Source organism: Mytilus galloprovincialis, chromosome 8 (genome assembly GCF_965363235.1).
Source record: "Mytilus galloprovincialis chromosome 8, xbMytGall1.hap1.1, whole genome shotgun sequence".
Classification (NCBI taxonomy): domain Eukaryota; kingdom Metazoa; phylum Mollusca; class Bivalvia; order Mytilida; family Mytilidae; genus Mytilus; species Mytilus galloprovincialis.
This window is the reverse complement of record NC_134845.1, coordinates 38,596,502-38,718,397: the sequence shown is the minus strand read 5'-3', so window position 1 is coordinate 38,718,397 and position 121,896 is coordinate 38,596,502. Positions and strand designations below refer to the sequence as shown.

The 121,896-nt window shown below is 31.6% G+C and overlaps 6 protein-coding genes across 6 annotated transcripts; 4 read left to right on the top strand and 2 right to left on the bottom strand.

Moving 5' to 3' along the window:
* Positions 1–1,095: 1,095 nt before the first annotated feature.
* Positions 1,096–14,378, bottom strand: LOC143041885 (methylmalonic aciduria type A protein, mitochondrial-like). The gene is made up of 7 exons (XM_076214021.1): positions 14,292–14,378; positions 8,524–8,973; positions 5,350–5,472; positions 4,780–4,950; positions 4,496–4,582; positions 3,750–3,898; positions 1,096–2,978 (listed from the first exon to the last, which is right to left on the bottom strand). Exons 2-7 carry the CDS (start codon positions 8,927–8,929, stop codon positions 2,691–2,693), a joined length of 1,224 nt encoding a protein of 407 aa, XP_076070136.1. The 5' UTR covers positions 8,930–8,973; positions 14,292–14,378; the 3' UTR covers positions 1,096–2,690.
* An 11,675-nt stretch (positions 14,379–26,053) lies between these two features.
* Positions 26,054–45,148, bottom strand: LOC143041884 (ras-related protein Rab-9B-like). Its single transcript, XM_076214020.1, has 3 exons — positions 45,049–45,148; positions 28,775–28,825; positions 26,054–27,055 (listed from the first exon to the last, which is right to left on the bottom strand). The coding sequence occupies exon 3, from the start codon at positions 27,044–27,046 to the stop codon at positions 26,432–26,434; it is 615 nt and encodes a 204-aa protein (XP_076070135.1). The 5' UTR covers positions 27,047–27,055; positions 28,775–28,825; positions 45,049–45,148; the 3' UTR covers positions 26,054–26,431.
* Positions 45,149–45,428: 280 nt separating this feature from the next.
* LOC143041883 (uncharacterized) lies at positions 45,429–54,235 on the top strand. The gene is made up of 6 exons (XM_076214019.1): positions 45,429–45,495; positions 49,172–49,310; positions 50,440–50,549; positions 51,755–51,875; positions 52,588–52,790; positions 53,262–54,235. Exons 2-6 carry the CDS (start codon positions 49,172–49,174, stop codon positions 53,478–53,480), a joined length of 792 nt encoding a protein of 263 aa, XP_076070134.1. The 5' UTR covers positions 45,429–45,495; the 3' UTR covers positions 53,481–54,235.
* Positions 54,236–59,183: 4,948 nt separating this feature from the next.
* On the top strand, positions 59,184–75,237 carry LOC143041882 (uncharacterized). The gene is made up of 11 exons (XM_076214018.1): positions 59,184–59,927; positions 60,847–60,978; positions 61,443–61,643; positions 62,921–63,052; positions 66,736–66,924; positions 67,318–67,443; positions 70,213–70,413; positions 71,576–71,801; positions 72,657–72,749; positions 74,206–74,301; positions 74,846–75,237. Exons 1-11 carry the CDS (start codon positions 59,191–59,193, stop codon positions 75,152–75,154), a joined length of 2,442 nt encoding a protein of 813 aa, XP_076070133.1. The 5' UTR covers positions 59,184–59,190; the 3' UTR covers positions 75,155–75,237.
* Positions 75,238–81,703: 6,466 nt separating this feature from the next.
* Positions 81,704–103,498, top strand: LOC143043025 (uncharacterized). The gene is made up of 7 exons (XM_076215522.1): positions 81,704–81,954; positions 82,613–82,804; positions 84,321–84,422; positions 91,544–91,627; positions 93,169–93,366; positions 96,049–96,165; positions 103,309–103,498. Exons 1-7 carry the CDS (start codon positions 81,704–81,706, stop codon positions 103,496–103,498), a joined length of 1,134 nt encoding a protein of 377 aa, XP_076071637.1.
* Positions 103,499–106,107: 2,609 nt separating this feature from the next.
* On the top strand, positions 106,108–115,635 carry LOC143043277 (uncharacterized). The gene is made up of 6 exons (XM_076215663.1): positions 106,108–106,248; positions 107,030–107,176; positions 107,957–108,182; positions 109,458–109,550; positions 111,464–111,559; positions 113,588–115,635. The coding sequence occupies exons 1-6, from the start codon at positions 106,121–106,123 to the stop codon at positions 113,906–113,908; spliced, it is 1,011 nt and encodes a 336-aa protein (XP_076071778.1). The 5' UTR covers positions 106,108–106,120; the 3' UTR covers positions 113,909–115,635.
* Positions 115,636–121,896: the final 6,261 nt, after the last annotated feature.

Sequence of the window (121,896 nt, the reverse complement as noted above, 5' to 3'; positions counted from 1 at the left end):
TTAATTTTGGACCCTTTGGACCTTCATGTAGACCAATTTGAAAACGGGACCAAAAATTTATAATCTACATACACAGTTAGATTCGGCATATCAAAGAACCCATATTATTCAATTTTTGATGAAATCAAACAAAGTTCAATTTTGGACCCTTTGGGCCCCTTATTCCTAAACTGTTGGGACCAAAACTCCCAAAATTGAACCAAACCTTCCTTTTATGGTCATAAACCTTGTGTTTAAATTTCATAAGTTTTCTATTTACTAAAGATATGGTGCGAAAACCAAGAATAATGCTTATTTGGGCCCCTTTTTGGCCCCTAATTCCTAAACTGTTGGGACATCAACTCCCAAAATCAATCCCAACCTTCCTTTTGTGGTAATAAACCTTGTGTTTAAATTTCATTGATTTCTATTTCCCTATTCTATAAAGTTACTGTGCGAAAACCAAGAATAATGCTTATTTGGGCCCTTTTTTGGGCCCTAATTCCTAAACTGTTGGAATTAAAACTCCCAAAATCAATCCCAACCTTCCTTTTGTGGTCATAAATCTTGTGTCAAAATTTCATAGATTTCTATTTACTTAAACTAAAGTTATAGTGCGAAAACCAAGAAAATGCTTATTTGGGCCCTTTTTGGCCCCTAATTCCTAAAATGTTGGGACCAAAACTCCCAAAATCAATCCCAACCTTCCTTTATTGGTCATAAACCTTGTGTTAAAATTTCATAGATTTCTATTTACTTTTACTAAAGTTAGAGTGCGAAAACTAAAAGTATTCGGAAGACAACGACAACGACGACGCCAACGTGATACCAATATATGACCAAAAAATTTTCAATTTTTGCGGTCGTATAAAAAAATGAGGAAATTAAAATTGAGCCAATTGAAATCATTCTATTACAGTCACAAGTTTGTGAGAAACCAAGGTTCCAACTTCTTCAATGAAAGTTGAATTCATAAGATTTTGGCTAGTTTGTTAAGGTCCCTTTTGAAAACCTAGTTCATGAAGTATTCATATACAATGGCTTTAAATTTTAAATTTGAGCATTCCTGATGAAGGTAAATCTAGAAAAGTATTCAAAATCAATAAACTCATTAGGTTTTTCTGATCTTTATTTTAAATATTCAACATTTATATATTATAATATAACATAAGAATATTCACAAAGTAATGATCAACTGCATGCCATTATATATCATCAATAAGGTGCTTACATTTTTAATGCAATGACACGTTCAGTCTCTTAAATTTATTACCATTTTAAAAATGTAACAACTCTCTTATATTTTGCACTGCACAAGTATTTATAAAAGTAAGTTATACAATGTTTAAAAGTACATTTATTTAGTGTTATTTTCAACTGTAAATATTGTTTTATTTTTAAGTGTGAAATTCATTTACTTTCCTTTGGTCTATTTTTACGTAAATCACAGTTATAAACAAATGTGTCAATAAAAAGGACACCCATGGTACACTTGCAATAACACCTTTTAATAGTCAGTGAACAGCTAAATGTAAATCTGGGTAAAAACCCCAAATTTATGCATATATATATTATTTTATCAGTTCACTCAATAATTGTATTAATGTAGATGTGTATTTTAAAAGTTTCATACTGGTAAAAAGTAAAATAACAAAATGATACTGAACTCCAAGGATAATTCAAATCAGAAAGTCTGTAATCAAATGGCAAAATCAAATTAAAGCTTAAACACATCAAACCAATGGATAACAATTGTCATATTTATGACTTGGTACAGGCGTTTGTTTATATGAACACAAAATACCTTTAACCAGAACTTTAACCTGATACAGGAATGACAGACTAACTGACAGATGGACAGACACAAAGACTGGAAAACAGTATGTCCCTAAAGAAAGCGGCCCATAAAAATTATAATTCTAACATGACATGCTTCTTTCGCTTTGTAAACAACACTGTGATAAAATTCTCAATATATCTATACTTAGTGCAGACTCAGAGATATACATAATAATGGCTGTTACAATATACTTCCCACGTTAATCTATATGTATTGGAACCTATTTGCAGACCCTTTGCCCATTTTATTGTTTTTAAAAATTCAATTAAAGAAAGACAAAATAACTGTTTTTCTTATTCGGATGCATAATAAAAAGAAGTAATGCACAAGAGCCCGGAGAAATCAACAAAATAAAGATAAAATAAAATTCCGCGAAAGTCTATTAAATTTTTTGGTGCATTTAAGTCATTTCAAAACATGATGTCATACAAAAGAAATAGCTAAAGTTGAAAGTTTTCTGTTGCCTGAACCATCGAAATTCGTATGATATTGTATTAAAACTGATTTTTGAGGTAGGTTTTGTTTTGTTTTCTATTCTATTGCACTATTTGCATGTTAACTTATTTCAGCAAGTAAACATGGCGGCTCCTTAGTTACGAAATGTCAACTTTGGATTTGACGGAAGCTTACGAGAAAATCATTAAAATTAAAAATAGCAAATGTTGGGTTTGAGAATTAGAAGAGTTAAACAGGTTTTTTTTCATGAAATAACACATGCAAGCTACGGATTTATTAAGATATTTGAGCTTTATCTAACAGGGAGTAAAAAAGATCAGCCATAAACACACCAAACCAACCCTTGCTTTAGTATTTTAATGACAGTATTTGTCCTATTAGAATTGAAATAATTCATATAAAAAAAAAATAGATATCAACTCTCTTTAATAAATTTTGTCAGAAGCAAGTCGGCACCAGTTCCAGGAGTTATCTCCCCTTTCATAACTTCCTCTTCAACATTTTTAATTAAGTTCTGCACAGCAGGATGAGTTTTAAACATGTCCATTATATTATTTTGAATGAAAGACCACATCCATATTTTCTTCTGTAACTGCCTCTTTCTTTGTAACTCATTTGATTCTATCATCACAGTTTGAAAGTTTTCCATTAACTCCCATAACTGGGGTATACCCTCTTTATTGACAGATGATATTCGTGTAACCTGTAAAATAAAAATCAGAGATAATCAAAAGTGGATGAAGATTTTACTTATCTAAGGGAGACAAATCTAATACCCATACAATATATGCACATTATTATAAAAGGCTTATAAACAGAAATATGTTTGTGAATTAGTCACGTAGATCTTATATTTTTGTACATATTCCAGAAAAAAATGTCTTGCTGGCTTGAATTTAGGAACCCCTAGTACTGTTAAAACTGATTCTCCTAATTGTCAGTAAGTTCTACAGCAGAACATTTGTTCAATAATGTGACTAATATTCTATTATTTCCATATAAAGTGGATTCATCATTATTTGTAGGGTAGCAATTTTTGCGGATATCATGGGTACAGGACAGCCATACAATTTAATGTACAACAAAGTATAAATTTCTATTGGTTAGAATATAAACTCTGGCAAAATATAAAATAAAATAACCAAGAAAAAATACAATTTTTACTCAATCCACGAAAATTAGTTCCCAAAAAAGTAAATAAATTTACAGTAGGTCATTTGCATAATGGTCACAAACTTGTAAGGCTTATTAAAAAAAAAATAGCCATGTTGATGTTCAAATAATATACCAGAATTTGTTGTAGCAAGATTTAGTCTTCAATGATAGGCTACTTCCTTTGCTCTCAGTTAATTAATTTATATAGCCTGCACAAATCCATCTGACACTGTATTCTTTTTATCTGTTTTAGGATCAAAACCTTAGCCATAGACAATTTAGAACTACATAATGATGTTCTGAAAAACATAATGTTTACCTCTGGTTTCCAGAACTTTGATCTCCGTCTTGAATATTTAAGAGCACTAATATATTCAGCCTGTATTCTTCTTGCTGCAGGTACCAGTTCACCATCACTTTTATTGATAATAACTAAGTCAGCTACTTCAACAATTCCTTTTTTTATACCTATAAAAAGTAACAATTATAACGTCTAATATTCACAAATCAGCATAAAGGAAATAGTTTCCTCTTGAAATTAGACAATCTAAGGTCGATTCCAATGTTTCCTTTTTAATAAATTCTTTTCAGTGATTAAAGGTTTTAGTACTATTGTTTTAGTATATTATTTAACATTGAACAGTATTATATTTTTTTAATTTCCATTATCTTACAGGAAAAGGTTGATTTGTATGGGTTTTTTTAGAAGTCTTTCAGAATTTATTTTTTTTAACTTTTTTTAATCGATAATAGACATATAATCGTGATGCCTAGGTCAACTAAATAGTGATAACATAACATAAGATTATTCAGATAACCTTTGTGAATACAATGGTATAGAGAAAACAATAACAACAAAGTTACCCTCTGTCACAACAATTGTGAAACATGAGGTAGTAGATCAGTAATAGAAACAGGAAATTCAAATAATTTTCCAAAAGACAGGGGCTGTATTAGCCTTAGTTTGTAACCAATCTAATTAAAATTTAATCTCTGCACTCACTCATTTTTTATGCTTGGTCGCTATAGAGATTTAATTTTAAGTAGATTGAGTTTGTAACTTACCTTGAAGTTCATCTCCTCCAGCTGGTGGCATCAGCAGACAAAACAGATCTACCATATCAGCTACAGCATACTCAGACTGACCAACACCTATAAGTAGTTACATTCCTTTTTATTTTCAAGTTTTTAAATTTTTGTTTTGAAAATACAACTTCAAGTAGTAGTTATTTAATATGTCTGTATTCATGAGTAGCATTCATACTATGAAAAATAAATTTATTTTCAGGTTTAGGATATTGCGAAGATCTATTTAAAACAATGAAAATAAATAGACTGAATTTTTTTACCAATTGTTTCAATCAAGATGATATTATATCCTGCTGCCTCACACAATAAAATAGCTTCATTGGTTGTCCTGGTAACACCACCTAATGTACCCCTAGAAGGTGAAGGACGTATAAAGGCATTCCAATCTCTAGACAATTCAAACATTCTAGTCTTGTCTCCCAGCAAGGAACCTGCAATAAATAAATATAATAATCATTTTTGTGAAAAAAATACATGAGACAAATTAAAGAAAAATTTCCTGATTATATGTTTTTTTTTTATATATATATATACAAATGATACACAGGCTGTTTTGCAAGAATTCAGTCAGCAACATTTCATAAATAAAAGAGATGAATATATCATTTTTTTCAGTTTAAAGTTCAACCAGCCAAAATTTGGTGCAAATACTGCAAAATGTTATCAAAATCTGTGACATAGCCCATTAACTTTATGTCAGGGGTCTCTTTTTTGTGTGTTTTTTTTTATCTTGGGCTTTTTGAAGAAGGAGTGGGGTTTGAAAAGGCTTTTGTCCTGTTCCCATCATATTTTCACATGCATTTTGTGTTTGGCTGTTTTACATACGTAACCTCCAGTAGTTGCTGATGATGGATCTACAGCTAACACAGCCACTTTGTTATCTCTAGCAGTCAGGAATTTACCAAATGTTTCTATAAATGTACTTTTACCAGCTCCTGGTGGTCCTGATAAACCTTTTAAAAATAAACAATACAAAACATGAGGCTTAATTTCACAATTAAAGACATAGGAAACAAGAACCATATAGTTATATTCATGTTTACTATTTCAGTTCACAGAAAAGAGATCAACACATGATATTTTGTAAGTTTGGTGCAAAGAGAGTAACTGACAATTAACATGCTGTGTACTGTAATCTAATTATGTTTTTGTTTATGTAAGCTTATATCTTTTGTGTTAAGTCCTTTATATCATACTTTATAAAAATAAGACATGGTATGATAGCCTAAGACACTTTTAATCTCCAGAGAACAAACAATGTTAAAAGCAACTATAGGTTACCTTTCAGCTTTCAAAAATAAGCAGATTTCCTTTTCAAATTTTTGAAATTTGTTGATCAATAAATTGTACAATGATGTACATTTATATATACAAATTTTAAAGTAAAGACACATTTTAGGCATATTCGCGACCAATTCAATTTTCATTATTTTCTACTTGAAGTGATGAATAATACTGCCATCTCTGTGGGCCCCGCTGTGAATAATGTGCATTAAAAAATTGTATCTTTACCATAGGACATGGGTTTGTCAACTGAAATCAAAGTTTTTTACCTTGACCTTTGACCTAGGAAGTTGTAAATAAATTATGACATACCCTTTGGTGTTGGTTTATAAACATGTCAAGTATAAACTTTGAAATGATAACGGTTCTCAAGATATAGAGCAGACACGATCTTTACCATAGGACATGGGGTTGTCAACTGAAACCAAAGTTTTTGACCTTGACCTTTGACCTAGGAAGTTGCACATAAATTATGACACACCCTTTGGTGTTGGTTTATAAACATGTCAAGTATAAACTTTGAAATGATAACGGTTCTCAAGATATAGAGCGGACACGATCTTTACCATAGGACATGGGGTTGTCAACTGAAACCAAAGTTTTTGACCTTGACCTTTGACCTAGGAAGTTGTACATAAATTATGACATACCCTCTGATATTGGTTTATATACATTTCAGGTATAAACTTCAAAATGATAACAATTCTCAAGATATAGAGCGGACACAATCTTTACCATAGGACATGGGGTTGTCAACTGAAACCAAAGTTTTTGACCTTGACCTTTGACCTAGGCAGTCGTTCATAAATTATGACACACCCTCTGGTGTTGGTTCATATACATGTCAAGTATAAACTTTGAAATCATAACGGTTCTCAAGATATAGAGCGGACACGATCTTCACCACAGGACACCAGGCATGGGGTAATTGTAATCAGTAATCGTAATCAGCTGTAATCGATTACATTTTGCAGTGTAATCCTATGTAATCAGTAATCATGCCATTTCTGATTACAAGTAATCGTAATGTAATCAATTACATTGCAAAAAACAGGTGTAATCATGATTACTTTTAGATTACTTTATGATTACATTCATATGATTACTTGCTGATTACAAATCTTGTATATATATATGAAAATAGTTTTTGATAGACAAGATGACAAATTGAATAAATTTTGTTTTCCATAAATTGGTGTATAATATGTGCTTTCTAGTTTTTTATTCTTTATTAACTTTGAGCCTTATGGCTCATCAGTATTAACAAGTACATGTACAGTATATATACATATGGCATAATATTACAAACAAAAGGTGACGTCAGAAGTTTCATGAATACAAAATACCTTTTATTACAATAAACTGTTTCTTTATTTAAAGAGAAATGTATATACTTCCTAAGTTACAACGCTATTTTGTGCTTTCACCTGACAATATTTCTAGTAATTATTAATTAGATCAAGTATTAAAAATTTTCAAACAAATAATGACAATCAACCACTCTTAACTTTATTGATATTGTTATTAAGACAATAAAATTTTAATACCCAAGCTCACCTATTGTTTGTTAAAAAAAATGGAAGGGATTAACACCTGCAAAAACATTAATGGATGTGTCAATTATGTCCCAACAAACAATAAAACTATACTTAATTAATTTTTCCTTATTTCTTCAGGTTTTTTTGTTAATTAGGCTGTTGGCTAAAATTTGTAGAATAAAATCAAGTTATATCTTTTACATGGAGAAAGGACATTTGTCTATAGCTATTTTATCAAATAATACATCTTACACTGTACTTGTCTATAAATTCTTTTAAATAAGATGAATAAATTGAGGCTTTTCAAAAAATCACCAAAAGTAGCTTTTTTGTAAGGAAAAAAAGTTATAAAAAAACTTTTATATTGCAATATACAATGTAATCATAAGTAATCTAAAGTAATCATAATTACTTTTGAGAAAAGTAATCTAATGTAATCGATTACATATGAAATAGGGTGTAATTGTAATGTAATCGATTACATTTTTTAGCAAAGTAATTGTAATTTAATCGATTACATTTTAAAGTAATCGACCCCATCCCTGCAGGACACAGGGTTGTCAACTGAAACCAAAGTTTTTTTACCTTGACCTTTGACCTAGGAAGTTGCACATACATCATGACATGCTCTCTGGTGGTGGTTAATAAACATGTAAAGTATAAAGTATGAAATCATAATGGTTCTCTAGATATGGAGCGGACACAAAAGTGTTACGGACGAACGGACGGACGAACAGACGGATGGACGGACGGACAGACTGATCACTATAGGGTACCCGCCTAAAGGCGGGACCCTAATTAGTTGGTTCACAGTATGTTGGTGCTTCTCCCCTTTTATTTCTTTATTCACAAAATAGTGTTCAAACAAAATATTTGACATGGTTCAATTTTGGTTATTTCTATAGATATATACCAGACACATTAGAGTTTTGGCATTTGGTACTCCTTGAAGGAATTCAAAATGTAAAGAATGGGTAGAGGGAGATTGGTTGCCATGTGGTGTTAACAACAAGCTCACATGGTACCAAAACATACCGGTCTTTTCTTACTCAGAAAATTTAGTAATTTTTTAATCATTCACTTTATAAACTGTCCGTAAAAGCTAAAATAGAAATGATATATATATATAATTAATACAAGCATGTTGTTTCTATTAAAGTAGTGATATAAATTTAGTTCTACCTATTCTGAAAGACAATTTTTTAGGTTGTCCAGATCTCTGTTTTTCTGTACTGTACTGTAGAATACTGTTCAATAATATCTTAGCTTGTTGCTTCTTCTTTGGATGAGAAGACTCTATCAGAGTTATTCCCCTTGCCAAGCTTCCTCTTTCACAATTAATTATTCCATCAAAAAGTTGTTTCAGGGTGTTATCATTTTCTAACATATCATTAGTGGCACTACTGAAAAATCTTTGAATCTTCCCACTATCTATACTGTGCCTCCCTGGTTTTTTATGCTTATTGCTATGAATTTCTTGTAGTTTTGAAGGAGACAGCAAGCCCAATTGTCTGTGAATTGTTTTTGAGAGACTTATCTTTTGAATAGTATTCCAAGGAAACTTTTGAAACCAAACAAGTTTGGCCATTTCAGTTCTTGTTTGTACTGCTTGTTGCTATAACTTCATGGTCACTAGAATTGAAATAACATAAAACAGAAATTTAATCATATAAATAAGAATATTGAATCCTGCCGAAGATTAGAAACTAATATCATAGTTTTTTTAAGAGATCATCAAAAATGAGAACAACATACTATTCATCTATTAGATCATGAAAAATATTCTAGATTCTCATTGGGGGTCCAATCCCAGATCCCACTCATAGTTTTATTAGAAATCTGTATCCTGCTTATCCATGTTATCACTGTTATAATAGCGCTTGTAATTTCATGTGTCGGCTGCCAGTTTTCACTGCCTGTTTTCAAATAAAAACAATTTGCCAATTCTACATCACACCAAGACCCCAAATGAGACACACCTGATATAATTTTACATTCTAATGCAACAACGTTTGTAACGTTCATTTTGATTGGATAACGTCACTTTCTTACATGTCATCAATTGAAAATTGATGCTATGGGATGTACGCGCCAGCGCAGACAGCATATGACCGATTTTAAATACATGTTTTAACATTGTTTTCTGTCAATTCCATTAGAATGGCAATATTGTATTTTAAGCTCTGACAGCATCAATTTGGGATTTGATGGTCGCAAATACCTGTTTACTGTCTCCGCTAACGCGTCGCCAGTAAACTTAATTTGCGACCATCAAATCCCCAATTGATGCCGTCAGAGCTTAAAATACAATACAGTTATCTCCTAAATCTAAATTTTTTTAGTCAGACACATATACATGTACATTGTAGCATGTATAATTTGCATTTGATGCTTACTTCTGTTGGGTGCAAAGATAATTTTTAACAGAAAAAATGAACAGTATGCATTGTAAAATAGGTTGTTTATTTATGTGTAACATCATATGGCCTATTAACATGATTAAAGGTTACAGATAAGGATCTATTATATGTGAGTTGGCTGGTTGCCAATAGAGATTTGAATTTTTTTTAGCTTATAAAAGTTGGTCCTCATAATTTCAATATTTTCTATATCAGAAGTATATACTCTTTCAATTCCTATCAAAGGTGTTATGAATTACAGTAAAATAAAGCATTTCTTTGGATTGAATTGCATCAGTAATGAATACATGTAAACGACCTCAATGGTGGATCCAGGAGAGGAGGGGGGTTCTGAGGTAGGAACCACTACCCTTAATTGTATGATCAAAGCTTATATGAATTAGGACATATGAATGGAACCCCTTTGTTCTGGGTTGGGGCCCCCTGTTAAAAATGGATGGATCAGCCCTGCACATTCATACATGTGATTCTTCCTGGAGGAGTCAAAATATTCCTAAACAAATGATCAAGCCCTTTAAGCCACTCCCTTTAAAAAAATGAATTTTCTGCATTTTTATCATTTCACAATGTTTCAACCTCCATACTAAGTTGTCAGTCTTTATTACCTCTGGTATCAATTTGGCCTCATTAGTGAAGGTAATATATATGTATATTTTTCCAGCAAATTTAGAAAATATTAACAATTAAGTGGCTTCAATTTACAGCCTTGGATCTCAAACATACAGATGATTAACATCTTTAACCTCACTTAAGCATGAGGTTAAAAACAATGTGCATACATGTATACATTTAAAAATGTTGGACGAGTTACTCCTTTTGATTTACCTTGTTTTGAATCTTCTCAATATACATGTATAAATTTTTGTACATTGTACATGTATATATTGACAAATGTTTTTTGGTAAATTTAAGTTTTTTCACTACACATTTATAAATGACATCAACTTTCTGACACTGTCTTAGGACACAAATGTAGGACAAACAAAAAAACATATTTGAAAAATCTACAGTACGTCTTACATGTCAAATGCATGTCTTTGAATTCTAAAATTGTAATTTATACATTGTTATAAGACATTAAATTAAGACTTATGAATAATAAGAATAAGAATTTTATTAGTATAAAATCCAAACAATAGAATTGTTAATAAAATACAAAACAAAAACAAAAACAAAAACTGACAGACAGACAGACAGACAGACAGACAGACAGACAGACAGACAGACAGACAGACAGACAGACAGACAGACAGACAGACAGACAGACAGACAGACAGACAGACAGACAGACAGACAGACAGACAGACAGACAGACAGACAGATTAATTACAAAACGATAGACATTAAAACACTACAAACATGTAGCATTGAAAAAAAAAATATAGATTATTAATTTTACTTATAATACTATTTTTGACAGCATGCCTCCTCTTTAAAATTATTAATTAAAATATTATGCTTATATAATATGCCCCAGACTAGTAAAATTTCATTCGGACTAGTAAGTTTTTGTTTGGCCCAATAAGAAAAATGTCAGAATATTGGTCTTCGGACTAGTAGTTGAAAAAGTTTTTGGTGCAGACTGTAATAATTATAGTATATAAGTTGCGACATCAATTACACAGTTCATATAATGACATTATAATTGTTTCTCTCATTATACATTTCACTTATATAGTTAACAATAATAAGTATAATAATTCCACCTTATGTAATAATGCTGTATTTTGATAGGAGAACCATGGTATTTTTCACCAATTTCTATATATTGAGATTTTCTTTTCTCTGCCTGGGTATTAATTTGCCATTAGGGAATTCCATATGCCGGGGTATTTGCTAGCAAATACCATGGCAGATGGGAAATACCCTAGCAAATACCATGGCAGATGGGGAATACCATGTCTAAAAATAACTCAATGAATTATTTCTATTCTAATATGACAAATTCATGGTCATTCTAAATATATGGTTCCAGATGAAATATTTAGGATAAAAAGCATCATTATTGAATTTAGACCGAATGACGTAAAAATTCCGGGAATGACGTCTTAAATAAAACTCAACGGAAACGAATTGTCAACCGGTCACATAAAACTGGAATCCACTTGTATTACGCTTCACTGAAACTGATGAATGAATTGTAGTAGTCAGCCGAGAACAAGCTTATTACCCTAAAAAGCGAGATATATATACAGCCAGTGACTGTACATAAAAAAAATGATAAGAAATGATTATACGGTCAATGCAATTTGACTGCGCAAATAGCACAGCTGCAGTGTATACAAAAATTATACATTCAAGTCGAAATTTAATATGATACCTGATTATAATAAACTTTCTGAGGTAGAACATTCGGTGGAATTAAACAATTATATCATGCTTACAAGGGGTATTTGCCAAAAATACCAGTTTCGAGGTAATCTAATTTCCCTCGCCTATCGGCTCTGGAAATTTCTACCTCTCAACCGGTACTTTTGGCAAATACCCATTGTAAGCATGATATATTTGTATAAAATATCACATTCTTCACAGGCATGACACGAAAATATAAAATCAAATTTGTTTCCTTCACTCATTGAATTAAAACTGGGGACAATACTAGAAATTTCATTAAACATTTTGATCCTAGTTTTATTAATTTCTGAACATGTAATGATTAAATGAAATTCATCTTCCACCTCTTTCATGTCTTTATGGCATAAAGGACATATTCAATTTTCTAAAGCTGTTTTGTTGTATGTATCTACCGCGTTCAACAGCCAGCATACTATTACTTATTCTTATTTTAATAGCATAATTTTTTTTATTTTTTTTATCTAAATTCAATAAAAGGTACTTTTCTAGTTCATACTTTACTTTAAATTTTCTGTAGGTTCTTAGTTTATTTCCATTTATTGAATGTGATTCTCTGACCAGCCATACCAGACTCTCAGTGATTGTTTAACATCACTTGAACCAATACACCTCATTGTTATTTGTCTGCCATTACTGGACATCACAGAGGTTCCCATCAAATTTTGATGTCATAATACAAGATATCTGACGCCACAATGGGAAAAGTGATTGTTGTATGATGTCAATACATGTAGTTCAAGCGGGACAGATTCTTGGGTCAGCTAATTATGGCGGTATTTATTCCCCACCTTTGCAAATTATTGTCATTTATTCAGTTTGGGTTTATTACATAGTTGTTCATAACATTCAGTTGTATTATGTTTTTATGGTTTCTGAATAAATGACCTTAATTATTGCGCGATGTCAGAGGTGTATCCTACCGTAGTCTAAAATCGTTCATCTTGTCAGTTCGTTAGGTATTTGTGTTTGAACTTAACACACGGGGAAACTCCGCACTGACGTCACTACGCTACTTCCGGCGTAGAAAAACAGAGGAGAATACATTTTTTCTGCACTTTTGAATAAAAAAACATTTCTGAAGGTAAGTTTTCATTGTTGTTCTCAATTATTGCTAAAAAATGCCAATTTTCTAATGCCCGTTTCAATCCCGACTTCCGAATGTCTAAAAACATTCTAGAACTTCACAAAATCCCACTTCCGGCCTCCATTGCTTTGTGTACATTCCATTCAGCGTCATCAATCTTGTGGCAGGCAATACAGGTCAAGCAAATCGTATTTTTAGGAATATTAAAATGACATGCTCCTTACGTCTTTTGCGATTTTCCCGCGAAAAAAGCCCAACCAAAATGAAAGGAAAACTAATTGAAAAAACGATGCCCATGCCATAATTTTGTACAGGAATATAGACTAGGTTAAAAAAAACAATTTACATTTATTTTTCATACAATTTTCTTTTTTAATATTCATTATAAAAAAATTGATATTCTGATCATCATGACTGTAGGTAAATATTCATACAGAATTCCATTGATGTTAAAAGGGATGGCAAAAAAATAGTTTTCCTGTTGTATAAAACCCAAAATTATTGCAAACTATTTTGAAGCAATATCCCACAAAGAAATAACGTAATTGCCGTAGACTAAAAAATCCCCTAATTGACAGTAGAGCAATTTGATTGGGTAGAACGAATTGTCATCACATGATTTTGATGCCATTGAAATTTAAATGTAAACAAACAAGGTCAGAAGGTTCAGTATGGGACAGCATCGTACATTTAGTTACTGACAAATAATTATGAGTTACCAAGCTTGACAATGCATGGTAATAAAAAATGAAAGCTAAATCTACAGAAAAAATAAGAAAAAAATAGCCTTAGGATAACGACTTATCAACACACCTGGATATTGCCTGCGAGATATTGCTGATAAACGCACAGCCACTTTTCCATCAATTGGAAGCCAAGGTTGAATATCCATATAAAAAGAAACTTCTATCTATAAGGATAATCGATCTTCCCATGGATAAAAGTGTTCAGTTACCAGTAACCTGTGGCTGTGGATAAACGCACGAGAGAAGGAAACGCAGAAGAAAAGAAACCCAACTTTGTGCTAAAAAAAAAAACCCACAAGCTCATATTTTTCTGATATTCAGCTATGATTTTTAAATTGTACCTACAAATTATGTAAACAACAATGTGATGAAAGTTGACAGTTAGTATCTCTCAAAAAAGATGGGCTTTCAAAAGTTGACGGGGAAAGAAACGACAATCTGTTTGTTAGAGATTTCATACGGGTTCGACGACTTACGAAAAAGAGCAAGCAACGATTTACAGAGAAGGATAGAAAAGGACCAAAATGGACACAAATAAGCCAGAAATGGACAGAAAGACGATTTTTTATAATCGACGAAACTTATTTTGGCTGCTGTTTGACCTGGAGAAATAACAGCCTAGTTTGCTTGAACTTCGCAGTATGTGCATACTACTGAGGCCCCTCTTTGGAGGGGGAAAAGGGGGGGGGGATTTTATTTCATAATCAAACAATCAAATAAGTCCTGGTAATCCAATAATCACTATAAAAACGGCAAATTAAGTAATAACCTTAATTAAACCAAAAGCCCAATGAGGAGGCTCACTACTTTGCAGTTCACATGTTACATCTTGAAAGACAGTTAACTTACTTTGGGACAGGATGATATTTTTTTAACCCTCCCCATAGCCGGCCAGCCGACTGATACTGAGATCTATATATATATATAAAAATACTCTCTCTCTAGAATCTATATATATAAGGGGCGGATTCAGAATTTGGGAAAAGGGGGGAGGGGAGAATGTAAAGTTCGCCGAGCAGAGCGATGCGAAACAAAATTTTGATCTCAGTTTTTTGGCTAAAAAATATAAAATAAGTGTTAAATGCACTTTTTAACGGTTCCTGACGTGGGGCATGTATATTTCATTGTTAAAGTGTAAGGGTTGGGTATTTTTGATGCCGTATTCTCCCTATTAGTTGTCTATTATAAAATGATTGGCTGGAAATTTTTGTTTCTAATAACAAAAAAGATTATTGTTTTTAATCCAGATATACGGCCATAATTTGTTTAAGGCAAAAATCAGGGTCAGAATTTTCTCCCTCAAATATTTCAGACTGGCCCCTCAAATCAAATGGTATGTATCTTAGACTTGAAATCTATCTAAATCTTACTGGCTGGGGATCATTAATTTATTCAGCTATGTTATTAATAGGCTTGGGTGTGTTGGGTTAAACATGTTTTCGTAGGTAAATAATATTGCTGTGGAACTTTTTTTCATGAGAATGTAATAGAGTATCACTTTCTGTTTGGTGGAAGTCAGTCAGTACATTCTTGCTCTAGCCTTTGTCGGTTTGAAGGTGCCATGCTTGTCATCCTCAGCCTAAGCAAGCAATATATTACTGTAATTTGAATTTTTAAATGACTGAGTGGCGCTTTTATGACGCACTTGTCAACTCCACCGTAGCGGAATCACATGACTTTGACATAATCAATATTACAGAAACTACGAGCGAAAAATATCTTTATATAAGTAAAGAATTGTCGCATGAAAATTAATACACGGGAAATGGCAAAGTACACGAAGTTTATTCTGTTTAAATCATTTTACAAATAAAAAAAAGAGCAAGCAAAAAAAGGGGGGGCGCACGCCCTCTACGCATGGCCCCCTCCCCTGGACCCACCACTGAATATATCAGTGAACGCTGTGGACACTTAACATGCTTAACTTGGAATTGATAGTAAATCGCATTTTCAAGTTATTTCTAGTATATTTATGATCATATACAGTAAACACGAAAATAATTAAAATTAACGAAAAACCAAAAATAACCAATTTTGTTAAAAAGGAGGAGGGATAAAAATTAAAAAAAAATGTCCTTTCCCCAAGTACCTATGAAAAATTTGGGTACAGCAGTCAACATTGTGTTATAATCTAAATAATTTTAAAAAAGATAAAAACAAACAACTATTTCAAGGGAATTTGAGATTTGTTAAGGGAATTTTCGCTTTGGATTTGTCTTGGAATTCGTTATTTTATTGTTTAAAATACGACGGCGGTATGTTGAATGCCAAGAAAGTATTAACCAGAGACATATGTCTCTGCAATTACTAAACCGTTTAACATTATGTTTCATGTTAGATAGTGTTTAATAAGAAATTTTAGACAACGTTTCACTGATTGTTCATGTACATATTTAAAAGTAACACAAAAAATGTTTAGAACTTCAGCATGTTCAGTGCCAAAAATTTTAACAGAATCTAAAAACGCGTTGTTAAGTCTTGCTTATTTTGCAATGCTCGCAATTATCGTTTTAAATGCCGGTGAACACACGTTATATATAGTGTAGTATTTATAATACGCATATTTGATATACTTTTCTATTTATTTGTCGGATGGTTTATCTTACTATCAGAAAGATCATATAACTTAACGTTTGTTAGAGCAAAATGAACTTATTAAATTCAGATTAGATATAACGCCAGCTAAATTCCAATGTCATAATATTAAGATGGCGAATGTCTGCAATGAAGGAGATCGCTTTGAAGACTTATTAACTTGTACAATTTGTTTGGAAATTTTTTAAGTTCCTAAGTATTTACCGTGCCTACATACGTTTTGTGAATCGTGTATCAATACGTATATTTTATCGGCTCAGATTCTCATGTCCTATATGTAGGCAAAACGTGTTACCGAAAGAAAATGAGGATAAACCAGAAGAATGGGCCAGAAAGTTACCTGGAAATCATTTTGTTATGTCTATGCTGGACAAAAGAGCCATTCAGAAATCTGAAAAATATTGCAATTCTTGTCAAGTAAACGCTGAAATAAGAAGAGCGCTGTCCTGGTGTACTGCATGCGAAGAGGCGTTTTGTGACGCTTGTCAAAAATATCACAAGTCATTTAAAATGACGTCAAAACATAAAATCATACTGCTGAAAGACATTCAGTCAGAAGAGTCAAACACACAACTTTCCGAAGTGATGTTTTGTTATGATCATCCGGATAAAGCAATAGAAGTTTACTGTGAAGACCATTCAACTCCGTGTTGCACTCTTTACGCTACACTGTCTCATCGAAAGTGTGAAAATGTCACTTCCATTCAGAAGGTTGCCTCCGGAATAAAGGATAAAAGTCAAATCGGAGACCTTTCAAAACAGTTGGAAGATTATGCTAAAGAAATTACTGAGGCCATCGAAAATCGTAAGGGAAATACTTTTAAAATCGAAAAAGATATAGAATCCATAAATTTCAATATAGAAAAAATAAGAACTGACGCCATGAGCTGCATAAATGAAGTTTACTTTAAACTGAAGTATGACGTGTTATCCTCAAAGAAAAGACTGTGTCTAAGATTGAACGAAGAAAGTGATAATTTGTCAAGTTTCAGAAGTACCATTGATAACTGGAAAACTGTACTTGATATTTCTAACAAACATGGGTCTGACCAACAGTGTTTAGTAGAGCTAAATAAAATCTTAGCGCAAAAAACAACAACAGAAGAAAAAATTAAAGAAGCCATGGAATCTATGAGAAATATTGAGGTGACATTCAAACTAGGTTCAGACATAAATGAGTTCAAAAACGATGCTACGAAATGCTTTGGGTCACTTCAAATCAACGAGTCACTCGTAATGCGTACCATGAGCAAGGAGAGGAGGATGCATATTGACCTTCATACTGCAAATATCGTAGTACTGAAAACACTGGAATTTTGTAAGGGCAGTACAGTAAGTGGGCTATTCATTGGCGATCACAGTCTTCTTTTAACGAGTAGCTCAACTCAAGCATTGCTTAAGTATGACCAAAGTGGAAACTTTATTTCGAAGTTACAATTAACAATCGCACCGAGAGATATAACAGCAATGGGAAATAGTATCAAAGTTGCAGTTTCATCACCATATACTACAATTTATATAATTGATAGTATGGATATGATAATATTACAAACCATACAATTAGACCAAATGTGCGTGTACGGAATATCGTATGTGAATGATAGTCAGTTCATCGTCGCGTATTCCGGTAAACTAGCATGGGTCGACGCAAAAACCGGTACCATTGTTAAAGATAAAAGAACAAAAGGAAATACATGCTTTGTGCATGCGATAAATGACAATGAATACATTTATGCCGAAGGATCTGATATGGTTTCTTTGACAGTAAATGATTTTAACAAGTTTACATACACTACCCAAAACAAAATATTTGCACGCGGTATTCATGGTATTGATATTGATTTTAAAGGCAATATTTATATTGCTGGAAGCGGCAGAGAAGACGGTAAGATTCATCAAATAACTAATGGTGGAGAACTAGTAAGGAAAATTCCTGTATATCTGTTTGGACTAACGCGACCATGGATAATTCGTTTTAAAAAAGACAGTAATATGTTACTTATAACATGTAGTATTTCTGGAAAAGCCATAGTTTGTGAAATTGCTTGAATCAGACAATTGCAAGATTAACGTTTGTCATGTTTGTTGCTCATTATAAGTTGTTACTACATTTTGAAGTATGTTTGCTCCGACGAAGGGTATGCTAAATCATTTTTTTGAGTAAAAAAAAAAAGGCAGGATGAGACACTTGCAAAAAAAAAAAAGTCAGGACGACAATTTAGGTAAAAAAAAGTCAGGATAAACTAAAAAAAAAAAAAGGCAGGACCGAACAGAGTGAAAAATAAAAAGGCAGGACAGAGATTACAGCTAAAAAAAATGCAGGACAAAAAATTTTCATCCTAGCCCCCCCCCCCCCCCCCCATAAAAATCAAATGGTAACTCCCTAACCATTGTAACCCGGCTGTCCCATGTATGTAACCATTGTAACCTGATTCTCCGTGTATGTAACCATTGTAACCTGATTTTCCCATGTATGTAACCATTGTAACCTGATTCTCCATGCATGTAACCATTGTAACCTGATTTTTCCATGTATGTAACCATTGTAACCTGATTCTCCGTGTATGTAACCATTGTAACCTGATTTTCCCATGTATGTAACCATTGTAACCTGATTCTCCATGCATGTAACCATTGTAACCTGATTTTTCCATGTATGTAACCATTGTAACCTGATTCTCCATGCATGTAACCATTGTAACCTGATTTTCCCATACATGTAACTTGCCATTGTAACCTATTTCTCCATGCACGTAACCATTGTAACCTATTTCTCCATGCATGTAACCAGTGTACCCTGACTTTCCCATACATGTAACCATTGTAACCTGACTTTCCCATGCATGTAACCATTGTAACCTGATTTTCCCATGTATGTAACCATTGTAACCTGATTCTCCATGCATGTAACCATTGTAACCTGATTTTCCTATACATATAACCATTGTAACCTATTTCTCCATGCACGTAACCATTGTAACCTGATTCTCCATGCATGTAACCATTGTAACCTGACTTTCCCATGTATGTAACCATTGTAACCTATTTCTCCATGCATGTAACATTGTAACCCAATTCTACATGTATGTAACCATTTTTACCTGATTTCCCATGCATGTAGCCATTCACGGTAACCCGAATTTCCCAGACTTGTTACAAATTTTTACTGGATTCCCCATGCACAGCCACACATGTACTAGATGTACAGTTTGCAACATATAAAGCCACTATTGCATATCATTTACTTAAGGTCCATGTGTGTAACCAATGTAACCAATGTAACCATTGTTTCGATGGGGGTAACAAAACAAGATACCTATATTCAGGTGCACATTTTGTGCCATATCTATTAGACCTTCGGCCCTTCAGGATAAAAGACTTCCATGTATGCATTATGTGTAGCTACATTTTTTCGCATGTAAGACAAAACGATAGACTTCTACGTTTAGCTTTTGAGAGCTTTGATCATATGTTCTTTAATGGTGATTCGTATATTTTTAGTGATACAAAGCATTTCTGTGGACTTATGCATTATGTAAAACCTGTTTCGAAGGAATATTACCCCGCAGAGGAATCAGCACTTCGGTGTATCAATTATATGGTCATTTTAATAAATTTCCTGTTGACAAAACTTTAATTTTTGTTTCGAAAAACTAATGAATTTCCTATCTCAGGAATAGATTACCTTAGCTTTATTTGGCACGACTTTTTGGAATTTCGTGTCCCCAATGCTCTACAACTTTGTACTTAAGCTTGTTTGGCTTTACAACTATTTTGATCTGAGCGTCACTGGTGAGTCTTATGTAGACGAAACGCGCGTCTGGCGTATTAAATTATAATCCTGGTACCTTTGATAAAATAACATGATCTCAAATAATGTTACTGTTATCTTATCTGACTAAGAGTTATGATTGTATTTTTATTTGTTTGTGTAGATGATGTACATTTTCAAGGTACTTTTCAAAAGTAAATATCAAAATTAACTCTTAATGAATAATGATGAATGAACCACAAAAATGAGATCAAAATCAGTCGAACACTGTCCTGTCAGTGTCGGACAAAATGAACACTAAAATCATTCCATATACTAATTATAGTTGACCCTCTACTTAAAACTGCCACATCAACAAAAGTTTAACTTTGACCAGTGAACCGTGAAAATGAAGTCTAAGTCAGATGAAACATGCCAGGCAGACATATGTACCTTCCAATCATTACATACACCAAATACGGTAGGCCCATTGTTTTCAGTATCCGATTAACTGATAAAATCATGAATAATGAGGATTTTGTAGATTTTGTTTTAAACACATAGTGTTTGAGAAATAGATGAATCAACAAAAACTTAAAAATTGTCCAACGAAGTTTGCAAATGTGTAGTCATGGTCAGATAAAACCTGCCAGACAGACATGAATCAGTATCATATAGCTGATCTATTGCATGTAGTATCTGAGAAAATGATCAAATAAAAACACGGAGTGCACTCGCTGAAATGTCTCACCTGTTATCATTGAATTCATGTTAAACGCCTGTTTAAGATTTTATTACAAGTATCGTATAAACTTAACATTACCAATGTTCTATGAAAATGAGGTCCTGCATGGTCAGATGAACAATGCCAGACAGACACGTTCACCTTACAATCATTCCAAACACAAACTATATTTGTCCTATCGCTAATAGTATACCTGAATAACATATCAAACCATACAATCTTAACATTGACCAATGAACAATGAAAGCGATATATCAATGGCATATTAATCCTACAAGACAGACATGTGTACCTTCCAATCATTCCATACGACAAATATAGTTGACCTTTTGCTTAAAGTATCTGATAAAGTGACAAAATTTATCATTGACCAATTAACCATCATAATGAGGTCGAGTTCGAAGGAAACATGCCAGATGGACATATACACCTTACAATTATTCCATATACTAAATATAGTGGCACTATTGCTTATAATATATCTGAGAAAAAGACCACACAAACCTAGCATGAGTCTAATGTCCCATAAAAAAGAGTTCATGGTTAGATAAAACCTGCCAGTCTGGTATTTACACTGTACAGTCATTCCATACACAAAATTAGGTTGACCTATTGCTTATAGTATCTGAGATACAGACTACACTATATATAATTTTAACTTGATCACTGGAATGAGGTCGAGGTCATGTGAATAAACTCATAATAGATTTCAGGACTAAATTTTATATATACGCCAGACGCGCGTTTCGTCTACAAAAGACTCATCAGTGACGCTCGAATCCAAAAAAGTTGAAAAAGCCAAATAAAGTACGAAGTTGAAGAGCATTGAGATCCAAAATTCCTAAAAGTGTTGCCAAATACAGCTAAGGTAATCTATGCCTGAGGTAGAAAAGCCTTAGTATTTCTAAAAATTCAATATTTAGTAAACAGTTAATTATTAAATATAACAATATCAATGATAATTCATGTCAGCACAAAAAGTGCCGACTACTGGGCTTGTGATACCCTCGGGGAAATAAATCTCCACCAGCATGTGAACCCTACTTGACAGACATGAAGATGTTGCAAGAAACCTGCATACATGAACCAAATCAGAAATATGAAAATAATCTGTCACTGCAATGGAAATACATGTATAACTCCCCTCAGGGATTCATAAACATTTTCATCATTTCAACCATGTTGACTTATTTGAACATTGAAGATTTTGTTTTGCAAAAATCATTATCATTTAAAGGCAATTCCACTGTAAAATGTCATTGGACAATTACTGCTAAGTTGACGTCTTTACATCAACTCCATTAGATGTTAAATGTGAACTGATTGATATCAATAAGATACATAATTAGGTCTTTCCACTTTTCTGTGGAAAGACCTATTGTTTTTCTTCTGATTATTTTTTTTTTCTTCCGCCAAATTTTGTTCTTGCGATAAACATTTGTTTCTCAATATGTCGCTTAGATATTTGGTATATGATATCGAACAGTTTATGCGCTTTTGAAATTTACCCTGCGTAACCGAATACTTTTCTTTGTAGGAGCTATATCCCCAAACACTGTTTTTCTTGTGTCCACGACTCCTTCGCAACTGTAAAAGATTACGACAAATTTATTTTATAAAATTGCTCGTTATATCCTTCGCATGATTGTCCAATTTCGACCAAAGCAATATGAATGCTCCATATGAGAGTTATTTCCCCTTTTGTGTTTGAAATTTTGAAATGTATTTTAAACTGGAGCACCATAAGTGATAGAGACCTAGGATCTTTTGATTTGAGGTCCTTGGTCCAAAAAAATAAAAATTAGGTCAAGGACAAAGGTCAAGGTCATATTATAATTTTTGAATTAGGCTTATTTCCACTCAATTCCAGAAACCGTATAAGATATCGACAATTTATTTTGACTAAATTGTTAGTTGCGACATGTCGTAACTTAATAATTTTAGTTGAAAGGGTGCGTAGACAATGCATGGGAGTTTTTGCCCCTATCATATCTAAAATTATGTGTAAAGTGATATAACTTATTAACCATACATATTAGAGACCTAGGGTCTTTTGATTTGAGATCCTCAGTTTGTGACATTGAAATTGAGGTCAAGGTCATAGGTTAATTTGACGTTCTAGATTTTGACCTTTGCTTTAAATTCATATCTATACATCATAAAGCCATATGAACTGACATTTTAGACTGATTTTTGATATTTTAATATCAAAATAGATATTAACTGGTGGAAAGACCTTTAATTGTTCTCTGAACAATTGGTTTTTAATTTAATATTAATTGTTAAACTTTGAACTAGCTCTCAGTAACTGAGTACCAAAACACAATACTGTGTGTGTGTGTTACCACAGATCCACAAGCCATGGATACCAATATGTCTATACATGTAGTGACTATAGAGTTTTTATTAAAGGGGCTGGCCTAAAATAAAATTAGAGGAGAAGATACATACTAAAGAAAAGGATAATATCACATATGTTTTATTACAATATATTTTAACAATGTTTTGTCAAATACACGTACAGCAAGGTTTTTGGTAAAATAATGCAATAATAAGAAAAGTGGATTTGATCTCATAAAAACACAAATGCAAGGAAAAATGTTCATGGAAAAGAGTGATTTAGTACAACCATTTGCTCATCTGCAAACAAATAACTGTATGCAGATGAATAAGATATATATTATTTTAAATATAAAACAATCAGATATTCTTAAAAAAACCTGCACCACTTTCTTTAACCTGTTAATGTAACATTAAAACATAGTACATTTTCTAGCTCATAACTAAAGCTAAGCCGATTTGTTCTTTCCTTGCTTATTTTTTATTTCAATTCAGGGGCGGATCCAAACAGTTTTAAAAGGGGGGTTTCCAACTATATGTTTACTTTCAAATGCATTGATCGTCCTCAAAAAAGGGGGGTTCCATCCCCCGGAACATTCTCTCCCCTGGATCCGCCACTGCCATTTGCAATCAAATTTCAACACCCCTTTAAAAAAATACATACACAATTATACATGAAGTGTTAGCTTATACATATACATGATGATGTAAACTTAATCAAGTCAATGTTTTTTAAAACATTTTACAATTATTTTTTCACCTGATAATAAATAAATCCTCTCTAATGCAGAAAATATGTTGTATTACTGGCCTGGACAAGGCATGATTTCATATTTATAATCATTTTTAAAATATTAAATTTGTAAGACTTGTACAAATTTCATTAAAAAAGTAAGATAAAAAGTCTTATAAATTCACTACTTGTGATTAAAAAAAACCCCAAAATATCTTTGTCTTACATTGTCTGGTGAAGTAGTCTCCCTTAAAAGCTTAGTTCTTTTCTCATATCATCAGAATCTTACCTGACATATGTTTTTGGAGATTAAATGACAAAGATACATGTTTTGAAAACGCTGAACTGTATTTTTTATGTGTTCAGAATAATTGTCTTACTGTATTACATAATGTGCTTAATTTAAAAATACAAATGTTTTGATATAAATGTCAAAGCATGATAAAAAGTAACAATTTGATTTGATATCACATGTTTAAATATAAATTAAGGTTAAAGTTTATTATAATACAGTTAATTTGTTAGACCTTGAAGAACATTACATAGTTAGCACCATTACATAATGCCTTTTTATACATATATATGTTATCAATTTATACATTCAGGATTGTTTATCACAGGCACTTGTCTCTGAATTTTGTTTTACCTAAATACTTCATATATTTTCAAAATAGATGGGTAAAGTTTTTCTCAGTGACAACAGCCTGTGTTGTTTATGGAGCCCATAAAGATTTACATGTACCAATCAAAAATAATGTGAATGAACAATTTAACCAAACAGTACCTTACTGACAAAATAATTTCATGCCAGATTTCAATAAAAAATGTCCAAAAAAAATTCTGATGTTTTTCATAGTTTTTATATATTGAAAACATTTTTAACACTTTTATTTCCATGATACATAATACATTGCACTTGCAACCAAGCAGGGAATTTGTTTTTATTTGGCAAGACAAGAAATCAAAACTATTTTTCAGGGGTCTGTCTAAAGTTAAGTCCAGGCATGTGTTAAGATCCCCTACCATGTAAATTAATGCAGACAATATTTAGTGTGTTGTCTAAATACAGTTTTTTACTAAATATATAGTGTGCATAAATTATGCATTTCAATGTAGAAGCAAACAATTAAGTTTGATTAGACATGAATAAAATCAACAATTATATCAACTCATAAGTTTATAAAATCATCTGCTTTAAAGAAAAAGTATGCAATGACATAATTTATAATAGTATAACATTTACACTTTGACATACGCTGAATTTCGTTGTTGTTCGTTTACCACAATGGTCGATACTGTAATTGTACTATTTTCAAGTGTTTCTTTTTTATATTATATAAATCAAATACAAATGGAAGCCTTTACTAACTTATATTTGGTATTTCAACTCATGAATCATAATTAAACATAACATGAAAAAAAGAATTCATTTGACCCGATTATGAATTTGTGAAAAATTTGTAATTGACATATATATGCATTAATGTGGCAATTATATTAATTGTTACAGTTTAAAAAAAAATCAAACAATCCCACCACCCCGTTTGGATAAATCTTTAACTTTTCTGTGTTATAAACAATTTGCAGTTAAACAAGCACATTTAAAAAATAAACTACATGTAATCAAGGAGGAAGACCTGTTAATTACATTAAGAGGACTATCATTGACGATGATTGTCTCCAATCAAAGAAGGAATAGGAAAAACAAAATTACATCTTAGACATAATTAATGGAATACATGTCCCAGTATTTTATCAATGATTCCAAAATTAGTCATGTTTAAATAATTGTTAGTTACTGTATTGTTTTACCATGATTACATGTATACATGGTACAAATGTATATGATTGTATATATGAACAAAAGAAAGATGTATCCCTGCATCAGCTTTAGACATAGTAGTACATGTACATGTTATATTCATGATGAATATTAGAACCCGATATTTCCAATACTTTATTATCTATATAATGTACAAATTTTAGGTGGGCATAACAATAAATGAAATTATAAAACGTAATCACGATTATTAATCTTACCATGAGATGCTTAAACACAGGGTTGATAAAGACATATAAAATGGAAAAACCTGTTGAATTAAAAACATGAGAAGGATTTGCATTAACATGATTGCATCTAAATTTTTAAATGAATTCTGGAATGCACATACATTGATTGCATTCCTGGTCTGATTAAAATGAACTACATTGCAGATTGCTTCTCATCAAAAGAAGTATCTTAAAAATAAAAGCTTCCTAGTGATAGCAAAATTATGAAAAACTTATTAATGATTTCAAATATCAAAATCAGATAAAAAAATTTAATTACAGCATCCTGACTGTTGAGCTTTTGATTTTTTACGCAAGTCTACAGAATTACCATGCGATGGTTTCATTTCTACAAATTCCTCAAGTTGTCTTATCCTTCGTATTGCAGCTTTAAATGCTTCCTCTACATTTGTTGAATCTTTGGCACTTGTTTCAAAATATGGAGTTTGTCCATTGTTCGCACACCATTCCTTCCCGTCACTTTCTGGAATGCAACGATTGTCAACATCAACTTTATTTGCCAGAATTACGAAAGGAAAATTATTCCCGTCTTCAATGTCAGCATAGTATAAAAACTCTTTCTTCCACATAGATAAATTTCTAAAACTCTGCATGTCGTCTACAGCAAATGTCAACAAACAACAATCAGCTCCTCTATAAAATGGCGTTCGTAAACTTTTAAATCGTTCCTGGCCTGCTGTGTCCCAAATCTGCATTGTGTAGTGCTCTCCATCAGCTTCCACATCTTTATTAAGGAATTCAACACCTATCGTGTGGAAAGACTGAGCATCAAACTTGTTGCTGACAAATCTATTCATTAAGGAACTTTTACCCACACCTCCATCTCCTAGTAGGACAACCTTTAACAGCTTGGATTTACCAGACATTTTATAAACCTACAACAGAAAGGTAATTTGACTGATTAAATTATTACTATATATAGGTGAAATAGCATGCCAACAAAACAAGATTCTACTACAGTATTAGGGGCTCATTCACAAAATATTCTGTAGAATCAATAATCATAGGGTAAATAAGGGGCCGGGATATAATCATAGGGTAAATAAAGGGCAGAAATATAATCATATTTACCACTACCACAAAGGTTCGTGTATGCAAACTCCATTCTCAATTTTAATCATACCTTAAACTTGAATTACTGTGAAAGTACTTTAATTCGTGGGTATCAATTTTCGTGGTTTGAGCAATATTTACATGTTCGTGGGTTTTTAAATTCGTGGATTTTAGTTTTCTAAAAAAAAATAAAATTGAAAAATTGAAGCCTTTAGAAACGAGGGTTACAAATAGTCTAGATTAAAGGAAATTGCAAAGTAAACATTAACCCGTGTAAATCGTAGTGATAACACTAATTAACCTATGATAAAGTGATCAACAGATTAAAGACCATCAAAGGTGTTAATTAGGCCATTAACATGTCACCTAAATTAAAAGAAAACAGTAACATAAACAAATGCTAGGAATTGCCAAATAATTCTTAGCAAAATCAAGACCAGCATAATTTTTTTTATTTCTTATATGTACGAGAACTATGAGGATATAAAATGAACACTTTATCATACTAGCATATCAATACCGGAAATCTGACTTTCATTGATCAAAAACAAAAGTTGTACATTTTAGGTTATTAAAGATTAAATGGGTATAATCCTGCATGCGGTTGTAGTTCTGTGACTGCTATTAAACTTTAATGGGATCTTTCCAGGTCTTGATTTAGACAATGGTTATTTTATTTCGTTGGACACTTAAATTCGTGGATAAAGTCATCCACAAAAACCACGAAAATTGGTACCCCACGAATAAAAGTACTTTCACAGTATTCTATTGTTTCAATTGCCTTTATTGTCCGATTTACAAGCGGTAATTAGATGAAAGTTAAAAATTAAGGACATGGTTTTGCGATATAGACACAAGAAAAATACCATCCTCAAAATAATTATAGCGTTGCAGAAATTATTATAGCATTTCGGTACTGCAACGCTAGAACGGCCTGGCGAGAACACTGGAGCCTTGGCTGTGAAACTTATTAATGAAAATACATGTATATATATTAGGCATGCTTCCAAATCATTATCTTTCCTTCAAAGTGTTTGGTGTTAGAAGAGTTATTAATCTGTCACTTCTGTGCCTTTGTTAGGCATAACATCTTGGTCAGAACGTTGTGCAAGGGGGAGAATTTTCTGATATGGAAAATATCCTTATGACCATGAAGGCTGCTTAGATAAATGTATCAAATGATAAAATGAATATATTTCTATAGGCAGGGTTGGATTATGAACATATCAGTATTAAAAAAAGACATTGCGTAAAATGTCAAACAGGCACTATGACTTTTCAAATAATTGGTTGTCAAACCCTTTTCATAAAGGGAAAATGAAAGGGGAATACATAAAATTTACTCAATACATTGTAAGTGGTTACCCTATTTAGAAAACGCATTCCCTACATACATGTACTATGCATATTTTATTGGAACCACCCTTATTACTTCATCAGTGAGAATTTAGAAAATAAAGATAATACAACATGTATAATCACATGTCCATGATTCTATAAGTGTCTTCTAACAACACATTTCCATGATTAAACAAACTCACCTTTAAATTACTAACTATATTCAATGCTTAATATTGGTGTTCTTATATAACCTGAAAAATAAGAAAACATTAATAAATATATGAACTAAATGTACATGTACATTTATATGCTACAACTTACATAGTTCTTTAGTACATGTAGAACAGTGAAATTTATCAAATTATATAAAACTATAGAAATAAATATTAAAATGGAAGCTAGAGGACAATGTCATCATGGTCATGGCTCGTACAATTATTAAAGTTACATAGAAATTTGAATACATGCAGTGTCTCCCCAGTATCTTCAAATGGAATACTAAACAGGCTATTATTTGAACTTGGAATTATTTTTAATTATGGAATTTGCATAATTTCTTGTGTTTAAATTTTTTGATAAATGCCATGTTTATTTAGTATTATGATCTTTAGAGCGGTTAATAACACTTTCCATACAATATATTTTGGTTAGATAGTGTTGTGTGCGGCACAGTACATTCTACTAAAAATTTACTATTTTCTTTGTAATAGAAATTGTTGTGCGCAGCACAGAACATTTCAGTACAGAATAAACATGGAATTTATTAAAAATTTCAATAACAAGAAATCAAGCAAATTCCATAATTAAAAATAATTCCAAGTTCAAATAATGGCCTGTTACTATTACTGTTTCTCTAAAATTGACTCATGCACTTGTCAAAGTGAGAACCATGAATCTATTATAAAATCTATTTAGTGCTTTAATGATGCTGAGACTACAATGTACATATAAGTTTGGAAGTAACTATACCTGATGCATTATGATGCCTCTGATTTTTAAAAAAAACAGAATCCTTTTTGAAAATTTAAACAGTAAACTAGACAAACAAAAATTATCCCTCAACATGGAATGATAAATAAATACAGGATAAATAGTACTTATATGAACTTATCATTACATAATTTATGAGTGATGTAACATTTCTTTCATTTACTTTAAACCCTAGAGAATAAATACTCATGTTTTAGTTATTTCTTGCATGTCTAAGAAATGACACTTATGGAATGTATGGAAACAATAAACATTAACACCTATTATTAGGTCAATCAATATATACATGTACATGTAATTATTATAGAAAATTACAAATGAATTATAAAAGAACAAATAACAGGCTATTATTTGAACTTGGAATTATTTTTAATAATGGAATTCGCATAATTTCTTGTGTTTAATTTTTTTTATATATTCCATGTTTATTTTGTATTATGATCTTTTGAGCGGTTAATAACACTTTCCATACAATGTATTTTGGTTAGATAGTGTTGTGCGCGGCACAGTACATTCTATTGAAAATATACTATTTTCTTTGTAACAGGAAGTGTTGTGCGCAGCACAGAACATTTCAGTACATAATAAACATGGAATTTATTAAAAATTCAATAACAAGAAATCAAGCAAATTCCATAGTTAAAAATAATTCCAAGTTCAAATAATAGACTGTTAAATGTCATTACATGTATATCATGTATATAATCATGATAGTACATGTACATTGTAATACATGTATGTATAAAACTAAATATAAATGTTCTTATATTGTTTTAGTGCTAATTATAAAGCTGAGCCTAATGGTTTTAATTAATTCAGAACTGTAAATATTCAGAATGTATAGCAATGAATGTTTTTCATAAATTAATGCCTAAATGCTACATGCATCACAGAACCAGCTTTGCAATAATGTAAAATATTTTTAGTAGTGAATTTCTAATTGACAAATTTTTTGCAATCACAGTAATTTTATCTCCAGTTTTTCCAAGTTATCTGTGATTCGTAAATATAATAATAAACATGATAAATGCATGTATTAAATTCTAAATTTATAGTACACTTTACTCTTGTAACATGTGTTAATATGTCAGTCAGGGGTACTACTTAAGGGCTGTAACTACCTAAATTTTCATGGATATTAACCCCAAACTAAATCAAAGCCTTCCCTTCGTTATATGGAACCTTGTGGTACAATGTCAGAGAGATCCATACATAAGTTGTTGTCCCAAAACTACATCAATGCTTGTTTTTGACCCCTTTTTGACCCTTAATTCCTAGACTGTTTGCCCCATAACCCTTAAAATATATCCCAACCTTCTAATTTATGGTATGAACATTGTGGTACAATATCAGAGCAATTGAAATACTTATTCACAATTTATTGTCCTGAAACAAGATAAATGCTTGTTTTTGGACCCTAATTTCTAAACCGTTTGGACCATAACCCCCAAAATCAGTCCCAATCTTTCTTTTGTGGTTAAAAACATTCTGTTACTTGTATAAGTAGTACCCCTGACTGACACAGTTGACTTAGAATTTCACATAAACATAAAATTGAGAATGGAAATGGGGAATGTGTCAATGAGTCAACACCCTGACCATATACATGTACTACATGTAGTAGACAACAGCCGAAGGCCACCAATGGGTCTTCAATGAGAAACTCCCGCAGCTGAAGTGTCCTTCAGCTAACATACATTTGTACATTGTACATGTAATATACATGAACTGTAAATTTAGAAATTAGGTCAACAGGCACTAAAGTCTTATTTCTAATGAAATAAACCCACATGTATATCATGTATATATAATACAAACATTATATTCTACAAGCGTAATTTTTCAGAGAAAAGTGACCACAGTTCTGACTATTCAATTATTAGAGGGTCAGACTATCGGACTGTCAAATAAAAGATTGTCCGACTGTTGGACTATACATTGTGTAGATGCAGAACTGTTGAATTATAAGACTGTCAGATTTAACCTTGATTGAATAATTAGTCTTTGATTAGTCTTGTAAAATGTGCATGATTGTATAAATATGATAAACATGATAAACATGATAAAGGAGCTTCTTTTATCATGTTTATCATATTTATACAATCATGCGCAAGACTAAGGAGGTCTTTTAATGAATCACTAAATTCAGTTATTAACACTTCTGTACAGTACAATTGTACACTTGTATATCATGTGCCAAATCTAGAAGTCTGACATGTATGATGAGAAAGCAAAAGTTAGCCAACCGACCCTGATTCTTTTCTAACAGACCTGGGAACAGAACATGTATATCTAATGGGAAATGAATCTCATTGGAGTCTTAGTATAAAATTAATAAAATCTCAAACTTCACAAGACTTTTAGAGATTTATTCAATTTGGAAATGTCTGACTGAAAAATGTGCAAACTGCGTGAGATGAAATAAATTGACTAACTAATCATTTACTAATGTTCTGTGTATGTATACATTTCAGGTATAGTCATCCTTATTAATTAAAGATATTAATCTAGGAAGATGTTGACTCTCATTTATGACTAACAGCTGAAAAACAGTGAATTGATCACATAATTCTTAAGTTCAACAAATACATGTACAAGTTTTATATATTTTGTCATATATAAAATAAACTATGATTAGATGTGAAGTGTTTCATAATAGTTTGTGAAATCGGGAATGACATCAGTGCCTTTTTTTCCCTCGTTTGCATTCTGTACCCTTCTGATCGATGAAGTGTTCTGTGATCATGGTGATGAAATGAATGTGATTATGACAACTTTGAAGTGACATATTACAAGTTAGATGCACAGTGACTGGCATCACGTATTAATTCGTACTTCCGGTTCCGGTTGGGGAACATGCTTTTTTTTTATCATAAGCAAACTATGATTTAAAAACAATTACTAAACATAAAAGGACAAAGGTCAGGGAATAGTTCCAAGTGCACATTTTGTGCCATATTTATATTATATCCATCACAACAGAGAATTATAGCCGTTGTATCTGTTATCTTCATTTTTTTAAACAGAAACCTGTCACGTCGCTGTAAAACTAACAATAACATGGCGTCTATTTTTGACGATCTACCTAAAATTGCCGTTGAAAGCGTTACTAAATCCAACCTTTGGATGCCCGACACTGAATTTATTAAGTATAAGTTGTCTGATCAACCAAAACCACCAACAGGCATTGCTATCAAGGCACCTTTTGAGAAACTAGATCATGACTTGTACAGGCCAGCTGCGCGTATGGTAGCATTCCGAGTTGAATCAAAAGATCGGTTTCTGCTTTGGATAAAAACTTTTGCGTTTAGATACCACTCCCAATTTGGGGCTTTGGACAATTATACCTGCAAATGGACTGACAAAGAAAATACAAAAGAGGGCATAATTGGAGAAATATTTATACAACTTTTTAAGGGCACTGAAGATGAAATAAATATTGACTCAAACAAATTGCTTACATTTCATTTATATCCAACAACCTTTCTCATAACAGTTCAAGGGACACATTATTTATCATGGGCAAAAACAGAGTTCCAATATCTTCAATCAATACTAGACAATCATTTTAAATTAGACAATACAGTTACAAATTGTGAACACAATAGTCTTCTTGATTCATCAAATACAGAGTATAATGACTTCATAAATCATTTGGACAAAAGTGAGACAAAACCAATGAAAATATCAACCCCTAGAATTGTTACACCAAAAGCACATGCTTCTGTGATAAATAAACAATCTGCAGAAAATATCCTTGCATCATTGCAACTATTAGAAAGCAAAGTATGTGAGGGTGTCAAACACCTGTGCAGGCTTAAAAGATGACAACCCGATAGATAACAATAGCTACGATAACAAAATATCAGAACTTAATCAAAATCTGAATGACCTAAAAGAAAATCAACAAAAATTAGAAAAAGAGCTTCATGGTCTTGTTTTATCGTCTAGTCAAACAAAGAAACAATATGTAAGTACAGCAGTCCTTGAAAAGAAATTTGTAGACTTTCAAAAGTCAATCTTGACAAAAATAAATTTGCAAACAAATGAAGCTACATTTAAGGAAAATTCTGAATTAAAGAAAGCGTTGACAGATTTGGAGTTGTCCAACTCAAAATTGAAAACACAAAATGAGGCTCTTGAGGACAAAAACCAGTTCTTAACAGTCAGGGGACTTACTGAAATAAGTGAAGTTTTGTCACAAATTGTGATTTTGTAGTTTTACCAAAATTTTAAACACATAGGTTTTAATAATATCTTTTCATTTATAAAATAGGAAAAAATGAACTTTTTTCTTCTTTTATGTAGCAAGGTTTATGCCTTTGATGCTATCATTTATCTGCAAATTCTATTTTAGTTGAAAAAATGCTATAATAATGGCTTTACATAATAAACTCATACTTTCTTAACAGATTTTTCCCAGCAGTGGGAGTATTTTTCCTGTAAAGTTCAAGGTTTCATCTTTCAGATTATGTAATAAAATTCTACTGTTCGCGATAAAAATTTCACTGTTTGGGGGTGTTGAAATTAGTGGGGGTTATTAAAATAATGATACTTAAATAAGTGATTTTGGGGAAGGAAATTGAGGAATGATACTTAAACAAGTGATTTTTATGTCATTATCCTAGATTCAGTACAAGGTCATCACCTGAAATGACCTGGTCATCCTAGACAACACAGATGTTGGTTCTGATAAGTTTAGAAACATAATTAGTCCCTGGATCATTAGTATTCTATATTTAAAGCCATAATAAAATTCAATCACTTCTTCTAGTGATTAATTTGTACTACTTAAATAGGTGATTATTAAAGAAAGACAACTCTTACTTCCAATCTGAATGGAAATAATGTTACTTAAATCAGTGATTTAGAAAATCACTCATTTAAGTAAGTCCCCTGACTGTTAAAGAAGAAAATATCTGATCTTGAAAAGCAACAACATGAGATACATGCACATGCAGCTGAAATGCAATATGAGGCAAACGTTAGTACACAGAACAGATTTACCGAGCTAACTTCACTAAATGATGATATGACAGTTACACCTATAAGTGAAAAAAACAGAGAACAACAATATATTAAGAAAAATGATGAAAACAGCATTTCTAAAGAAAAACCACATTTTCTAGATTTAGAAATAATTATAGACTCTCATGGAAATGGTCTATTGGCTTCAAAACTTTACAGAAATGTTCAATCCAAAATCAAGGTTCTTGGACCAGGAAAGAAGAATATAAAAGGTGCAGGGGAGGCTATTCTTCAAACAACAAATAAAGACACCAGACATATAGTGTTAGGTGTAGGAAGCAATGACTTGAGTATTAAAACAACTACTTTATGTGTTAATGAGATGAAAACCCTTATAGATGACACAAAAAACAGCCATACTCACTCCAAGATACATGTTTTACCAACGTTTGATCATGTGAAACAGTCCCATTTCAACAGAAAAGCTAAAGAATTCAATGAGGAAATACAGAAATATTGTGAAAATCAATCAGATGTTGAATTCATTTTAAACAATGACATAATTGGTACTAATACATCTATTTTTCAAGACGATGGAATTCACTTTAACCAATTAGGCAAAAAATACCTTGTCAGGATATTGAAAACGCATTTAAACCCAGTATTTGGACTCAAACCTTATAATGAATATAAGACTTCTAATTCAACAAACAAAACACCAAACAGAAACTACAGACACATGAGACAGAACCACTCCTACGGTCGACAAAACAACGACAATCAGTCTTACCGGCAAAACTACATGTATAATGAGAACCAAAATCCCTATGACTATTATAGTCAACAATATCATAACGCTAACAATGGGAGATCCAACCAAAGTGAGATGAACCAGCTTCTCAGTAGACTTATTGAACTTGCACGATAATTCAATAATAAATCTTTAGAGAGAAAAAAGCCATAGAGTACAGTACATTTAGTTATACTTAAATTATGGCCAATTGGAATTATAAGCATTTATTCTAGTTGTTATTATTTTATTTTTGTACAAAAATCACAATAGTATGTTTTGTTTTATTTAAGTTGCTTGAAAATGTCATTAATAACATATACATGTATATTGTATTATACACTTTTAAAAGTATATGGTTACAACTTACTATATATAGTATAGGCAGTATTACACGCATATTGCTAACAATGTTTACTTAGTATTATACATGAAACTAGCAAATATTTCAAGAAACAAAAAATTCTACCCTTGTTCCATGTTTGAGTCTCATTTTGGTGTTTCAAGTAAAAGTAAAAGAAACTTATGAATTTATATATAATTTTGATAACTGAAAGAAAAGAAAAATATACATTACACACATCAATGATTTTACAAAAAGATATGTCCCTGCATATATATATATATATATGTTTTATTAACCAAAAAATCTTTAAAGTAATAATAATTGAGTTATTTCCCTTTCCCCATGTCCTTTGTAAATAGATAGATTTTTGACTTGCTATATGAATATTGCCTATTGGAATATTCATGGTTTAAATGAAGATAAATTTCAGGATGATTTGTTTATTGAAAATGTTTGTAAATATGACATAGTATGTTTTGCAGAAACAATGTCGAGAGAGTCTCCAGGAAATCTTCCAGGTTTTACATCTCCCTATATAGTTAAGCCTATTAAGGCAAAAAAAAAGGGGGAGACCATCAGGTGGCATGCTTATATTTATAAAAGCCAAATTTAAAAATGTTATTTCTGAAATAAAACAGAACAACTTCTCAATATGGTTGAAAATAGATGGAACTTTTCTCAATTTGGAGAAAAACATTTTTCTTTGTTTTACCTACATGAAACCATATATTAATAAGGATATTTCTGAACTGACATTCACAAAATTGGAAAATGATATTTCTTTTTTCCTATCAAAAGGTGAGGTGATTTTAAGTGGTGATTTTAACGCACGCACAGGAGGGTTAAATGATTTTATTCAAAATGATGGTGTTAATGACAGTTTTACAGACTGTCCAGTACCGGAAGATTATACACCTGATTTACCCTTAGAAAGAAATCAATTAGATCAAAAACAATTTACATGGGAATTTACTTGTGAATATCTGTAAGTCCTCTCAAATGAGAATTGTGAATGGAAGATTCCTTGGTGACTCACTTGGCTACTTCACATTTTATAATAGTAATGGTAAGAGCACAGTAGATTATATGTTGACATCACAGAATTTATTTTATACCATCAATAACTTTATGGTAAAACCACCTACTGATCTATCAGATCATTGTTTAATAGCATTGAATATTTTTAATTTTAAAAATTCTAAAGAAATAGATAAGGAAGAACTATGGTCCCTTCCTGGTAAATTTAAATGGGCGGATCAAAGTAAGGACATTTATATTGATGCTTTATTAGAAGAAAAGAGTATAGAAGACATTCTATCTTTAAACAAACTAATTGATGATAATAATTTTAATGATATTGACTTCTTAGTGAACAAAACTAATGAAATCTATTTAGAAGCTGCAAAAAAATCAGTTTCTTTTAAAGCAAATTTAAAAAAATCCATAATGCAAAGACACACAAAAAAAGCAAAACCTAAAAAAGTATGGATGTCAAATGATTGCTTACTCCTTAGAAGAGAAGTGCGTTCCCTTGGAAATAGATTAGCTAAAGCCCCTAATAATAATGCATTAAGATTAACTTATTGCAACTGTAAAAGAGAGTACAATAAATTGAAAAATAAATTAAAAAAGGATTTTTTTCATTCCTTGATAAAACAAATAAATGAGATAAACCCAAAGAACACCAAAGAATTTTGGGGAAGCATTAATAAATAAAAAAAAAAGAATAATAACTGTGAGCCTGCTATTTCTGCCAAAGAATGGGAGATTCATTATAAAAATTTACTTGCTTCAAGTAATAATGATAAGACTGATACAAATCAAAATATAGAGAACAAAAATCAAAACTTTTCTAATACATCCCTTAATGTCCCTATTACATGTAAAGAAATCAAAGACTGCATTAAGAAGCTAAAAAAGGGAAAATCTGGAGGTCCTGATTTAATAATTAATGAATTTCTAAAGGTGGGGTCAAACACACTAGTTTTACTTTTAACAAAACTTTTTAATAAGATACTTAACTCAGAAAAATTCCCAAAAATTTGGAACATTTCTCTATTGACATCAATTTATAAATCTGGTGACCCATCTGATTGTGGGAACTATAGAGGTATAAGCATTACAAGCTGTCTTGGTAAAGTCTTTACATCCATTTTACAAAAACGACTTAGTGATTTTCTTGAAACACATAATTTATTATCTTCAAATCAAGGTGGTTTTAGAAAAAATTACAGAACTGTAGATCATGTCTTTATCTTAAAAACAATAATAAACAAATATTTGTTTAAATGTAAAAAGAAACTATATGTGTGTTTTGTAGATTTTAAAAAGGCTTTCGACAGTGTCTGGAGATCAGCTCTGTTCTTAAAATTACAAAATAAAGGAATACAAGGCAAATTTTATAATATACTGCATGACATGTACTCTAATACCTTATATTCATGTAAATATCAAAATATGTTTACCAAGCCTTTTCTTGCTAATCAGGGTGTCAAACAAGGTGACAGTTTAAGTCCAACTTTATTTAATATATTTGTTGATGACATAGGAAAATACTTAGAAACAAACTTAACTAGTGCAGTTAATTTAAATGGTCAAAAAGTGAATCATTTATTGTATGCAGATGATTTATTGTTGATATCAGAATCTGCAGATGGTCTCCAGAACCCTCTTGATTCTTTACAAAAATATAGTACTGAATGGAAACTGGACGTGAACCTTAAGAAAACAAAAATTATAATTTTCTCTAAAATTAAAGTAAATAAAGAAAACTTTTACTTTTATTACAGCTCTAATGCAATTGAAATTGTTGATTGTTATAAATACTTAGGAGTTGATTTTCATAGCTCTGGAAAATTTATACAGGCAGTGTCAAGCCTCTCAGATAAAGCTAAAAAAGCATATTTTGCATTGAAGTCAAAACTACCATATAGTGAAAATTTGTCTGTTAAGACTTGGCTCCAGCTTTTTAATTCAATGATAACTCCTATTTTAACTTATGGATCAGAAGTATGGATATCAGAATTCAAACCAAATTTTGAAGCATTAGACAAAAGTAAATTAGAAAAAACACAAAACTCCATATTTAAAAACATACTTGGGGTTCATGGAAAGTCTTCCAATCTAGCAGTGCGGTGTGAATTGGGCACTTTACCCATTAGCATTAAATGTTATCAACTTATGTTTAAATATTATGAGCGTCTCAGTAATATTGGTGAACGGTCTGGTGGTCCGCATGAAATTCTCAAAGCTGCTTTTGAAGTGGACAAAACTCTCACAAATAAAGAAAATTCATGGTCTTATAAACTATCTGAATTAATGAAATATATTGGAATATCCTTCAACAAGCATTGTAATATTAATTTCAAACAGAAACTAGAAGATTTTTACAAAAATAAAATTATTTTTGAACTTTCTAAGATAAAAGATGGAAACTGTGGTAAACTTTTATTTTTTAGTAAAATTTATACTAAATTTAAACAACAAGAATATTTAAATTTTAATATTCCTAAATACCTTAGAAAAAAACTCACTAAATTAAGAATAAGTGCACACTCATTAGCAATAGAAACTGGGAGGTATGCAAGACCAAAAATACCATCTAATGAGAGATTTTGTAAATTTTGCACAGAAAAAATTGAAAATGAGATTCATTTCTTGATTGAATGTCCGCAATATAAAAACATTAGATCTAAATATAAAATAAATGATATTAATTCAAATAATTTGGATGAAAATTTTACCAAAATGTTAAATCCTATGTCTGAAAAGGAATTAAAATCTATTTGTATGTATATTGAAGAAGCTCTTGATTTGAGAGACCACCATACCGTTTCATCAGATAATAATCTTTTACAGTAGTTTGTGCATATACATATATATATATAAATATCTTGTATTGTGTGTTTTAAGTAAATATACGAAAATCTATAATAATACTGAAATATAAGTCTATGGTATCAATATCAGTCTATAATGTATTTGTATACATAGAATTGGCTCATGACTTGTTACATGAATCTTTATTTCATTTATATGTTGTTTTAATATTATAATTGTCTGTATTTGGATCACGCCTCTATTGTGCTCTTTCCAATAAAATATTGAATTGAATTGAATTGAATAAGTTTGAATGACATTTTCTTGCTATCATCTGTCATGTCTGTAATTATTAAGTTATTAGCGAGAACGTATTTGATGACATGTCCACTTACGTATCATGCATATTATTTATTAACATTTAACTATGACCCATCGATAAAAATCTGCTATTATTGTATTATTATTGGGTAGTGGTCAAGTCCTGTCAATACACCTAATCTCTATTCCCAGGCTAACCGGAGAATCTGTCCCGCTTGAACTATCGACGTCATACAATAACTTTTACATTGCGGAGTCAGATATTTTATATGATGATGTCAATATTTTACTGGAACCTGTGTGATGTCCAGCAATGGCGGAGGAATAGCGATAATGTGTATATATATATATATATCATGTATATACATGTTGATATGCAGACTGATGACAAGTCCATTGAAATGGCATTAAAAAGTCGGTTCAGTGCATGTGTTTAGTGTGACAGGATTGCTTTCCTTAGAACATGGGATAGATACTAAGTCAGCCATAAGCGGTTGAGCTTAGAAAGTACTTATTAATCTCAGTCGGTTTATGCGCTGTATACACCTTATCGCTATTCCCGGCTGACCCGTCCGCTTGAACTTTTGACGTCAACAACAATCACTTTTCCATTGTGGCGTCAGACATTTTGTTTTATGACGTCAAAATTTTACGGGAACCTGTGTGATTTCCAGCAATGGCGGACAAATAGCGATAAGGTGTATTGTAACACAGACAGCCAGGGTTCTAGTCCATGTAGTCCCGGCAGAGACACACTATTTTGCAAGAAGAATCATTCTCTCAGGTTACACTATCATCATATTGTGAAGTATTGTACAATTATTGCATAAACATGTTACCTAGCTGAAAATACATGTTATGTTTCCTACTGGACAATGAGATGTATACTCAAAGAGTGCTCAAAACAACTTGCACCAGGACTCTCAATAATATACCAAAAGTCAATAAATACTGGAGAACTGCCAAGAGACTGGTTAAATGCTAACATCTCGAGCGTCTTTAAAAAAGGAGACAAACATGCACCAGAAAATTATAGACCGGTATCACTAACATCTGTGCCGTGTAAAATACTTGAACATATCATCTGTAAGCACATACTTAACCATTTAGACAAACACAGGGTACTAACATCACTCAACCATGGATTCAGATCCGGATACTCGTGTGAAACACAGCTACTAGTCACATTGCACGACTTCATGAAATCACACGATGCTGGTAACCAAATTGATGTTGCTATCCTGGATTTTTCAAAAGCATTTGACACAGTGCCACACAACAAACTCCTGCACAAACTAGATGAATATGGTGTGAGAGGACCACTAAATAAATGGTTAGAAATGTTTCTAACTCAGAGAAGGATGAAGGTTGTCATTGATGGAGAGGAATCTGAAGAAGCTACAGTGGACTCAGGAGTGCCACAAGGAACCGTACTCGGCCCCCTTCTCTTCCTCTGTCATATCAATGATCTCCCAGACTCAGTAAAATCAACTGTTAGACTTTTTGCTGATGATTGTCTGCTGTACAGAAATATAAAAACACAACGGGACCACACACTGTTACAACAAGATCTGGTTAGCCTAGAAAAATGGGCCAAAGACTGGGGTATGCGCTTCAATGCAAAGAAATGTTACATCCTGAGCATTAAGAACAAAAGCCAGAAGTTCTATACCCTTGATGGACACATACTCCAACAGGTCAAACACAATCCATACCTAGGACTACAGATATCGGACGATCTGAAATGGACCACCCACATTTCAAATGTAACTAAGAAAGCAAATTCTACACTAGGCTTTCTTAGACGAAATCTAAGATTCTGCCCAAAAGACTGCAAGAAAACAGCATACATTTCATTGGTGAGATCTACGATGGAATACGGGGCAATTGTATGGGACCCTTATACATCAAACAACATCAACCAATTAGAAAGAATACAAAAAAGAGCAGCTCGATTCATCACAGGGGACTATAAATCAAGAGAAGAAGGATCGGTCACCAAAATGCTAACAGTACTGGAACTTGAAAACCTACAATCCAGAAGAACAAGCCAAAGACTGGTATTTCTGTACAAAGTGGTTGAGGGTTTGGTCCCAGCTATCAAACCTGACGAATTTTTGGTAAAAAGCAAAACCAAAAGAACAATCAAACCGACACGCTTTGTAGACTTTGAGAGCACAAACATAGTGAACAACTCAGTTAAAAATCAAAGTGCTGGATAGCACCTCTGGAAAGTTTGCAACTGTATATGTGTATTATTTCAAATAGGTTATTGACGTGTATTATTTTAAATATGTATTTAAATCACTGTTTTGATTTTTTAAACTAAACCATTGTCTCGCCAGCAATTTCCAAAAACAAAAATCACTTTTTATGCCCCATTTATGGGCATTATGTTTTCTGGTCCGTGCGTCCCTTCGTCCATCCGTCCTTCCGTCCGTTCGTCTGTCCCATTCAGGTTAAAGTTTTTGGTCAAGGTAGCTTTTGATGAAGTTGAAGTCAAATCAATTTGAAACTTAGTACACACTAGAACACACCCGTGATATCGCGGGTCTGTGACTGAATTAAAGTATATAACTATGCCTACGCCTTATTTTAGTATTGGGATTGCCATCTGATAAAGTCATGCCGATTATAAGATGCACAGTGTTCTCTGCTTTCAAAATCTGTCTGTTTGAACCCGTCGACCAGGAACTTATCAATTATTGGTAATATTAATTGAAAACAAAAGGTCCTGGAATGGAGTATTTTTTAATCAACAGCATTGTCCTATATCTATTAATTTAGTTATAAATAAAGTTGAATTCTTTGATTCGCTGTTTTATGTCATGCCCGCTAACAAATTGAAAACTGTACCTATACGCCTTATTTTAAGTCCAGATTTTTAGTACTCGTATTGTCATCTTAGAAAGTCTTACTGCATAAAATACTACAATAGGGAACAATTTGACAATGATTGAATTAAGTAGTGTCAACCCTGTGACTATGACCCGTGTACATGGCAAAATCCGAAATACACTGTTTGGTGGTGCGCCTGTCAGATGAGAAACGTACCGATAAGGTAATAGGTAACAGGTGAATATTAATTATGTGGAAGAGTGCTGTTAATTTTTAATTAATACCATTGTCCTATATTGGATATATATAAAATTGAATTCTTTGATTTGTCGTTTTTACCCCATGACGGCTGATAAATTGGACCTCGTCATTTTAGTATTATAGTTGTTCCCTATGATATAATCTTTCTAATTTTAATGCCAAATTAGAGTTTTTACTCCATTTTCACTGTCCACTGAACATAGAAAATGATAGTGCAGATGGGGCATGCGTGTACTGGGGACACATTCTTATATATCTATACTTCTAAATCTAAAGACCGTTTTTATGTTTATGTTTTATATATAAAGGTATATATACTCGATAGGGTATACTGAAAATTTCACCCCTTTACATCTAGAATGGTAAAAGTGACGCCGACAAAATTCAAACTTGACTTGTGTTTTGTGGTTGCGTATAAGTTTCATAAAATTTGGTTCAGGCAAACTAAAGTAAGAGAACAGAAATCAATTTTGGGATGTATGGACGTACGCATAAGTAAGGGACGTACATACTTACAGAAAAAAACAAGGATAAAACTCAATATGGTGGGGGCATAACAATAGTAGTATTACCTCAGGAATAAAAAAGTTTATATACACTAGATTCATACACTGTTGATCTGAGGTGCTTATACATGTCCTGTAACACATTTTAGTTGCTGCTGCGTAATTGCCATTGAGGCAATGACATTTGAGATTTTTGTTTTAAGCCATTTATTTAATCATTGCCTCTGTGGGGACACATTATTAATTATAGGTCAATCTTAAAAAATCATACTGCCCCAGGAATAAAGTGAGGATAAAAAGTTCTGGATCCGCCACTGCATTGTTAAGCACTAAGAAAGTCATTTTGCTAGTACATGGACAAATGTTATTAAATCATTTTAATAATTTCTACAGCACTAGTCTTTAGCTTGATCTCGGTCTTGATACACTGAACTATAATATTCTTAGAAGTAGTTGATGACTCAGTTGCTTTTAAATTATACGGATGCTATGATACTAATTGTCATTAAGACAATGTTTTTTCTGTTGTCAGTTTGATCCACTTGAACATGCTGAACGAGTGAAGGTCCTTATATCCACATTGGAATGTGAAACAGCTAGTACTTAACGAATTAAAAGTTTTCAAATGATTTTTGGCATCAAAACTTTCAGATCGATGTCGGTTTGACAAAAACAATGCACTTTTCTATTTATTTCTATAAGCCGGTATTTACCTTTAATCGTCCTTGGCGTGAGACATAAGCCATATAATTATCGATTATTTTATATTCTATCACCTGTGTATTGTTAAAATAAATCAAACCATTATCACTTGTCAATTATCCGACAATTTTGTCAAATATCAACTTGTTCTCACATACCGGACTCTTTCGATGCACTCGGGCTTTTACTTATTCAATAATAAACAGTTGTAAATATCGTACATAGTAAAAAATAGTGCGGGAAAATGTTCATTCATGAAATATTCATGAATGAAACGCTGTCTCGCGTAGATTTCTTTGATTTTCTCTTCAGCCAATGGCCGATCCGCAAAGTAGTGTTTGTGATACTTATTTTCAATATGAAGCTAAATTCATTCCTTTTTTATTCAAGCTGTAATCTTTTCAAAAGAGTAGCAACTCAAAGTATCCAAGAATCAGAAGTCGAACACTAGTACTACATTATCTTGGAGCAGAACATTGGGATAGTCTGTCTCACCGGAAGTTGAGGCCGACGCCTAAGGAAAGTAGCAATAGCAAGCTATAGCAAACTTTCCAACAACTCAAAGGCAATTGAAACTACAAACTGTAAAACTGAGCAATTTAAAAACTCATTCTTTGTCAAGACTGTGATCCACTGGAACCAACTGGAAGAAGAAATAGTGTGCGCCAAATCAGTTGAGAGCTTCAAAACAGCTCTACAACGCCGACAATAGGCGCTCTCTCTCCCGTCGAGTAAAAGCCAGTATTGGTACCTTCGACGTAACGATACAGATACAGATACTTTAGGCTTTATACATATGGTAGTTTGTAATTTCTTACTGTCTCCCCCTTTTTCTAAATAAAGACATGTTTCATTGTTGGTCATTGTCATGGGATGTGCTGATGCATGAGAGCATATTTTACTTTGTATTTTACACATGTTTAATGTCTTTACCTAATGTAGATAATTCAATTGCTGGCTTCTCTTAATACTATACTCTACATCTTCTCTTTCTTTGACATGGCTGTCAAAATATGACGTCAGCTGTAATTCATCATGTGATCATCATGCGGATATTACTTCCGGTTGTTGCGAAGGACGCGTAAACAAAGGCACGTGGTAGACCTTTCTTAACGTGTATAAGATAAAGTGATTGAACACTAATCTAGAAAAGCGCGAAATCATTTCAATTAGTCATTTATGAACTGTCAACATTGCTTTTTATTATAATTTAAAAAACCGTAACCATAACAGTGTCGATCCGTCTACCAACGGGTTTTAGTCGTTGTAATCTTGGTTACTAAGACGCTATTTTCCATTTCTTCGCCTTCTTCAAATCCTGTTACTTTTGTAAAAATTTTCTTAATCAAACAAGGAATACAACAAAGAAACAAATCCAAAGTAATTACGTCAATCTAATTAGATAGCCTGTTCACAGTTAGCTAAGAAACTTAGAAAGGTAACATATTTCTAGCCATAAAGTTGCAGGTTCTTGTCAATCTTGAAAACTTTTTGAAGTTTTCAAAGTTATAATATTCATTCACTCTTATGGGATAGAGGTGTCATAATCACAATAGGCCTCATCGCTATTTGGTTATCTCAACATTAAACACATGAATCTTCTACATTTGGACTTGTAACACCATATAACACTCACTTTTCTTTTGTGCAATGTTGTGGCAGAATCCGGGTCCGTCCGCCCTGATTACGGTTCGCCCTTATACCGGTTCGCCCTGAGTCCGTTGGCTCTGATTTTATTTTTTAATATAGTGTTGCATTGTGTGTATATAATTGAATATGTTGAAGTCAGTCTACAATTTCGCCGAATATTGTATTATGTTGTCTATAGCTAGCTCCTACTGGGTTCTAAATTTCTACAAGATATTGTGACTTTATTAAGGTATTGAGGACTAAGTTTGTATCTGTATGTTATTACCTTACTAGGAAATAAGTTTCTCAGAATTTCAGCACTACATTGTATTTTTAAATGTAAAACAACTGAAAACTAAATTATTTGTATGTAATTGAATATATGATTCATATATGTTGAAGTTTGTCAAAACACACTTGATATCAAAGAAGCCAAGCTGCGAAAATAGTTACCCTTTCATGCCTAACAATTTATACATCAGTGTTTTTACCCATCCAAGCTGATTATTTAAGAATTGAATGATTCTTTTTGTAAATTTATTTGGGTGTAAAAGCGTTGATCGAAGTACATTTTGTATGAAACGCGGAAGCTTTTTTTAGCTATGATCATGAATACACGAATTATATAATTTTTTTTATTTAATTCACCTGTGCACTTTATTGTTGGACCACGTGTTATCATGAATGAAAAGTTGTTTTGAGCAATGCAACTGCTTATAACGGAATAACACCTTATGTGCAGTTATCTAATCAGAATAAAGTATTTTAATGAAACATACATCTAATGTAATTATTTGAGAAACATGTTATTTCATTATTAATCCATCAACATATAACAATCAGTGATATCAACATGATCAAAGATTTAAATTATACCTTATCAGCTATCTTAATTCAATCAACAGTAATTAAAAGTAATTATAAATTAAAATGTAATGTTTAAATTAATATAAATTTGGCAAATATTTTGTATTTAATTTTAATGGATACATAAATTGTAATATATATATATATATATATATATCTCGTTCATTAATGTATCATATACATATCATACGTGAAAATAGGGTGAACGAACCCAGGGCGAACGGACTATCAGGGCGAAGAAACTCAGTGCGAACGAACCTAGGGCGAAAGTGTAATCAGAGCGAACGATCCCGATACCGTTGTGGCACAGGGACAGGGCATCAGTCATGTAAGCACGTGGTAAGTAGTGTTTACTCAATAAAAGTACAATTTTACTTCAAGAAATAGATTAGCATGTTTTGTCTGCAAATTCCATGTTGAAAGAAGAATGTGTCCAAAGTACACGGATGCCCCACTTGCACTATCATTTTCCATGTTCCATGGACCTTGAAATTGGGTAAAAATCTAATATAGCATTAAAATTAGAAAGATTAGTATAGGCATGCAGTGCTCTAGCTAGAAATCAAAAGGGGCAGGGTGCCAGTGGAGGGCAGGGCACTTTTTATGATAAGAAAAGGCACTGCTCATTTTTTTGTCTACGTTTGTGTGTGTATCAGGAGTTAACGAATCTCTTTTTTTTTTCTTTTTTTTTACTGTATATGGTTTTTTTTTTTTAAATAAAGGTGCTTTTCAACTATAGTCTTTATTTCATTGTTTGTGTAGTTATGAATGATATAGTACATCTTCATCAACATATTATGTTTTTACAGTTTAACTTCACTCTTCCCATCATCAAAAAAATATGTGTGTTTTTTTTTGTTTTTTTTTTATCTATATAGGAATTATAGCTTTTAATACATCATATAACCTGCAACTGAGAGCATTACTAATTTATCAATGTTTAGAACATGGATTGCTAAAAGTATAATTATCAAGTAGAAATTGCAATATATATTTTTTAATATGTTCAAAGACAGTTAATATCTTTAAGGTAACATTATTATGTTATTATATATTCAATTGGTCATTTATTCCTTTTTTTGATACTAGATAATATTTTTAGAGCACAAATTTGTAATAAGCTAAAACAGGGGAAGTAACTCCAAAATCAATTTCCACCACGTTTGGGTCACAGGCGCTTGGGTCTATGATACAGATTTTTTTTTTATTTTTTTTTTTTATTAAAATATTCAATTTTTTATATTTATAATACATATCTATCACTTCTGTGCATGTCTCACCTAGTTTCGAGCGATTTAAACGACCCAGAGAAAATACCAAATTTTACTATCCATACTAAGAAACAAATATGGATAGTAAAATTTGGTATTTTCTCTGGGTCGTTTAAATCGCTCGAAACTGATGAGACATGCACAGAAGTGATAGATATGTATTATAAATATAGAAAATTGAATATTTTAATAAAAAAAAAAAATTAAAAAAAAATCTGTATCATAGACCCAAGCGCCTGTGGTTTGGGTTAATTAAAAACTGTGCTTGTCGCCAGAAGTTGAGATGGAAGGCATTTCTGTAAAGGCATAGTTTTATTTTGATGACTTAAATTTAATTCTAAAGTCATGAAAGTCTTCATTTATATACGCTCTTCCATTGTGACTTGGAGATCGAAAATGCCGACCCAAGCTAAACACACTCGCTGACACATTCATCAAAAGTATGACAAAAAGATACATTGTCCTAATTAAATTACCTAGTTATTAACACCTTTGAAGTCTATCATTGTAATTGATTGTAATGACATGATTAACCTGGGGGCAATCACACAGGTGTCATATATGTAATTAACTTGGAGATCAGAAATCGATGAAACAAAATTTTACCAAAACGGCACAAGATAATTTTGGAAAAAGACGTCAGGGCAGAAGGGCGCAGATGAAGGCACCCAGGGCGCGGCTGAGGGCACCCAGGGCGCTGCGCCCTTCTATTTTGGGCTAGCGAGACCACTGGCATGATAGGGAACATATATGTACTATATGTACGTTTCAAGTTGATTGGACTTCAATTTCATCAAAAACTACCTTGACCAAAAACTTTAACCTGAAACTCCCACTTTCATTTTCTATGTTAAGTGGACCGTAAAATGGGGGTCAAAAGTCTAATTTGGCTTTGAAATAAGAAAAATCCTATCATAAGCAACAAGTGAACTAAGTTTCAAGTTGATAGGACTTCAGCTTCATCAAAAACTACCTTGACCAAAAACTTTAACCTGAAGCAGGAGAAACAGACGAACGAACGGAGCCACAGACCAGAAAACATAATGCCTCTTTACTATCATAGTTGGGGCATAAAAAATACATGTATACTAGTCAAAGCAGTAAAACACCATATTTTCTGGAAAATCAATTGGTCCTTGGGATATTAATTACATGTAGTTCATGTAGTTATGCTTATCTCGAGAAATTGTGGTAACCAGATTCTTGGGTCAACCGGGACAGATTTTCAAGGTGTATTGTCTTGACTCCCATGTAAAGGTACCAGCCTACAATGTATATATATTTTTCAGATGGCAAGTGGAGAACAACATTTACATCTTTCTGTTAGAGAAAATGACAAAGAAAAACTTGGAGAGCTTTTGGGAGCTGGAGTTGATATCAATTGTTTATTTTACGGATGGACACCATTACAAGTAGCAATTCAGGAAGGTATTCATATTAAAAAAAGTAAAACTTACAGTAAATTATATAAAAGTATAAACCTATAAATCATGTAAATAGTCTTTATTTTAAAAGTTAGCTTGTATCAGACAGTTTTGATTAGAATAGGATGATGTTGGATGGCCGATTTAAAACTTTTGATAGCAAATTAAATGATATTGAAGACAAGAGCATGTTTATGTAATAGGAATACAAAACCTTTCTTGTACACAAACACGGAGTCAGAGATTTTTATGTGCTAGTTCACAAGTAAACATTTCACAAAAAACATATCGCCATACCCAGAGACATTATTTTGAGTCCGAGTTGACCATGCATGTCTTTGCTCTTTTTCCTTAATACTGTACATGTGTGCTTAGCGGAGAAGCATAAATGTCTTTGATTTGACCCTGTTATCAATTGAAATCAAGTGCTCCCACACTTTAGCTCTAAACACTGTACACTGATGCCAGAGAGGCTGTTCTGTTGAAATATGAAAAATTTGTAATTTAAAAGAATTCAATTTACATAAGTGATAAATTATGACAGACACACATAAAAAATTAGAAATGTAATAATACCCAATACAGCAAAAAAAATACATGAAACAACAAAGACAAAAAAAACCAACACATAAGCAATACCGTAGTCCAGATAATCTGATAATATTATTGTACACAGAAAACTTAGCATTGAGCAAACAGGAATCTCAACAGAACATTTCCTGTTGAATTTTTAACACATTAAAATCATCACAAACATTTCTAAATATACAGTAAGCAAAAAACAATACAAAACATTGTGTTCAATGAATTTGTTTGGCATACTTTTTATACACATTCAATCATATTACAGAATGAACTCAGAATTTGGCAGTTGTTGACATCTTGATCGTATTAAGTAGAAAACAAACATTCTTTCATCATTTTGAATCGGTTAAGTTGATACAAAGTTAACATTGTTTTTACTACAAACCTGATTGCTTACAATATTATGAATATTATTACAATTTTTTTATGCAAATAAGCTTTTTTGCAGAAAATCATGAACAAAGTTAGAATTTCCCTACAACTTATTTTTTTTCGGAGTACATGTATCCGTAAAATTTGATATATTTATTTATATGTTTGTTTCAAAGGTAATGAAGATATTGGAGTGTTTTTAATAGAGAAAGGATGTGATTATAATTTCCATGACAGACACAGTGTTACACCATTTGAAGATGCTGTCAACAGAAATTTATCAAAGGTAAAGTACATGTACATTGTATTTTGAAAATAATAACATACAGCATGGAAAGTCTGAACATAGGAGGGCACTATACAGTAATAAGGATATGATTCATCAATAGAGCAATTACTATAATATCTCAGTAACTTTAATTGGATTTAAAGGAAATGTTTTGATAAGGCCAAAATATGTCCCCTGTGTGCAGTGAATTTTTTTTTTCCATTATCACAATGAATCATAGTTTAAAAATGAAATGACTAGATAGAAAATAGGTTGTTGTTTTAAAAAGTAAGGTATCAGCTTTCTTTTTATGATGTTTATATACTAGCATAAATTTTCATTAAAATTCAAAGAGTTCAAGCTATGTCCAAACTATTATTTTTTTTAATCAGCAACACAAAGTGCATGCATTTAACAAACAGAAGCTTTTTTATCATGGAAACAAATGAATTAATATAAAAGTCAAAATAGAATCCCATGCCACATCCTCTCAATTGTAGACTATTATTTGCTATGGTTATTTTTCTTTTAAAGGTTTAAGAATATATGGTATGAGTGTCAATGAGACAACTCTCCATCCAAGTCACAATTTTTAAAAGTAAACCATTAAATGTCAAAGTACAGTTTTAACACGGAGCCTTGACTCACACTGAACAGCAAGCTATAAAGGGCCCCAAAATAACTAGTTTTAACCCATTTAAACAAGAAAACCAACGGTCTAATCTATTTTAAAAAAATAGAGAAACAAGAAACAATTATGAACCACATTAACGAACGACAACTTCTGAACATCAGATTACTATTTTATATTTAGGACAGGTCCAGTGCAGTGGCTTTAAACATTTTAATAGGACCAACCTTTTCCCTTATCTGGAACAATAGTATAACATCACAACATAGAAAAACACACTATAAAATACCAATCGAAATGGCTTAACTCAATCAAAAGACATATTATATTTAACACAAGTGAACAAACGCTGAACAATTAAATTTGAAGTATAAAATACAGTAAATATTAAAAAGGTGTATGGTATTATAGGTTCCAAATTTAACAGTTCCTCACTATGTACTTTCAAATGTAGGACATGGCACATTGTATAGACACCTATCCATATTTGAAGAATGTATATTGACTTTTATTTTCTTCTTTTTGTGTTGTTGGGTTGCTGTCTTCCTAATATTTGTCCCACATTAATCATTTATCCATTAATTCTGTTTAGATTGTAGGAGCATTGATATCAAAGGGAGTTAAGCCAGATGAGCCCTTATCAACTGGTAATTTGGCAATTTGTGTAGCAGCTGAGAAGTCATACAAAGAACTTCTGCAAACTCTCATAAATGGTAAGGAACAAATATCTTTTCATCAATAGAATGTGTTTGTTGGGGCTTTGTTTTTACTAAAAAAAAATCATTAAGGTGACGAGAAATATTGACTTTTCAATCTAGAGCTTAATGTTTTAACCAGTCCACTACATGTACAATGATAATTAATGATTTGCTAAATTTATTCTAATTTGGACGGTTTTAAAAAGGCTTTGCATTTTGTGTTGACACCTCTCTACTGTTAAAGATTAAATGAGATGTCCTTCTCATGCACATTTGCTCCACATCTCCAATTGTCTTATTTTAACTGTGCTTTCCTAAGTCAGGAATCTGATGTACAGTAGTTGTCGTTTGTTTATGTAATATATACGTGTTTCTCGTTTCTCGTTTTGTTTATATAGATTAGACCGTTGGTTTTCCCGTTTGAATGGTTTTACACTAGTAATTTTGGGGCCCTTTATAGCTTGTTGTTCGGTGTGAGCTAAGGCTCCGTGTTGAAGGCCGTACTTTAACCTATAATGGTTTACTTTTTAAATTGTTATTTGTATGGAGAGTTGTCTCATTGGCACTCACACCACATCTTCCTATATCTATTTGGTAATTTTCCTTCATATTTTTACTTTACAATTTACCTGAATTAAAAGTTGTTACATTCATGACTGATTGGTAAAAGGCTATTTAATGTATTATATTAATCACAATTGTATTATAACATGTATTCTATGTTTAGGAGGTGCTGCTGTAAATTCAGTGAACAATGAAGGAGCAACACCACTGTACATAGCCTCTAAAGAAGGACACAATGGATTAATACAAACATTATTGAATGCTCGAGCTAATGTCAACATGCCATGTGAGAAAGGGGAACAGCATACACCATTAATAGCTGCTACTGCTGCAGAACAGTTTGATGTTGTTAAATTACTGTTAAAGGTATTAAGACTTTTTTAAAATATCTTTTTTTATATACAATCACAGATATACTTACAAGTAACATAAGTCACACGATCCTAAATGATGTAGATGTGAACAACAGTATGTCACAGTACAGCCTTCAACAATGAGCAATGTCCATACTGTAAAGTAAGCTAAGGCCCAAACATTATGACAAAAGAGAAAAATAAAGGTCTCATGTATGATAAAATAATGAATAATAAGCAAATAAAACAGACAGATAAAAAAAACCCACTGAATTGCAAACATTTAAACAACTTCCTTTACAATGTTTCATGGAAAAGTTGAATACACAATTTGGTACATTGTATTAACATCATATATACAATCATTGTGGTTATGTTACCATTCATTGGTTCACTGTGCAGAGAGAAATATGTGTACTTTATTTATGTTTGGTTATACCTATTATGTATGATTAACTAATTGTATACCTTGTATTTCCTTCAGAACAACTGTGACATTAATGCTCCAGATAAGGATGGTTGGACGCCATTATGGCATGCCTATGGGAACAATGATGAAGATAGTATGAAATTGTTACTGAAATCAGGGGCAGATAAGAACATAAGAAATGCTGATGGAGTAACAATAATGGACGAAGCTAGAGATGCAGACGATGACAGCATGATTGAATTATTACAAAGTTTTTCACAGGCATGGACATGAAGTGATAGTGAAAATTCAATGTGAAAGAACCACGCAAATTTATAAACAGTAGCTAGCTAAGCAGGCAGATGCTGCTGAGCAAACGCTATTGTGTGCATCACAGATTCCAGCAACCAAATTATAAATGATGTCACAAAGTGATAAACATTTTACCAATAATAAAGATGTTATAACATTAAAAATGAATCTTATGAAGAAATTGTCAAAGTTGTGAGATCAAGTTAATCTATAAATAATCTTGATTGGTCTAAAAGACCATGGCTTTTTATTCCAATTTTGATGAGAAAATACAATTATAATGACAATTATTTCTACTCATAATATCTTTTATACATGTAGTTATGATGGGTAAAAGAGATATTTTAACATGTTCAATAGAATAAATCTATTTTAAGCTTAATGTCTTGTTTAACATTGAGATTACTAGCTAAGATATTTTGACTCAAATAGTTAAATATCTGTTCATTCTTACTAAGATTTCCTACTTAGTATGATTATTGAGTTTTCATCTATCCAAATACTCATGTAGGATATTTAACATGAATATTACAGCAATTAATACTAGTACTTTTTAAAAATGAAATAAACAACTGTTATATATTATTTTGTATGAAATCCCAATATGTAAAAAATGTCTGCCTTACAAATAAGACATGTTAGATGAAGCTAAGGCAGCTAGGTTAGCAGTGTCCGAAAAAATTGCAATGCACAAGTTTGTTGTATTTTGTTATTAGAATAAATTATCAAAGCTATTATATATATGTTATGTTGATAAACTGCCATGATCCTGTTCAAACTGAAAAAATGGAGGAGTTGTTCAATCATGTTATAACTACTGAAGAATATAATATCAAATCAAGGTACATATTAGTGGACATCTAGTGTGAAGATGAAACTTTTATGCCTTACTTTGCATTTCCTGGCCTCCAAATGTGATATCATGTATTTTTTACAACAATCCCTCTTTTTATCTATAACTTACCGTTTTAATGTTATCACCGTGTATCATCGTACAGCGGATAAAGGTACTAACCAAGCGGGCGTGAGCGATTTTCATCTTACACGGTAACGAAAATCTTTGTTGTGTTTACATAATATCAATGTGTACTTCAATCTAAACATAATTGCTGTTTTAAGAAATAATTTGGTCGTAGGTTGATGATTTATATACAGATGTCTCATTATTTTCCCAAAACAAGAGGGATTACTAAAACATTGAAAAAGCATGTGCAAATACTTGTCAAAAAAGTTGGCCCTCGTCTCATCCGATATAATTCTATATTCATTGCAACTCTTTTTCTGATAGAAGGTCAATGTGTGTTATAGATAATGCATATTTTAAGGTTTTTCTTGTCGTAGAACACACCGAGGGGTGTCAGGAGTGATCAAATGAAAGACCGACCGACCGACCGTTATCGGATGGTAACAATACATTTGTTTCTTACTTTATGCAGTTACAGTAATATTTTTTTATTGTGTATGGATAATAATTTTTAAAAGGTTTATATCTAAATTATTTCGTGAGTTTTATTTCACATTCTACATGAGCCTAAGGGCGTATTAAAACCTGAACACATTAGAAAGTATTATCCCACTTTAGTGTTGTCGGTAAAATAGGATACTAAATTTTACAAATCTTTATAAACGGTATATTTTTGACTGTATATAAGTGTTAAATAAGTATAGCTGTTTCAATAATTGGCATTGAAATCTTTCATACATATGTTATTTTTCGATATTTGATCCCTAAAGAATCGTTGTGTACGGTGTTTAGCTGACCACATAAATCCTTATGTACGGTGCATAGTTAAGTTGTTGTTCACCGTACACAAAAATTTTATTTTCATTCTCGTTTATTACCCAAAAAGTTTCAAGGAATGAGTAATCACAGGTAGGTTTATGATTGGTAACTATTACTCTTGCCCTGTATTAGGTTTCTTTCAGATAAAACATGTAAATGTCTCAAGAACTGTATCGAAATTGAAAGTTGGTGTTGACATTCACAACTATATGCGCATGTACAAGTTAATTTTTCTTATTAGAATATCAAAGTTGTTTAATGAATAGGAAAAAATTGATGCAAAAATTATTTGGGAGCAGGAATTTCAAATGTTGAGAAGTATACATTGAATATTGATAAAGCAAAACAAAGATTTTCATTACCGTGGAAGGTCAAAATCGATCATGCTTGCTTGCTTAGTACCTATATCCGGTGTACTGATGATACACAGTGGTTATAGTAACTTTTCATTAAAAAGTAATGAAATTTAAACAAACAGACAATCTATTTCTGATCAAACATATATGACTGATCATTTATTGTTTCAACGGAACAATGATTTCTGCAAATCAGCATGATCAGGAAATTTGTTTCAGTTCAGTTTTAACCTGTTTACCAGCACAATCAGATACATTTTGTCATGCTGCCATTTCTGTTATTATTTTCTCTGAAAACACTGTTCAAGGAAGTATATAGGAATCATCCTGTTTCAATTTTTCTAGAATTTTGTGTCCTGAAATTAGAAAATGTCTTACCATTCTGTAATCAACCTTGTATATGAGAATTAATATCTACATTAGTATGCTGGTTATAACTTAAAAAATATATATTTTGGGACAAGCAAATAGTGGAAGAGAGGGAATCTGTCCTACTCTGCAGGCAGTTCTGGTTGTATTTGGTAGTTTTGTTGCACTTAATATAAGCAAATATGTAAGATGAGCTGTTAATGACATAATTTTAGTCTAGAACTATAAGTACTTTGAAAGGCACACTATAAAGATCAACTTGTACGAAACTAAAGAAACCCCCCTGGAATTTTACATAAAATTGATACAATGCAGCAAGAATATAAAGGATCTAATACAATTGGTAAATTAAGTGCATTAACTTTAGCATTTTAATACCTTTTTTTTTTTTTTAGATATTTTAATACTGGAAAGAACAAACCATATAGTACTCATGTCATTTCTTTCTTTCATTGAAACAATTTCTGCACAATGTTTTGAAAAATGCCCATTGAACATAAAGGGATGCATAGACAGTATATATTTTCTGGATCCATTTGGACCATACTTCTAAGGTCAAGACCTATGCATATACTCATTATTATTTTTAAATGTTAATAACTGAAATCCTTTCTTTGACATATTGTGTGACCGTCTGATTCCTGGTGTTTTTAGCTTACCGTTCCAAAGGAACAGTGAGCTTTAGCCATCACTTGTCGTTGTCGTTGTCCGTCTGGTGTAAACTATTTCAAACATCTTCTTCTCTAAAACTGCTGAACCAATTGCAACCAAAATTAGACTGAATGATCCTTAAGGTATCTAGAATAAAGTCTGTTTTATTTTCTGTTTCTTCAAAAAACATGGCCCCCATGGCTAAAAATAGAACATAGGGGTAAGATGTAGTTTTTGGCTTATATCTCAAAAACCAAAGCAGTTAGAGCAAATCTGACAAGGGGCTAAAGTGTAATAACCAATTGTTGGGTTGCTGCCACTAAATTGGTAATTTTAAGGAAATTTTGCAGTTTTTGGTTATTATCTTGAATAATATTAATGATAACGATAAACTGTAAAGAGCAAATATGTTCAGCAAAGTAAGATCTTCAAATAAGTTTAATGACCAAAATTGTCAATTGACCCCTCAAAGAGTTATTGCCCTTTAAGGACAATTTTACACAATTTTTTTATCATGTTTTTTAACTTTAAAAAATCTTCTCCTCTGAAACCACTGAACCAATTCCATCCAAACTTGAGCTAAATGATTCTTAGAGTGACTAGAATTAAGTTTGTGTTTTATTTTCTGTTTCTTCAAAAAAAAACATGGCCGCCATGGGTAAAAATAGAACATAGGGGGAAAATGTAGTTTTTGGCTTAATTTCAAAAACCAAAGCAGTTAGAGCAAATCTGACATGGGGTAAATGTGTTCAAAAGGTAAAGCTCTTACAGCCCTGAATCTCAAAACTTATGGGTTGCTGCCACTAAATTGGTAATTTTAAGGAGATTTTGGTTATTGTTTTGAATAGTATTAATGATAAAGATAAGCTGTCATCAGCAAATATGTTCAGCAGAGTAATATCTACAAATAAATTCATATGACCAAAATTGTCAATTGACCCCTTAAAGAGTTATTGCCCTTGAAGGACAATTTTACACAATTTGTTTATTATGTTTTCTAACTTAAAAAATCTTCTCCTCTGAAACTGATGAATTAATTCCAACCAAATTTAAGCTGAATGATCCATAGTGTATCTAGAATAAAGTTTGTGTTTTATTTTATGTTTCTTCAAAAAACATGGCCGCCCTGGCTAAAAAAAGAACATAGGGGTAAAATGCAGTTTTTGGCTTATATCTCAAAAACCAAAGCATTTAGAGCAAATCTGGCATGACAGTGTTCATAAGTTAAAGTTCTATTAGCCCTGAAATTTACAGATGAATCTTACATCCCATTGTTGGGTTGCTGCCACTAACTTTGTAATTTTAAGTAAAAAAACAATCTACGATGAAATTGGACACTTAAACTCTTTAAAGAAAGATTAATCCCAAAAAATCAAGGTGAGCGATTCAGGCTCTTGAGAGCCTCTTGTTTGTTATCTTACCATTGCTAGAACCAATTAACACACATTCATCCTGTCAATTTTTTCTTTCTTAAGTGAAACCATAGGCACTTATTTTCTTTTGTCAATGATGACGTATTGACATTAGTTTATCTTTTTATGTCTCAGTTTTAATCTCTTCCTAATTAAACTAATATAAACTACTGAAATATTAAATTAATTAGAAATATTAAATACATTCTATAATTTACTAACATCAAAATTAAGAGAAAATAAAAAAAGAAGAGGAATCAGTGCCTGAATTATCTGTGGGTAAAAAAGTGAACTCTGGTAAATCGTTTCACAGTCATAATATACTAGATATTTCGTAAATTCCAAAATTTACATTACATTTGTATATTGTAATTCGTAAGGAAAAACCTCGGGAAAAACGATAATGGCCATGTAAAAATGATGATTTCAACTTGTGAGGTCAAGTTCCTTTATTTTATTAATCATGTAATAATGATAATCTTATCCGACAATGCTTTCATTTAGTTTTAAAATGACCCAAACCAAATGAGTATACATATTCGTATATATTCATAACCATGTATTGTTCAAACATTTTTTTCAAATAGTAGAACATCTAGATATAGGAAGATGCGGTGTGAGTGCCAATGAGACAACTCCAAATAACAATTTAAAAAAAAAAGTTAAACCATTATAGGTCAATGTACGGCCTTCAACACGGAGCCTTGGCTCACACCGAACAACAAGCTATAAAGGGCCCCAAAATTACTAGTGTAAAACCATTCAAACGGGAAAACCAACGGTTTAATCTATATAAAAAAAAAACGAGAAACACGTATAAATTACATAAACAAACGACAACTACTGTACATCAGATTCCTGACTTAGAACAGGTGCAAACATTTGCAGCGGGATTAAACGTTTTAATGGATCCAAACCTTCTCCCTTTTTCTGAAACAATAGCATATAACATCACAACATCTACATTTATTAAAACAAATCAATTAAATTTTACTTGATAAATTCAAAAACCTTTTTATTGTAAGCTTTTAATGTCATCTTTTGATTTGATTCAATATAATAGTTATATGCACATTGCGATCAACTTTCGTTTTAAACAAGGAAGTAATATACACCCAACAATGGATACTTGTGATATTTGTCCTGAAACTTGTTCGATTATACCTTGTCAGGATTGTAAAAAACAATTTTGTAATTCGTGTATGCCCGTGCACAAGGAACAGAAGGTATGTCCAACTACTGAATCTTATACCAGCCACACAGATATCGACCACACTGTGCTTGGTTATATTCCACAGTGTAGTACGCATAACAATACTATATCTAAATACTGTTTTGATTGCTATAAGGGTATTTGCGGCAATTGTTCAATTAATACAAATCACACTACTATTGGAGTGGGCGAAACTGCAAAGAATATTAAAGGAGGCTTGCATAATATGGAAACAGACCTATGCAGTAAAAACACCGAACTTGCTCGATATAAGGAACTATGTAGCGAAGAAGAAGTCAAACTGAAGTCTGTAGAAAAAGAAATTGAAAACGAGGAACTTGAATGGACTCGTCAAATTCTCTCAACAAAAAAATCTTTAATATCTAAAGTCGAAGACAATATTAAAGAGTATCAAATCAGTTACCATGAAAAGAATTTATTGCTAAAAAAAGCTAAGTCAATTTTAGATGCAATTCCTGCTGCAAACACGTCTTTAAAAACTATTTCATTATGGGAACAATTTAGACGTGCAATAGATGAATTCGATAAAATATCCGAGAAGAGAATGTTGTCCCAAACATTAGTGTTTTATCCCGGCGTAAAAAATCCAATGAACTGGAGCAAAGAGTTTGGTTCCTTGGAAACGTAAGTAAAGGTCAAATACTCAGTAACATTCGATTGATTCTTTCTATAAGTACCATATGCACTGTCTTTGTAAGACTATATGTTTTCTTGAATTGTACGTGCCAGTCACTAAATTGGACACTTACCCAATATATCTCTCTTATTCATTAGAATTAAAAGTTTGGAAAGAGGGGAACTGGAATTGTTTAAGTAGTTATCAAAGGTACCAGTATTATAATTAAGGGCATATGATACAGTTTTGATCCCGTATTTACAGTTTGATGAAAACTTCCATTTTGGCTATTTTTTGCCTGAGTAAATCAAATATGTAATAAAAAATATACCTTCAATTGCTATTTTTTGAGTTAAATGAGGTCGAAATTTTGTATATTTGCTCAAAATTCGGATTTGTGGCCGTATTTTTGCTTTCGAAAGAAAGCCATAACTTTTTTGTTTTAAAAGATAAACACAAATTGTGTTTTGTTAAATAATTTGTAATTTCTGTATTTTATAAGTATCATAAAAATTTATGCATTTTTTATTCAGAAATAACTCATATTTATCAAATGGTCATGAATTGAGAAAAGCGCGGAAGCGCTTCATTAAAAAAAATGTGCGCACGATCAACGATTTTACAACCCTATGAAGTTACAAAAAGAAGCATTCAATACTCTTAATTACATTTTTTTTAGCTAGAATCATGAAAACACGATTTACATCAAGTTTTTCTTTAATTTACCTGTGCACTTTATTGTGAGACCTCGTGTCATCACGAATGATAAGTTTTATTGTGTAATGCAATTGCTTAAGGAATAACACGTGATGTGCAGTTAGCCAATCTGAATTTACGTATTATAATGAAACATACATCTAATGTAATTATAAACAAATACAAAAGTCATCTAATATATTCAAATTTGTTAAAATACAATTTATTTAGAAACCAAATAAAGAACGAAGAATCATCAAATGAACAAACGAATGACATTGATAACATTTCATCAAGATTACAGGCAGTGACGTTAGATAAGGAGTCCCAGGATTCAAGAGATGAAATAACGAATGCACCAAGGTAAATTATTTCATCGAAGAAGTCCAACATTTTCTAATTTAATTTTGTAACATTCTTTTTGGTAAAATGGGTATAACTATAACTTAAGTTACTTGACATAGCATTTGTTTTTCGGAATGATTTGTAATGTTCAACAATTACAAACACCAACAGATGAGTTAGAGATAGATATTGCTGCTGTAGAACCTTTTTGTTCACTTAAGTACCAAACAACTTTAATTTTAATGTTTTGTTTGCAAACCCCGTTAAGTAAAGTAAACACAAGTAAACTTTATCGGAAAAATCTAATGTTATGGCCTACATTTTTTAAGGACAAAACATATCAGAAACAAAACATTTTTCACAGTCATCATACATTACTTACACCTTTTATAAGATGTGTCGATAAAGAGGTATTACATTGGGTTTGAAACTAAATTTTGTGATATGACTTGTCTTGCCTAATAATTTACAATTTCTTTCAGGATGGTTCATACCAACAAAATTAAAGATTGTACGGCAGATTTGATTGCTATACTTTATAAGTTTGCCGTCGAAACAGATAGAACAGAATTTCACGAAAATGAAAAAAATATGCTGATAAAGAAGTCTGACAGAGAAATGAAACAGGTTTCTCAACAAGCTGGATACGTCCTAGAACATGTCTTGAAATTAAGAAAGACCTGGTAAGTGTAGATAAGTTTGAACTGTATTCAAGCGAAGCATCTGCACCAGTTGTTTTGTAAATAATTATAGTTTTTTTTCTGTTCCCTTGTGTTTTGATCATAAACGAACGTTCCATTTGTTAGACTTATCAGTTTCAGATGACAACCATAGCTTGTCGAAGAAGTTCATTATAAATCACCAATGATCGAGTAATTAACATAAGTCTAAGAAGGCAGAAACTAAGATTAGGGTCCATTTCCCTAGTTGACCTTACCTGAATTCGTCTTTTTGTTTTATAGCTCGTCCGAGTAGACAGTTATCGTCGTCCACAAATATAGTCCCTAATGTGGACAGTGTGTTATGAAAGTCAAGTAGTGATCTGGTTCAGCTAAAAAGGGTGATTTCGGAACACAGGCACTCGTCTCAGAATTTGTTTTTCCTATATACCTTTATATATCACAAGGTACTTAACTTGCATTTTAGAAAAATGTCAGGCGGTGACGAAATTTCGTAATATGCCAATTTCTAGTCTGTCAATCCATTCAAACTTGTGAAATCGTAAATCTTAATTGATTTATCTTTACAATGGTGTATAACATGCCTACATTTGTTGTCGGAATCATCCGAAGCAATCCTACCAAAGTATATATACCAAAGTGTTATATAAAGGTATATAGGAAAAAAAAATTCTGAGACGAGTGCCTGTGTTTCGGAAGCTGTAAAAAGATTTCAAGACCCCCTTAACATTAAATTGTCCATAATTTCATTGTTTTGAGTTAGAGCCGATGTTTTCTATAAATTTGATATAATTTGTCCCAAGAGTAGTACAACACACTGTAAAAGTATTATCGAGAAAGCGCAGGTGGGATTTTTAAAATTTTCATCTATTGTCTAAAAGAAATGCACTACAAAATAACTGTGGTCTGGGACCTCTTTATGTCTTATACATCTTTTGCTTTTAAACTATTTGGTTAGAGCTGTTTAAGGTAAATCCAGAAAACTGATTTGGCCGCATGAAATCAAAAAATGTTAATTTCACATGTCTCATTTCATAACAGCATTGGCATTATAAACAGACAAACACTAAATAGCATTAAAAACACTACATAGTCAACAAAATATAAGAAATTTAGTTATTTGTAAAACATGGTATCCTGTTCCCGCCACACACAATTTTTATACTACAAAACCGGCGTTTGTCATTTTGGTTTTCTGTCTATCTGGTGGTCGGGTGAACTTATATGTTGGTTTTATCATGTCTTAGGTTAACTTGTTTTTTTTCTCTCCATCTGAACAGTATTGAAAAGGAAGAAGAAGTAAGAAAATTAATCATCCAAATTGCAGATTGGACAAATGAGCAAAACGACAGTGACATAAATACAAAAGCTGAATATGAGTCTCTCATAAAAGCGGCGAAGGAGGACAAAATGTAAGAAATGTGTTTTAATTTAGATATATTTTCAGGCTTTTGTCTCTCAATAGAAAACATGTTGAATTTCATTTAAATAAATGTCATAAATGTAAATCAAGCAAAAGATATTTTACAATAGGCACAAAGCGGCTTTTGTAAGTTGTTAAAAACCCCAAACATTATCATCATAAGACCCTTTTCTTAAGTTGTAGGAGGGTTCAATAAAAAACACGATGATTCTTTTCCCGTGCAAACAACACGTGTGTTAAAAAAATGTCTTGCAACTGACTTTTTCATTTCAGACGATTTTATCATTAGCCAAGTTGCTCCCAATAAGGCCATTGACAGGGGGATACCTGTCTGTGTGACTGATGATTCCCACTTCCCCCCAATTTCTCCAAACTCCCTTCTAACTCTTAAAAAGCTTAAATTCGGTCACAGCTATTCTCGTTTTTTACTTTCCCTCTTCTCCCTGATCCCTCCTCTTTATTAAATAACTTACTCCAAATTCCCACCCCGAAATATCGCTTGCCGCCCCTCATTCTTGTTATTCCATATCCTTACAACCCCTCTTTAATTATATAATGAATGTCGTCCACCATTATTTTGATATAACGGTTTCTGCACACAATCTTTTGAGCTATAAAGAATCGCTAAGCCTTTACCAAACTAGGCACGATACTGTATGTATAAGAACACCTATTGATTTTAAGGTCAATAGGTCATAACGTAGTTCAATGAATGAATGAATGAATATTTTATTTGCAAGGCATATGGGTCATTATAAAAAAAAGTGCAAATTTCGACGAGGTAATATTTTGAAAAATGATGTCATTGTTTAAAACATTTAAATGTGTCCCGCTATTCTATAGTATGGTAGCAACGATATTCAGAAATATGCAATGAGAAAAATGAAGAGTTTCTTCAATTTTAACAATTTTAGGTCATCCTTTGATAGAATCGTGTCAATGGTGTTACCAATTTAAAGCATACATTTAGGTACTAAATCTTATTGGTTAACATCAAATAACTGTTCCAATTTGTTGTTTAGGTTTAAATTACGACTTATTGACATTATTCATATAGCTGTGCATTCAATTTAAACATAAATTTCAGAATACATTGTCGTAAAAAAGTTGGCTGCCCTAATAATAGCCGTTGTAAATACTAAAAAATACACTTAAACTGAATATATGTGAATTGTATAAGATTAAATGATAATAATATACCTTATCCTTCGTACACGACATAAAAACACGTTCATTTATGAATAAAGATAAACAAATATCGCATTTTGATATAGTAACACCACTGACCCTTCAGTAACTCCAATGACACAAAAGTATCACCATTGACATCACATTGCAAATTTTACCTTTATCAAGTACTGAACACAAAGCCAAGATCACCGGGCAAAAGAAAAAGATGAAAAAATAATTCTTAGGCTAAAAAATCTCAAATTATATAACATAACATCCATTACTAAAAATGTCAATAGTGTTACTAAATAGTGTCATTGGTGTTACCAGCATACATCAGTTTGTGAAAACTGTGTATATGTAATACATGATATTGTCAAAACATTGTTAAATAAATATTGTTTTTCATTAATAATATGATGTTTCGCTTGTTAAACATGAAAGAAACACAAAACAATGCAGTTTGTCATGATATATTCAGTGGTGTTACTAAACTGGTTAATGGTGTTATTTTATCAAAATGGTCTCACCATTGACAGTAACACCAATGATTTAAGGTGTATTTTAAGATTCAGTTACGAAATAAGTGCTCCATTCCCCTATTCTATATGTTGTTACTGTTGCATGTTTCTATAATCAATATATTTCATTATTCAAAGTTAAGGAAATGTTTTCTGGTAACATTGCTAAGGGAGAAACTGTTGTAAATACCCAAATCTTGCGAAAGATAACTCTTATCCTACTAATGTGTCCTTTGGTTACACCATTGACTTAAGAATTGTTACATTTCCTTTTGGTGATTTTTTTTATTATAAAACCAACATTCACCTCCTAAATCATTAAAAAATGTTTGTATGTATCAAAATGCAATAAAAAGTGATAAATCATAATAACAAATGATATGAATAGTAGTCGTGTTTCAAGTCTGAAAGGATTTATAGTAAAAACATAACAGTTAATTCTGGCTATCTTCAAGGGTTTCAGAAAACATTAAGGATGTTTTTATAACATTTCATATGGTAAACTGTATATTGTGTATCACAAAACATTCATATCTAATATATGCAAGTGTTATTTTGATATATTTTCATGTCTGTGACTTAAAAAGACCCAATAACATAGTTTTGCATGGTTTTTTTTTATAATGACCCATATACATGATATGACAAACTAAAATATATATACAATATATGACAATTTATCATATGTTTAGTAGTAAATACAGTAGTTTTGAATATGTGATAAATAGCCTGCTGTTAAATCTATATCGCGCAACTTTGATGCGCACCCTTTATCGCATACCCTATATCACACCCCTTACCCTTTATCGCATACCCTTTATCACACCCCTACTTTTTTTTTTTTTTTTTTTACATAATCAGTTTTTATTTATGTAAGCTTAAGAAATATTTTCCCTCAAAATAGGTACGGTCATTCGGGCGTGACGCAATTTATTGAATGACGTCATTGTTTGGTATGTACATGTGACGTTTTCAAATTTTTTGGCACACTAATTGCAACTGTAAAAAATACAAAACACACAAAAAAATACAACAATAAACAAAATATTTTTAAAACAACAGCACGCAAATTGTAAGGTAACACAGGTGCTTTGGATAAGTCATTGAGCAGTTCTTTTAAGGCGTTTAAAACAAGACAAAAGTAGAGCTGAAGGTAACCCAGTGAACAGTTCATATAATATAACTCTCCTGTTGAAATATATGATAAAGCGTATAAAACATGGCAAAATCCGTATCACATGCCGTATCACCCTCGACCAATATCATCCCTCGGGCCTAAATTTTGGCCCTTGGGCTGATATTGGTGTCTCGGGATGATACGACATATGAAACGGATTTTGCCATGTATTATTCTCTATGTAACATGAGCTTTTGATAGACTGGACATTTTGGAAAGTTTTGGTTGCCGGATTTTATCATTTGACCAATATATCCAACTTTTTAAAACCAGGTCTTGTAATGCCTACATGGGATAATTTATATCCCTATTCATTTTCAGGTAATAGGTCAAAAGTCAAGGTCACAACAATTATTGATAAATTGTAAATTTTGGAACATTTTAGTTTTCACTGGCTGTCGTTTGAATCCCATGTTCAACTTTTTCCAAAATTAGCTGTAGAATGACAATTGAATAGGAGGTTATCCTAATAATTTCCCAGTCATTAGACGGTTAAGAGTTACTTGAGCAATATATAAGATGTATCCATATCTTTGGTGAATTAAGAACGCTAGGGTAAAATTTCCCTTTTTGAAATTAGATTTAAGGGCAATTATATAGCATTAACTAATAGACTGAAATGTTTGGAAATTTCAGCTCATCATTTGACAAAAGGTCCGGAAATATATCTAAGCCAAGGTAACGAAAAGAAACCCATACTTAAAAAAGTTTTGAAAATAATGACACAGATTTAATCCCCTAAGTAACACCATCTGTGAAATATTAATGTAATGAAATATTCATAAAGATATTTTTATATTTCAGTGCTACATACTCAAATGAAATAACTGCACTGGAAAAGAAAACAAAAAGTCTCCAAACAGAAAATAAGGATTTGACTACAAAAATGGAAACCTTGGAATTGAATTCGTACGAAGCCTTGAAGAAAGCAGGCCAGCGGTATAATGTTCAGTTAGAGGCCTCCAAAATTGAAATAACGAAACTTCAAAAAAAGTAAGTTGTTGCACCTTTAATAACTTTATTGAAGTGTGCGATGTATAAGTAACTTTCTACTTATAGGTTAAAATATACTAAGAATATGAGCGAGGATATCCGTTTAATAAGCATTATTTATTCCTGATTTCAAGAGAACCTTTCAATGTATATTGTTAACCGCAAAATATGTTTTAATTATCGCAAAATGCATTAGGTATTTAACTGTTCCATGAATATCATCGTGAATAACAGCATTTTCACACATCATTTATCTTTTTATAGATTATAGTTTGAAATTTTCTTCCCAAAATTCATTATTTTCATCTGTATTTATATATGATATTCCATAGACTAAGAGTAGTTATTTAAACGTTATGCCATACTGAACAACTTTTTTTTTGAAAATTTCAGGATAGTGGAAGAGAAAGATAAAAATGCAAAGCTTGAAAGACAAGTATCTAATTTAAGTCATGAAATTTCCTCAAATAATAAACAAGTAGAGAACTTGATAAAAGAAAAAGAAAATATACAGACTAGGTATATATCAAGAATGTTTTCATTTATTATATTTCTTAATTGTAAAACATTTTCTATCTTACATGCGATCGCAGTAAGCGAGACATATAGGGATACTGGTCCGACAGCGTAAAAAACACCAGACCATAGTCTTAAAATGCACCGACACGAAAAATAATGTGAATAAAACATATTTAAAGAATATGAATACATTTGAATAGCAAGAAGTATAATTGTAACACTTTCATTTTGATTCAAACGAAACCTTAGTTATATACAGGAAACAACAAAGTTCCAATGTGCCTTCTTAATTTTACACTTGACTGTTTGTTCTATTTTGTTTTATCCATCATACACACGTTTGAGTCAGCAGCAATCCTCTTAGGCTGTGTTATATTGTATAATGGTTCATAATAAATGAACAACCAACATAACAGTCAATACATAAAGTATTCTTAGGTACAATCAAAAACCATTCAAATTAAGTACCAAAGCAAATATAACAGACATGCATAAATAAACCAAATTCTGCTGGTGATAAAAACAACATGTATATATTCATTCAAACACTTGTTCTAATAATTCCGATCCGAAGAAGGAAGTATACTGTTTTCCACTCGTCAGCATCCTGTTTAACATGTTTATTAAACTTTTCCACTATTTCAATATAGAAACCAGGAATGAAATTTTCGTTTCATATTTCTAGGAAAACGGAAAATTTAGCTTCCTAAAACTTGTTTTCAAGCTTCATGTCAAGATGTTATACCATTAGCGGTTTCAGATTCATCGCTTATCAACTATCTGTTTACCGAATCTTTATATTTTATTTTATCATAAGTGGCAACATATATAATGCTTTCATCGTATTGTTTATTGTAAGAGCTTTATGAAATGCTATAAGAATGCATATAAACATGTTGTACTTTGAAGTGCATTTTCAGATTCATTTTCTAAATTAAGTTCCTGTAAAACAAATACTTCCAGCGTAATTTAACTTATAAATGCATCAAAAGTTAATAATTGTTGTAAACAATATTTTTCATAATGTAAAGGGAATTATAGGGGAATGAAAAATACATGACATTCTCTTTCTTGAGCCTCAAATTATAGTTGCTGTTATAAAAGAAAATTTATTCATATTTCATTATTGACCTGTTTAAAAACTGCATTTGGCAATACGATTTTAGTCACATTTATTCAAATCTATGTACTGAATATGGTCACATACGTTTTATAGAAAATCTAGTCTCTGAACAATAAACTAATTATTAATAACAATATCCATCATAATTATTTAGAATATACAGTTTCATTATAAAAAAAATGTAAAGATAGTTTTAATGAACAACTGTTATGCATTGTTCAAAAGAAAAGCGAAAATACTAAAGGGACAATGAAACTCATAAGACGAAAATGAGCTCACCAAACCATGGCAAAAAGAAGAAAAACAACCAAAATACAAATAACAGTATACTACAATATATTGAAAACTAAAGCCTGCATGACCAACACCAACCCCATCAATAACCAAAGGTGATCTCACGTGCTCCGGTAGGGTCGACCATTAGACCTTGCTCTACGTTTGACACTCGTCGAGGTACCCTCAATATTTGTTAAATGTATGGTATGTCTTACATAATGACAAGTTTCAAACATTCAATTATAACTCTAAAACAGTTAGATTTAGTTTGTGGTATATGTTTGATATGAATAAGAGTCAAACATAGGATACTTATTTCAAAATGTACCAAGACAAAAAATTTTGAGGACATCGTTTTTTCTGCAAACAGAGCAAGACCGAGCGCGTTTTCTAAAAATGCATATTCTCCCCTGCGAGTTCAGTCTGGGCCAAAATGTCAGGCAAGTCGACTTTTCTGATGTTTTAAAGGGTTAAGATCCCTAAAACATGTTTCCCATGGATTAAAGCAGAGACGATATTTTGAAATGTTTTAATACTATTTCATTTTTTTTTCACTTTTCGCCTTTTTAAAAATGTTTTATTTCTGCGCAAGTCCTATCATCACGCGATAAACTATATAAAAAACCCGCCACGGATGCAATTTCATGTATTGTAAAAAAAAACGCATCTTTTCAAATACTCTTATTATCATACAGTGATAAAATCTGTTATTTGCTAGTTGTTATGAACGTTTAATTATATTTCCATAGTTTTGTTTAGCCGAAAATATTGTTCCCGGCAAAATTGACAGTTTCCTATTTTGCGTTATGAAATTCCGCCAACATGTGGCATTCGGGAAACATCATTTGTTTTTCAGTTTTTATTAATCCTACATTTCATTAGTAACTGCATTTTACCTGCTTTATATTCCTAAATCGGTGTAAAGTCGGATGAAATTGTCCATTCCTTCAATATAATTTTATGTTTACATTCTCGATAACTTTAATAAAAACATTTAACCTTGACCGGCTACGGACTATATTCTTACACGCAAGGATAAGGCGTGCTAAGTCTTATAAAAACCGGATTTTTCTTATAACGAAACGAATTTGAACCGAGCTTAAAAGAATACAAGAGGTAATAACGCATACACGAAAAACACATTCAAACGTTTTAACATATTGTATTTCATTAACCTGTATTTATTATTATTGATAATAATAATCTCTGATACTTTTAAAAGTTGTTTAGTCATTATTTAATATCCAGAAACCAAAGATATTGTTTTTAAATTAAAGATTGGCAACAATCTTTACACTAGTGATAGTGATAATTTGTACACAAAGACTTCCTCTTTCTTACACGAAACACATGTTTTCTCTCTCGAAAAGGTTCAGGGCCTACGTTTATCCATTCGAGCATAAGCTGCTAGTAAAAGAAGAAAACGAAAAACTTCTGAAATGTTTATTGAACGACAAAGAAGATGTGATAGCTGGATTAAAAGAAAAAGTCGGTAAAATAGCCGTTTTACAGAAAGAAAATAATGAAAGAATTGCTGCATTACATAGAGAAAAAGATGACCTTCAAACTAGGTAAATATCACAATATCAAAATTGATAATGCTTGACGAATACACAGCATGTATTACCAATTTAAAGGATACATTGTTGTGTGTTATTTTGTCTAGCATTCGCGTATAGAATTTAAATTAGTTGGTATATATAATGATGGTGTAAGATAAACGTTGATGATATACATCCGAAAGGAGCGAGACCGAGGTCGCCGACAAGCTTAAGGCATGCGTCTTCTATAATGTATGCACCACCGGCCATACGAATTCACACCCAGTCAAAATGTTACAATCGCAATACCAATTGTCTCCTGAAATATTATTCTCCAAACTCAACAGATTGTGATTGAAAACGAACTTAGTTATTTCCGGAAAAGTTACAGAAGACGATTATATTTTTGTGTAACAACTTTACTGTAATTATCTACACAGATCCTAGAAACTTCACGCCATTATTGCTCACAACTTGTAGTTGTGCCTCCGCTATTATCGAACCGCCTGAACAATATTGTCACATTTTCCCAGAGCGAAAAGAGACAGACGATAACAAAAAGACAAATTATTGTCATGAGTCGATGTTAAACTAATAAGCCCATGGCGTATAAGTTATTTCGTCATGAAAATTTAAAAAGATGGCAAATGTCACCGAAATGAACAACTATGGATCACTGTACAGCCTTCAAAAATGACTTAAACCTATACCCCGAAATGACAAACGAAAAAAAAAAAACTCACGGCCGGATTTATGTACAAAATAATGACTGAAAAACAAATATGATATACAGCATCAAAAGTCAACCACTGATTTACAGGCTCCTGCCTTGGGACATGCACATACAGAATGGAACGGTATTAAACTAGTTGAAGGCTCGACAACCCATCTATTACCTGGGACAGTGGAGTACAAGTTCTACATAAGAATAAACTATACAATCAGTTGTTAAGAAACAATCCACATAACCGTGTCTTATATTTTATTCATTTTTGTAATGACAATTAAGCGTCAAACCAATAAATTTTTTAGATGTAGCTTGTTTAAAAAATTATGATATGAAATGAGATAAACTGTTACTGATAAGATGCACATATGGACCATTATGTTATTTTCTATTTTTCGTATCAATATAAATAATCTAATATCATCTAAAGATTAGTTTGTCATAGGTGGAAAATATTTTTTACAGACTAAGTAGTATCGCAGGAGACAAATTGACAAAAGGGAATCCAGCCATTACAGATCTTGGTGATCCAAATCGTCCAATGAAGATTGGTGAAATGTATGGAGAGCTGTATGATAATGAGTGGACAGACGCTATGGATTGTGTGGATAAAGTAAAGGAATATTACCATGATATGGAAACAAAAGAAGTAGAGGAAATTGTGATTCGGCATCTCTTTAGATTACTTATGGTATTTGAAGTATTATATACAATTTCAACATCTAACTTGTATTATGCTGAAAAACTCATTTATCTGAGATTACATAAAAACATTTCATATCATATAAAACCTGTTTTTGTTATTATTTTCTTAATTTTTGTATAGTCTTATACTTGCAAGCCTGTTTACTTTCTTGGGAAAAATATATGTTTTGCAAACTTGTTACCTTTTAATGAAACCGTCACATATTTCCAAATATAAAAAAAATCACACTACCATATGGTATTATCAATTTTGAAGTGCGGTCCAAAGTATGTAATTTTAGGGATAAGACATGTACAGTAACTATTTTATATCACCATCTTAATATATCATTAATCAGAACTATAAGAAAAAAACCCAACAACATTGTTCAAAGCACTAAATAAAAAATATCTTAAGATTAAGGAAAACATACCTCTCCAAATTTTTAAACATTTTTCATTTATGCATTAATAAAACATGTCGCAGAAATACACAGATATAGAATATAATATGATTTTTTTTTATAGAAATAACAGCTACCAGGATTGAAATTTAATATGCCATATGCGCGTTTCGTCTAAAGACTATTCAGTGACGCTCAGATCAAAATAGTTATAAAGCCAAACAAGTACAAAGTTGAAGAGCATTGAGGACTAAAAAAATTCAAAATGATAATTAAGGTAATCTCATATTGTAAATTTGACAATTTTGCATTGTCATAACAAGCTGAGGTCTCCTCATTAAAATATGAGCATTATTCAACTCTATTTGTATTATGTATTGTTTAAAGAACACTTTTCTACGTATCAAAATCTTGTGGCATGGTATAGTTGACTATTGAATATTTTAATTTGATTTCAGTGCAGCTATCATCAGTGTGTACAACTTTCTAAGGAGCAGCTTCACGATATAGGAACATACATTTTGACGACACTATGCCTTGATACACACAAAGTAATTATTTTCAATATTTCCAAACAAAATATTTCAAATGAGATCGCGATTTTTTATGAAACCTATAAAATGGCAAAATCTCAAGTCTTAAACGATCAATAAAATAAGATCCAATTTAACACGAATGGTTAGTACTTAAATTATGGGACGTAAAATGATATTGTTGCTTCAACAACTGATTTTCATCTAAATATACAGTGGTGAATTACTTAGCACACTTATAACCATAAGACGTCAGTAATGTCTTTTTTCAATTTACACTGTACGAATGTAAATGTACAAGTTTACAAAAAGTTAAATACAAGTACCGAACTCAAAGGTAAATTTAAAAAATGTAAAAATCTTCCATTAAAACTGTCACAATTAAACGTTAGATTTTATTAATCAACGGAACAAATGGAAAACAGTTGTCATGTTGTTTGTGACTATTTTTAAAACATTTTTTTTTTCGTTTAGTCCAAAAGAAATTTTTCGTATGCGACAATTAGTAATTTTTCGTTTGCTTCAATTTAATTGTAACATGTATAATATCTGGTACATTTTTAAAAACTGTAAAAGATCAACCAACGGCACTGAATCGTTTCAGTCGCACTACAATGGGCAGTTTGGGCAAGTACACATTTAACACTGACCCTGAATGGTTTTACTTTCACTACAATGAACCATATATTTTTACATTGCTATGGATGTCGTAAAATTTTTTATCCAGGAATCACTTGATGTAAAAATCAGATCTTTCGCACGTCTACAGTCGTAAGAAAACGTGAACTGTGAAAAGTATCTGATATATTGTAGAGAAAATACCATGTATCATAAGGTCGCAGTTAATCAGAGATATTGCATACGACTATACTTAGCCTTTTGCATATGACAATGTGCTTTAACGTTAAACTGTTACTTTTTTTTTTTATTAAAACTTTTTAAAATAACTTATAAAAATGCATTTTTAACTGTAAGTGCTTTAGTAACTTAAACAATAAACTTATAATTTCACTCTCACTCCCGTGGTGAAAAGGACCAGACGGAAAGGGTAATGACTTTTGTGTCTCATGATTTGTGTTTACCTGGTAAGTTTAGCAGATGAAAATTAAATTGGTGCAAATGAAGTGCAGCTTGGCACAAATGCAAAACGCCAGAATCGCCATATTTATTTTCATTACGTTCCTCTAAATATTGGGACAAGAGTTGACGACCAAATATATACCTGTTTATATGACAATAAGTAACTAAAACCTCTATCATCAACTTCTATACATAGCTACTTGTAAAAAATATTTTTGATCCTGCGGATTATTTATGATACTTTGTTTTGATAAATACAATGAATAGCTTCCGATTTTTATGTTTTAAATAATATCTGAGTTACGTTAGGCATTTGCAGTCCTACATCGTTAAGCTACGCATAATGAAAAGAATTTGACTTTTTGGCAAAACCTAAATAAACCATGTCTTTTAGGATGGCGACGTTTCTTCTTTTCCTGGTCGTAAAGAAATCATAATGGCTAGAAGACAGAACACAGATAAAACTGTGAAATTTTTCCTTGAACACCAGGTAAATACATTATCAATAAGTTGTGCATTTTTGTAAAGAAAAAAAATAATGAAATTTTTTAATTACAGAGAAAGTTTAAGAAATCTTATGTGCATTAAAAACGAGTGAACATTTTACAAATAATGATGAACATAATGAACCAACATAGTTTTATTGTTCCTTTGTAACGTTTGAAAAGGCAGGGAACCAAAGTAAAAATACTATTTGTTTGTTGTTTATAATAATAGAATTATGCGACAAAAGGAAGGATTCTTATAGTTCAGTTTAAATCATAGACCAGCCAGTAATAATACATGTATTCCTTACTGTCGTATTTAGAAAATAAAATATTATACATTACGAGGCCCATTACTATACTTCGAATTCATATTTTATGCAATTCTGTCTACTGACAGTAATTGAAGCCATCATATGTGGTATGTGCCATAATAAAATATCATTTCTGATGAAGGAAAAGAAAGGAAGATGCCTTCCATGGCAAAAATAAAATGTATACATTTTTTGATTATTTTATTTTAAATCTTTTCAACGATATTTAATATAGATTATTGGTGAGAAAATGGTTCTGCAAGGTTGGGAATATGAACATAAAAATGAGAACTTGATTTTGGATCTATTAAAGACTCCGTTCTTTGAAAGATGCACTAAGCTTTGTTGGTTCATAGCGCTTCAGGATCCGATGATGCATTTGGAAGTAGATATGTCTCCAGGAGCCGCATTTGATAAGAATGTATTCAAGGAATTTGTGCAGAGTGGAAATTGTGTCGAATACGTTGTGTGGCCGGCATTATTTTTGCATAAAAATGGTCCTTTGCTATATAAAGGTGTTGTGCAAGCTTATTGTCAAACATGATAGCAAAAAGTTTTTGTATATATGTGTTTAGTAATTAACAGCTAGTGGGGGAATTCATTATTGCGAAGTTAAGAATATATTCTATTATGTAAGGGATGTAGTTTGGAAATTTTGACAATGTTAAATAAAAGTTATGGATCATCAATACTTAAAATGGCGTTTAAATGACGGCCGAATTGGGGAAATTTAACTTTACATCATTTTAATCTTGGTATCTATGATGAGTTTATTATCATGAAATATATAATAGTAATATACCAGTAATATATACACTTATGACCAGTCACCTGGAAATAAATTGACCATACTTATGCCCAGATTCATGTGTATGGTTTGATAATATAGACACTTTGAATGAAAAAATGTAACTACTGCGTTTATTAAATTTCAAAACATAAACCATATGTCTTCTTTCATTTATATAATACATAATATTCATATGTTAGAAATAACAGTATCTAATATCTGAAGTTGTAGTATTAAAATCTTTGAAATATATGCATTCAAAAGCCGTATTACCTTCTAAAACCCAAATAATAAAATTTTGATCGATTTATTATAAATAGTGTGTTAAAAGAGACACACCAGATATAAGATAACGTGGTAGTTGTCAACTATATGTCACTGTACGGCCTTCAACAATGAGCGACGTTTTCATGCATATTGTTTTTTCAGTAAACACTTCATCTGTTGATAAATATTGTGAACCTGTTGTGTATATTTCAATATGTTTACCTATGTTGAAAGACGTGCATAGTATCAAATCATAAAACTACAAATTGTTTGTTCTCTAGGAAGTCTTGTAAGATTTCCGCTGCAATTTTTCTAAAATTGCGTACTCGGTGCAATTTGGGTACCACGACGTTAGTTCTTTTAGGCATATTCTGTGTAGAATCTAAGGAAATATAGACAAAGCATTAGCAAATATGAAAGACATACAAAAATTATCATAGAACAATAACACAAAGGCAGGATGTACGAGTACAGAACCACGCCATATGTATTAATGGAACACAAAAAGTCACACGGACAAAGCACATTACCAAAAATGAAAGATAATACAAAAATTATAGAACAATAACACAATGACGGAATGCATAAGTAGAGAGCCACGTCAAATGGATATCACTGAAAACAGACCTAACAGTAAAAGTAATATTGATAAAGACTAATAGAAGAACACTATATTAGTGTATAAAAGTAAACTTAAGCTGTAATATTGCTGATAATTGCTTTTTCTTGATGTTCTAGTCTCGTGTATTCATCAATATTTGACATTATTACATTATACAATATCCATAAATTGAGGGAATCAAAAGGAGTGATACCAAATTCATTTATAGGCACGAGTCCGACGCGCAAATATATACCCAGTGAAAATTTTCTAATAGGGAACAGAGCAATTAACTCCAATAAACATCGTTGACGATTTCTGAAAAAAGTATGGGGAACATCGTTGACGATTTCTGAAAAAAGTATGGGGAATTTGTCTTCCTGATAATTTTTTGATGTTTTTTTTTTATCTATTACTTTTGCACATCTTGTCTAGCTTTTCAGTTTTGCTGTAAAAAGATTCTTCCTGTTACACTTACATTTCTGTATACTAGGATACTAGAATATACCTATAACAGTTTTTAAAATGAGTCGATTAACAACCAAATTAAGTTGAAGAGAACTGAAACAGTTAAAGAAATTTACGACCAAAAGGACCTAAACAAAACACAGCCAAATACATCTGTGGCTAACTTTACCTGAAGGAGTTGAAACCATTGTTGTTATCTTAGAAAGGTTTGTTTGAAATCATGTCAGTACCTTTTGGACTTATAGTCTAAAAGCAGAGGTCTCAACCAAGTGCTGTAAAAAAATAAAAACAACAGTTAATAAATGTCATGTGTGCGCAGACGAATCTGATAATATATAGACTTTTTTTAGAAGATATAAGAGGTATATATAAATGGACCCAAATAAAGGCAACAGTAGTATACCGCTGTTCGAAATTCATAAATCGATTGAGGAGAAAAAACAAATCCGGGTTACAAACTAAAACTGATGGAAGTGCATCATATATAACAGGAGAACTACGACACAACAGAAACACAGCATTAAAATATAACACACACAGAAACGAACTGTTATATAACAATGGCCATTTTCCTGACTTAGTACAGGACATTTTAAGAAAAATATGGTGGGTTGAAACTGGTTTTGTGGCATGCCAAACCTCCCGCTTTTATGGCAATGTTAAATATAAACATTTAAAAGACAACATTACATAACAGGACTACAATGCAAATAAATGGGAGAGCATATAGGACAGATAAACACACGAATAATAGCTGACAAAAGGTGCCAGGTTTAAAATTCAACACGCAAGACGCGCGTTTCGTCCACACAAGACTACTCAGTGACGTTCAGATGAAAAAAGTTCGAAAGCCAAAACAAGTACAAAGTTGAAGAGCACTGAGGACCAAAAGTTCCAAAAAAGTTGTGTCCAATACGTTTAGAGTTTTCTGCCTGGGATAAGAACATCCTTATTATTTAGAATATTTCATACTTTTGGAAACAGTAAATTTTATAAAATGACTTTATAATATATATACATGATAACACTTAAGTGGTGACTAACTACATAATAAAAACGGATACATTACACAAAACAACCTCAAACCAGCACATTGAAATACACAGCCGAGTTAGCTAAAGCCATCAACGCACAAAGTTACGTCACATTTTAATTTCTAAAATGTTTTCCCAAAAGTAAGATAGAATCAGGATATAATTCAACATTAGATTTGTAAGACTGATATAACATTTATGTATAACAATGAAAATAACAATACTAGTTACATTGTAATATTAAATTGTGTTACTAATTAGAAAATTAATTGTATTATCTAGCTATGTCGGTGTTTCTTCTGAATCAAACTATAAACCAAATATATTGTATAAATTTCTTTGATCCAAAGGGATCTTATAATTTAAACAAAATGTACGTTGATTTAGTGGTGTTAGTTATCTCAGAATCTTCTTTTGACAGTGATAGTTCGTTAAATTTTTTTATCACTTAAGTAGGGACTTTCCTTTTTGAATTTTCCCCAGAGTTAAGTATTTTTGCGATTCTATCTTTTTTTGTATCAATATTCAACTGATTGTATGCAGATAAGATAAACATTTGAATATTTATTAGAGAATGTATTGCTTTACATTAAAATTATTGTATGATGCAGCGTGATTTGAATTTTTTGACAAAATTTTGGACAAATCGCTGTATATTTAAGCCTCGGTCACAGCTTACCGGATAGCTCGAACGGACGACTAACGGATAACTTTTTTTCAATCCGGGCATGTCCGTTAGAAGTTCGTTCTTATCCTTTAGACGTCCGTCCATATCCGTTGCATGTCCGTTAAGCGCACGTTTTATCCGTCGACGTCCGTTCTGTCCGGTGGAAAATTTTGAGCATGTTCAAAACTTTGAACGGACGTCCAACGGATAAAATGTCCGTTGAACGTCCGTTAGGCGTCCGTTTTGTACGGTACTCGTCCGTTTCGTTTCCGTTTTGTATCCGTTACGTGTCTGTTATACATCCGTTGGATGTCTGAAAGATAAAGTCACCAACAGACTTCTACCGAACGTTTAACGGATAAAACGGATGTTGAACGGATGAGAAACGGACTTCTACCGGACGTATAACGGATAAAACGGATGATCAACGGATCTGAAACGAATAAATGCCAATTAAAAATTTTGTGTCAGAAATGCCAAGTATTGGTATGTCAGATTTCTTAAGGTTCGTGAATTCTTATTATTCATAACCAATCTTAGAGTATAGGCACGTCTTCACAATCAAACAGTTCTTATTCAGGCCAGACACTGCCCTTTGTCGGAAATTTGAAGAACAAACCAAAACCAGTTACACAGAAACATTTTGAATATTTATGCAATTTACATGTATTATTTTTGTCGGCTTTGATTTTTCCGTATATCTTGTTCATCCGTTTTATCCGGTACGCTTCCGTTAGGTGTCCGTTTTATGCGGTACTCGTCCGTTGGATGTACGTTCGACATCCGTTCTGTCCGGTACGTTGCATATCCGTTGTGCGTCCATTATGCATCCGTCACACGTCCGTTTTATTCGGTCAGTACATCAACGGACTCTAAACGGATAACAATTTTGACAACGGACAACTTTTATTTTCATCCGTTAGGCGTCCGTTCGTGCTAGGGTTTTCATTTTAATTTATACTTAAACTATCTGTTAAATTGATTATAATAAAACATTCCCCATTTCCATTCTCAATTTTATTAACATCTAGTGATCAAAGTGAGTGAAATATATCGACTGGGTTATTTGGGTTATGAAGCACCATTAATCAAATCAAATCAAATCAAATCAAATCAAATATTTTATTGTCGTATAAACTTTACAGTTTGTGACGAACATATATTAACACAGTGAACACAATAAATATATATACATACATATCAAACATACACAATAAAAACAGCATCAAAATTTACAAACAAGCTGTTAAAAGAGTCCCCTGCCCTCAGTTCTAATGACTTTTTTCAAGAAGGATCCTAACTTATTTGTTTGTAGAGGCGTTGATGGATTTAGTAAATAATGATTTTTTTCTTCTTCAGTTAAATTATTAAAGTTATTATTTTCAGTACATATGTGTTGAAAAAAAGTTATTTCTTAGAGTTTTATTATAATCACAATAGAGTAAAAATTGTTTCTCATCCTCTAGTATTTTACATTTATGGCAAAGTCATTCCTCTCTTGGGATTTTAAAATATCTACCCTTTTCAATCAAGAGGGAGTGATCACTTATTCTAAATTTAGTGAATAATCTCCTTATCTGAAAATTAAATGTATTTAGATAAGATTCTAGTTTGTAATCTTTTTAAAGTTTTTTTTATAAAGATAAAATTTACTTTTATCATCAATATTTTCAAATTTAGTTTGAAGTAAATCTTCATATCTATTTTTCATTTTTAACTTTATATCGTTTTTTATTTTATTTACATCTTTTATGTCCTTAGAAGTAGAAAGAATATTAAGATCAACATTAGTCTCTTCAACAATATTTTTGGCATATGCATACCATGAATAAGTTCCTGTCAAATCTAGAGACTGTGCTAGAGGAAAAGCTTCCTTTATCAATGGATTAATATTATTATTATAAAGTCTAGCTAAATGCATTTTATATGGCATGGCAGTTTCCTACATTACCAAAGTCATGTGATGTCTTACTTAATTGTATATGTCATGTATGTCGTATATATGCAAGGTGGCAAAACTATATTTCCATTTGACTGTTGTAATGTTCTTACAATTTTGTTTCGTGACTTTAAGTTACTCATTTCCATGTTCAAAACATATTGCCCCCCCACTTTGAATTAATATATATTTTTTTTAACATTTTCCACTTCCCTACTTCCAGCCCCCCCCTTTTTCCCAGATTTTTTTTCATAAGTACCTAATTTAAAAAACAAAGTGTGATCATTATCTGCGACCGCGTTGCTCCTTAACACGATCGAACGTAATAAAAAGCCGGGCCCAAAACAATTATCTATGCAATTGAATGTAACCGGAAGATGAAAAATGTGAAATATATTGTCATATATATACATATATATTTTTGATAAACAAAATATATGAAATGGTACGTACTTGATCATGTTGACGTCTCCGTTGCTTAACCCTTCCAAAGAAGATTGAAGTGCCCCCTCCTATCTCCGAGATATTATCTCCTTTTTATAAATCTACTATTATGATTGAAGTTTGTTTAAATCCGAAACTAGATTGACTCTAGAGGTAGATACACTTTATTGATTATAAATCTCATTATAAATACACTGTTTTAAAGATCTATACAGTAACACGTGGCACTTTTTGAGAAACTAAGTGATTTCTTTACGATATACTTTTATTTTTAAAGTCAAGGTAATTTTGACAAGTAATTAATTTGGCTGTTGAATTATGGAACACAAAAGTACGAAAAACAATTTGTGTTGTTTATAAAATTACTTTCGATTTGAAGAGGAAGTAAAATAGTTTCAGTCTGAAAATGCCGACGAAAACCTGTACAGTTTGTTATAGGAAATCATCAAATCAAGAGTTTCATAACTGTGAAAAATGCAAGCTATATTGTTGTAGAACATGTTTCAGTTCGCATATTGGTTCGTGTAAATTCTTAAACGATACCAAATGCAACATATGTAATGTTCACCAAAAGCAAGTAGAAAAATATTGTTTTAATTGTTGTGAGCTGACATGTTGTGACTGTGTTACTGGAAATCACGAGTCGCATACTAAACTTCACTTATGGGAAGCAGTTGTCAATATTAGAGGACAATTGCCAAATGTGTTGGCAGAGCTAACAGAAAAAGAAGTTTTTTATCTACAAAATCTTCACAAATGTCGTGAAATACAAAACGAATACAAATTAATAATTCGTAATATCCAGGGAGACGAAACGAAAGGTACAGCATTAGTATCCGATATAAGACGAGATTTTATTCAGCCTTTCAATGCAAAGATTGAAATGGTAGAAATAAACTGTATAAAGGAAATCGAAAATACTTGTGAACTGATAAAGAAGACAAAAAATGAATTCGTAAACTTGGGAGATGCATCCTTCCCAATGAAATATTTGTTCAAATGGTCCGTCGCCGTTCAATTGAAAGATGCATGTGAAAAAAAATTCACGGGCATTGGGAGTATTGACAAGATAACAGAAAGATTTGAACAAGAAAAGAAAAAAGACATGGAAATGGTGTTAAAAAATCTTGAATTGTAAGTTTTGTTTTTACACATTTAATACGTCTCCTTACACCTTTAAGATTTATTTATGTACAAAGAATGTTGCGAAGCATGCAGTACTCACACTTACCTGTATTACAATCCATATACTATGCTTTGAGTTAAAAATTTTGCCTGCAGACTGTTCTCATTGAAAGAAAAGAGACCGAAAATCTTTAAGATACTACCTAAAGAAATCCACAAACAAGGGTCTTGGCCTGAGACGGACACACTCACTTTTTACGGGTTTGAGAACTAGTTTACTGAGATATTAAAACTCCCTCGTTCAATCTGGATTAGTAGAATAGACAAATATATACACAAAAGAACGCAAATACAATGGTATTGTGCATCGGTGATGGTGTGATTTTAACAATACACATGTACTAAATTTTCATATGATAACAACTGTATTAAAAGCAACTAAAGCTACAGTTCCATCTTAAAAAAATAAGTTATTTATACGATTTTGACGGTCCATTAAACCAATTAAGACTCTTTTGGTTTTATTGTTCAATGACATTTTACATAATTGACTTAAAAATTTGTTGCAAGTGTTATTTGATTGTAAGGGTTCTTAATTTTGCAAACTTTGCTTTTTCGTAATACAAAAATAAAAATATATAAAAACAATAATTTTTTTCCCCCGTAGAAATTGCGCACCAATGAAGGATTCAACAAGTGGGCCAATGGACAACCTTACAGTTCAATTTTCTGAAAAGGTTAGTCTGAAGGAAACGCCAACAGAAACAATGTCGGACCAAAGATCAAAAGTCCAAGGAGATTTTGACATACCTGGAAATGCAAGAAACCGAAAGCAACAAAGTTGTAACGAAATAAAAAAGTAAGATTGTCAAACAAATAACTCGGCATATCAGGTGTGTTTTTGTTTTTAACCTCTTATTTATTTTAACGTCTGTTTGTATTTTTAATATGCCTTTTTTGAATATAAAAATAAGAAGATATGGTATAAGTGAGAATGAGACAACTCTCCACAATAGACCAAATGACAGAAAGTAATAACTATAGGGCACAGTTCAGCCTTCGACATTGAGCAAAGCCCATACCGAATAGTCAGCTATAAAAGGACCCGAAATGACAAATGTAAAACACTTCGAACGAGAAAGCTACCGGCCGTGGAAGGGCTGTATAGCCAGTGAAGGTCGTTAAAAACTTCCATCATCATAAAAGCCTAAATTTTTGTCTGATTTTGGTTTTAACGTCTGTTTAAAAAAAAAGTATTGAATATGCCAGACAGGCTGTCCACAGATATAAGTGCACCAGCAACGGTATCTACATGTGCTCTAATAGATAAACAACACTTCATAGATTTCAAAACAGATTTTCTTGATTTTCCTCTTTCATGAATGCTTTCAAATACCTGGCTTCGAGCGTTACTGTCGAACGCCTGACATTGGTCTGTATAGATAGTGTTGTATGCTAGTTTTAATAGCCCCTAGAAGACTATTTATATTAATACACCTATCTGCATGGTTAAGGAGCCATTAGTTACGAAGTACATTTATTTTTTTCAATCATTCACGAAACTGAAATAGTTGAGTGATAATTCTCTTTAAACAGCCAGGTTGTTTCAACCTCGTTAACAAAATAAGATAGGAAGTATCCTTGATGAATAATTCACTTGCAATTGAATAATTTTACCTCATTGAATATGTATATACAAGTGAACTTCAATTTAACCCATTAGCTAGATATGGGAAAGGCATAAACGAGGCGTGTTAAAACTATTTTAAGGAAACAAAAAGTCAACATTGAAAGCGAAACAAGATTAAACCATTTGAATGACTTATTCGATCAACAAAAACGAATTCTTATACAGGTGATAACGAATTATTTTTAACCTATTTTATGAAATCAAAAAGACAAAGAAAACTCAAATTGCATGTATATCTAAATGAATATTTATATCTGAGTATATGACCGTTGGCAATTTTCGGAGGTCACCTCGTAAGTTAATAATATGACGTCTAGACTAATATACATACGAAAAATCTGATACACATTATCGAGTCTATGCATAGTTAATTGTTATTTTATAATTTTCATAATTTGAATATATGTTTTAGTATGTTATGAATTAAATAAAAAAAACGAATCAAATCAACGAATGCGTATCTGATAGATATTGTCCCTTAAAGGTAGATTTATAATCTTAAATATATTGTACTGTTATTGTACCAAGTACTGAGGTCTCCTTAACTCCTAAACAGTGTTCGGATAACACCTACAAGTTCATACAAAACTCATTGTTATAGCTCTTGTCAAAAATGTTCTCACTTTTGTGCAAATACATTGATCTTATGATTTTGTCAAATTTTGATCTTATCTTATTTACACAGACCAACACAAAAGTCTTTGGACTTCAAGCCCAAGATAAACATCCTTGAGAAAGAAGTAGAAAACTTTATTGCTGGACATCAAGAGTCGGAACGAAAAATCAGGCAAGTCTGAAATTTTATACCTCACCTAAATACATGTCGAGATAGTTATAAGCATTTAAACAAGAAAAGATGCAGAATTTCTTGTTGACATTTGACAGCAGTTATTTAAAACTAGGGATAGCAACGAGTGCTCGAGTACTCGGGTACTCGCTCGGAAGGCCGAGTACTCGAGTACAGTTTTAGTACTCGGATACTCGTTTGCTTTTTATACATCTTGAGATAGTTCTCTTCACATTTCCACTCAATTTTAGTTCTGTTGAAATTTCCCCTTCGTAATACTCAATAAAATCAATTAACAACATAAATATGTTTATCCTGAGGATACTATCTGTTATAGTGGTACCAGCAACGTCCTTTCCTTTCGAGGGAATATTTTCATGTTCACTCCTTGTAACAAAAAAATAGAGAGTTAAACAGTCTTTCGTCTGAAATTGCTGACCAGATCATATTTTTAAACAAACACAAAATCAAAGAAACCTGCGGTGAACCCTACACAACTGATTAGAGACATTTTTAACGGTGTTTGTACACGGATCAACACTTTCGTGGATTTATAATTAACTCATCACAAGCCGTAAAAACTTACCTTTGTTTGTTAATCAAGACTTCTGATTGGTATGAAATGTATATTTAAATTAATTTAATTACTCTTTTTTTTAAAGCTTAACTATAATTGTTTAATTTACAATTTAGAGATATGCGAAAGTATGAGAGCAACATTCAACCACAAAAGTTGAAAATAAACTAACAACGTCATGGCTAAAGAAAAAAAGAGAATCAGACAAACGATAGTGAAAAAAAAACCACAGAAAAAGTAATACTGAGCAACACGAAAAAGCACAAATAATGTGAAGTCCAATATATATATCATAATTGTTGTTAACAAATTAATGGACAAGTCGTGTTATAAAAAATACCAACTCCTCAGGAACAGATGCTACATATATAGTCTACTTTGTCGGACTTAAAATGCAAATATTTTTGATTTTTGCTTATAAAATATTTTGATTTTATTGAAATTTGGTTTATAAACACGTACACAAACAATAATTGCTATTATGATAGGTTATTTGTAAAAACGGCAGTCGTTAATTTATTGTTTCATCGACACAAAAAACAGAAGAGCAAGCTATGTTTGTAGTACGTTTGTCTTTCGTCAATATGTTTATGAAAGGTAATAACAAAAGCACTGCATCCCGCCTAAAATCTAACTTAAACTTTTCAATAGACGTTTAAGATTCATCCGAGTACTTGCGAGTACTCGAGTATTATGACCGAGTATCCGAGTATTAAATTTCAGATCTTTTGACATCCCTATTTAAAACTGAATTAGAGACGTGTACATGTTTGATATTTAACAGTAATTAAACATAAAGTTTCAAACCAGCATTCTATAGAAAATGGTCTCTAGTTCGTTGTACATGAATGGCTAACGTCAAAATTGAGGAAATGATCATCATTGCAAAAATGTTTGACAGACTTTATGAATCTATTTTGATCGCTGTTTGCCACGTTTTTTCCCCGTTTAGTTTTTGTCGATCCTGCGACTTCTGTCGCAGAAGCTCGACATAGGGGTAGTGATGCGGCGGCGGCGTTAACTAACTTCTTAAAAGCTTTATATTTTAGAAGGTGAAAGACCTGGACTCTTCTTACTTTTTATACATACTAGTAGATGCCTTATGTTGTGACGTTCTGCGTCTGTCATATGTCCATTGTCCTTAAACTCATTTTCATGGTTCAGTGACTACTTGAAAATAAAAAAAAACTCAACCTTATTTCATTGATCAGATACTACAAGTAACGGGTATACTATATTAGAATATGGAATGATTGTAATGTGTACATGTCAAAAAGAGAGGTGTCATCAAATTTTCATGGTTCAGTGGTAAAAAAAAGTATTTTTTTCTTATACTATATGCAATAGGCCAACTATAATTGGTGTATTGATATATTTGATGATGTACCGTTCCGTCTCACAGGTGTATTTACAGTTATATTAGAACTTTATCCCATTTTCATGGTTCATTATCAGTATCATTTTGTTTGTGTTTTGGTCTGTTTTTCTTAAACAATAAGCAATCGATCAACCTTATTTGTTGTATGGAAGGTTATTAGGTGTATATATGTATGCCTGGCAAGTATCATCTGACCTTGACTTCATTTTCATGGTTCATTGGTCAATGTTAGGTTTTATGGTTTAGTTTGTTTTTTAGATACTGTAAGCAATATGTCAACTATATTGGATGCATTTATTGATTGTGAGGTGTACATATATGTATTGCATGGTTCATCTGACTTAGAACTCATTTTTATAATTCATTAGTCAATGTTTAGTTTTCCTGGTTAAGTCTGGTTCTTGAAAAACTATTTAAACAAAAGGTTCATTATATTTAGTGTATTGAATGATTGTAAGGTGTACATATATTTCTCGTTTGGTTTATCTGAACATGACCCCATTTTCTTGGATCATGTTAAATTTGCGTAGTTAAGAATCACATTTAGGACTTTCAACATAGAATCAATGGTCAGTATAGAAGGCGATACACTTCAGCTTGTGCACTCCTGTTAATATAATTCGTGAATGTTCTTTTTATTCTTTTGAATTGTTTTATATTTTGGTTCCCCGGGATATTTTATGATTTATTTACGGTATGGAATTACTCATCGTCGAAGCCCATACGATGTCGTAAAGTCCACTGATCTCTAGCTTATAGTTCATTACACACATACCACATCTCCATATTCTTTTATTGACACAAATTCAAATTTTCAGAGTTAAAAAGGGAACACAGCTGAGTCAGATAACAAATAATCAACGTTTCAAATGGTCAAAATGTTTTATCCGATTTGGTCATTTGGCACCGTTCATTGATCTTCATTGAACAAACCATTTTTGCAGTCAACAAATGTTGTGCACCTCCAATTGTTCAATATAATGATAGAGGTCTAGGTTAAAGTTAAATTTTACGTTCAAACATCCCTGTCTTTCTAACATTTATTAAACAACTCTAAATTGAATATCATCAAATGGCAGGATATTTTTTTATGGAAGCAAAATATGTTTGTTCATTTTTAGTATTTTTAGTATTCCTTTGTTCGTTTTAAGTAGAGGCACATTTATTACAAAGAGGATACTACAGATGATTTATGACATTTAATACGGTTTAGTAGAGCTATATGTAGTTGACTATACCTCTACAATGTTTTTATAGTGAATTTCAATATTATGATTACAACTCCTTGAAACGCTCTCATTATTTATCATCATGTATAGTTTACCATATTGTACCGTCATTTTGATCGAACAAATCAGACACTTTTGATGGAAGTTATTGGATTTTGACTTTTTTGAATATTGTAACAAAAAACTATGTTAAAGCAGCTCCTTTGAGACAGGTTAACTTAAAGCTCTCATACTGGGTTTGATTGTTAGTTATCATTTAAAAGTTGTCTTGACTATATTATACTGTCATTTTGATTTAATTTTTTTTATGGGAGTTTATTGGACTAATTTTGACAATAAAAACTTGTGAACGCAACTCCTCTGAAACCATTGAACACAAGCACTTATATATAATTATTTATGGTAGAATAAGTGTGTGTCATGTGTATATTAACATAATTACTCACCGCCCATTGACCGTGAAATGACAACTTTTTAACGGGAAAAATGAGACTATGACTCTTTCGTGGAGTGTTGAGACAATGACACCTTATGAATGCAATTATTATGTGAACCTTAACAGTAACCTCTTATGCTTGTTTGTCATAGAATGTAGCTGACCATATTTCACCGACATTTTGGTTTGATAATTTTTTACGGAAGTTAAAAGACTGTGACCGTTTGGTAGAGATTTTTTTCACCGATTTATTTTCACACACTGTTGTCATTATAATTGAATTTTATGCAACCGTCATACAAGTGAGAGGTTGAGGTAGATATAAAACCAGGTTTATAAATTATTTTCTGCAGAAGTTAATGACTGTACTAAGTCAAGAATAAGATAGTTGTTCGTCTTTCGTTTGATGTTTGAGCTTTTTGATTTGGCCATTTGTAAAAGAACTTTCCGGTTTGAATTTTCCTTGGAGATTGGTATTTTTGTTATTTTACATACAACGCAACTCCTCTGTTACCGTTGTACAGAAATACATCTTATACTGAATTATGGTTGGTCATCATTTATTGTTAGCGATAATATGCTGTAATTTATTTCTAATTTTTTTTCGGAAGTTATGTAACTGTTTTGTTTTTGTCTCGCTTGACGGAGTCAAAAAGAGAGATATAGGTATGCTGTTTCCGGCGTCGGCGGCGGCCGGCGATGGCGTCAACAATGTATTAGTTTGTGAGTATTTCTAGTTTATGGTGAACCACTAGTGTTAGGTTAAAGATATTTGTTATGCAGTTGTATTAGTATTTGCACATCTCAATACCATGGAGATTATTTGTCCCCGCCCCTCAGTTATGGTCCATTGACTTTGAAATTTTGCTGTTTTTTCATGTATTAGTTTGTGATTAGGTCAATTTATAAGAAATCCCTAGGAGTAAGTTTATGATAATTGGTATGCAGTTGTATAAGCATTGGCATATCTCATTTCCATGTAAATAATTTGACACCGCCCCTCAGTCATGGTCTATTGACTTCGAAACTTTTGCTTACTTTTCATGTATTAGTTCGTGATCAGGTCAGATTATGGTAAACCACTAGTGGTAGGTCAATGATATTTGGTATGCAGATGTATTAGCATTGGCACATCTCAATTACATGGAGATTATTTGATCCTGCCAATCAGTTATGGTTTATTGACTTTGAAATTTTGCTTAGTTTACATATATTAGTTTGTGTTTAGGTTTGTTTAAAGGGAACCACTTATGATAAGTCAATGGTATTTAGTATGCGTTGGCACATCTCATTTCCATGAAGATTGTTTAGCCATATACCTTCAGTTATTGTTTCATCGACTTTGAATATTTGCAAAACTTACATGTTAAAAAGTGTTACTATTTAAATTTCAACATTTGCATTATCCAAATTACAAAAAAGCGAGACATATCTCGGTGATAACAGTTTATTTTATTTGCAAAGCACCAGCTTGTGAATGCAAAGCTCTACTCTCAAACCATTTCACAAAAAGCTTTCCTATCTTGTACAATTATTTGCCATAATGTTTAGTCTTAGATTTGAAAAAAAACAATATACCTAGAACATTTTAGAAAAAAATGAATTGTCCCATAATATACACAAATATAGAAAATAAGAAAATGCAGTATGGTTGTCAATAAGATAAGTTTCCGACGAAGTTGTGTTAAGTAATGCTTTCAACAGGAGCAAACGTCAAACCGAATAGTAAGTTTATAAGGGCCCGGGTAAACAAACTGAAAAATAAGAAAAACTATGAAGCTAACGGCCTGATTTAAGTAAGTAACATTAAACGAAAATAATTATGGTTGTTCCTTTGATGTGATTGAGCTTTTCATTTTTCCATTTGACTAGTGACTTTCTGTTTTGAATTTTCTTTGAGTTAGGTGGTTTTGTGAATTCATGAGTATAAATATGGAATGAGTGAGGGCGAATTATTCTTTTTCAAGTCTGAATTTTGGGGATAAGTTTCTTAGATTTGTAAGAAAATGTGTAAAAACGACACAATACTGTAATACTCTTATTTGCTGAAAATCTGTGAAAAAAATGTTAGTCAACAAAAATCTTTGGAACAAAAATAATTGTCCCCGCAACAATCTGATGGAGGGAATTAGTAAATCAATGTGTATGTCTATCTCGGTTTCTCTGTAGAAGCTACTTCACTGAGACAGACAAGTTGATGTTTCTAACATATTGTAGGATAGTTATACACAACTAGAATACACCCGTGATATTGCGGGTCCGTGACTGAATTAAAGTATATAACTATGCGCAAGCCTTATTTTAGTATTAATACTGTCATCTGATAAAGTCATGCTGATTATAAGATACACAATTTTCTCTGCTTTCAATTCTTTCTGTTTGAACCCGTCGAACTGGAAGAACTTATCAATTATTGGTAATATTAATTATTTGGAAAACAAAAGGTCCTGGAATGGAGTATTTTTTAATCAACAGCATTGTCCTATATTAGTTATAAATAAAGTTGAATTCTTTGATTCGCTGTTTTACGTCATGCCCGCTAATAAATTGAAACTTATTTTTAGTCCAGATATTTAGTATTCGTATTGTTATCTTAGAAAGTCTTACGGATTAAAATACTACAATAGGTAACAATTTGACAATTTAGTAGTGTCAACCCTGTGATTATGACCCGTGTATATAGCATATTAATCCTGAATACACCGTTTGGTGGTGCGCCTGTCAGATGCGGAACGTACAGATAAGGTAATAGGTAACAGGTGATTATACTATTGGTATCGGTATCGGACTCGACCCGGAACTTCCTAATTGTTGGCAATATTAATTACGTGGAAAACAAAAGGGCCTGGAGTGGTGTAATTTTTAATCTACACCTTTGTACTATATTAGTTGTATATAAAGTTGAATTCTTTGATTCGTCGTTTTTACGTGATGACGGCTGACAATTTGGACCTCGTAATTTTAGTATTATAGATATGAATTTGATCATTTCACACAGATGTTTTGATTCTACACATTCAAATAAGTCATTGGATTTAGAAGATTATTTTGCATTTGAGATAACATATAGAAACACTTTTTGAATGCAGCCCTCGTAGACCGGCTGTTGGATCTTGTTGAAACTTTGTCGGATGGCTAGACATAATATTCATTTTGTCATTACACACTGCCGTTTTGAGTCAACACACTTTATTGCTTATGAGTTTGATTAAACAAATAAAAAAGTATCATTTTACAAATTTTGAAATGTAGAATTTCATCTACCAAAAAAGAAGATGTTACATTTCACATAACAAGAAATGTAGTAATTCATGTAAAGGATGGAAAAAAATATATGTTACCAATTAATTAATTACTTTTAACAAATTAGGTAATTGCATTTTATAAATTAAGAAATGTATAAGTATGGCGGATACTCCATGTCATAGAAAAATATTTCAAACAGCTATCAATATAAGTGAAAGTAAAAGTAATAGATACAAATTTTGTTAATAAATGCAGGAGTGAGATAGAAGAAGTCGCAAGTCTTAAAATTTTAAATGAAAGGTTGAGAGAACAGAACCAAGAAATGTCACACGGAATGGCGTAAGTTTTATAATCAATAAGGCTTGCTCAAAATCCTGTTTACTGCAATTGAACTGAGATGATTTGCATTTTACTACGAATTTATACATATAATCTAATAACTGTACACAACGATTTTTTGTAAAATCTTCATCGATGGTAAGTTAGGCCAAAAATACGTCCATGACCAAAACCAAAGGACATCCAACGCTGCCAAGTTTGTAAGTGTAATGACATAATGGAATGAAAAAAACTGTTTAAATACTTAATCTAAATTAGGACAGATGGTTGTTGTCAGTCAATATGTGGAGCAATACAAATTTAAACTACTGATAAACTTGCGCATGGTACGTGTGTATAAATAATTATAATTCATACTTACAATACACGCAAGATCCGATGTGTGTATGACGATATTGATATTTACCCTAGAGTTTCTAGAATGTGTTCCAATGACACCGGATGGTTGTCCGGATTGATCGAAATTATCCTGAAGACCGTCATAAAGTTTCAGTGTTATGTCCAAACATTTGGGCAATTCGTAAAATATATAGTTTTATTACAATTTCAAAAAATGCCAAAATGACAGGAGAGCATGACCGACTTCTTATGTTATTTAGTGTTGACATCCGAACTGGGGAGATACTTACGGGGTAACAATTGAAGACCTAAACGAATCTAGCACACATACACAACATGGTAATTTAAGTTCTATTTGTGTGCATCGTTGAGTCTTAAACAAAAAGATTATGAGGAACTATTTGGGGAAGGAAAAAGGGTAGCAAACTCTAAAGTTTGATGATACATGTACATACAAAAAAGGTATTACTATGAAGAAGTGGCTACTTGACTGCTAACGCTAAATAATATAAGTAGTATGTCATGCTTACCTGTCACTATGGCATAGTATAACATCCTTTTGAACAGTTGAAAGCTTACGAAATTCTGGCTTTTGGCCTTTCAAAAGTTTCATTTCGAGCGCCACTAATGAGTCTTATATTAACGAAACGCCCACTGCACTAAGAAAATTAATCAAAGATTTCAGGCTTCAAGTAATGTGAAATAAAATTAAAATATTCAACTCCGGCCTTCAGTATTGAGAAAAACTCATATCGCATTAAAAGTCATAAAAGGCAACATCATGACAAAATGATAAATAAGCATAAACAGCTCCTTCTTATAGGGTTATGGCCATAAAGCATGTGAGAGATTAACCTGTTTATGAGCGCTCAATCCGCACCTTACCTTGGAGAGTGTCATAACAGCTCAATTAAAAAAATATCATTATGAAAATCAATTTTAGTAGGCTTTGCGCACTCATCAGATCAGCACTAAGCACACGACACGCTCAGCGAAAACACTATTATTTAGTCCTGATTGTATATTATTAAACATCGGAATTATTTGCATAATAGCAACATGAGCAATGTCTGCTGCCTTTCTTTGTTTTTTCTTCCATTGTGTACACGAAAAACAAAAAAAAATATGCAGTTATATCTATTTAGTCGCTTTTATAATTTAGAGATACTGATGGTTAATTAGTTAACATTTTAATGTTTTAGCGTATACCAAGAAGAACAAACATTAGTGCTAGATATGCTGAATTCCTTACCAATTATATTGACACAAATAGATCGGGTGACTAACAAAGACTATCTAAAAGAGTTTAAGCTTCCATATAAACAGAATGAGTTTATGAACAAATGCACAAAAGCAATTGAGGCAGTTATAGATGGTTACATAAAAATGAAAGCTAGTCTGTAAGTTCAGAACTATTAATCTTTGTTATATAAAGTATAAATTTGCACTCAAACGATAAATATGCTATGACAGTATGACAATATACAAAACAACCAAAAGGTGAAAATTATATGTACTGAAAAGAGAAAATGAAAAAAAATACATGTAGTTAAATGTAAAAATGTAAAACAATTTCTATGATGAATAACTAGAAATAAAATACTGATCCTTTAGAATGCTATAGTATTAACATTGTTTTTCAATATGTTATACATTAGAACATCTACTTTAGAAAAGTAAGAAAATACATTGAAGTGAAAGAAATTAGATGCAAAATCCACGCCCTTCTCATGTACATTTACCATATATCTTTATTCTGCAACAATCAATGCATAATTGGTACAGAGATATAATAACATTGGAAATGGAGAGAAACACACACAATTAACAATATACAACTTTTTCACGATATACATTTACAACTTAAAATTATCCGTACGAAACACAAACAAAACATAAAGAATATAAGAATTACAAGCGTGGAGGAAAAACAAGTATTTCCATATTTGAAAAATCTGTAAAGTTTCTTTAATGCTTACTTGTAATACCTCGACATTAGTTCCTGAAATGTATTTGCATTTTGTGTTTTTTTAAGTACTTATACAATGTCAACGTTTCTCGTTAAAACTCGCATTGAAAATAAATTATAAAAAAATACTAAACTCCGAGGAAATTCAAAACGGAAATTCCCTAATCAAATGGCAAAATAAAAGCTCATACACATCAAACGAATGGATAACAACTGTCAAATTCTGATTTATGACAGGCATTTTCTAAAGTCGAAAATGGTGGATTAAACCTGGTTTTAAAGCTAGCTAAACCTCTCACTTGTATCACATTCGCATAAACTCCCATTATATTGACAACGACGTGTGAACAAAACTAACAGACTCACTAGGTAAAAATGTCCTAAACAGGGTACAACAGTAAAACATTGTGTTATTATCTTAATCCATACAAAAACAAAAAAGTATGTCACAAAGGAGCACAAGAAGGCATATAACCATAGCACATCTACAAAAATGAAAGACGATAACATTTTTTTTCATAGCACAATAACACAATGAGGGGATGTATAAGTACGTACAGAGCCTCGCCAAGTAACAAAGTGACACAAAAGGCATATATACAAATTACATCAGCAAAAATGGAAAACACGAATACAAACATTTTAACATAGGATTATTACACAATGACGGGACGTATAAGTACAGAGCCACGTCCAATTGCTATCACCAAAATAGACTTAACTAATATTTATAAAGACAAATAAAAGAAAACAACAGCAAATTATTAAGATGATAAACAACGTCAGTGCCTACAATCTATACTTCAAGACAATCGTGTATTATTTGTGAAGTTGATTCTGAATATTTATTAACATGGTCTTGGTATATTCCGATGAATTTTGTTTTTAGAAAAAGGACAACCATTCTTTGACATACCTTTGCTTTCATCTATTTTCTGCTCAGACACTGGTCACGTTTTCCAAAGTCTTAGTAGGAGCTGCAAGCTCTTGAACCCCGAATAAGTTGAGAAATGTATTCCATATGCAGATGAAGTTGGTATCTTGATTAAAATCGTCTCGTCTGTCAAATACAATTGTTGCACTTGAGTGTTTCGTTGTTCAGACCTGGGGTCAACTGCATGCCAAAGTAATTAATTTCATTCCAATTACATAATTTTTAAATGTAATTAATTACATCACAATTACATTAATTTTCAAATGTAATTAACTACATTTCAATTACTTTTATCCAAAGACATGTGAGAGTAATATAATTTAGGAAAAAAACATGAAAAAGAAACAGGCTAGAATAGAATGAACTTACAGAAAAGACAGATTTTAAATTTCTTATATCATTGTTTTATTGAATCACTACTAGATTTCTTATTTTTATTGGATAACAATTTATAAATGTTTATATATAATATTTAAAAGATCCAGATTAAAATATTTTGTACTATTATGAGTTTTTGTTAAAGTTTCTACTAAAAATGTTATTTTAAATTTTGTATTTTAAAGGTTTTTTGATGTATCTCATGTGAAATTTTAAGAAACTTTAAATTCAAAGTATTACGTTAAAGTATTGACAGAATTTTCCAGACTTGTTTTATTTTAAGTCAAAATTGTCAAGAACATGTATATTGGACTCCATAGTGTATTTTTGACTCTTGTTCTTAAAAATTTGCAGAAAGTGTTAATGTAATATCCATCTTACAGAATTTCACACACAAATATGATGGTATTAAAAGGCATTGCCTTTAGCATTTTAATCAATGGACAAATTTGTACTTAACAATTAGTTATTTGAGCGGAATAACATGAGGCGAAGATTTTTTTTATTGTTAGAACATTAAGATTTAATTGAAAATATGCTCAATTACACTTCACATTAAAATTACTTTCAAAATCATAGTTCAGTATTTTTGTGATTTTACTTTTTTCGTAATAGATTAAAGCTAATTACAATTACATTTTTAATTGCCCCATTTCTGCTGTTGTTTCGTTGTTTTCCTTTTATACATGTTTTAGTTGATGTGTTTCCCTCGGTTTTGATTTTAACTCGGATTTTGTTTCTCTCAATCGATTTATGACTTTTGAACAGCGGTATACTACTGTTGCCTTTTAATAATTAAAGGTTAAAAAGTCAGCAGGAACTTTTTGATAAAATTAAAGATATGGCAGAATGGACAACAACGATAACATCCGACACTGCAGAGCAAATGAAAGTATTTCATGAACAGCAACAGAAAACGTGAGTTATACTGTTTAAAATATGTAAAACATTTCACCAAATTTAATAACAACCACGTTGCGTACACTTACTGAAAATAACCTAAAACAACTTCTAATTAGGCCGAAATAACGTATATTAAGTTTAAAAAAACCACTGTTTTAATTTTTTTTTTACCAAGACATTTTATTTATGAATGACAACCTCAAAGTGTTGAGGCGAATTCTAACATGACGTCCTTCAAACGCGTTGAGTTCACACCCGTAGTAAAATATGAAAATATTGTTTAGGCTGTTCGGATCGTACTCCCGCGTCATATTTTTTTTTTATGAATGAGCTTCCCGACGTCATTAAACGATGACATGAGAATATAAGCATTTTCCGGGAAAATACACACTTGTGGAAAAGAAAATAATAATAATAATAATAATAATAATGATGCTGAAAATAATAATAAATTCTTTATTTGAAGAGGGTAACTTAATTAGAACTAGTCGACCAATTCACTCTCAAACACATAAATGTTCGAAGGACTTTTATGATATGTTTGTTAATGACTTGGTTCAGTTTATACACCAATAAATTCCTTTAAAAAGGCGTTTAATCCTTATAATTCTTTAAAATTGGAATATATTTTACCACACTTATTACCTCTATCACACGTAAATTGTATGTCATTGGATAGACCTTGCGCATGAATATATTTTTTGGTTAACGCAAAAATATGTACCCAACGAAATTTGTTATTTGATTAAATATAGACTGCAAAAACTTATTATCATTCAAACGAATGTTTTTAAATATTTTTATTATTTAATTTAACGATTAATGTTGGGTGAAAATCAATTTTGTTAACGTCGATGTTATTAACGCCGCCATCTTGTTTACATTGGTTCCGAAAAGAAGTTCGGTCAACGTCGTCTATCGAAATTAACCAACGTCAAGAGCAACTACCGGAAGTCATTTCCACCAATCGTATTAACATATTTCATAATATGCAAATCATTTAAGAAATATATTACAATATACATTTCTATAGTATAAACACAATTCAATCATTCAAAGAAAAAAAAAACCGAATTACTCGACTTGCTTTGAATTTTCAAGAAAATGATTATAACAAAATTTCTTGAATAACTCCGCATTACGACATTTTTTTTTTATTTTGAGTGGTAAATAGCTCCATATCATGGTTGAAGAATAATGGAAAGATTTTTTCCAAAAGATTTGTATTTGGTCTTTAAACAGACAGATCATAAGTTGTGGTGTTGCACATCATTAAAAATTAGCATTGATAAGTACTTAGGTATTAGTTTATTTACAATTTTATATATTAGAATTGATTGTTGATTAAATTTAACCACAAGGAAACGTTAACAAACGATGCTAAAATGTGTGATCAGCCATATTTGTTTTATACATAAAAGACATATATGTAATTTTTATCCAAAACTATCTAAATACTTTATTATAAATAGTTTAAGTGTAACACAACACATGGTTATTTGGAATAGTAGTTTATTCAAGCCCGTCTGGACCAGTGTCCATAACGGACGGTCTCCTATATACAGTAAAATACACAAGTATATATACAGAATAATATATATCTTATATATATTTTAAGCCATCATATTGTCACATAAGCATGTCACTAATTCAGTTTGCTCCGTTCTTTTACGCCAAATCAATAGTGCGTTTATGGGAACGGCAAATATTTGCCTCCACCTAGAGCACCTAAAATATTTGGCATAAAGGGCCAACCCGTGATAAAATCACAATATATTTAAACCCCCATGAATTATTTCTTAAATAATTAAGCACAATAATGACGGTGACATCTTGATTTGTTTGGATACCTCAGACTCTAATGACTATGGTAATGGCATCGCTTTAAATAGTCGAGACGCGCGATGGAACAAGACAGTTAATCTGAAAGTGTTATTATGCATTAAAACAATATACAGAACAAATCTTTTAGTACTAAATTATCAAGCCTTTCTAAGATAGATTTTCCGTAACGAATATGATATTTGGCAATAAGAATTTGTTATTAATGGTTAAATAGTCATACTCGTTATCAAATTCATCGTAGAAGCTGGTAATGCCAATTACACAAAACAAACAAGAAGTAGACAACATTGTGAACAAAAACCACCGTACTTTAATCGTTATTTTCATTTTTAGCTCACCTGGCCCGAAGGGCCAAGTGAGCTTTTCTCATCACTTTGCGTCCGTCGTCCGTCGTCGTCGTCGTCGTCTGTTAACTTTTACAAAAATCTTCTCCTCTGAAACTAATGTAGATTTTGGATTATATCTCTGAAACCAAAGCATTTAGAGCAAATCTGACATGGAGTAAATTTGTTAATCAGGTCAAGATCTATCTGCCCTAATTTTATAGGAATCGGACAACCCGTTGTTTGGTTTGCTGCCCCTGAATTGGTAATTTTAAGGACATTTTGTCCGTTTTCTGTTATTATCTTGAAAATTATTATAGATAGAGATAAACTGTAAACAGCAATAATGTTCAGCAAAGTAAGATCTACAAATAAGTCAAATGATCAAAATGGTCAGTTGACCCCTTAGGGAGTTATTGCCCTTAATAGTCATTTTTTACCAATATTTCGTAAATTTTGTAATCTTTCACGAAAATCTTCTTATCTGAAATTTTGACCAAAATTTAATCAATCTTAGCTACAATCATTATTTGGGTATCTAGTTAAAAATGTGTGCGGTGACCCAGCCAACCAACCAAGATGGCAGCCATGGCTAAAATAGAACATGGGGGTAAAATGTAGATTTTGGCTTATAACTCTGAAACCAAAGCATTTAAAGCAAATCTTACAAGGGGTTAACAAGTTAATATAGTAAATATCTATCTGCCCTAAAAATTTCAGATAAATTGGACAGCTGGTTGTTGGGTTGCTGCCCCCGCCCCCAATTGATAATTTTGATAGAAATTTAGCCGTTAATGGTTATTATCTTGAATAGTATTATAGATAGAGATAAACTGTAAACAGCGATAATGTTCAGCAAATTAAAAAGATCTACAAATAAGTCAACATGACCAAAATGGTCAGTTGACCCCTAAAGGAGTTATTGCCCTTTATAGTCAATTTTTAACAATTTTCATTTTTACAAAATGTTTACCTCTGTAACTAAATGGCCAAGTTCATTACAGATAGATAAAATTGTAAGTAGCAAAACTGATCAGTAATGTATGATCTACAAACACATTACCATCACCAAAACACAATTTTGTCATGAATCCATCTGTTTCCTTTGATTAATATGCACATAGACCTCTTAAGAGCCTCTAGTTGATAAGCTAATAACACTCGATTTTTTGTTAAGACAATTATTAAGCGTGGTCTTATCAATGTTTTAATGAATCTTTGCCAATGTCTTTATATACACATATTGTGAAGAGGAATACTTTAATAGCAGTGTCGATCAGATTTTTTGAAAAGAAATAACAACATTTTCATCAGAATGTCTATAGAAACAATAACTTTAAATTATGGAAGCATTTCCATTTACTAATTACGGTGATACATCTATAAAATCGTAATAATATGTGCAAAGTTTTAGCTCTACGTCGTGAAAAAAATCTTTTGGCTAAAAACTACATGTTTAAGAAAGATGAAATTTCCTGCGAAAAGATGCATAGGGATAATCTTAGAACAAGTCGAATAAAATCGAAGAGTAATTATATCCACTGAGTGGGAAGATATTTCTGTTCTATTGGAAGCATTCGCCGTACTAATCGTTGAAGGTAAAACAGGTGCTAAATCGCAGTCGACTATGTCAAAATGGACGGGAAAGGGTTGTTGTTGTGTAGTCGTAACAGGAAGTCGAACATATACATGATTATCTGTGACCCAAGTATTTTAAAAATGTCTACAAATATTGATAGTGTCTGTAAAATGATACGGGGATGTTTTAATTTACTTTTTTGAACCCATGTTGCTATCACTTCCTTATTTATGAAAAGTAACCCAAATAACATATATATGATTGAGATTATGTTTTCAGTCCAGGGCTGATATGTCAAAAAGTTTAGAAATGTTTGAACGGACTGAATAACTAGTACGAGATGATCAGAATTTAAGTGATTTTATGCATATCAGCACAATTCAAAAACAAATTACAATGAACAGAGTTGTTTTTGTTATTGCTACGAATTAACCGCAATACAGAGACACTTACTTGTTGTTAACGTAACGTATTAAAATGTCACATGTTTATTACGTCCTTGTATATATAACGTCTTTAGTCAGAATAGTAAACAGTCAAGCTTTATACACGTTTTTAATCATTTACACAACAAGCGAAGTACTAACCACAAGAAAAATCGAAAGTTATATCAATGCTATCAGGTACGCAACATTAACATATGCCAGTTATACATATATATATTCTTTACTTTCGCAAGTCTTTCTGAACTTATAGAAAACAAATTGCAAGCTGCTATTTTCCTGAATTGGTACGGGATATTTTAAGAAAAAAATGGTAGGTGAACCTGGTTTTGTGGCAAACCTCGTGCTTAATGGCAATGTTAAAACTACAGCTAAAATGACAAAAAGGAAAATAACAAAATCACAACATTACATAACAGGAATTCAGTACACATAAATACAAGAACAGTCGGGACAGGGAAGTACTTAAATAAACAATATTATAGTACATTTTAAAATGTTAACCACAGAATAACACCGAATCCCTAAAATTGATTTAAATATATTCACATGTTTTTTTATTTATTACATGTATATAATTATTATTCAGCCATTGGTCTCAGATCTGATCTGTTTTCCAGGTCATCTTAATTCTGTCCATAGTAAAAAATATGCCTAAAAAGTGTTCTTTATACCAGAGACGTATTAAGAACAACTTGTTGGGGAAGTTGGGTCTATTTCCTTCATCACAAAACTTTCATTGGCAGGTCAGAAATACTTCTGATCAGTTGTTTTACATTCATAAGATGTATTGGAGCTTTTGAGTTTGTTATGTTTAAAATACTTCCCGTTTTGAAATTCCTTTGCAGTTTGCTGTTTTTGATATCTTGCTTTGCTAAATTGACCAGTAAAGGACAAAGAAACAATTACCAATAAAAGTGAATGTTTTATTTTTCTCTCAAAGAATAAAACTATGTTAGCCATATGCTCGGAACATCAACTTTACAAGCTTATCAACTACAAAAATGTGAGTTGAATGATGGTCTCAGTTAACATATAAATAAACAAAGAGGCCGATAAACTAAGATGAACACTTACTTCGAATGAATCCAAACTGTTAGTCGTGCATTCAGAATCACATTTATAATCTACTACGTACAATGAGTACATGGGTGCCGAACCCTTTCTAGAAAATGCAGCTTATGGATGTTATTCTAATCATTCAACATTTAATGTCCCTTAAAAAGAACTCGGAATTCATAGCTAAACTTGGAATCCCATATACACCCCTACATGAAAAATATGTCATTCTCGTCGTTTGTATTTCCACAAAAAATTTATGAAAATTTCCCGTCGTTACGTTACACTGACTATACTGAATGCCCTTATTTCACAAAATTCCCTATCAAGAGGCATATTTATATAGACGGGTCGTGAAGATGTTGGACAATCAGAATCGTTACAGTTTTGATTGAATACGAGAATGTATTTTCTATGCTGTAAACTGCTATTCCCATGCTCAGTTTGATTAACGATCACGACGATTCTACCGAATCTAGATCTTTATCATTGTTTATGTTCTGGACTTCTTCACGATTTTGACACAGAAGAACGACTTAAAGTTATGACAATGACAAACTTAGTGACACTATTAGTTGTTGATTATAGGCGTTTGCACTCTTGTACATTATATTAATACGAGGGAATTAGAGACTCTTTAAAGCTACTCACCAAATTCTCATAGATCGATTGTTATGTTTCTCCAAGCCAAATTTAAGATACAAGTCCTCAAATAAGGAAATTTCAATGTATATAAAAAAGAAAAATGAAAAGGAAGTTAATCTCATCTTTTATAAAATACAATTGATTTGGCTGAAAGAATATTTTCGATTAACAAACAAACAAAGTAAAACACCAACAAAGTTCTCAAGAATAAATACACAACGACTGTAAAATATAACATGTATAAAATTGAAATCATTTTACCGAGCGTACGACGGTGACTATCTCGTTATACGTATTTCAAAAGGATACCAACTATGTATATTACTAAACAAAACAGGGGGGTCAAATTTGTTGGTCGGTATATAATATTTTAACACGAATCAAAGACGTCACATTTGTATCAAATATATGAAAATGGTGTTGTCTGAAAATAAACAATTGGCCGTTTTAGCATCTTATTGATTAATATAAACAATAATTATCAGGTTGTGGATATAATATATGTATCACATGTAGTTTTTCGGTTTTGTAAATTTCTCCTCCAACAGAATAACCTTGCATTATTGTATAGCATCTATGTTACACTATAGAACACTTTTTAACAAATCAGCTTACTTCCACCTCAATACCGATACTAATTTTGATTAATTTTCTAAAAAACAAATTTAGTTTATAGTAATTTTATTGTAGTAAAAACCAGGACGCATTCACACTCGAATGTTTAAAATCAGAGAAAAATGTACACTTGACATTCGCCATGACTTTATCAGATGACAATACGAATACTAGAATTCTAGCCTATTGTATTTAGGAACCTCTTGTTTAAGAAAGCTACAATGGACGTGATCGAAAAGACAATGTCATAAAATTTGGGATTAAGGATACAAAAATCAAAAGTAGGCTACAAAACGTTCTAAACTACGATATGCCGCATCTTCTTTTTATATCTCTTTGGAGAATGTACTTTTTAAAGAGATTTAACAACAGTTGTAATTCAGGCACATCCTTTGTTCCACATCTCCAATTTGAGAATTGCACTCAACCTAAGGTTAGAGTCCATTTGGTAATTTTGATTTTAGACGGAGTGTGTGATTCTGATTCAATCCTGCAGGACATAATGCTCTCTTTATATTTTGGCTTTCATTGTTTGTCCCGAACTTAATAGAAGCTTATTGTATAAAAACTGCCATTTGCACTGCAAGTAATGGACTATTTCATTTTTTTGTTATGCATTATTCTATTTCAGTTAATATTTATCTTTTAGGGCTATTTATAAAACTGATATCCAGCGTAAAATTTCGGAGATAGAAAAACTTTCATTTAAAAATGAGGAATTGATAGAAGGACATCGAACTTTGGAACAACAATTTTATGATATAAAAATATTGAACAAAAAAGTAGTTGAAGAAAAAGAAACACTCAAGAAAGAATTCAACGATTTACAGAAAAGGTAAAATGAAACAATAATATATTAAAGATAATCTCCCTTAACACATTTCAAAACAATGAGGAATGCCATACGTCATACAACTGTTTCGTTGATTCCAATTGATATATAATGGTCACTGCAGTTGTAAATTACCATAAGTGATGACCACAAAGCGTTAATCACAGTAAAATGATCCCGAAGAAAATTTGTTCCAACAAACTATCGGCATTCCCATGGGGCTGAATTTATACAGTAACTTCTTAGGAATAAACAAAATAAGTTAGCAATGTCCTTTAACTTTCCTTTCCGCTATACAGATAATACAACATCCGGTGAGTTTGTTGATCGCATCTAACCCATCAAACTAAATATACTGGATACAACAGATAGAGTTAAGTCTGCCTCATAACTTGACTGACATAAAGAAATTGGAATGCTGGTCGGTTGAAAACAAAACTTTACGACAAAAGAGATGATTTCAGCTTCCACATTGTGAACTTTCAATTTCTGTGTAGCAAAATTCCAGCATATACAGTAGCTGTATATATCTCCCAATTGATACGATATTCCCGGGCTTGTATTTCCTATCCTGATGTTCTTGAAAAAGGGTTGCTGCTCACAAGGAAGCTATTAAAAGAGTTCCTTATGGTGACGTTCAAATCATCCCTTCGTTAATTTTCAGGACGCCTTCACGAATTGGTTGACATTATGGAATTTCTCATACAGATGTTATCTCGGAGTTGTTCCAAATGTCGTAACTACAATCGCGTCCTCTTTTCACGAATGTGATCTACCAACGTATACTATTTACTGGGATTGTAATGATATGAGCAACACGACTGGTGCCACATGTGGAGCAGGATTTAATTACCCTTCCGCAGCACTTGAGATCACCCTCAGTTTTTTGGTGGGGTTCGTGTTGCTTAGTCTTTATATTTCTATGTTGTGTTTTGTGTTTTGTGTGCTTTTATGTGTTTTTTTTTCTTTTTCTTGTGTACCCATGGTGTTGTCAGTTGGTTTTTGATCTAAGAGTTTGAATGTTCCTCTGGTATATTTCGCCCCTCATTTATTAGACATTTGAAATTGTGAACATTTTGTATTAGTTTAGGTCCTTTATGATAATTTAGCTCTACAACTTTTTCGGTTCTTGATGTCTTTGATTTTCAAATAATGTTTATTTTAACATTCTTTTTTTCACACACACGAGTGTAATGTATAATTAGAAGTTGTCTACTTAAATAAAAGTCACCAGTATCTTTTAAACGACAGATTATTTTTGATAACAACTGTCATATTCCGGACTTGATACAGACATGTAGAAAACTGTATTGAACTGGTTTTATAGCTAGCTAAATCTCTCAATTGTACAGAAGCATGTTTTGATAGCATGCAAATTTAGTATACACTTGCACTGTTCACGCAAATGCTCTCTGCTCGTCATGAAAATCCCATTGTTCCTGTTTTTCAAACTTGTTTTTTGTTTGTTAATTGCTTTGTACATGCACAAAAGTAGTTGGTTTCACATTTAAATGATGTTCGTATTTGTTTATGTTGGGGGCTTTTATAGTATGATAAGCGGTTAAATTTTCATGCATTGTTGAATGCCTTACAATTACATGCAGTTGCTTATGCCTACGTCAAAAGCGCATTTGTACAAACTACTCCAAAGAAGGGGTAAGTTGAACGAAATCAAAATGGATGAACTGCGGTGTTTTTTGGTTGGTAATCAGTCCCTTGTGCACTAACGAAATAGGTCATTAAACGAAATTATCCTTTACGAAGTCGCTTGTGGTGAAAACATAAACATGCAGAGGATAATTGAGAATTTAAAAGATATTGCAAAGATAGAAACACCCGTGATCACTTACAGTTTTTTTAAGGGTTTGTCTTGATTTATTGTTTGTATTGTTTTTTCAGTTGTTTATCTTTCCGTCGTCTTTAGATTTTTGCTATGACGTTTGCAGTTTCCCGTTAATTTTTAAGTTGTGACATCTTCTTAGTATTTTTCGCCTTTCTGTCTCTTTATTCCCCTTTTCTGAGAGTTACCGTCTAAAATCGTTCAGGTGATTGAAACTATGAGTCAACGCCGAGAAGAACACGGCTGGGTTCTAATTGGAAAAAATATTGTTATGCTGGCATTTTTTTTAAAGATTTTTTTTATCTGATTTGATGAAGTTGAAATGAAAAGGTTTGATCTGAATAAGGAATTATTTACTGCTTTGGTTATATCAATGATGCTTCAATCATAATATTATATATATTTATACATGATCCGTTCACTCTATTAAGTCTTTTAAAAATTCAACAGTATATCCTCAATTGAGGTAAATTATATACCGTTTTGATTAATTACATCACTGAAGAGACATTTATTGTCAAAGTCCGGATATGGTGTACTATTTTTTGCACCTTTTGATTGCGATATATCATTTTCCGCAAGTTTATTGTTTTTTGGTTGGTTTTAAATTAATAATTAAGATCCATTTTGTTACATCTGGTGATCCATTTATTTGGCAATCGCCAATGTCAGAAAGTAAATCATTTCTATTTCATTACAAAATTAAAAACAACCTTAAAATACTTTAGTTATATCGATTCATTGCGTATAACGATGTACCTACTTTATAGCCTTGAAAATCAGAAGGGTATGTTGAAGACAAGAGACAGCATCATTGAGCAATTGAATGGCTCAATACTCAAGTTAGAATCCGAAATTGGAAAAAGAGATAAAAGGATGCAGTTATTAACAAAAGAAAAAGACAGCATTAAAACTAAGTAAACATTTAATAATGAAAAGTTTGTATTTCAATTTAGTGTATCATATTTAGTCGGAAATTGCAATTTCTCCCCAAAATAGAAACATTGATATTCACAGAGTGGTTGTACATGAAAGGCAAGTTCTTTTCTATGCATTAAACAAATCGTATAGAACTAACGTCTAGACAACAGGTGCCCCGAAAGGGTAAGCAAACCCTACTGCTTATGTGGCACCTGTCGTGTTGCTTGTGTAAGTACACAAACGCTGAAAAGTCTTAATTGGTAGGTCTCATCCGTATTTCGATTCTACATGAGCATGATAAGCAACACCATTGCTGCAACATGAGGAACAAAAATTTGCTTAGACCTTCGGATCAACTGAGATCCCCGTGAATTTTTTCTTATTTTGTGAAAACTTATTTGTCTATAAGTAGTTTTTTTTCTTTTTATAGAACGGTAGTGAGTGTTCGTTGAGTTTTGCATTTTGAATGTCATATTTACTTGCGTTTACGAAAACAGGTTATAAAAACAAACGTTATCCTCATATATAATATAAAAGATTAAAAAAAAGTTATATGAACTATAATAAAATTTCAAATTGTCGCACAACTCATTACCGACTTAATAAAAAATTTCTGTCAATTTTGATACTGAAACATTATTACTAACAGTATAACTAATACAAACACAACATAAAATTTGATGAATATTATAAGGTGCAAGACGAATGAAACTATTATGTTTCCGTAGTTGTTTTTGTTATAAAAGCTTGTATTGTACTAGTAAACATATTTTGTAGAGCCCTTAAACTTAATGAAGACTGTACGACAAATAAGCAAGACTTAGAGTCAACGAAGCATAGACTACTTCATCTCCAGTCCAACAATTTCAATCTTGAAAAAGATATACAAGTTTTGAGAAAAGAAAAGGATGACCTGCAGACTAGGTTTGGACAATACGAACATGCTTTACAAAGAGAACATATAATTTAATTACTATTCTTAAGAAATAAGTCAAAACCTAAACCGCTCCTATTTATAATATTCATTAAAGAAAAAATAACAAAAATAACAAAAAGGCAAGAGCCTTAGAAACGGGACGAAAAGCGTGTTTCGCATTATAATCAATTGTTCATATTATCTGATAATGTACGTATATTATTTAATTCATGCAACTTAACGTCGATGAACATACTTGGCATTGTATAATTGCTACGTTTTGTGTAATGTTATATAAAAAGGGGAACAATATAAATTGAAGCATAAGATAGTTGCCCATAGCTTCCTCCTCAGAAACTGTAAAACAAAACAATAACACTTACCTTAGCGTGCATATTTTCTCAAGGCTTTTATGTCATAGGGTATCAATGAATACATTGGTACCGGTTTCGGAATCTATAACGAAGTTGTCTTTCAGTTGTAACTTACGCATTAATTCTCTTTAACAGGACGTATAATATATTTCTCTTTAACAACGGCTTCCATATACGTGAAAAGAATCTGTATCTATAAAAATATTACATCATTTAATCTGCCAAAGGGAGATTAGTGGTCACTGACTACTTCATTGCAGTGCAGCTTAAAATAATGTCTATAAATGAGTCAACTACTAGTAAAAAAAATCGTTAAGCGTCTTGGTTTGCTTCTTATGCTCTGACTCAGTATTTGTTATAGTATTAATGATATTATTATTTCTTTAACTTTGATACCATAAATTATTCATTTAGGCTAAGCAGTGTTGCCGGAGAAAAGTTAACAAAAGGCAACCCATCTATTACTGATCTTGGAGACCCAAATCGACCTATGAAAATTGGTGAGAAGTATGGGGAATTGTATGATAATGAATGGACCGACGCTATGGAAAATGTGCAAAATGTGAAGAAATACTATGGTGATTTGAAAGATGTTGAAATGGAGGAAATCCTGATACGCCATCTTCACAGATTACTTAAAGTAAATAATAAGCTATGACTTGGCTCAATTAAAAATTTTGATTACTAGATTTCTAGATTATCTATCTCAACTTCAATAAAGCTGATAAAATAAATAGCATATCAAAATGTATCACCTACTGGATATTTCATATCATATATGATTAAAAGTTTTTGGACAAACGTAAATAAAACAGAAGTAAATTGCCACATAAGTTAAAAAAAACATAGGTCAACATATTGTCTTAGATAAAAAAAAAATCATGTACAGATGTAGGGACTGAAAAATTTCAGCATTTTCCAACACTTATTTCTATAGAAATTTGTACATGTATATAAAATATATATGAAACTATTTTTCCGCTTTACATAACTTATTTGCAAATAGTGCAAGTTTTTGTTAAAGCTTTTAGATTTTTTTCGAATAAAAGGAAAATTATTTAAATTTACTGTTAAAATATTATGTTCATCCAAATAATTACAAAGATATGCAGATTCCCCTGCCGAAACTGAAACAAAACACAGTATCCAATACTCTCATAAAATTAAAGGCTGACAACATTGAACTCCTGGGTTTTGATTTTTTGAAGTGCATTTATGTTTTGCCATCTACTGTTATAATATTATTGTTTCATGCAGATCAATGAGCAATAAGAGACATATTAAAAAAATTTGTATTAATGAACTTATTTTATACAAGATATATTTTTTGCCGAAAATACTACTGACAAAAAAACCTTTTAAAGTCCCTAAAGCACAATGAAGATATCATGTTTAAAAATAATTTAGAATATATAATTGAATTATAGAAATAATATTTCATAAATCATATACAATGTTCATATTTGTTTCAAAGAAACTTTTTGGAAGCTAGATGTGTTACAAGGTGCCTGAAGTTGTAACATTTCTCAGTATTGATAAATCACGCTTAATGATGATGAACATGGGTTTGTCCTTATCCCCTCCCTTAAAAAAAAACCGTTAAAACTTTAAAAGCCGTAACCTTTGGTTACCTTTTGTTATTGGAGTTCAGCGTAGCAACACTGAATTATAGAAGTAAATAAAAAGATAGAAACCTTTGAAAGTTTTTTCTTATGTTTATTTCTGTTAGTCTAAAATTAACTTATAAATATAAAAGATTTATCAAGAAAACCAAATTGTCTAGAAATCTTTTTTCGCCTTTGCAATTACAAAATAGGAGAACATTTCAAATCACTTTCTTTACTTAAATTTTGCAAAAATTGTACAATTATTTCTTTTTATAAAGAGCTTGATTGTCATTATCATTGTTTTATAGTGTTGTTATAAAGACTGCTTTGAGATGGCAGACGAACAGTTACAAAAACTAGGAATGATGTTTGCAGAAACGATGAGTATGAGTCCTATGTCAGTATGTATGTTTACTTTCAATTCTACAACATTTCTTGTTACATGTTACCAGTTTTAGACAGATACACATGCATAAGATTGTTTGCGTCCCGACTAACATAAAATATGATGTCTTAATGGTCAAGCAGAAATCATTTAGCATTTGAGTATTTATTAGATTTTATATGTATTTTTTCATATGTAATGATATAATCAACACTTGTGAAAAAATGTTAAAAAAAGTACAAATAATAGTATAAGAGCATTGAGTATCTAAAAAATTTGGCCAAATACAGCTACTGTAATCTTTCCCGGAATGAGGAAAGCCTTAGTATTTAAAAATTGCAAAGTTTTGTAAACAGTTAATTTATAATTTTGACCATATCAATGATAACTCATGTCAACGCATTAGTGCTGACTACTGGGCTGGTGATCACCTAGGGGAATAAAAACTCAACCAACAGTATCATCCATCCGGTGGTTGTAAATAAACTCATCATAGATACCAGGATTGAAATTTTAAATTCTCACAAGACGTGTGTTTCGACTACAAAAGACTCATCAGTGACGCTTGAATAAAAAATGTCCCCCCCCCCAAAAAAAAAAAAAACACAAACACAAACCCGCAGGTGAAGTGCATTGAGGACCAACAATTCCTTAAAAAAATTGCCAAACACGGCATAGGTTATCTATTCCTGAGGTAGAAAAGCCTTAGTATTTCAAAATTAAAAAGTTTCATTTATTGCTCCGAGATAACACATATTTTCAGGCTTTCAATTTGTTTTGTGCAAATAAGGTACTATTGTAGTATGAGCTGAAAATGCCGGAATTGTTTCATATTTTCACAAAAGATAGTTTATACCGTGCTATTTTGCCAAAGTATAAAACAGCTATACGTCACCGAGCTTGCTTTTAGTGTCATCATCTGTTATTTTCGGTCCTGATATTCACCTTTTTCAGAACACTACAATTGAAAACTACGAGTACATTTTAAACAGTTTTAAGGTTATCTTTCGTGTAAGGTCATATTCATCTGTTCCCATCGTGACATCTTTTTTTTTTTTTACAGTGAACTATTATTTCTTAGATTGAATAAAATGCCAATGTTGACATACAAACAAATCTCTAGTTTATCACTAAGACCATATGCATTCTTAGATCGGTATCCGACTATAGCTAGGTACTACTTCTAATGGACCATCAGTTCACTAAAGATGCTATTCGCGTAGTGCCCAGAGCTTTGATTATATTGCTTTGTTTTATAGGTAACTTTCTAAATTTGGTTTTAGGAAGTATTAAATTAAAAACTAAAAAAAAATCGAAATTATGGTTGCATTTCAATCTGGCAAAGTTACCTTTTGGCTGTTTTCTATCTGTAATATTTGATTCATATTTTTTGACGCAGGGCTGATCGTTGTTGTTCCATTTTGTGGTCAGATTTTATATACGTTGACACTTTCAGTCGTGATTGTCCCTTGGTATATTTTACCACTCTTATAAGGAAAAATATGAGAGATGTAGAATAGTTGGGAGCTCTGGCACATTTTAATTACCACTACTTTTATCGTTTCTTAACTTGTAGGAGTTTCACGTACTCTAGAACGTTTTCTTCAAAGTTCTTTTCAACTTTCCCTCGCGGGACTTGTCCGATATGGGACTTGTGTCGGTATTTAGCTTTATATGGGGTTTACCACCTCTTTGTAAAACATTTTGATACCGTAGAAAAAGATTCAAACTTTAAAGATTGAAAATGCTTTTAAAAAACAATAAATACAACTGATAGTGTTTTAGCAAAGTGAAATGCAATAATTTGCACAATAAAAGCAGTTACGGATTTCATCAATTTCATGAATTTAGCAAACCCTTAAAAATTTCAATCATCATGATATAGATAACTAATGACTGATTGATTACTTTAACATTTTGTTTTCCAAGAAGGAGGAAATTGCAAATTTACCTGTATGTAGAGAGGCGTCCATTCACAGAAGAGCAAATTCTGAAGCTTTCGCAAAGTATTTATACGAAGAAAAGGTAATTTTATCATACAAACATGTAACACATTCCCCATTTCCCATTTTCATTCTTAATTTTAACTATAGTAATTGATTTCTTTAAAAAAAAAAAGTACTGGTTTAAAAAGTTGGAAACTTGATTACTTATTGATATATTTCATTGTTACGATAAATACCGATTGCAGTTTAAAACATTTAACATCTGGTTAAAAAGTAACCAAAACGAAGGAAAATCAGATGCACAAATGAATTAAGAGCACAATATCAGAAAAAGTCGGTAACAAAGCAGCTAAGAGGACGTTTGTATCGATTTCTGTTATATTGGATAGAAGTTGTTTTTCTCTAACGTATTGAAATACATGTATTCATAACATTACATACCACTTAATAATAATAATAATTATTTTGTTGCACCTGCCACCTATTTTTTGAAGATAATAAAAAAAAAACATACACATCTATAAGCTGTGAGTCTTTTTACAGATTGATTAAAACCTTATCAGTCAAATTATGATTTCTTAAATTAATGAGACAGAAGTGTACTAATCTTCAAATCTCGTAAAGTAATTTGGAAAAGATCGATCAAGGTCACAAAACCGAGTGAATAGCATGTACCCCAAAAAGGAGCGAATTGTTGCGTCGCCAAGATAAGTGTCTGATGTGATAAATGCGTCACTTTCTCATGCAAATACACACTCACAATATCACTATTTAGAAAAGGACATCGGTACAATTCTTAAGCAGTCGACTATACAGTTAAATAAAGATATGAGATCGTGAAAACACGTCACTAATTAGTTGGGATTACTGACACTTTGTGTCGGTCAACCAATTCGTGACAGTGGCTGAAAAACGAATTCTAAATATGTCAGATCTTGCACCACGAGTTTCCTCTTTGTTTGCATATGATATTTAAAAATAAAGAAAGTAAAAAAATACTTTTAAAACTTTAACCTTTAAGAACTTAACATGAAGGTGTTTTGAATCGTACCAATTTTAGTTTCACCTCTATATTGCTTTGTCCTCAGTGATTTTTTAACATACGTTTTAACTGTATCAAAATAAATTAAAACAAGACTTGTGAAAAACAATATGATTGAAACGGCAAAATTTTTGCAAAATGTAACTTTTAGTTTAATTTGATAAAATTTCCAAAATCTTAATAATTCTGTAGAAAATGAATTTGACATAACAAAATCCCCAATTTCAACAATTACTAAGAAATAGAAATATAGCGTTTTTGACATCGGAGGGAAATTGAAAATGCAGAATGGATTTGTCAACGGTGTTTTTCTTACACTATCAAGCATCTTATTTTGTGATATCATTCTAACCATTCATCTTTCTAAAAGTTCTTCTTGACTTTAAGGAAATTCTTTATTATCATTTCATATTAATATGTGTATTATCTTCAACAAAGTGATTTCTAAATATATATCATTATTGTTGATAGCTAATCAGCTTTAAAAGGGCACCGATTTGACTTAAATTCTCACATTAGCTTTATAACAATGTAAAACATTTATTCTAATTATATAACGTCTAAAATACACAATTTACAGGGCATGGCATGGATAATATGTAGTTCGTTTCGTGTGTATTTTAGTTTAGACGCCATCTAATCAACTATCGAAATGACCGCGAAAACAACGGAGGTCATATAACATGATATTAATATAAACATAAACATAAACATGAATATATATATGGACCTCGTGCAAATGGATTCTTCTATGTCTGCTTGATTTTAATTTTAAGGTTACAAAAACCGGATTCAATGAGGTCGAATATGCTCACTTGCAAGTGCATAGTTCATCATCTTTGTTTCTTAGTTTTTTTGACAAAACTGAACCATACTGACTGCTTATAGCGAATTAAAATTTCATATTTCACTATCATCAATGATTTAACATAAACAAATAATAATTTAAATGTTTTATGCATCTCGTAGCTATTGACTTGTGAGGGAGAACTTGTATACTTTCAAAATAGTATAACACCATCAGCTGACACTTATGCATAATCAAATTCCTAATGTTTTATTTAGATAGTGTGCAAAAATATACTGAACGATTGGGACTACCATCACAAGCAGGAAAATGTTACCCAGCTGTTGATGGAGACGACATTTTTTGAAAAATGTGTCTATCTCTGCTGGTCTATGGCGATCCAGGAACCTGTAATGTATTTAGATCACGATTTGAAAGCAGGTATACCGTTGGACAAGAATACGTATAAAGAATTTGTTAAGAGTGGGGATACAGTAGTGTATGTCGTCTGGCCAGCACTGTTTTTACACAGAAATGGACCTTTACTTTATAAAGGAGTTGCACAGGCATCCTGGAAAAAAGCAGAACAATTTGTTTGAAATCCTGTGTTATTTGAATACAGTTGTCTGTGATAAGATACTGGTTGTACAAATTAGGCTGTTAACACGCTTTTTATTTATTATGCGAATTGATTACGAATTAAAGAATAAAACTAATTATATCCATACTTGATATTTTGAATTGTTAGTTTGAGAGGTAAAAGTTGGAAACCAAGGTTCGTGATCTGTGACGTTAGTATATAGGAACGTCTGCATTAAAAATAATAATTCTAGAAACTATCAAAAACTCTTTGTGAAATTGATATTACATATTAAATAATTAGTACAGATAGTTAAACAAATTTGAAACACACAATATGTTACAATAATAACATATGTATGAATGTTAAATGTATTACTTTATTGCATGATGGCTGTTATTTCGTCATACAACTTTTGTATTATACATGATATTTGTTGTATTTTTTACATGATAACTACGAATATATATAAAAACACTAACTACATTTGCAGATGCAAAATGATAGAAGACACCTCCTAGGGAGAGCATTTGTTTGCTATTAACAATTAGCCTAAAAAATTGATAGTTGGAGTTTCATTTTCATTGTCATTAGATTCATTCAAAAATATCAGTCTCCACCTGAAAGATTATGAAGAAGATTTAATTCAAGTCTGACCATCTTATGTTTTGATTTTAAATATTATACAAAAAAAAGGATTGGATAACTTCTGTATACTTTTATGCAACACAACACCATATATCTGTAATGTCCTGTATATTGTTATAATGCATATTGTCTATAAATAGGCATCACAATTGACCTAAAAGTAAAATCACAAAAATAATGACCTCTGAGAACAATTCAAAAAGAAAAGTCCCTAATATTTTGAAATGCGATTAAGTGCGTTGGTAGATTTTGGTAAACAGGTGGAAGTACAAGGGACAGGCTTTTTTTATATGGCAAACACTTGTTCTTTAGTACTCCTTAAAGTGTAAATGATTGGTTCATATCAATATTTCCTAAACCTCTCCATCGTTTGGATGTTATCACTCAATTATCTTGAAAAAAACATGTAACATCGTTATGTGAAAATTTATAGCAACTTCATTTTAATACTAGACTTGACAACATGACGTATAGCCTTTGGTCAATAACCTTTCCCTTTTGATTGATGGTCGTGATTATTGTGTTTATAGGATTTTTGTTATGTTCATTTGTTCTTAAACGCGGATTATCACCTAATACCATATAAAACATATCCAATGTTTATTTTATTTATATTGTGATTCTACATTTAACTTTAACCATCAACGGAAAACACATAAATACACAAAAAATGACAATAAACAAGATAACTAATTTCATTTGGAATACGTTTTTAAGTAATCAACGAAGATTTCAGGAGAAAATCACATGTATTCTAATATTAAGGAATTACAAAAATTGACAAGATGATTTTCAATAATGGGAATGCTTCAACAAAACAACGGTGTCTATCTTGTTTGGTGCATGTGGTACAACATAGTTGAAAATATATTTACGTGATCAAAACATGAATATTGTAGATTTCTTTTTTACATCTGTTCTTTTAAATGATTGTTTGGTTGAGTTTAGTAAAACATTTGTGTATATCTGTTTGTTAAACATAATTGCTTGGTTTCAAAAATTGTTGTTTAAATGAGAATATTATAGTAGAAAAAAAATTACTTCATTGTTTTGTTTGCTACATTCAAATCATTAAAACATAATTGGTGATGGAACATAAGTATCCAATCTTACATAATAACAATAAATGTTTAAAAATTGTTGTTTGTTTCATTTTTAGAATAACATCCGATACATGTTGTCAGAAAATTGTTATTCGGAATATGTATATGAAAATGAGGCGCAAGTTTATTTTCAGACATATTTTCTTAAAACGATTTCCAAATTTAGGCTAAATATATAAATCTTTTTCATGAAACATGCTATCTGTCAAATACCGTTCAAATGTAAATTCTCTATTTTTCATTTTATTATTACATCATTTTTAATTAATATAAGTTTTTAGAATTAATTGACCTAATATTATATGGAAACACACAGTAGCATTTAAACCTAAATGGGCATAAAACAAATTAGATAAATTGTATGCGACCAACTTTTCCTGAGGGAGTTTTGAAAAAAAAATGAGAATGGAAATGGAGACAAAAACCCGACCAAAGAAAAGACAGCAGCCGAAGGCCACCAATGGGCCTTCAACGCAGCGAGAAATTCGCGCACACGGAGGGGAGCCTCAGCTGGCCCCCAAATAAAATTGTGTACTAGTTCAGTGAAAATGAACGTCACAATAAACTCCAAAACATATAAATGAACACAAATTAAAAAAAAATTAAAGACTAACAAAGACCAGAGGGTCCTGACATGTTTTTTGAGATCTCACCCCTCCCCTATACCTGTAGTCAATTTAGAATGAAAAAATAAAGAAACTCATGATAGCAGTACGCATCGTAAAAAATCAATTTAAAAGAAGAGTTAAAAGGCTTTATTGGGATTGCTAAATTTTCTGCCCCTTTTATTTCTTGCCAGTGAAAGGATAACTTTCAAAATGGCAAGATGGGGGAACGGAATTGATCGTATTTAAACGAGTGTCTAAATGAAGTAATAATATAACAGGTGTGTTGAAGTATTAGTTATCTCCTCCTGCCCGTCACACAATTCCACAGCAACGCTTTTCTGACTGAAATTATTATTAGTTTGTATTACAGTTTTACAGAATAAGGATAATGAATTTAGAAACTGAGACATTGTCACGATTAAAACACTCATGGTTTATGGCTACTGAAAATCTTGAAAAAACAACCTTACATTGTACGTTTTACTTATGCGATCGCTGGAATACTTTTTTACTCAACTGGTCCACATGAATCGTTTGATTTTGTCATCACATTGTGAACGTCCTCGCCCGTCATGATATATATTCTGCCAGTCAGTTGTCTTTAATTGTCCGTGGCCCATCAAATCTTCTCTTCATACATCAATGACTTTATTGAAACTTAATTTAAACAAAATCACCCTAAATTAATTATTAAGTTATAATTGTTATAATATAGTTTTAAAAAAGTAACTCGTTGATGCCACCTGTTAAATAACATGGCATCAATCCTTTTAAATAGAACAAAACTGTATAAACTCATGAAACGTTTTACCTCAGGCATAGATTACCTTAGCTGTATTTGGCAACACTTTTAGGAATTTTGGATCTCAATGCTCTTTAACTTGGTACTTTATTTGGCTTTTTTAACTGTTTTGGATTCGAGCTTCACTGATGAATCTTTTGTAGACGAAATGCACGTCTGGCGTATATACAAAATTTAGTCCTGGTATCTATGATGAGTTTATTTATAGATAGAGAAATACGGACAATGTTAAGATCTGCCTTCTGTCGAATTTAATTAAAATGTCAGATGACTCTCTATTTGAGGTATCGCCCCCATAATGACGAATTTTAGCATTGCTTTTGAGTTTGTGGCAAGTTTATTAAAATACTTGAGAAGAAACTGTTTAGTCAACACAGTATAGCAATAGTTGTTTTTAAAGACTATGTTTACACATTTTTATGTGGTTTAATTTGCGGAGACTGTAACAGTGGAAACAGTAAAACAGAAAATAACATGATCAAAATGATTGAAATCACCTCCTATATCTTACCTTGATACATTTTGACCAACTGTAGGTTGCCTTTCTGTAAATATTGACAATGCAATTTCCCATAGGAACTCCTTTTACGGCTAAAACTGTACCACTTTTACTATGAAGTTTTGAAAAAAATCTTATCCTAGAATTGAAAGTTCATATGCACTACAATTTTTTCAAAGGTCAAAATATAGGGCCGTGCGGCATATTTTCAACGTTTATATGCCCTGAACTTTTCAGAGTTTAAACTAACACTAATCTTCTTAACTACCCCTACCTCGAATGAAGGATTATCACAGATTTCAATGTAAACAATATGCATATGTATATCTACTGGTAACATTCCTAAGTTATGTCTCTATGAAAGTTATGTCTCTATGAGATGGAGCACAGAAAGCATAACTGGGAACCAGTATGTAAACAAAATTAATTTTCTATGAATATTCTAAATCTCCCCGAAAGAAGTGTGGTTTGAGAAACAGCTGTGTTTACAAAGTGCCACCTATACAAACATTTATTGAAATAGAAAACTCCCTAAAATCAGTTTTTCTCACATTAATACTCATTTATCAAAATAACAGCCTTGAAGAAACCACTGTGTATACTCTAAGGTTTTTTTACTGAACATTTTATACTCCCTCCCCCCTGTTTCAATTTTTAAAAGAATTTGAAAACAAGACTTAATTATTGCCAGTTTACCCTATTTGCATATTTTCTGATATAAAATTACTCGAACCTGATTAAAACTGTTTTGATAACATATTGAAAGCATATCAGAATACCATAAATGTAATGTTTAGCAGTCAATCATTAAAACATTCAAGATTCTATAAAGCATCCAATCCTGTCTCTGTCTCAAGTCCACATCTTACTGTACGCCTATTTGTCAATTAAATTTTACATTTTCTACCTCAAATGGTGAGTTTAGAATTCTTGTCACAACAGTATCATCTGTAACCATATATCTGACATAATTTACCTAATAAATATACTAGGAGTGTTAAAACAAAGCAATATTTGCAATAGTTGTATGTATGCAGATACAAGTCTGAGATACAAATTCACTTAAAATGTTATGGAGATGACTGCTAACATCTGATTTTTGCATAACTTCCAAGCATAGTTATTGTCCTCTATATCAAGAACTTAAAAATCAATAAATCATAGCATTTACAAGTTAAAATATTTGTTTTATGACCCAGGGGGTATGCAATTTTCTATGTTTTTGCCCCTGGGGCCTCAAGTTTCCTAAATTATTCTGCTGTTTCTAGCAATTTGGAATATTTAGTACATATTAAGGATAGAACACACTAATGTAAGTTTTACTGAGATATTTTTGTATTTCTAGCTAAGCCTTATATTGTTTATGCCGTCGTGACAAAAAAACCCAGATTTCGGTGTTACGGGTTAATTTTGGGTTATTGACAGGACACAAACACCCCATAAATAATATTCAGGAAGGATCGATGAGTTTCAATGACTGCGAAGAGTACATTATATATAAGCACTTCTTAACAATTTAACTTACACACATGCAAATATTATGAATTAATTTTGTATTCAGGACTTTAAGTAAACTATGCATACTGTAAACTATGAATTTATGCTGAGTCATCATATCAGTTCAACCAATCTTCATGAAATATTTATAAAACTTCATATTTGAGTTAATTTCTTTAAAATCTGTGAGATAAAGCAAATTTGGTAAAATTCTGAATGTTCTCTTTTTTCACCCTATATAGGGCTTTTACATCAGTTCTTTTATAATCAAAACTTAATTTTTTGTATTCTTTTGTAATCATTTTGTCAAATGATTGAAATCGTTGATAGACTTTTAACAGGAGTTGTGAACTACAGTCAAAGTTTTGAACTGATTTTCGCCTTTCTTTTTATTTCTCGTAAATTAAAAACTATAACAGATACAAAAATAATATCAATGGAAAATTATCGACAAGAAAATATTTTGTCCAACACAGTTTCCGTTCAACTCATTCTTTTTTTTTATAATGCTTTTGCTGTATTGTATCAGTTTATCTTACAAAAACTTCGACCGGACATGAAAGGACATGACATGAGCAACACGACGGATGTCACATGTGGAACAGGATCTTCAACCCTTTTCCGGACCATACGAGATCCCCCCCGTTTTAGTGGGGTTTGTGTTACTCAGTCATTAGTTTGAAGTAATTTGTGTTAACGAAATTGTTATAACTTACCGGTAATACATAGAGAATGTTGAAATACAAACGTCACGACAGACACGGCAATGCAAACGAGATGTATAAACACCAAAAGGCAGTGCAAAAACTTGCAAACATCACAGTCAATAACCGAATGATAAAAAATTATATGTATTATTTGTAACCATTTCATATCCTCTGTTATATATTGGTTTTTAGAAAATAAAGTATCGTATAATTTCCTTTCACGTGCGTAACGGATTTTTAATAGGGTTCGTGTTGCTCTGTCTTTGACAAAATGTTGTCTCTATTGGGTTGTATACTGTTGTTTGTCTTTTGGTCTATTTTCGTTTTTGCCATGGCGTCGTCAGTCTATATCCGACTTATAATAAAATCAAGAAAATCTCTGCTATCTTTGACCTCCCCTTTAAATTCGATTACAGGTTCGTGTTCAATTCAGACATTTAAAAGTGCCTGTAATATTTCATACTTTCTGTACCATATTACTTATATTTAGTTATCAAACATTTAAACCTTATTTCGACACTACCATTATTGTTTATTTCATAATTTCATAATTACTCACGGCATGAGGTTAATTTAGATTTTTGTTAATAAAAAAATTCTATAACTTGTTCGTATATTGGTTCTAAACACAATGATCTAATTTGCATTCTAGAATATTTAAGATACATTTTAAAAACTAAGTCGTTCATCTTCACCAGATGATGTAAATTTGCTTCGCACAGTCTAATAGAAGGAATAAGCTGAGTAATATTTCGATGAATATTTTGTTCCGACTGGATTCGCGTTTTTGTTTTGTGAAAACACAGTACCGAAAACCTTACATCAACATCGGAAACAATAAGGATAACCTTTTTCCGGTCCTTCATTTTGAGAATCTTTTTTTGTTGTGCGCAATTGTTTTACATTTTAATTTTGGGACATTTTCAAGCTAAATAAGCAGTATTGGCTTTGTGCATTATTGAAGGCCGTATGGTGACCCATAATTGTTGATGTCTGTGTCATTTGGTCTCCTCTGCAGAGTTGTCTCACTGACAATCATACGACATCTTTGTTTATTTGTTTAGGTGCAGTCTGATATATTTCCTGTTTATATGTTAAATGACACTAATTCGTTAATTTTCAGTAAATTCACTTATTCCAGGAATGACGAAATAATAAACAAATTTACCTTAACAGTTCCTTGTGTTATATGGCATTACAAGGGTAGGTGTACGGTGTGCGTATAGTATGAACCCCTAAAACTCTATGATTTCATGAAGGTATAAAATAAAATTACTAAAAATAACTCATAACAAATATATGTTGTTAAACATGATTAATCAATTATTTAAAAATTCAATCATTTTAATTCTATTATAAATTTTAATCTTTGTAATAAGAACAAAGGAATTGTAAAGTTTGGACATGTTTCTATATATATACCATATCCTCGTTTTCATTCTATAGCTTTAAAATTTACGTATTTTCTATAAATAGATATTTGTGTATCTTCCGGCGGATTAAGTATTTTATGAATCGAAAATTGTTATTTTTTTTCATCTGCCTTTCACAGGTTTTTCTACGCAGAATGTTGTGATAATGCTGCTAAATACTATGTAAAATAAAAAGGAACGAGACAATAATATTAACAAAAAGTGATAGTTTCGATAGTGAACAAGGAAGAATAAAGTCTGAAGACATGTCAGATACAATCCCATCTTGTCAAATTTGCGATACTTCTAGTGATGCATTGCGCATCTGTATCAATTGTCGACAGCCGTGCTGTAAGGATTGCTTAGAATCACATAAAACTAACAAAATATGCCATTTAATAACTATGTATGTTGACAATTTCAGCAATTTATGTAAACATTCTAATGGATTACATTGCACAGGATATTGCCTGAAATGTTCAACACAAGTTTGTACGAACTGTCAGGATAGCCATGCAGATCACTTAAAATCAATTGTGCCTATGAAATCTGCAATGAAGCCCATCAAAGATAGATTGCAGACCTGCAAAAAAATCTACAGGAAAAAGGAAACTGGTGAAGAAAATTTAATTTTTTCATTAACAGAAGAGATGAAGAAGCTAAGAAATGTTGAAATGGAGATCAAGGACGAGAGAATGAAATGGAAGCAACTGATAGCCAATATAAAACAT

Bases quoted from the DNA above. Each gene is read 5' to 3' on its own strand.
- LOC143041885 (XM_076214021.1), bottom strand. From the start codon at position 8,929: ATGGCCAAACTTGTTTGGTTTCAAAAGTTTCCTTGGAATACTATTCAA. The intron at 4,583-4,779 runs GTAAAAAAATTC...AACTACTTATAG, and splicing joins CATCTTGATTGAAACAATTG to GTGTTGGTCAGTCTGAGTAT. The intron at 3,899-4,495 runs GTAAGTTACAAA...TACTTTTTATAG, and splicing joins TGGAGGAGATGAACTTCAAG to GTATAAAAAAAGGAATTGTT.
- LOC143041884 (XM_076214020.1), bottom strand. From the start codon at position 27,046: ATGTCTGGTAAATCCAAGCTGTTAAAGGTTGTCCTACTAGGAGATGGA.
- LOC143041883 (XM_076214019.1), top strand. From the start codon at position 49,172: ATGGCAAGTGGAGAACAACATTTACATCTTTCTGTTAGAGAAAATGAC. The intron at 49,311-50,439 runs GTATTCATATTA...TTTGTTTCAAAG, and splicing joins ACAAGTAGCAATTCAGGAAG to GTAATGAAGATATTGGAGTG. The intron at 50,550-51,754 runs GTAAAGTACATG...AATTCTGTTTAG, and splicing joins TCAACAGAAATTTATCAAAG to ATTGTAGGAGCATTGATATC.
- LOC143041882 (XM_076214018.1), top strand. From the start codon at position 59,191: ATGGATACTTGTGATATTTGTCCTGAAACTTGTTCGATTATACCTTGT. The intron at 63,053-66,735 runs GTAAGAAATGTG...TTTATATTTCAG, and splicing joins GCGGCGAAGGAGGACAAAAT to TGCTACATACTCAAATGAAA. The intron at 70,414-71,575 runs GTAAATATCACA...TATTTTTTACAG, and splicing joins AAAGATGACCTTCAAACTAG to ACTAAGTAGTATCGCAGGAG.
- LOC143043025 (XM_076215522.1), top strand. From the start codon at position 81,704: ATGGTAGAAATAAACTGTATAAAGGAAATCGAAAATACTTGTGAACTG. The intron at 91,628-93,168 runs GTAAGTTTTATA...TTAATGTTTTAG, and splicing joins GAAATGTCACACGGAATGGC to CGTATACCAAGAAGAACAAA. The intron at 93,367-96,048 runs GTAAGTTCAGAA...TAATAATTAAAG, and splicing joins ATAAAAATGAAAGCTAGTCT to GTTAAAAAGTCAGCAGGAAC.
- LOC143043277 (XM_076215663.1), top strand. From the start codon at position 106,121: ATGTTGAAGACAAGAGACAGCATCATTGAGCAATTGAATGGCTCAATA. The intron at 106,249-107,029 runs GTAAACATTTAA...CATATTTTGTAG, and splicing joins AAAGACAGCATTAAAACTAA to AGCCCTTAAACTTAATGAAG. The intron at 108,183-109,457 runs GTAAATAATAAG...ATTGTTTTATAG, and splicing joins ATCTTCACAGATTACTTAAA to TGTTGTTATAAAGACTGCTT.